The 129,829-nt window shown below is 34.1% G+C and overlaps 7 protein-coding genes across 19 annotated transcripts; 5 read left to right on the top strand and 2 right to left on the bottom strand.

Annotated features, from left to right (window-relative positions):
• The first annotated feature begins 13,187 nt into the window (after positions 1–13,187).
• Positions 13,188–16,684, top strand: LOC128178813 (uncharacterized). Its single transcript, XM_052846175.1, has 4 exons — positions 13,188–13,262; positions 14,326–14,416; positions 15,316–15,468; positions 15,794–16,684. Exons 1-4 carry the CDS (start codon positions 13,242–13,244, stop codon positions 16,039–16,041), a joined length of 513 nt encoding a protein of 170 aa, XP_052702135.1. The 5' UTR covers positions 13,188–13,241; the 3' UTR covers positions 16,042–16,684.
• Positions 16,685–27,149: 10,465 nt separating this feature from the next.
• On the top strand, positions 27,150–32,545 carry LOC128177097 (uncharacterized). The gene is made up of 4 exons (XM_052843647.1): positions 27,150–27,275; positions 28,194–28,287; positions 28,772–28,921; positions 29,841–32,545. Exons 1-4 carry the CDS (start codon positions 27,255–27,257, stop codon positions 30,065–30,067), a joined length of 492 nt encoding a protein of 163 aa, XP_052699607.1. The 5' UTR covers positions 27,150–27,254; the 3' UTR covers positions 30,068–32,545.
• Positions 32,546–36,457: 3,912 nt separating this feature from the next.
• Positions 36,458–53,495, bottom strand: LOC128175737 (neuronal acetylcholine receptor subunit beta-3-like). Its single transcript, XM_052841564.1, has 6 exons — positions 53,051–53,495; positions 39,791–39,972; positions 39,648–39,692; positions 39,362–39,474; positions 38,597–39,132; positions 36,458–37,846 (listed from the first exon to the last, which is right to left on the bottom strand). Exons 1-6 carry the CDS (start codon positions 53,115–53,117, stop codon positions 37,257–37,259), a joined length of 1,533 nt encoding a protein of 510 aa, XP_052697524.1. The 5' UTR covers positions 53,118–53,495; the 3' UTR covers positions 36,458–37,256.
• A 7,416-nt stretch (positions 53,496–60,911) lies between these two features.
• LOC128175739 (galactose mutarotase-like) lies at positions 60,912–64,559 on the top strand. Its single transcript, XM_052841576.1, has 8 exons — positions 60,912–61,060; positions 61,378–61,508; positions 61,604–61,758; positions 61,897–62,106; positions 62,552–62,633; positions 63,555–63,702; positions 63,916–64,090; positions 64,248–64,559. The coding sequence occupies exons 1-8, from the start codon at positions 60,993–60,995 to the stop codon at positions 64,326–64,328; spliced, it is 1,050 nt and encodes a 349-aa protein (XP_052697536.1). The 5' UTR covers positions 60,912–60,992; the 3' UTR covers positions 64,329–64,559.
• A 485-nt stretch (positions 64,560–65,044) lies between these two features.
• On the bottom strand, positions 65,045–92,231 carry LOC128175738 (neuronal acetylcholine receptor subunit alpha-10-like). 10 transcript variants are annotated; one of them, XM_052841570.1, is made up of 8 exons: positions 92,212–92,231; positions 83,509–83,777; positions 68,273–68,387; positions 67,943–68,097; positions 67,721–67,765; positions 67,123–67,232; positions 66,168–66,703; positions 65,045–65,960 (listed from the first exon to the last, which is right to left on the bottom strand). In XM_052841570.1, the coding sequence occupies exons 3-8, from the start codon at positions 68,328–68,330 to the stop codon at positions 65,389–65,391; spliced, it is 1,476 nt and encodes a 491-aa protein (XP_052697530.1). In that variant the 5' UTR covers positions 68,331–68,387; positions 83,509–83,777; positions 92,212–92,231; the 3' UTR covers positions 65,045–65,388. The 10 variants fall into 10 exon arrangements, with proteins under 10 accessions (XP_052697530.1, XP_052697525.1, XP_052697528.1 ...); XM_052841565.1 differs by lacking the exon at positions 92,212–92,231 and adding an exon at positions 88,064–88,541; XM_052841568.1 differs by lacking the exon at positions 92,212–92,231 and adding an exon at positions 88,064–88,541 and having other exon boundaries at positions 83,677–83,777.
• LOC128175736 (neuronal acetylcholine receptor subunit alpha-9-like) lies at positions 85,800–100,517 on the top strand. 4 transcript variants are annotated; one of them, XM_052841561.1, is made up of 7 exons: positions 85,800–86,172; positions 92,558–92,654; positions 95,135–95,298; positions 96,492–96,536; positions 96,719–96,828; positions 98,045–98,580; positions 99,495–100,517. In XM_052841561.1, exons 2-7 carry the CDS (start codon positions 92,591–92,593, stop codon positions 100,079–100,081), a joined length of 1,506 nt encoding a protein of 501 aa, XP_052697521.1. In that variant the 5' UTR covers positions 85,800–86,172; positions 92,558–92,590; the 3' UTR covers positions 100,082–100,517. The 4 variants fall into 4 exon arrangements, with proteins under 4 accessions (XP_052697521.1, XP_052697519.1, XP_052697523.1 ...); XM_052841559.1 differs by lacking the exon at positions 85,800–86,172 and adding an exon at positions 88,672–88,839; XM_052841563.1 differs by lacking the exon at positions 85,800–86,172 and adding an exon at positions 90,163–90,242.
• A 9,537-nt stretch (positions 100,518–110,054) lies between these two features.
• LOC128177760 (uncharacterized) lies at positions 110,055–116,604 on the top strand. The gene is made up of 2 exons (XM_052844603.1): positions 110,055–110,076; positions 114,146–116,604. The coding sequence occupies exon 2, from the start codon at positions 114,156–114,158 to the stop codon at positions 116,214–116,216; it is 2,061 nt and encodes a 686-aa protein (XP_052700563.1). The 5' UTR covers positions 110,055–110,076; positions 114,146–114,155; the 3' UTR covers positions 116,217–116,604.
• Positions 116,605–129,829: the final 13,225 nt, after the last annotated feature.

The following is a 129,829-nucleotide window of genomic DNA, read 5'->3' as shown; positions in this document are numbered from 1 at the left end:
AATTTTAGATGGGTGTAAGAACAAAAATTGTTAGTATTCTTAAGACCTTTTCAAAGAAATCAAGAAAAAGGGGCTGTCCCCCTTTTTTTTTGGGGGGGGGGGGGGCAAGAAACTCGTAAAGTCTATTACAAATTACATAAAAACGATTAAGATTTCGTAATGCATTATAAAAGCAAAGTTGTTAATTGTAGCAATATCTATCTGGAAAACTCATTGCCATACCCATTTATTACGTAATAATGGATTTGTATACATTATCTGAAAGTAGGGGGGGGGATAATTCTAGAATTGTATGGATTATTCATGGTATGATTTAAAACAGAAATCGCAAGGAAGACCTACTCGTTACTCGTAACGAGATCGTATCTAGTGATACTAAATATTGGACCATCTTCTACAGAAGTCTTTATGTGTTTGGCGTTTAAGAGTGGTTGAAAAGAAGTTAGTGAAGTTTTGTCTGCGGTGGGTATGCAACGCACCCTTGGGTCCGCGCGTACGAATTTCATTGTCCACGCAGAGAGTTCCATCAAAAACATTTAATTTATTCACGTTAGGGTGTGTAAATGCCAAGTCGATGGACATAAATGGAGAGGCTAGGTCTGAATAAGGTTAGTAATCGCTTGAACATTGGGGAAAATGTCAGATTTAAAAGATGCGATCGGAAGGCAAACCGAAAGTAGAAATCGCGGGTTCAGTTTACACCTACGCGGGGAAGTCCAAAAACAATGGATAATGCATTCTGCACATGTAATACAGTCTTTAGAGAATGCATTCTGCTCATTTATTTCAGCCTTTAGAGTTGTTGTCACGTCGTTTACGAGAATTTTCTAATGTTTGAATTAAACGGGATTGATCTATTCTTGATAAAGGAAGAAATGACAAAATACGTAACATGTAAATTTATTCAGTATCAAGTCGATGACTTATATTTTCACAACTCTAACATTCATAAGTCATTCATACGCTCTATGTGGTCTAGATTTAATGGAATACAAAAATTATACATGCACCAGAATTATCATACGAATACTTACATCCCATGCATTGTGTACATTTGGATTCCCCGTACAATCACTAAGTGCCGTTTGATTTCAGGATTTCCTTATAAATTGTTCATTCCGCTCTATATTTAGCAGACAATAAGAATGAGGTCCGATGTACATTTACACCAGTTTCTTTTTGGGTTGAGTGTAAAGTTTTGGAGTTAGAATTTTTTTCTACAGTACAAGTCAAGCAAGGCAACTGAAAGCCAAAAAAATTATAACTCCGCAAAAAATGAACGCGATGGTCTGGTCTTTGGTACACTATTTTATTAGGACATGAAGTTGATGTTCAAGACAAAACGAGTTTAGAAAACTGAATGACTGATGACTGAAAATGGGGGGAAAAAAAAGGGGGGGGGGGGAGTTGTTACGGTAACTTCTAAATTACATTGTAAATAAATGCTATCAAACATTGAACGATTTTCTTGGGGCTTTTTTTTTTAATTTCTTTTGGTATGTTGCGTATGAGGGCTTCAGATAAGAATATCAAGGTCAAAGGTCATAGGTCAAGGTTATATTAGGAATAAAAATTAAAACAACACTTGTGTTATTTTTCATAGTCTGTTAGGAAGATCAATGCATGTCACTATGGACGGCTCTAAAGGGGGGGGGGTCAAAGGTCAAGGTCAAAGGTAAAGGGTCAAGGTCAAAGGTAAAGGGTCAAGGTCACTCTGAATTTTCGAACATTCATTCTTCAAAGAGAGAAAACTCTTGGGAAAAAAAAAGCACCACTCGGTTAGGGGGGGTCAAAGGTCAAGGTCAAAGGTGAAGGGTCAAGGTTACTCTGAATTTTCGAACATTCATTCTTTAAAGAGAGAAAATTCTTTCGAGAATAATTTTAGTTTTCAAGTTATAATAGTCATTTTTAGGCCCCTCAAACCTCTTTAAGGTGTCAAAAAGTAGCCCCTCGGAGCATGTTTTATGAATAGTACTTTTCGATCTGAACAATAAACCGAAAAAATTTTGAAAATCGGATAAATAGTAAAAAAGTTACAAATTAAGGGCTGTTTTTATCTTTGGCCCCTCCAGACCCCTTATTTTTTGCAATATTATTCCTAAGACACTTTTCAGGTCTGCGCATTGCGTTTATCATTATGTAGATGAAATATTAAAAGCTACACTCTAAAACTATGCGAGAAAACGTAAAACGCGTGAATTCGTACTGTTTCTTTTTAAGGTCTTCCGTTTCCAGCGGAAGACCTTATTGTTTTCGTACTGTTTCTTATTAAGGTCTTCCGTTTCCAACGGAAGACCTTATTGTTTTCGTACTGTTTCTTATTATTATTATTATTATTTTTTTCCAAATTTTGTGCACGCGATTTCTCGCAAACCATTCAACCGATTTCAATCATTTTTTCACAGATGATGAAACGTGACTTGAATTTTATATGTTTTTGAAATTTTTGCTGTCGTCACTTCCGGTACCGATTTACGGCCGATTTTGTAATTTTTACGACCTATTTTGTGCAGAGATGATCTCAGAAACTTTCAGAGATATGAGTTTGAAACTTTCAGGAGATGTAGAGTATAGCTTGAAGTTAGGCCCTATTAAATTTAATGCCAGTGGCTGTATTCTATGGAGCTCACTGAGGCACGAAATTTGGGTACGAATTTTCATTCAAAATTTCCATACGTTTTGATCTGTATCTTTTTATCGGTTGATATTTTGTTAAGACATATATAACAAAAGTATTAGATATTGAAAAGTTCTTTCCATCAAAATCAAGAAAAAGGGGCTGGCCCCTTTATTTAGGGGTTAAGACACTCGTAAACTCTATTACAAATAACTTAAAAACGATAAAGATTTTGTAATGCATAATAGAAGCAAAGTTGTTGATCGTACCAATATCTATTAGAAAAAACCATTACCACGCCCATTTATTACGTAATTAGGGATTTTTAGGGGCCAAAGTACTTAAACTTTGACGCAATATAACTAAAGAAGTAGACATATTTTGTAAGACATCATAGAAGAAAAAATGTTTAAATTAATGATATAAATTGATTCCTTTTATCAAAACACGAATTTCTGTCCCCATTAAGGATCAAGAGGGCTGGCCCCTAAAATATTCAATCATTTGTATCTCAAAAATGATCAACAATTTTAGATTGGTGTAAGAACTAAAAATGTTAGTATTCTTAAGACCTTTTCAAAGAAATCAAGAAAAAGGGGCTGGCCCCTTAAATAAGGGGCCAAGGCACTCGTAAACTCTATTACAAATAACTTAAAAACGATAAAGAATTTGAAATGCATTATAGAAACAAAGTTGTTGATCGTACCAATATTTATTAGAAAAAATCATTGCCACGCCCATTTATTATGTAATTAGGGATTTTTAAGGGCCAAAGTACTTAAACTTTGACGCAATATATCTAGAGAAGGAAACATATTTTGTTAGGCATTGTAGAAGAGAAAATGTTTGCATTGATGATTCAAATCGATTCCACTAACCAATACACTAATGTTTGTCCCCATGAAGGATCTAGAGGGCTGGCCCCTAAAATATTCAATCATTTGTATCTTAAACATGAACAACAATTTTAGATAAGTGTAAGAGCAAAAAATGTAAGTATTCTTGAGAACTTTTGAATAAACTTAAAAAATAGGGGATGGCCCCTTAAATTAGGGGCCAAGACTCTCGTAAACTCTATTACATATAACTTAAAAACGATAATGCACTATAGATGAAAAGATGTTGATCGTAACAATATTAGTTTGTAAAACACATTGCCAAACCATTTGATGACATAATTAGAGATTTTAAAGAACCAAAATCTTAAATCTTTAATGTGCTGTAGGTGAAAAAGCAAAACACTTTGTTAAACATTGTAAAGGATATTGACAATCGTATCCATTATCTGAAAGAAAGGGGTTGAGGGTGAATTTTGACATTTCATTAATATTTTAATCGTATCGTTTAACAAACTGAACGGAAGACCTACTCGTTACTCGTAACGAGATCGTATCTAGTTATTATTATTATTATTTATTATTATTATTATTTTTTTCCAAATTTTGTGCACGAGATTTCTCGGAATCTATTCGGCCGATCTCAACCATTTTTTCACAGATGTAAGGGCGTGATCTAAACTTAATACATTTTTCTTAATTTTTTCGTAGTCACTTCCGGTACCAAATTGTCGGCCATTTTGTAATTTTTGACGACCCATTTTGTGCAGCTATAAACTCAAAAACCATAAGAGATATGAATATGAAATTTTCAGGATAGGTAGACGATAGTTTGAAGTTGTGCAGCATGTAGTTGTTTAATGCCTGTTGCGCCACTTCTTGGAGCTCGCCTGGGCACGAAAAATGGGTACGAATTTTCATTTAAAATTTTCACACGTTTTGATTTATATCTTTTTATCAGTTGATATTTTGTTAAGACATTTAGAACCAAAGTGGTAGATAATCAAAAGTTCTTTCCAACAAAATCAATAAAAAGGGGCTGGCCCCTTTATTTAGGGGCCAAGACACTCTTAAACTCTATTACAAATAACTTAAAAACGATAAAGATTTTGTAATGCATTATAGAAGCAAAGTTGTTGACCGTACCAATATCTATTAGAAAAAATTATTGCCACGCCCATTTATTACGTAATTAGGGATTTTCAGGGGCCAAAGTACTTAAACTTTGACGCAATATAACCAGAAAAGTAGAAACATTTAGTTAGACATCATAGAAGAGAAAATGTTTGAATTTATGATTTAAATCGATTCCACTATTCAAAACACGAATTTCCGTCCCCATTACGGATCGAGAGGGCTGGCCCCTAAAATATTCAAACATTTGTATCTAAAAAAATGATCAACAATTTTAGATTGGTGTAAGAACAAAAATTGTTAAAATTCTTAAGACCTTTTCAAAGAAATCAAGAAAAAGGGGCTGGCCCCTTAAATTAGGGGCCAAGGCACTCTTAAACTCTACTACAAATAACTTAAAAACGATAAAGATTTTGTGATGCATTATAGAAGCAAAGTTGTCGATCGTACCAATGTCTATTAGAAAAAATCATTGCCACGCCCATTTATTACGTAATAAGGGATTTTCAGGGGCCAAAGTACTTAAACTTTGACGCAATATAACTAGAGAAGTAGAGATATTATGTTAGACATCATAGAAGAGAAAATGTTTGAATTTATGATTTAAATCGATTCCTATTATCAAAACTCTCTCCCTATTAAGGATCTAGAGGGCTGGCCCCTAAAATATTCAAACATTTGTATCTCAAAAATGATCAACAATTTTAGATGGGTGTAAGAACAAAAATTGTTAGTATTCTTAAGACCTTTTCAAAGAAATCGAGAAAAAGGGGCTTGCCCCTTTTTTTTGGGGGGGGGGGGGGGCAAGAGACTCGTAAAGTCTATTACAAATTACATAAAAACGATTAAGATTTCGTAATGCATTATAGAAGCAAAGTTGTTGATTGTAGCAATATTCATCTGGAAAACTCACTGCTACACCCATTTATTACGTAATAAGGGATTTGTATACATTATCTGAAAGTGGGGGGGGGGGGTAATTCTGAAATTGTATCGATTATTCATGGTATGATTTATAATTTAAACAGAAACCATTAGGAAGACCTACTCGTTACTCGTAACGAGATCGCATCTAGTTGTCATTTACTTTTGTGGGGAGACGAATCTCTGAGTGTCAATTTAAACCAACATATTTTTTTAGCTGTTCAAAGATTTATAAGAGATTGTGGCAGATTCGTGTAACTTCAATTTTACTGCCTAAACCAAATTCAACAGAACTTTTTATACATGTACGTTTGTTCAATAACTTAACTATACTAGTAATATCCATTTCTATGTACTTTCCATTGTAAACTACTATACAGTTGTAAATTGTTATACTTGGTAAGAACCTCGTAAGTTGTAAGAACTTGTGTTCGAACCATTTGTATATGTTTATACAAAATATATGTTCAAACCAAACCATTCGTTTTATTGTTTCTAACAAACAAATAAGTTCTGTAAAATAGTGTCAAGTATTGTGTGGTGTAAATTTAATCGACAGGGTTTTATGTATTATTACAATCGGGTTCGTTATCGGGTTGGTCTGTTGAGACGGTAAGAAATGATATTCTGCATGTCAGAAGTGCATTGTTTTCACAAGTTTCTACAAACCGGTAGGGGACGTGTATTGCTTATGCAATACTCTCAGAATGCTTGTTTTACATGATATACCGTTGTGTCAATTTTCTACAATCATGAAGGCCGGGATTGAGTAAAATTTTGACAGAGTATCGGACAATTGCAGAAAAGCCGAATTAACATAGAATGTAAAATATTAATTTGGAACATCTGTATGATAACTTGAATTCTGTTTAATCAACTTAGCACAATTTGTTTTGTTTTGGTGTTCTATGTCTGAATTGATGAATTTTGATGAATTAAATTTAATTACTACTAATAACAATGTTTTGCTTCAATCACAAGGATCAATTTTGTCTATTAAAAGCTATCTATTCATTTATATGGTGACAAAATGATAAAAATATTGGTAATAAACACTTCTATTCTTTTTATACTTTTAGTTTCAATGTATTAAAGTGTAAGAAGAATAAACATAACTAAACCTGTATTGTCTTCAACAAAAAGGAAGGGGTTTTTGATGAATAAATTGAATTTTTTTCTAGACATTAAAGAAAGGGTGAGTTGGCTTGGGGCGAGTATTCACACACACAAACAAACACCCAGCCCCTAACCAACTCACCCTTTTTAGACGGAGGCTCTATGAGCCTCCTCTATTGCTACCGGTCAGCTCACATGTGACGTCGATAGTGGATTTGACGGACACCACCTAGCGGCAAAAATTGCATTATTCGTTTGGGATTCATATTTCAATATTATTATTAAAATAAATATCTTATTTGCAATTACAATAAATAGAACTATACATATTGCGATCAACAAACATAATTTCTCTCGAAAATTTTAGTCCATATGTCAAATTCCAAGTAAGTATGAATATGCATCAGTTTAAGAATAGCAATGGTGTGTAATCGTTTAGTGGCTATTTATACTTTTTATGCAGCTTCCTGTCCGTGACGTCAAATTATGAGGATTCCTCAAGAACCATCTTGTGTTGACCGAAATATTGAATAATTATGAGATTCAATGGATAAACACGGCGTGGTTCTTAGTCTCACTCTGTATAGTATATTACTTGCGCATTATCAATTAATATCCTGAGGAGATATATCTTTTTATGTATAGCTACACTCCCGCCCCCGGCATCGATCCAGTAAAATGATTATTCAACAAGTTGAACCACTGCTATGTGAACTTGAGTATTCCCCCAATTAAGTACAGAAAACCGTGATCGTAGCATGGCACATTTTAGTTTAATTTAATCAAGTCATTTTAGTTTACTTGGCATGCATACTAAACCTACTATGAGGATAGTGAAACAAATAAATTAAACATCCTTTAACGCAACCCCCCCCCCCCCCACACACACACACATACATTCAATGTGTGCATAGGTAGAGTACCCAGGCCACGTGCTGTGAAGCTTGATTAATCCTGCATTGTCTGGCCAGCGCTGTCGATTTCAAAGGAAGTTGGGAAGTCAGTGTGTTTTTGCAAGGTGATAAGAGAATTTCGCGTGAAAAAGTGTAAAACATTTGACAGAATGTACATATTTTCTTTTAAAAATGAAGTACAGGGTATTACAAGATCTACCGCGGTATATTATTGCCTGACGTCATGACGTCAGGCATATCTAAGGTTTAAAAGTTGCAATCTCCGAAACAGTGCAGACAATGAGACAAGCTATATCATGATATTTCACAAAAAAGATCAACCGATGCATGTTTAAGATGTCAGCATTTACGTTCATAATTGATGAAAATGTTTTAAGGCATGTAATAACAACAGCAAGCAAGAGTTTTCAAGTTTTCAAGGGACGGTCACCATGCAGAGCACGTGTGTAATCCTGATTTAAAAATAGATCAGCATTCCGCCATATTTGAACGGTGAAAAAGGGGGAGGGGTCATCGCAACAAGTTGTAACATATTGTCTTATACGGTACAATGTAAGTAATATTTGGTGTTGGGTTATCATTATTACAAGAGAGTCATCAGTTTAGATTAAAACAAATATATATTTATAAAGCTGGAATGTTTACTGGAAGAACTAAATCGCCAAAGCGGGGTGTGACCCGATTTTCGTTCAGTTGGGCGATTTCATTAATCTTGAAATGGGAACATAACTCGGGTGTCTTACTAAATGTACATTACTACATTTAACAATTACTAATCAAGTGTGTTTCTTAATTCGATAGATTTCTTCCAAAACATCCGATCCAAAGTATTATATACATGTATGTAGCTGTTACAAAACAAATGTCAAAAAATGCATCTAACCCACCCCCACCCCCAATGGATTTCTGCCAATGGATTAGTTCATTCGTTACGTGAACGGTAAAGCAGGATTTCGCGCCTAAATGTCTCATTCATAGTTTTTGCGCACCGATTAGTTGACGAGTCCGTTGGGATCATGCAAATACCCCAAAGCACACCGTGTGTTTACATCACAGGCACGTAGCATCGGGGGTTGGGGTGAGGGAGGCTGTTTCCTCCTCCCCTCTTTTTTGACAGCTGGCACTTTTCTGAACTTTATAGGATAAATGGAAATATCATGGATCCCCCCCCCCCACCTCCACTTTTGTAGGAGCCTGCAACAATGAAACTGCAAATAGGGAGTTCTAATTGAATTAAAGTTACAGTTAGGGTTTTTTCGTGAATTTGAGAATTCACCCATTTTTAATTGCTTGTCAAGATGATTTTGATGAAGCTGCCCACACACATTCAAAAACAATACGTGTTTGTATACCCTCTCATATTTCATAAGGTTGGAATAATTTTGTTTAGTCAGGCAAGCTTTTTGGAAAGCTATTACTTGTTTCAAATTTAGCTTTAAAGAGATATTACAGCGAATTCTCTTCATCTTGGATATTTCCCTTTTTAAACATAGTTAGATAAAAGAAAAGAAGTCGTGCGTATACTGAAAGATTGAATCTTTTTACAGCAAAAAAAGCTCGCAATTGCGTGTTAAATATTTTTCCGAAATTCTAAATTTATCTCTAAAATTTTGTTTACACCACAAATAAAATCTGTATAAATTCGTAATATTTTCATCCCTTGCAGAAAGTCACGATGAAATGTTTACAGTTGCTGCGCTAAGCTGTTGATCAAAAGGCTGAGCTAGAAATATTTAATTTTTGGACCGCCTGAAATGATTAAATCAACGGTAATTTTGAGCAAAATTGAGCAAAATGAGCTGTAGCGTCTCTTATATATAAATATTTCATCTCCATAACTTTTTGAAACGCTAAGAAATATATTTGATCACTCTACAATCGAATCATACATTCTGCAAAAGAAAAAGAACAACAACTATGCGAGATTGAGATCATGCATGTATTACCTACATGTAACATTAGGGGTTTTTAAGCAATAACGATTTTTTTCATATGAAAAAGGTTCACTGTTTAAAAGTGTTTATTATTTATATATAATAAATTTTAGTATATATTGTGAATCATTAGGTATAGTACTAACTAACAAAATATTTTTTTGTTTGTAATTTGTTTTTGCATATTCCATAAAAGAGCATGAATATGTTAGCAAAGTAGTTTCTGTCCTGTAGTATTTAGTATTGCAAACTCTTCATTGATCAATACTCTAAACCTTCTATTATAATACCTTATTTGAAGAAGAAAAAACCATTATTATTTTGGAGAGTTGATTTTTATCAACTCTCCTATGCAGTTACTCTGGCAAACCGGAAGTGAAACTGTGTTTGGACCTAACCACAGATCATCGCCGCTGACAAGACCTTGTGTTCGAAAATAATCGATAAATTAGATGTAATGCATTCTGAAGCATTAAATATTATTATAGTTAAATATTGCTTGGATCCATATAATTTTCAAGAAATATTTATATTACTGAAACATAGTTTGATGGAATTTATTCTATCTTAAAATATTAGTCAACATGATTCATATGATGTTTTCCTAGAATTCTTATAATTGTCAGAAAAGCCCGAAAATTCATATTATGAAAATATGCGCTATTTGATTACGGATAAGAAACTACTTGGTATGCGAAATTACATATCGTTGATTTTAAGATAAATATCAATCAATGAAATCAACTCCCGTCGGTACTTCAATACTTCGAATTATTAGATAAATCTCCTCCGCAATGAAGCCTCCGTCTTTTAGTACTTTGATTTAATGTCTAGAAAAGTATCATCCATTTGTTACTCCTTTATGCATTATGGATTTTTGAGATGGTTGGCGGTTTGTTACTGTGATTTTTTTCATAGACAAATACTTCGATATTGTGTTGTCTAAATTCAAAATGTTAGTTTGTTGTTTTAATGTCTCGGTGAGAAGGAAAAATCCTTTGAACCGATTACTTGTTAGTGATAGAAGAAAATAATGATGTAATAGAAGTGCAGAGTAAACGAGAAGAGAGAGAGAGAGAGAGAGAGATCTGAACCCAACAACATCTCTAAGTAGTAATTGGAAAAAGCCCATTCATACCACTCAATAAACCCTTTGTTTTGAAGGAGTGTGCCTTTTTGTAATGAACTTAGTTGAAACAATTAAGAAACCAAGAAATACAAAATAAGCCAGAAAAAACATGTTGTTTTAAAAATTGAATTACCAAAACATCTTTTAATCAAATGAAAGAAAACTTCGTGTACCACATAAACAATCTGTTAGTTAGGATAGTATTTTTTAATTGACCCTCGTAATAGATATGCAGAATAATAGAGAAGGAAGTGACAGGGAAGAAAAAAGGAGAAAAATTGAAGGCAAAACTGTAAGGTACTTTAAGTTAATTGAAACAGTAAAAGAATCATAAAATACCAAAAAAAACCAAAAAAAAAAACAAAAAAAAAAAAACAAACGATTCCATTCAATGTCAAAAAGTTACGATTAGTAAACAAGAGTTACTGCTATGTCTTGGCGTTTATGCTCTTATAACCCACCTACCCTATATAACCAAATTGATGATAATGTAGCTTTATGTTTTGTCGATTTTCAAACTAAAAAGAGCAAATCCTTTATCGTTAACAAGCGTTAAAACTCTGTTTCTTTTTTGACAAAGGGTATTTATAAGTAAAATAAGTTCATTCCTAAAGGGTAAAATATGAATTAAATATATGTAAAAAGATAAGTAAATAAAAAAATAAATACATGTATGTCAAATATGATTTTCATATTGTTCTTTATTATACCTTAAAGAGTGAAAATATACCGGATAATCGAGGACAGGCTAAAAATATATAATTAAATTGATGAAAAGAAGAGGCGAAAAGAAAAGGAAATACTGTGTTTATCAAGTTTTTTTTTATTTCAATAACAATACTAGTGCTTGATATTCAACATTTTTCGATTTGATATGAAAAAAAAACCCCGTCCTTGCCTTTAAAATTTCCACTATTAACTTTCTTTAAAATTTAAAAAAGAAGAATTGAATAAGTGCTTCTAATGACTACTTTTTATTATTTTTTGGTATAATAAGACACTGCTTTAATGAGATTAGCATTTGTGATTTTACCCAAATGCAAAAAATCTGACCTAGATTAATAATTACAAAAGGTACATGTATATGGGTTAAATTGTTGAGAAAAGCGTCATAAATGTCGTTGTTTTGAAAGACCCAATTATTAACACTGAGAGCAGTTGTAATTGTTTTTAATATGGTCATTAAATTTGATGAAAAGGTATTTGATACCCGATTTTAAAAAACAATATGTTTTGTCACCACGGAGCACGGTGACGTTGAACACATCAGGTCAACATGACGCCCTCACCGTTTATAGAACCACCCAATCTTTATATCACCCCAATGCTTTTATGCTTTTCACAACACAATTGGAATTGACACTATATCACTTGACATCTATTTTTGCACATTTGTTCGAGGATTATAAGTTAGTTCTTCACTTTTTAACCGTGTGTATCTTAGTTTACAGTAAGAATAACTTGAACGTCGGCTGACGTTACTTATCTTTTTTACCAAATATTTACAGATATTCTACTCTCACAGATATTCTACTCTCTTTCAAACTGTTTGATATTCAAAATACAATTGCCACCACCCCCGCAAAATGTATTACAGTTAAAAACAAACTTGCAAATAATTGTTGACTTAATTGTTGCACCACTGAGCATTTTCACAGCTTGTATCGCCGATTTCCTGTGTTAAATCTATTTTTTTTGTACTTCTCGTTGCGCCGTGACGTCTGGAGACGTCGATGTTTTTAGTCAATTCTAAAGAGGACTACCTGTCTTTAGTTACTAAAATCTGTTCGAAAAAACAATATATCCCGTCATTATTTGGAACACAGGATACTATGACTATACTTAATTTGAGGTTTCAATATTTTTTGGTTTAAAGCCCAATATATGGAGATGAAAAATGACAATAACAAACCGTGAACCATCTAAAAAATCCGTTAAACGAAATACAAATTCAAAGCAGAGCAACACGGACTTCCAAATGGATAGAGGTAGGATGAGGTTCCTAGGAGGAGTGAGCATCCTCTGCTGACCGGTCACCCCCGCCGTTTGCTCTTTGTCGTATTACTTTCAACATTATATGGTTTACAGCTGACATAACACAAATTTCGACCGTGCGCTGTGACCGCATTTTTGCAGGATTTGATTCTAAATAATTCTTAGAAATAAAGAAATATAATTACTTTTTTCATTCAAATTGTTTGAAACTATTGCTGAATTATGTCTACCAAATTTAGTACTGATATGACGTTTAGTAACGTAGCTATGACTAAAGCCTTCGTATTTTTTGATTGACTCTCGTATGTGTATATAATTATCATTTAAATATTTTGATATGCTAAAATCTGACCAAGTGTAGACACCATAACAAAAAGTTTAAAGAAAGGCGTCATAAATGACGTTCATTCGGAAGACCCAATTGTTAACCCTTAGTGCAGTCGATGTTGACCATTGTAATGAGGTCACAATGCTGCAAAGTCTGCAAAACTACTTAACTTTTCAGCAATTACGCAGGTTTCAAAGGAATATTAAAGTCCTCTCTACTACTTAAAAACTCATATAGCTTCTATATAAACGTATAAAAACGAGAGGATTTCGACAAAGTCCAGAGCTATCCAAAGAGGTTCCTTCGACACGGCGATGCATTCCTGCACTATTATCGTAAGTATTCTATATTAGAATTATTTAGTAGAACGTGTGAATCGCTTGATTAACTTCCAACCCTCTTTGCAAAAGTTGTACAAGCTTTGTTTATCTTTAAAACAATTTTTTTTTTATTTCATTAAGGGCAGATATCCCCTTAAAAATTTCAAATGCAAGAAGTATAGGTCATAATAAAAGTTATTCAAATGTTCCTATGAAAACCTACAGTGCACATTATTATGTTATGTTCTCAATATTTACTGAAATCAATCAAGCTTGGACAATCTTTTTTTTTTTTTATAATCGTGGCTTTCTTTATATACCTTACCTAATAGAGAGCTGCAAACTGTGCATATATCTGTATGGGAAAGTTTTGGTTGGCGCGGCATATTAACTCGAGTTTCCCCATGAGCCACAGTTCCACGGCATGCTAAGTTTAATCACCAAAAGAGTGATGTGATCTTAAATAGTTGATCATACCCTAATGATTCACATCAGGGTTTTTTTTTTTTTTTTTTTTTTTTTTTTTTACAAATATTTGACAAATGCCAGATTTATCACCTTTTGAAATTAACAATTAGGTCTATGGGAAAACCATATTTCTACATAAGTCTTTATCTTTAATAAGTGATATACCCTTTTGTTAATAATTAAAAGTTCCGTTTCAATAAAAATGTTTATAAATTTTAGGTAGACCATTTATTTCTTAGAATGAACAATTTTGATTTATTTAAAAATGTTTCATATCATAAGTCGTTTATAAATATTATAAGGATGGTAAAGACCAAATGCAGGCTGTTGGTAGTCACTTAACTTCTCGCACTTGCAATTGTAAAAATCCTCTTTATAATGAATGTGAAGGGGTACGGTCTGGATTGTTATAAATGTGTTTGTGTTATTTCAACATTAAAGACACCTTTCTGATTAAACCTTTTAAAACCTTATTCTGCTATTTTTACGATAACTGTAGGTTCAAAATAAAACGAACATGTACCTATAGTAAATTAACTATAGCAGAGTTGAAATGGTTTCATATACATGATATATCCCAACATATATTTTTTACTTATTTCATATATAGCTGCTGTTAGTTAATATCCTTATCATCATCCATACAGTGGATGCATTTTTATGGTGGAATCCTGATCCGAAAGACTACTGTCCGGAAAGAGGTAAGCCCTAAAGTTGATCAGAATAAAAACCCAACTCCTGTTATTGGAATTGATGAAGTGAAAACTTTAAAAGTAACATATTATTAATTACATTAGATTCTCTATAATTTGATGGAATCGTGTATATTACAGGCTAATAACAATAAAAAATGGCATTGAAAAATACCCTATATAAAATATACATCTATATAATAATTAAAATCAACAACACTATAGATGTTATTAAAAGGTTGGATCTAATATAAAGATACTAACCCAGTAAACTTAATATAAAAAGCACTACAACGATTGAAGTAGTTATTTTTCTAAGTTTATTTACAATTACGTATATTTAATTTCTTATAAGGCCTAGCATCAATTTTTGAGGAAATTCACTCGACAAGACGCGTACAAGTTTCTATGTTGTGGTTTTTCTGAGAGTTTGACCCTTTCCAATTTAGTCCATTTTCATGATTTTTAAAAGGTTTTTGGACGAACTCCAGCTAATTTCCTGCATATATTAAATGTATGTCGCAGCTTTGCAATTTAGAAACTTACTCACCTACATTTCGTGTTATTTTACCTTTCGTCTATAACTTGCAATTTCACCGTGTAATGTCAACCCGATAATCATTGTCGTATGTTTAGCTTATGTAGGCCTTCTTAACATTAGGGATCAATTATATATTGCAAACCAATTTCAACAAGATGCAACAGACAAACTTTAGATTAGTCAAACATCTTTATGCAATCAAAAGGGTGAACTATTTAAAAAAAAACAAAAAACAAAACAACAAAAAACAATCAAACAAACAAAAAACCGAAACAAACAAACAAGCAGACATACAAACAAACCAAATTTATGCTTGACTTTTTATTTTTCATATATCTTACAACATTATTAATGTTTCATTTCTTAGAATCGGCAAGCCCATATTACTTTGGTACAACCGACTTAACTTGTATGATGAGAAGCGACAGGCGTAAGCGAGAAATACCACAGAGAAGCAAACTACTTTGGGCGCATCGGTTTATTTATTACAAAGGATATTATTTTGAGTTTGGGAGCAATAGTAAGTATAACTTTGTGTTGTGTTTATAAAGGCATGGTCACGATTTTGGTCAACTTTTATTTTTATTTATTTTTATTGTTTACAACTCTTTAGTAATACATTTCTAATGATCAACCAAAAATTTAAGTGTCAGTTCTAGCGATATAAGCAAGATACAGAGCTCACAATTTTCTTTTCTCTCATCTTAATTCGTTATTGTAAATAACCTTCTCTGCTAATTTCGATGTCTTTGGGTTTTTTTCTACAACATACTACAAAAAATTTAAATCGACTTAGACTGAATACTTATCAATACTTTTTTTTATCTTCCCACATTAAAAATCAGCTGCCCACATTGGTACGAACAGGAGCTACAATCATTGTTCAGGGTCAGTTGAAAGCAAACCAGCTGGATACAGTACGCTGAGTCTCGATTGCATAAAGAGCTGTACCTCAAATTACAGATGCTACTTTGGAGACTACCACTTACTTAATAACAACTGCCACAGTTTTGCTAATCACCTTTCTAAAGAACTCTGTTTAAGAACACGATGTCCACGTTGGTGCACTGACGATAATGCAGTATGCCCATGAGTGCACTGATATCTACTTTCTATTATACAATGTATAATGCTACCAAGAAATATATTTACTCCAAAACTGATATTGCTTAGCCCGATTATATTTCATTTTCCCAAATCTTTAAGCTGTTCTTCATTATTTTCATGCATCCTATTGACAAATAAATGAACAAAACAAATCTATGTACAGACTGAGCGCTAAAAAGCTGTTTGGGAAATCTTACATAATTAACACATTCTGAAACCCATGTCCCTAATTTTAATTGAAAATAGTTGAAAAAAAATCATAATTTTTTTTAAGGAAATGTTGATTAAAATTCATTGATTTTAAATTACAGAAACTCCAACGCCATTGTTTCGCACAAAGTAGTACATTGTACTTGTTAGAATGTAAACTTTGATTACTATTGTTATGCCAATTTGCAGGAAAGAAAGTGAACTAAGATCTGTCAATTTCCTTACATATTGATTGAATTGATATTTATTAAAATATTCCTATGACATTTTGATAATTAAAATAAAAAACAAGTCAAGATTCCGGCCTGCAAGAATCACGATGGACGGTTTGAATTGCAATGAACGTTAAGGTGGTATGGGACATCTGTCGATACTATTGTAGATCAAAGTACATTATAAATGAAATACTTTCTCCGGTTTAGAATAAGCTGAAATTTTCGTGATTTCTGTTAGCCCTACTTTTTGTGGGACAAGCCGGTAAGAAGTCAAATTTCACAACATTTAATCAAAAATAGCTTTTAAATGTATTTTGAGGGGTAAAAATTTTAGATTCCTGTACACTTGGTTTTATTGTTAATTTGATAAACAATACGTCACAACATGGAAGTATACCATACCACCTTAAACTTGTTAAATTTAATGTCTATTAACAGAGCGATGAAATGCAGCATCTTTATGTATATGACCCTATCTTGTTGTATTGTATGATCAAATAACAATACAAAGAATTTCTTTTTAAACAGAGTTTAAAAAAAAACCAAAACATGTATACCCAGGTATACACATATACGAAAAAAATATGTAATTGATTTTATCCAGCAGAAAATGTGATTAAAAACTATCCTTACAAAGAGATCGGCCATCAATTTTTGTCAATTTTTATGATTTCCCTTTTTGTTTGTACAGACTTAAATTGATATAAGAAATAATAATTGTACACAGATTAATGTAATAAAACACTTTAAAAAATTTCAATATGTTTTATTTCTTTATTCTGTAGTTCACAATATAGAATAAAACTCTTGGTTTACCTTCACGTGTGCTCTAGAGGAGCAAATGTGACACTTTTTAAAGACTATTTATCAAGCCAAATGTGAGATAATCGATTCCTGCCATTGCTTTGTGTTTCTTTATTAATTAATTGTATGGTCCACTGAACTGATTAGTGAAATTAGTGAGATTTTCCGACCAAATTATTGAATGCTTATAAATTATTTTTTTCAACTTTCAACTTTCTTATTGCGTAAGACATACATCTTATTGCATATGAAATGTTTTAACAGAATATGTGCATCACATTGTATGGATTTACTAACAAACTGGTAATAGCAACAATGAATATGTAGAACATATAAAAAGGTAAATATAGACATTTCCTCAGATTACACAAATCATTATAATTTTGGACACTTAATTGTATTAATTTCTAAACAGAGGATTTTTCCCAGTTATATTATCTTAATCTTAATACATTTTAATTGGATTTCTTTATACTGATGACTCTTTAAGACAAAAAATTGCTGTTGCACTTTTTGATCAAAGTTTCAAAAGGTTCATCTTTTAACTGCATTCTGTTAGTTTAAAATTTTCCCAGCTATACTAAATAGATGTTTTGCAGGTGCAGTGGAAGCTGGGACTGAAAGATTGTTTGGCAATCTTTATCTTAGGATATTTTAAGTGCAAAAAATACACGTGTTTTATATTTTCTATCAGTCCAAATTTATGTACTTAATAAACAACAGAGAGAGAGAGAGATAGAGAGAGAGAGAGAGATTGAGAGAGAGAGAGCTTATAAAACACTTTTGTAATGTCTTATTAAGTCAAGGTGACTTTTATTGTAAGAAAATATTCAAGTAAAATTAAAGTTATTAAATTTAGTATGATTTTGAATATGTCGTGCTGGTTAGTAACAGTATGGCTGCTCTTAGAATAATTTAACAAGAGCTTGGACTTTGGGTAGTTGTGTCAAGTGACGTAGGCCTGTCTAATTTATTGTAAGCCACTCAGTCATGGCTCTTTGAAATCAACAAGATTTGTCTGGCTTTTGAGCCAAGACTACGCAATCGATGTATATTTAACTTTTTTTGACGCAAGAAATATATAGTTACGTCCAACTGAAAGTCCAAAGTCTTTTTAAATTTTTCTATTTGAAAAAGACCTTTTCAATTCTTTTTTATTTTTCCAAACCACCTCCTCTTCCTTCCGTTTGCACCTGATACAAAATCTAGAAAATAAATGTGTGTATTGTGGATTAGGGGTATTTTATTACAACTATTGATAGTATTAATGGTGTATATTTTAAAATCAACATAAAAAATGGAAGTGATTTGTCATGTTTATTTACAGATCACTTTCAGTGGTATCAATTATGATGCATGTAAAAAATACATATTAGTAAATATACAGTACTAATCAGACCCAACCTAACAGAAAGTAAACCGAATCAAAACCATGGGTTTACTCCGGGTAATTAAACTCAGAGTGGACACAGAGAGTCAATTCGGTCAGAAGTATACCTCTGAAAGCAGACACTAACTGTGTATTCGGAATATACAAGGGGCAAGAAAAACAGGCAGTAGGATTATTTTCAAATGGATTATAATATTGGAAATGATTTTGATTTTTCATCATGGATGGACAGTGCATTTATTTTACTTTTAAAGATACATGTCTGTCCTCTATTTAATTGGGACATAGCAAAGGGAAGGGGATTGGGAGTGTTTAGCACTTCTTATAACAATAGATTGTTTTGATACTTAGATTATCCTGGGGGCATAGTGTTTTGTTGACACATTCTTTATTGAAGTGCAAACTAATTGGAGTAAATTGTTTAAATGATTTAAAACTCTCAATAACAACACCCTAAAATCTTTATGGTGAATACAGTTTTAAAAATTCATAATTTTTGTCAGAAGAAAGATTTCTCTTATAAGGAATATATCAATAGCAAATCAATTTTTGTACAGGACGACAGTAATTCAATTTTGCTCCAATAAAGGCTTCTTAACAGCTTTCCCCCCAAAAATACAGCTTACAGAAATGTATAACCATGAATTTTTTGTCATTTTAGAAGAAAACACCTTTTCGTTAAAAAACAAAACTGAACATAAAAATTGCAGCTCGTATTGCTTTAAAAATGATATGAATTGTGTTGTTATATCTAGTAATATCAACAATTTAAAAATGAATTTTTAAAAATCTTTTTTAATAATACAACTAAAACATTTTCATCTCAAGAATTATTTCTTTCTTTTTTAAATAAATTTAACCAAATTCAATCTCAGCTATTCATTTATTCATTACATTTTTTTGAAATGAACATGCATAACCTATATTTTTTTTTTTACATACAACTTTATTATTTCCTTATAAAATGGACAGATTAAACTAAAAATGAAACCCGTCTTCGTTCTGTGATAGTGAAAATAGTTTACAAACTCTCTCATTTCTATGGATATTATAAAATCTGCCATGCTCAATCTAAAGTTGATGAGAGGATAAACGGTATTTACTTAAATTGTATATATACAGTTGGTATGGGTTTTGTAATATATTATTGTACTTCAAAATTATTACCGGTCAGCAGAGGATACTTACTCCTTGATCCTACCTCTATCTATCTTTTTAGAGATCCGTGTTGCTCTGCTTTGAATTTGTATTTCGTTTTATGGACTTTGGAGATGGTTGACAGTTTTTTTTATTGTCATATTTCATGCAGCCCCAAAATTTGCGAAAGTGTCGTTTATTTAGATTTGATACTAGCTTCATATATTTATCATGTATATTCAAGAATGATTACGGTTGGTGCATAGTTCATTGTTCTTTTTCTTTTAATTGATTCTGAGAACTTAGATAATAAACGAAGTTACGAAAGCTAAATGTTGTACTTTTGCCCCATTAGTGCTATTCTGAGCAGAAAATTGAATTTGAATCAAATGTGACAATACCATACTAATTATTTTCGTCTAACTTTTATCGCTGAACTTGAAAATTAATTTAAATACGGAATATAGAAGATGTTGTCAATATGTTCTGCTTCGACGGACGGCTCGCTCAAGAGTGGTCAAGCGATATGATTATATAAGAAACGTGGAAGCTGTACCTAGTAATGTACTAAGAACAAAGAGGTGGATCCAGCAATTTGGAAAGGGGTGGTTCCATTTGATGAAAATCAATATGTGCAAAATTCATCATTTGTCAATAAACAAGGACTTTTTGAACGTTTTCCGTGCGTATACAACTGTATTTAATAAACATTTATCTCATCACTATCTATTTCACATCTATTTCAACATCAGAGTGCACTGCTTTATTGAGCGTTTTGCCGTTTTGGTTTAGGTCAGGAAGATTTGCATAATATCTAGCTTTAAGAAACCTAAGTTTCCAGCAATGAGAAAGTGCGTCTATGCTTGATAGAAAAGAGACACATAGAAACAAAAAATAACTCAGACTAATTACGACAAACTATTTAAAAAAATGGATATTTTGGTAATTTTTTTTTATGTCCTTGATGTTTTAAATTCTGGACTATTTATCGATTTTGATTTCTTTATATCGATTGCATTCTTAAATAAAGGTCTAAATGATAGGATATGACAAAAGAATAGGGATAATTTATCTGCTGAAAAGATGGTACGTGTGTAATAAAAGCAATTGTCGTCCCAGGGAAGTTGATGTGACCAGTGTAATGGGTGCGCTTCATCATCCGCACTAGTACAGATGCGATCAAATGCGATTTGAAAAAGTTTTTTAAAAGTTGTGCATTTTCATAATGGTTTACATAAAAACCCTTTACACCGTATTTTTGAATTTACGATTCTTGGAAACAAAACAAAAGAGGCTTCCTTTTGTGTTTTATTTGGGTATGGTTTCATTTTGGGTACGAAGGTAGCTAGCATTCCAGAAAAATAGCATAACTTGCGTAAGCGGGTCATGAGTTTTCTTTGTATTTTTTGTGTGACGAAGTAAAAATCATCTATCATTATAATTATTTAACTTCATTAACTAAACAGTAGATTTGAAAGCGGCGTTTACCCTATAGCTTGTCAGTTCAAAACTGTATGAACTATAATCGATATAAAAAAAAAAAGAAATAGAGTAGAAAATACATTGTAGATGTTATTATAAATCTGTGATACTGCTTAATTTTATGTTTTTTTTCTTTCATTTTCCACATGTTTACTCAGTGTAGTAAACACCAGATGCTGTAGGGGAGTGCAATGTACTTTATTTCGATAAAAAATCGATAGGGTTTTTTCATATGAGAACAAAATTATTGGACGTAGTACGAAATTCTTTAAATAAACAATTTTAAAGCATTTATTTGAGATAATTACAGTACTTTTATTATAAATGGAAAAACCTGCCTTTAAATAAGCATTTAAATGTTTTCAAAAACAATCTTATGTCCCAGAGAAAGGGGGGGGGGGGGTCCGACCCCCGGAAACCCCCCCCCCCCTTGAATCCGCCAATGGAATATTTTATGTTATTCAAGAATTGAATACGTAAATGACCAGGAACTACTTCACTTAAGCATGCAATAATTACCCCAATCACAAAAATAATGCTACATTGGCATCAACGGCATTTATGACATCCAAGTGACGTAATAAATCCACGATACTGAATCATTTTGATACAGTGACTCATTCTATAATTTTCAAAATTTTCACAGCAACATATGTTACTATAATAAAACGGACGTCACCCTACCATCCACTTCTGTTTAACATTTTTTTTTCCAAAAACGACACTTGAATATTCTGGAAAATACATCATAAATGACGTGTGTTTTAGACAAGAAACTGGGAAGAAACATTAACAGGGTTTTTTTTATTTTTAAATTTAGTTTTAATGATTAATGATAGGATAGTGCTAGCTTCAGAGGCCCGTTTTACAAACATATCCAATTAAATGCATGTAGATCTATCTGAAGACAAAAATTTGCCCTTAGATCTAATCATAGCTATTTCAAAAATTTGTCGAATGTTATAATTATGATTTTTTTTTATAAGCATGACACAATCAGATATTTGTAAGAAGGACGAGTATAGTTCTAGTTGCAGTGACTGGAACTTTTTATTTTTTCTTTCGCTGTTAGTATTAAAATGGTAAAACGGCTTTTAAGACAATAACGTTTTCCGGTAATGTAAACTATGCCTGAAACTGAAATATACAGACTGAAAATCAACAACTGAACTTTATTTATTTTCTGCACTTAGTTTTTTGATGTTAAGTATAGAGAAAACAAAACAGCTATAGAAATGAACACATGTCATTTATTGAAGTAAATGACGAAAAATAAATATATACACCATCAAGGGGGTCAGCATAACTGACTACTGTGTAAAGTCTTTGCAGAACATAATGCAATATGCTGACCCTCAATAATAAAACATATTAAAAATCAAGGCAATGATATATGCCAAACATAAAAAAGGGTGGAAAATAACAAAATACACGCATAACAGGATACACACAATAACAAGATACAAAGTATACCAATCCTTGACAATAGAAATAACGTGAAAATAATAATTATGGCGTAAGAAAGGGGTGAATGGAGGGTTTTCCCAAAATATCTTCTAAAAATAAAGCGTGGCGTACTCCTCTAGTAAATAGATCAAGAATGGTCACATGGTATTGAGGAGCCACGATGATTGGTTTAAATATTATCTAACCCCGATCGTATTAAATATAGAATCTTGACCCAGAGATAACCCCAGTTAATTACCTAATCCTCATATGCCCAAAATGGGAGACCTAAGTTGATGCTAACAAATGTAAACAAATGTAAACAAATATCATATGTGATAAAAACAAGAAGAAAAGCACATGTCACATAAAAGGTATTATCTTTAGACATAATTATAACTACTTTATATAAATGTGTTTTGACTAAATTGTATCATGTTATATAATCAAATCTTAATCTTTATGTTTTTATTTAACTCCTGAATAGAATCAACTCCCATTAGTAACAGGAATATTCACTCTTGCAATTAAAAAAACATTTAACAAGCAAAAAATCACAGACAAGCGTTATATAATTTTTGATAACTTTAATATCAAATATTCCGCAATTTTTCTTAGATTTATTACAGACAGGCTTAATATAAATTATGAAAAACTTTTGTATTGGGTTTAAGAGATTTAAGCACTTGAACATCCTAAAAGTTTTCGTAGAAATTGTCAAGGGGAATATCCACTTAAATGATCAGAAAAAAGATACATATTTATTTGTCATGGTGGTGATGTGAATTGAATATGAAATATTTTAATGTAAATGATATAAAACACCCGATGAACGATTATAATGTAGAGGAATAGCCGTTAAGTACAGAGCAACAATTGCTAGTGGTGTTCACATCCCTAATATACCATGCTTAAAATAATCCTATTGTTTAAACTCGAATACAAACTGTATTGCAAGCAATGGATGACAAAAGATATTCATATTTTAAAGCTTAAATAGTTTTTTCTATTTATAAACACATGTAGTTGATGGTAATAAACACTCTAAATCGCGTAGCAATATCTTTACAAGTAGCATCGTTTAATCAGATTAAGAGGGGTGTGTGGTGAAGGCTATATCTGGACTAAACAGACAACCTCAGAGAAAGGAAAATATTCCAATTTTACAGCTAAATTATTTTGGTTTTTTTTACCAATAGTTCATGATAAAAATTATCCTATCCTATCAAAATCATCTGGTGGACACTCCATCAATCAACCATTTAACCTTCTAAAACAAACAATTTTAATTCATAATTCAAAGCGTAATATTTATTATTGCGACTATGTACGTATCCGTTATTCATCACCCTAACATGCACTTCTGTGTAACAATTATTTTTCTTAAAGGATACTTGAATATTCAGGAAAATACATCTTAAATGACGTATGTCTTAGACGAGTGTTGTTGCACTTCTGTGTAAGAATGTTTCTAAAAGGACACTTGAATATTCAGGAAAATACATCATCAATGACGTATGTTTTAGCCCCTACTAATTCTCTTCGTTGTAGTAGGGGCTTATTTTAGACAGACTGGTTTTAGACAAGTAACCGGGGAAGAAACATTACCAGGTTTTTGATTTTTATATTTAGTCTTTACGATTAAAGATAAAATGGCGTGATGCGCGTACTAACAATTTTTAAAGTATAAAATACGTTTTACAGACTGATCAATTCTCACTAAAAGTAAAGAACGGTTTTTGTTGGAAGCAATTCATTGTATTTTGTAAGAATTTTAGAAATTATCAATCATACTAGATTTTGACCTGTGCGTGCCCGGGTTGACATTGCATATGATATCGGACATCAAAATAGATACAAAGAAACACCGTATTGTTGACATTTTCATTTTCATAACCAAGCTTTAAGCCTACAATAATGTTATTAATTTCACTTTACTCTGCTTAGTTAGAATAATCTAACTGTGTCTGGGACAGAACCTCACCACAGTTAAAATGCCTCCCATATACCCGAAACGTAGCCAATAATTACAAATTTGCTCCAAAACGATTTGGAGAAAATTAACAAAGCTGCATTTTAAATAAACAGTCAAATTATTCAAAACAAACCATTTTGAGGCTGTAAATACTTTTCATCTAATTTTTTTCTTCAAATTATTGAAGAATTTAACACTTTTTAGCTCACCTGAGCTGAAAGCTCAATTGAGCTATTCTGATTACATTTTGTCCGTCGTCCGTCTGTCCGTCTGTCTGTCTGTCCGTCTGTAAACTTTTCACATTTTTGACTTCTTTTCTAAAACCGCTGGGCCAAATTTAAGCAAACTTAGTACAAGGCATCCTTATGGAAAGGGAATTATAAATTGCTAAAATAGAGGGCTAATCCCATTTTAAAAAGGAGATAATTGCGAAATAGTAAAAATAGGGTGCATGTCTTTAAAAATCTTCTTCTCAAGAACCACTGCACCAAAAATGCCAATATTTACATAAAAGCTTGTATATATAGTGAAGATTCTAAATTGCAAAAATTGTGATCCCCGGACCAAAACTGGGGCCCCAGGTGGGGTTCAAAGTTTAACATAGAAAAAAAAAATAGGAAAAATGTTTACAAATCTTCTTCTCAAGAACCACTGCACCAGAAATGCCAATATTTACAAAAAAACTTGTATATATAGTGAAGATTCTAAATTGCAAAAATTGTGACCCCAGACCAAAGCAGGGGCCCCAGGCGGGGTTCAAAGTTTAACATAAAATACATAGGAAAATTTTTTTAAAATCTTCTTCTCAAGACCCACTGCACCAGAAATGCCAATATTTACATAAAAGCTTGTATATATAATGAAAATTCTAAATTGCAAAAACCATGACCCTTGGACCAAAACAGGGGCCCCAGGCGGGGTTCAAAGTTTAACATAGAAATACATAGGAAAAATGTTTTAAAATCTTCTTCTTAAGAACCATTGCACCAGAAATACAAGTATTTTATATAAATACTTGTACATATAGTGAAGACTCTAAATTGCAAAATTTGTGACCCCCGGAACAAAACAGGGGCCCCAGGCGGGGTTCAAAGTTTAACACAGAAATACATAGGAAAAATGTTCAAAAAATCTTCTTCTTAAGAACCACTGCACCAGAAATGCCAATATTTATTTGCACTGAATTAGAGTTATCTCCCGTATTTTCTTTGATGAACAGAATACATGACAAATTTGAATAAAAAATGTACACGTACTTGTAATACCGTTTCTGAGTTTATCCATGCAAATGTGATATTGTGGAAACATATACTCAAGATCTCCCGGTAATTATCGTGAATTTAATACGCATGCGTAAAATTGTAAAATCCAAAAAATCCTGATGATTTCCGGGTTTTTATAAAGAATTTCGTTAATTATTAATAAGCGAAGCTTGATTGAGAAAAATTAAAAACAAATTGGTAATCTTCAATTACTTTCATTGTAAACGTTTCTGCAAAATTTTGTAGAAAATTATCTATGGTTGAAAAATTAGACTCGGCCTCGTTAAAAGGATAACAAGTATTCTTTTTCATTTCACTTGACCGTACTTTAACTTGTTTCAATTACCATATTGACTTTTGTCGCCTTCTCTTTCCGCACATATTCCTTCAGAGTGTTTGAACCAAACTAATTTTGTTATACTTTTGTTTTTACTTCGTCAATTAAATTTGACATCGGATTTAACCCATATCTTCTTACCGCAAGGGCGTCCATGTTTGTACCAGATTTATGGTCACAAATCAAAGCATTCGAACATCATCAATTTTTCAAACTGACGCAAATGCATTGTGAATGTTTCAATAAAGTAATTTTAAGCTGCAATATGAATACATCATATTAAAATATCTTTGTTTTCTTAATTAAGATATTCATAATCTATAATATATTATTCATATTAATGTTTTTCGACTAAATGTTATCATCAAATCTTAATCTTTATGTTTTTATTCACTCCTGAATAGATTCTACTCCCGTCAGCAACAGGAATATTTACTCTTGTGATTAAAAAAAGTTTAACAAGCAAAAAATCCCAGACAAGCTTTATATAAATTGTCATAACCTGAAATATCATATATTTTCGTAGAAATATTTCAGACAAGCTTAATATAAATTTTGATAAACTTATGCACTGGGTTGAAGTGATCTAAGCACTAAGTTTTCGTAAAATATTTAAGGGGATTATCCACGTATCCACTTTTATGATTAGAAAAAGTTTACCCAACAAAAAACCTTTAGGCAAGATTTATATAAAGTTTGATAAACTTTAATGAATCATAATATGGGGTTAAAGAGGTACAAACACTTAAAACATTATAATAAATTCCACTAGTTTTCGTAGAAATATTCACGTAAAGGGAATTTCCATTTCTATGATTAAAATAAATTTAACCAACAAAAAACCCATAGAAAAGCTTATATAAATTTCGATAAACTCAATAAAGCCAGAAAGGGTATCGTTGCAGTCGATATCTCACCATAAAGGTTTTCTCATCCACACGATGCATCACAACACTTTTATCGTGAGTATACTTTATTTGAAATATTAAGTAGATCAAGTAAATCGCTATATAAAAAAATGATTATATCTTGATATCTTTATCTAAAACATATTTGATATTTTACATCGTTTGTAAATATTATGAGAATGACAACTTCAAAATCTATGAGAATGTTAATAGTTACAAAAAAGAACTTATCACTTTTGAAACATTTTAAGAAAATATCTTGTAACCAATAAATGGGGCAAAAACATTTTTTTAATGTGTGAGGAAATGTATCATTTCTGTAGCATTTTAAAGATAGAAAAAAGCTTTTGCAACTCTTTGCCTATAATTTGAGAAAAAAAAACCATAGACTTTGAATGTCAATTCCTTCAGGCAATAAATTTGGCATATTTTTGAAAAAAAATCCCAAAGGTTATAATTATTCCTGTATGTATGCGTCTTTCTACCATCTTTGGACATATTTTTATGCGTGTTGTTTAAACATTTGATAACAGAAGTCTGAATTACACATAAATGAAAGCTGTACACTTACATAATACCCTCTCGAATGATAGGAATAGCTGGTTCCAATTTATTTCTATAAGGGGAAAACTAAAAATCAACATTACTTGATACACCAATTAATCATGTCTTTTACCTTTATTTTTCTATTAACTGCGTTTTTGTTTCGTGAGAATGATGTAAATACAAACTGGATGAAATTTAGTGAAAACGAACAGTGTTCAGAATTAAGATTCCAACTGGCTTACACGTGAATCAATATTTTTAATGCAAAATTGAATGTTAAATTTGTTTGTATTGTCATACACGGCAAAACTGGCAAATGTCAATATGAAAAAAATACATGTAACGTTAGTGTTACTTTGTAGCTTTTAAATGTTTAGATGATTCTCTCATATGTGCCAACCAAAGATTTTTTCATTTCATATACAGTTGCTGTTGGTTGTCTTTGTTACCATCCTGCCTGCGCTGGATGCATGGTGGCTCGTCGGGAAGAATGGGAACAACCGCCAATGTCCAAGAAGAGGTATCGTCGTTCAGATGAATAAAAAAACCACTCGAACAATTAAATGGTCGAGTGAAACTCTCAGTACTATGTTATAAGTAATTTCTTAAAATTCTTTAAAAATATTGATTTGTTTTACTAGTACTTATTATCTAAACAAAAAATTCAACAAATAAAACAGTTTTAGCAAACAAGCTTATAATGAATTGACGCTAAGAGAGAAATGATTCACCGTGACTTTATTACATGTCGTCAATTTGACGGATATAACGAATTACACTTATAACGAAGCATAATCACCCATCCCTGGCACTTCATTACATGCGTGTTTCACTGTAGACCCAAAAACAGACATCTTTACAGTCAGGTTATTTAACACTTTTCACTCGATTTAGAGAATGTTGTAAATTAGGGGAACAGTTATTTTTTTTCAAAGCATATTTAACCAAATTTAAAAAAATCTTTATGCTTGACTTTTTACTTCTCATACTCCTTACAACATTAGGATCGGCAAGCCCATATTACTTCGGCACAACCAACTTAGCTTGTATGATCAATGGAAAGCGTAAACGAAGAGCGCCATCGAGAGGGGTCTGGGAATACACGCATCGGTTTATTTATTATCAAGGATATTATTTCGAGTTTAGCAACCGTGGTAAGTATTATTACTGTTAATACTTTTAGAATTGTTACAGGTGCGGTGAAAGACTGGGGCATTACCCAGTCGTTTATAAATCTAAAAAACTTTAGCATTCACTATCTTAGTAATTTACATGATAATTTCAGAGGCACTAATTTCACTAAACTTGTAGCATTTATCAAACTATATATATATATATATATATATATATATATATATATATATATATATATATATATATATATATAAAGCACTAAAAATGTCTAACAATACGAACAATAGAAATTGTCAAATTTTAGGGACAACCCGTCCCTTCTTCAAGACCTAAAAATAAATTACATGAGTAAAAAACAAAGAAAACAAAATCTAAAGCTATAACTAAACTACCTAAGAAATTATAAAAAAAAAATAGCTACATTATACACATCATTTGTTCACATTTGACAATTTCTATTGTTCGTGTCGTTAGCCATTTTTAGTGCTTTATATATTCAGTTTACTGGCTTAGTAATATATTAGATCCGACACTTTAAAGATGCCTAGTGTTGTTGATTCTATTCAGTGCTTATATATATATATATATATATATATATATATATATATATATATATATATATATATATATATATATATATATATATATTTATATATATTGCGTGTGTCAATTTAAAGTAATTTAGGGATATGTGGTTTGTTTGTATTATAATGTAATTATGATCCTTCCCCCAAGCTATATACACCAATTTGTATTACTTATTGGACGGTTACAGGTAACTTTTTTTGATTTTATTTGTCATTTCTAGCAATGGAAGGTAGTAAAAGAACAAAGAATCATGCCATACTAATGTTTCAACCAAAGTTAAATTGACTGGGCTAGATATACATGTATATCAAAACATTAGCATTTTTTTTTATCTTCCTACGTGAAAAATAGGTATCTTCGTCCATAGGAATAGGATAGACAGTCATAGATGCTCAGGGGGAACTGAAAGCTCTCCAGCGGGATACAGTTATTTGGATGTCGAGTGCATCAAGAATTGTGCCCACAGCTACAGGCGTAATTTCGGAAACTACAATTTCCTTTCTAACAACTGCCACCATTTTGCCAATAAACTCTCTGAGGTCCTGTGTACAAGGAGTTCATGCCCCTCCTGGTGCTAACAATTTGTTGTTCGGCAATTTTCTGACACCTTTCATTACGTGTACTTACGGTATCTTTGTCATAAATATTATGTAGTCCAATGTTTGGCGTTTAAGTAAAGAGTTCTCATGTACCTCTTATATTCTGAAATGCATCAGATGTAATGCGGCCAGACAACAATACCAAGTGATGGTTTTAGTTTAATTTTATTTGACAATCTTATTTTTGCTTCAAGGTCAGAAGGATCATTATATTTTCCCTCAACGTAAATGATAATAAACATGGATGATGTTTGGCACTGATATCTAATTCTATTTTACAATGGATAATAACCTAAGAAATAAATATCTAAATCAAATCTGATATTGATTAGTCATAATCTTTTCTAATTTTCCAAAATTTTAAAGCTTTTATGAATTTTTTTATGCTTCCAAAAGTTTAACATTTCTGATTTTTTACATGTGATTAAAACTTATATATATTTAAAGGGTCAGAAAAGCAAATATATTTACCATTTAATAATAAAAACATACGGATTTTATATAGAATTTTATTAAAAACAAACATGTTCACAGATTCAGTGCTTAAATAGGTATCTAAATTTTGATTTGTTTAGAAAATTATATTTAATAAGTACATTCTAAAACCAAAATCCATAATTATTGATTCAAACTACTTGAAATGCATTGAATGACTGTTATTGTTATAAAAAATGTGTTTATTGAATTTATACATCATAGAATAATTTTAATTACAAAAACTATATTTTTAAAAGTCATTGTTCCGACAAAAAAGTAGTCCTTGTTTGATTAAATTTGATTACTATATAAGCCAGGTTGTAAAACTGTAGGAAATATAAAAAATATAAGATCTTTAAAAGTTTCTACGTTTTGATTTAATTGATGATTATATTTTCCCTCAACGTAAATGATAATTAACATGGATGATGTTTGGCACTGATATCTAATTTCTATATAACAATGGATAAAAACCTAAAAAAATAAATATTTAAATCAAACCTGATATTGATTAGTCATAATCTTATCTAATTTTCCAAAATTTTAAAGCTTTTTTGAATTTTTTTATGCTTCCAATAGTTGAATATTTTTTATTTTTTACATATGATTAATACTTATATATATTTATAGGGTCAGAAAAGCAAATATATTTACCATTTCATAAGAAAAAACATACGAATTTTATATAGAATTTAATTTAAAACAAACATATTAACAGATTCAGTGCTTAATAGGTATCTAAATTTTGATTTGTTTAGAAAATTATATTTAATAAGTACATTCTAAAACCAAAATCCATAATTATTAATTCAAATTAATTGAAAAAATATTGAATGACTGAAATTGTTTTAAAAAATGTGTTTATTGAATTTATACATCAAAGAATAATTTTAATTACAAAAACTATATTTTCAAAAGTCATTGTTCCGCCAAAATAGTAGTCCTTGTTAGAATATAAACTTTGATTACTATATCTAAGCCAAGTTGTAAAACTGTAGGAAATGTAAAAAATAAGATCTTTAAATGTTTTTTACGTTTTGATTTAATTGACATTTATTCAAAAAATTCTTTTGATATTTCGATAAGTAGAAAACTAGAGAAGACTCTTCTTTAAAAGAATATTTTGTATTGCAATGTACATTAAACTTAAAGCCAAATTACAGAGCAAAGACATGTAGCCTCTCTATGTTTAATTATAACAATAACTTTTTGTATTGATAAATTTTGACAAAATTTTTAGAAGTTTGGAGATTTTATGTTATCCGTTCATTATGACACAATTAATTACATAATTATGTTTCGCTATAGAGGCTTTACTGTACTTCACTACACGGAGACTTATACTTTTTAAGACACTACGTCACAAGATGGCGATTTAAAAGTTTTGTTAAACTGTTTGTATCAATCGATTCAGATGTATATCTTCATAGCTCAGTGGTTAAAGTATCAGGCTTGTGAACCGCAGATCATGAGTTTGAATCCGCCTTGGGCTTTTGTTCATGTTTACTAAATGAAATTTTTGAAAATATCATTTTTTATCTAAAATTGCACATTTTTTCGCCTATTTGACATATATACTTCTTATCCATCATGCTTTATATCATAATCAAGTAATTCTCTGCTGATTTGAGACACTATTTCAAGGTGTAGTGAGGCATATTAAAGCATATAATATATACAAACAATACTTCAAATACTTAAAACAAATTTTGGGAAGTTTTTAATACTTTGTATATAGCAATTTTTGTATTTTTTTTAAAATAATTATTGTTTGGCCATTATTAATCACCGAATTGTCTTCAGATTTTTCCGTTTTCCCGATTACGACAAAGAGGTCCTGGTTTTCTATGCTCCTGTTTTGTATTTCTTCTTTGGACTTTCGATTTTTATTAACACTGATTGTTATTACCACATTTCAATTTCATATATTTTTGTAAATTAATTATATCCATTAGTTATAAAAGTATATCTTTCTACTCAGTACGTTTTATGCTAATCATATTTATAAACTATCACTTTAAAAGTTAACGCAACTGGCGTGTTATAGATTCGAAAATGAAACTGTATTAATTTATTATTTATTTTTCAGGATGTAATGTATAAGGAATTATTTTTATTTGTGAACTTTATTGTATTGAGAGTTGCGGTTTCTTTGAAATAAACTTACAAACCATCACAACGTGTTTTCTTTTAACGCCAGAAATTCTTAAAGGCTGAATTCAAGTTGTACAATCCTAACAAGCGAATCTGGGTATATCTTAAACAACCCAGAATTTCCCAGAAACAAAAACAGACAAACAAACAAACAACAAACAGACAAACACCCCCTTCCAAAAAATCTCGCAGCCCTAAAAAAAAATGCCGCAAGAATTCATGTTTATATTTGTCTTATTTTATGCTTGTTTGATTTGTTCTTTTTTGTTTTTGTTTGTTTTTTTTTAAACAAACCACCTTAAACAACATAACCTGTCATTATTCAGTCACTGCACAACATAACATGCTCATCGCATAACAAAGCACAGTTACTCAGTCACTATACAAAGGAAGATGCTGTCATGGGAACTGGGGGCTCGTTATCGAGAAAGCGCTATATTTGAATACTTTGTGTGACAAAAAAGATCATAAATTATGCATTTGGCTCCAGTCGTAACAGAAGGAACAAAAGCTGTAATTTTAGCCCTTCACGATAAACAGAAAAATCAGCTGTTGTTTGGAAGTTATGCAGGAGTGAAAAATCCGAGGTTCATTAACCTTGCGAAATTCATGAAATCGTATGTTGGTATGGTGGACGTAGTTTAGTTCAATGCTGAGAAACTTAATATCATAAACAATTTTTTAAAGTTATAACAAATTACGATCTTTCTAATTAAAGCATTTAGATATATTTGTTAGTAAATACGAATATGTAAAAAATGTGAGTGTTGATCTAAAACAGAATCGGAAAACACTTTTTAAGTTTGAACGAGGCAAGACTGTTTGATTTATGTGAACAAATCAAAGAACAAATTATAGATGAGCGTACATGAACACAGTTGGATCCGCCTAGTTTATATATTAATTGCCAAAAGCTTAAAGTCTACATTATGACGGACAGCGAGTAAGCATGTCATTTTTGACAATTGTTTTGGCCAGGGTTTGCATAATACGATGACCAAATGTAAAATATAGTTTTTCTTATCGCATATGGCACTTTGTTGGCCAAGCAATCTATAAAAGAAATGAAAGCCTGCATATTAAAATATATTAAAAAATATTTTAGAGTGAGTAGAATATTAACAGTTAAGAACTCACCAAGTATCGTATGTGCATATCTGATCAATGGTGTTAACACACCTTATCATGCTTGGAAAATCATTATTGAAACTTGAATACAAAATGCCTGTATAAATTGCTCCCAATGAATTAATAAAATTGTAACTGTTTAATTCACAATAAGAACCAAAAAAATTGATGTACATCCTAAATCACGCAGCATAATTTCATAGATGAAGCATCGTTGAATCAGGTTAAATGAAAATAATTTAACTAAAACAATTTATATTCAAAATTCTAAACCGACTTTTGATTGTCACGATTGTCATTTCCGTTATTCATCACTCTACCATGCACCCTTGTGTAACAATTTTTAATAAAACGACACTTGATTGTCATAAATCATAGATAACCCGTGCTTGGTGTACAGGGTATCCCAGAATATTTGATATCATTTTTTAAAAATTAGTATTAACTAAATAATATTTGGCCAAAACTTGTAAATTGTGACTCAAATAAAAAGTAAAATCTTTCAATTCTTTTCCACAAAAAAATATGGGAAAATACCTCCTTTTATTTAAAACATAATGTCATAACATTGCATCATATTTCTTTGGTTGAATTGAATTTCAATTAAGATAAAACGCACAAGAGAGCAGACAATTTTCGTTTTAGATCTGCCTTACCATATTAGACTCCATATGTAATTGTACGAATTATAAGTACAGAATACCCTTGGGAAAACCAACTCAAGGAGCAACATTGTCATTTAAGTGCGAGACGAATTTTACTCATCAACTTGACCTTGTCCTTGATCAAAAAGGACGTCATTTGAAGTATTCTCTTTAAATTTGTTGTGTTTTTATAAACAATGCCCAATTTGTCAAAAGCTTATGAATGTTTGTGAAATTTGTTGAGTCATATACATTTATAAAAGAATCATAAGAGATATCTTACGGTTGTCATAAGTTCTGAGGTTTAACAATCATACATAAAATCTCTCTCTTCTGTTTCACAAAACTAGAATAAGAAATCTTAAATACTTCAGATATAGTTCAGTGTTTTAAACATTTAAAATCCTTCTTGACAAAACATTTCATTGCAATTGTTAAAATAAACATTATACTTACGTGGAGATTGTTTTCCTTTTGCTTATATTTTGAATTTTTATATTGTGAATCTTACTAATTTTTATGAATTTTATTCTCTTATATTTGATTTTGCACAAGCTGAATACCATTTTACAAGGAAGGGAGGTTATTGCTAAATAAATATGGTAAAAGTTTGGCATAAAACATAAGACGCATATCAATACCATACTAGTATATCAATACGATTATGAATGTTGATATCTAACTTTAGAAACAAAAGGTATTTTCATGAAGAAGGAGACTTGAAAAAGAAAGCATCAATAATCAATGTGTTATATAAAACAGTTTCTGTAAGGTTGACAGATGAAATTTTAGAGGACATTGTTGAGTAGTTAGCTGGAGAGCAGACAAAATGAGCTCTGGGATTGATTTCACAAAATAATCGTATGATCTTTATATCAAATTATAACTTATGGTAACATAGGATATATCACTTCCGTTTTAAAAACTCTTAGTTGTTTGAATTTTAAAACATTTCTTAAGACACACTTCACTATATATTTAAATTTTCTTTGCGAATACAAGTAGTGAAACCATTTACCTGCCTGAGGGCCTTTTTCTGTTTGCTCAGTTTTCGTTTTGAGATGAGTTTTGTGCTCTGAAATGATATTTGACTTTGTACCAACTTGATATCTTATACGGGAAGTGGGATGTTATTGCTAAATTCAGGTGTCTTAAAACGAAAAGAATGGTCATATAAACAATGACAATTAGATTAAAATATAAATATCTAACTATATTGGTGGCCATGGTATTACTCGATGCACTGATGAATTTACGTCTGAACAATCAATAGATGTTGTTTTAATGCATTTAGTTGTTACTATATATAAAGAGGGTACGGATGTAGAAGTCACGTATTCTCTGAAAAAGAGATAGCGTCCAAAGGCAATGTAGTAAATGCAACAGGTTATATAAGGTCGGTAGAAGAAACATAAACGCATGAGTAGTAAAAATTGTCTCTGATTAAGGAATAAAAAAGAAAACAGGAGTTATTTTTCCACGAGGGACTAGCTGAATACCAATTAACGAGATTAAGGGCATCATTAAAGAAACGTCAGTTGGAAGGGTTAAGGGGACATCAATTACTAAAACCTCAAGAGCAGCCACGGAAGCATCATCATCATCTATAAGCAACTATCTATAATATACGTCATTTATGGAGTCCAAGTGTCTTTACATCCGTTCTCCTCTCCACCAGGCCGAGTCTACTCCACTCTAGATAATCTGATGAAATTTCTTGCATGAACTTTTACTTTTAAATGACAAAAAAATCTATTTACTCTTCCGATTTGCATTGGGTCTCCTCAAAAGTTTGAATTTTAAACCAATGTCCTTTTTCACGTTTATTGGTCTTGCCCCAGGTAGTAAAATTCTCCTTTTAATGTTTTTCTGTTTTATTCTATTCAGATGACCGTCTCACAAACCTATCTTATGACTGAGATATGTCTTAAAACTCTTTTTTTCTCTTTTATTGGTCTAAATCTAGCCCCTAGTAGTACCCCCCCCCCCCTGTTCTTCTGCATGTTTACTCCTTTTATAATATTAAATATATTTTCTAGCAATTGAAACTCTTCAAATAACCATCCAAAACCCCAAGCTCTTCCCTTATTTCAAAATTTGGACATCTATTGTTTGTACAATGCAAATGCAGCGGTGAATCGAAAGAAGAAATACTAGAACTGCAATAAATATTCTTCATAAGTTCTAAAGTTGGATATTCATAATTAAATATTATACATATAACGTAATTCAATTTAACACTGGTGAACTATTTATCTTGAATATTCATGAATCCTTCTTTGACTTTCCGCTAATCCTAATTGTTTTATGAGTTTATTGAATTTTATCATGACTAATGTTAACTATGACAATACAATAGTTAAATATGCACACAACATGCAAAATCGAATTACAACTTTTGTTTGTTCTATACAGAAACATACTGAGGCAAATTAAGGAAATCGTTATGATGCCAAATAAGAAAAAAAAATGAAAGCACATGTCCACATTGTTGATCACGTGGTTCTTTGTACGGACATTCAATAAACACATTAAAAAATAAAAATTAGACTTCCATAGCCAATTAATTGGACTGAATCAGAATCATTCACATTCCACCAGGAATAAGTATCCACCAGACGAGAAACAAAGAAAGTCACAGAAAACATTTGTTGACAAGTGTTATACTTCTTTTAACGGAATACGCATAAACAAAAACAAAGATGACTCAGTACGGAAGAACACAAACGGTACAGAGAGACTGTTTACAAGGAGTCCGAATGTCCCTAATATGAATGGTTGACTTCGTCTAGGTTGATTTCCTTTGTCATTGGGCTGATCACTAGTATAACGATGGTTGATGATATCGTCACAAGCAGAAACAACCAGAAGAACGCCTTGTCCATAACTCGCGCGATCTCCCGCCATTCGTGAATTATTTGTTTCTCGACCAAAGACTGTTCATGGCTAGCCATCACTTGTGTGAAATAATTCAGAATCTCCATGTCAAAGTTAGATTTCCCAGACACGTTTTGGGGCATGTTTTGGTTCATGACGTCATCAATGGCGTCACTGTCTTGTAAGTCCACGTGGATGGGAGTGTGGCGCTGCATATCGTTGTACAACAAGCTCTCGTTGTCATGGGATTTACACGTGTAGTTGACCGGTGTGTACGTGTTTCGGCGAACAGAGGCGGGGTTCGCTGTGTCGTCAAGTTGAACCTTCATACAAAGGACTCGAGCGAAGACCCGCGTGACACACTTGAGGATCCGCGGGGGGTACTTGGAGAGGACGCCCTTGTGATGGATGTTGAGCACCAGGACAGAGAAGACCACAGACATCCCGCTCATCGCCATAATGACCGTCAGGTAGATCCCTGTCAAAATAAAACAGTTTTTTGATTCAGCGGTCAGCGGACAAATGCTGACTTTAGTATGCTACCAACAGAAACGTATATATTAAGAAAACAGTACAGGCTCCACCGTCACCAAAATATTCAAATCCCTCTACTCCTTCCTCAACTGAAATCCTTTAAAGAAAAGTGCATAAACCTGAGGTAAAACCTCTGATTTGAGGCTGAGTATTGACTTGAGGAAAGTTGGTGACGTCGAAGCCTGATCTTTATTTTTGTAGGTTCTCAAAATTCAAAATATTCCACTATATAAACCCATCTATCAAACGACATAATTCAAGTAGTGAAAGACAAAATAAATAAAGTTGAAAGTACCAATGTCTTGGAACGATCTAACATTGTGGCAATCCAAACAAAACAGATAGGCGACATCTTGCAAGATTTAGAATGCTTGCTTCAAACAAATAGCTAAAATTTCAAAACTCTCGAATGTGGTATAAATTACAGATATTGCAAAAAATAAATGGAAAAATAAAGTTACACGATAATCAATCGAAAATTAGCAATTTTCATTTTTTAAAATGTAAAAATGTAAATCTGCATTTAATGATAATGATTGTTAGAATATCGGCATATGTAACAGATATATTACTTCCACTTTCAATTTTGGCGTGAAAAACACATCTGATTCGCCGATATTCATCTCCATCTCTCTCTCTCTCTCTCTCTCTCTCTCTCTCTCTCTCTCTCTCTCTCTCTCTCTCTCTCTCTCACCTATGAGTGGAATGTACTCGGAAGTGGCGGGCATATTTTCTGCTATCAGCAACATAAACACAGAAAACGCCAGGAGAACAGTTAGTCCTAGCGTCACCTTTTCTCCCGAATCCGGCGGCAATAGAAATCCCGTCAACGTCAGCGAAGACAGAAGAGCACAAGGTATGATGACGTTAAACGCATAATACAGAACTCGACGTCGTATGTGAATGTAAAACGTCACATCCGGAAAAGGCTCCGGACAGCACGGATATCGAACCACTCTGCGCACGGCCTTTGTGCCTATGAGTGTCCACTCGCCATTATCCACGTACCGAGTCGTGTCGACATCCAGCGAGCGGTTTGTGACGTCAACTTGGTACCCGTCATAAGCCCACGATCCCAGTTTTAACGAGCACACTTGGTCGTCGAAAGGGAAGTATGTAATGTCCATCTTACAGGAGCTACGGAACTTGACTATTGGAGGCCAGAAAACGTTCCCGTTACTGTCCAAGAAAGCCAGGCTCTTCATGTACCCTTTGTTGTGACTGTCAACGCTGTAAGGATAAATGTAAAACACGAGTATAAAAACATGAAGGTTTTATTGAAATGCATCAATTTATATCATAAGCATATATAGAAGCATATAACCGATGAAAACTTAAAGGCAAAATCAAAATAACCCCTATGAATTGTCCGAGAAGCAAGCTGAAAAGAAGAATGTCAAGAAGAGATTGGAGCTCCGTGATTTGACTTGGACGTCAGAAACCTGAACCTATTACACACCTGTTGTATAGAACGATGTCGGGTAACCAGACGAGATCACACGGGATCCTCATCTTCTGGATGTGCGCAAACTCCGTGATGTTGTCCCACACTAATTTCTCGTCCATCCACTCCTGAAAAAAAGACGGGAAAGGCTATAATACTAGGCAAAATTTACGCTCTGTTCAATTATGACAAACTTTAAGTTTGAACGTCCTAGAACATTACAAAGTAATAAAGTCACCATAACTAATTGAAAATGCAGATAGAATACGGGTATTTCAGGGACTGTTCGACTTAGTCTTACCTGATCGAGCCAAATATTGGTGGTCAGAATTTGATTTTTCTCATCCTAAAATGAATAAAAAGTAATTTTTGAAAATTAGGTGTAACATATGTGACAAAAACGCTTTTATATAAATAGAAAGAGGAGATGAGTATAAGTACTACCACATCAAGAATCTGAGTTAGGGTTATTCCCAGACGGATCACTACAGGGGTGGATGCCTTGATGACCGGACGTGACGATTTATCGTAGGTCCGCAATAAAAAGTATAGGAGGCGCTGTTCCTCTGTCATCTCGTCCCGCGAGACGTCGTTAAATTTGTTCCAGTAGGCGGGTCCTTCATCACCTGACATACAGAATATAAAAGATTGAATTATTCTGATCGATTAACAGTATTATGTTAAGATGGTCTTGGCTAAAAAAAAATCTTATATTCGTGTAGTTACATAACAAAAATACTGAAACATACAAGGCGCTCGTGTATTGATGGAGTATTTACTAGAACGATACAATCAGTCTCTCTTTGATTCATTGATTGTTATTCCCAGCAAAATAAAATAAACAATGTCACTGTTTAGGATCTTGTTGATTATGATGGATGCTATCCGCCATGTACATAACCATTCCACAGGAGCGAAGAATTCCCAACGCTCCCAAAGCGAGTCGGAAATATTCCTCTTCAAAGACAAAATTGGATATCATATAACCTGTTTTTCTTAGAAGTTTGCATTGAGTAATTCTCATGGTGCTTCTTCAATGTGAATTCTTGATTGTACGAAAAAATCACATTGAAGTATTCCAAACATTTCTTCTGGAAAAAAATCTGATAGATTGGCCTTTATTTTTGTTTCTTCTGATTGAATATTTGCCTGCAGATATTTAAACAACAACTTCGATGCAAGCAAGACTGTTAGGCTACATGCCAACCCCCTCCCCCCCCCCCCCCCCCCAGCCCCGCTACCCCACGCCTCTGACGATTCTGGGCGGTTCGTTGGTTTATCGTTTAGATTAAGTTGTATTACATACGGACACTCAGACAAATACACATGTACCCCTGAATGAAAAATGAACTTTGTTACAACATTAAATCTACATCCTTCCGGTTTAAGCTATTCCCGGTGTTGTATCGTAATTGCAATGCAGTAACCTTCTATTTAGAATTTTGAGTATCATTTAAAGATTGCAGGCATCTAAATTAAAAGGAAAAATATGCATACAACATGTACACGTGTATTATTAACCCCATCAGAATCCATTTAGTCTCAACCCAACTCCAAATGTCATAATTTGCAAAACTTTCTGTGTACATTTAAGTAAGAAAGAAGTTGATGAAAAATAAAGAAAGAAAATAATGATACGATTAAAAAGTGTGTATTTTGGGCGTGGCAGAAACGCAGACCCCTTGCCGTATTTCTACTGATAACTCGCGTGATTAACTCACGGCCAATGGGGAAATTAGCAATTAAGATATCAGTAAGAATCTTTATTTTCGTCATTCTGTGGGTGTACGGTTAGATTACACGGTTTTATTCTGTGGGTGTACGGTTAGATTTCACGATTTTATTATCTTTTTTTGTTTGTTTACGGCTATATTCATGGCACGTTGAACTTTTTTAATGCTGCATGGTTTTTCTCTTCTCTGTGTTTGTGTGTGGTGGTGGTGGTGGGGGGGGGGGGGGGTGTCGGGGTTTAAATTTTCTGATTCAAATCATCAGTTGTATATCTGTATAGTAAAGTTTTATAGAATGTATATACTGATAGGGGTTGTATGGTTCATAATCCATTATGCTCTATATCTTCTGAACAAATAAAGATAAAATATACTGAAATATAAAACAACCTGTGAACGAAGAAGATGGTGGGTGGCATATCGAGACCAGAAAACTAATTATTTTTAATTAAACTTTAAGATCAAAGCACTAAGAGGCGGACCTCGACGGTAAACCGCGGTCTGTCGGAAGCGAGGGTTCGTTGTTTGTCCGTCTGTCTGGCTGTGTTTATAGTTGATATATATCCCGTTCTGCAATCAACGCTTATCTATGTTCTCTTTTGACAGGTTTATTTTTGTTAATGATTTCATGGTGGCATCCAAAGGTTTAAATAAATCAGTTTTAATAAGAGGAAACTAGTCAAGCAACAGCATGTATCCAAAAGAAAAAAAAAATCACTGTTTGGCTGAAAAACTGTGATATCTAAAACCATCGATCTCGCTGAATAAAATAATGAAGAATCAATAATTAAATTTTAGCTCAAAATCAAATTTACAAAATGATGACGTAGATAAGATGGAGATTTATCGATAGTCGATATACAACTGTCAAAGATGGTAATGCTAGCAAAGATTTTATCCGTGTGGAATGAATTTGATTTTGTTTAATGTATATAGCTCATTGAAATGCTATGTACAATAAATTCCTAACGAGTGTGGATAAATTCGTTTCCTGTCCAATAGTCAACACCCCAAAGGGATATGGTAGCCTTCCATGCAAGTTAAACTGACAAATTAAACTGATATTTTCCGAAATGTAAGAGAAGTAAAAAATCTTTGCAAAATCTCCTTTCTTAAACTCTTCATAATGTTTCTTTCTTTCGGAAATCGATTACTGTGGTTTTATCAATATTCGTTGAATACCAATTTTCAAGGATTTCGTTTTTAAGTTGATCCACGAAATTAAATGTTCATTGAAATGCAATTTCTATTAACATTTTGAATTGATGGGGTCATTGGCCACGAATTTACAAATCCTTGAAAATGAGATTTTCACTGTATCCACGAAAATTGATACCCTCGAATCTTAATGAAACCACAGTATTAGCACCAACATTAGATAGCAACATGTGTGTGAGATGTGACAGTTGAGTGACATATCGCAACAGAAAGAGTTAAAGCCTCCATGGGACTCTGAAGTCGGTGTTAGGGAACACGACATGACGAGTTTCGGATATTGATGAGAAGATTCAGATGACTTGTATTTTGTTAGATTTTACGAGGAAGGATGGGAAGGGGGGGGGGGGGGGGACTTAAAGTCTTACAGGAGACGATTTGGCTGTTTCTTTTAGCTAACGTACTTATGTACATTAACAGTAATTTAGTGAACTTTACTTACTTTTTATAATAAAATTATAAATTAGTTAAAAGAAAGATGTTAATTTAAACAATAAAATGCTTTCTTTGATGATTTCTGCGGGTTATGAAGGTAGCGATCATTGCAAAATTTACATAGCCCGCTAACGCTGCTTATGTATTTTTTTCTGCAATGTCCCGCATAAATCATCAAAGAAAGCATTTTATTGTTTTAATAAATGGAAGTGTAGATTCAAGTTCATACAGTAATGAAGTTCTCCAACAAAGTATACATGTATAAAGATTACAATCAACTAAACTTCCATGATCCTTTTTTAATATTCGTAATACGACCCTTTTTCGAAATATCAAAGAAAATTCTTTTAAGTTTCAAGTTCTGTTCATTGACTAAGTAAAGCATGTTTACCCCCCCCCCCCCCCCCCCAAAAAAATAAATAAAAATAAAAACCAAAAAAAACCAAAACAAAAACAAACAAAAACTAGTTGTTATTTGGGGCGAATTGCCACACCGAGGTGTCTTTCCTGCAATTATCAAAGTGTGCACGATTTCGTTAAGAGGTCTCGATGGCCATGGGCGTTTTTTTTACTTTATTGGTCTCCTTTAAAAGGAGAGCTCTATACAAGAATAGATAAGGGTTACCCCATATCAAAGATATTCGACTTTTAAATTTTTATACTGTGCTTTGCCGATCACTGTTAAAATCAAAGTTAAAATCACTGAACTTGTTAAGAAAACTGGCGAATATAGTTCTTCCGTAGCAAATACTGCCAACAGTCTTGCGTCACAGCAAACATTGCACACGTCTTTAAATAGAGTTTACACGAGTGCGATCAGAAATATGGTGCAGGTGCTGCATAACCATTCTGTCATTAGAAAAAGGAAAAGAAAAACACACTCATACACAATAAATAATTGAAGAGATTATGTGATAACTAACGAACAATAATCATGAAAGTAATAACATATAAACAATAACATATAAACAATATTTATTAGTGAAAAATTGTCAATCGAAGAATATATTTTCGTGAAAAAAAACAAACTGAGGAGGCAGATAGCGTAGGAATATGATTTTTAAAATTATTTTACGTTAATTTTGTTTTCTTTCACGTATAAAATAAACATTGATATCATAAACATTTGTTATTATGTTGTATCTGCTGATGATAAATGGAACTATATTTTTCAGCGCAACTGTGTAAAGAGTACCTGACTCTAGTGATATATCTTGAATAGATAGTAAGCACTGATCGAATATATTAATAAAATATTTAAAAAGGTAAAATATACGGAAATTTAGTTTATTTAATAGTTTATAGCTAAAAACAACATAGCTAAAAATTCTGATCTGATGGCTAATTTGAAAATTGTTGATCACAAAGCCGCCTTAGAGATGTGAAGCAAAATGTAAATGAAAAAAAATTATAGAAACAGGTCCATTTCAGAAAGACGATGTCTTATAGGCTCGATAATGAAATGTCCAATACAGTATGTCGTAAAACCATAGAATCCCACAGACCGATCAATGTTGTTATATCGGCGCGGTCTGTCACCTTGACGATCCGGCGTCACGTCACTGAAAAGACATGTCGTCTGCTTAATTAAAAAGACGGAAACTTTCGTCATGATGAACGCTGCAAACAATAACCAATTCTGCCATTCAAGTTGTGTTCAATGGTATACATCATCAGAATCCGCGCAGATGAGCGCGCACAGTTGCGATGAATCGCAAAGAACCCGTGTAATTATCATGTTGTCAATTTCAGTGAAGTCACATGACTGTTACTAATATGTCACGTGATAAAAAGACTATAAAATGGTTAAGGATTTACATTATTACATAATCTTTCTTGAATCTCACCACGGGGGATTTCATTGCGCAAATTTTGTAATTGAAAATTTTTTCTAAATTGGTCCGTAGAACTCTGAAAAACGGTAAAAAAAACCCCATAAAACAATAAGTAGGAACTATTCCATCGCCATACGAATAATGCAACACTGATATACGTTTGAATTTGAGGATGAAAACTCCTGTGGTTTATATACATGAAGGAACCCTAGTTTAATCATTTCATGATCAGTTTTATTTTCTACGTGAAGCTAGAACTCAAAACAGTCAACCTTTGATAACAAGATTATACCAGTTGTAGAAACCAATATACCAATGTAAAAAAAATGAATTTCACGATACATTATCAAAATAATGACATCTGCATAATCTGGGGAATGGTCTCTGTTCCACGTATTAAGAACGATCCTCAGCCTTTGGGAATGTATAGGAATGTACAGGAATCATTTTAAGAAACATTGTGTTCATTTGCGTCTGAAAATATTATCTGCAATGTCTCTGAAGAAAAAATCACACTCACTGAAATGTAGACAGTGTCTTTCTCACGGTAAATGTCTGAACCTGTGACATTTATAAAGACAGAACAAGCGGGATGGGGTGTCGTTGTCAACGCAATTCATGGGAATCCATATTAACTGAGCAAACAAAAATGCATTGACGTTCTAGAGTCGGGGGGAGGGGTGGGGGGTGGGGGGTGACAACCAAAACAACCAAAAACCACAAACAGCTTGCCTAGTTTTGATTGACACTAATTCCTATGGCTTCGTCTTATACTTTGACTTTGGAGGTTTGGTCGTTTGACAATTAACCAAAGTTTCTATAAAAGCTCAAAACCGGTTAAAATCGTTATGTAATCATAAAGAAACGCCGATACATGATGTATATCACATAGACTAAGTTATACAGTTAGGCAATATAAAGAGAACCTTTGAAGAAGTGTATCTTCTAATACCGTTTGAGGGGGCAGTGGCCGCGATACTTGTATCGGAAAATGCAGGAATTCAAAGATCACGCTAAATGTTTTGTATCGTTGCGTTTTCAAATTATTGCATCGTTTTTAGCAATAAAACTGATCTGTTACGTGAAATGGCGCGTTTAAAATTTAACCAATAGGAATTCAATATTGAAACCACGAGTTCACAAGCTGAAGGTGCGGGTCGGTTTTCAGAGAGATAATTATGGAGGACAACAAGTTGCTGTCCTTTAAAAAAGGACTACAATACGTGGACCATTTGCATGTGTTTCCAACGAACACGTGAACGCTTTAAGATTATCAGAGATTCCACCGATTCTAGCCCTCTGCTTTTAGCCACTAAATGTGTACGTTGTATTAAGTATACATGTATGTATAGCCCTGACTTTTCATCTCAGAATTTAAAGGATACTTCTAACTAAAATAATTAGATCTATCTATGAAATCATTGAAGTTTGCATGAATAGTATCAGGCATTCAGTGAATTCTACTATTTGCGCACACATTACGAATCGCACTACTGTGTTAACTATGCAGTGACAGCTTTGTGTAAATTAATAATTTCGTATTTTGATACATTTTTCTTGAGATTTAAACTTTTATACAGTGACACAACTATTCAATCATACTTAAGTGCTTGAAAAAAATTAATCGGGTAGTACTCTAGCTTCGCCTACTATAAAAGTAAAGTTAAGTTACATGTGTATTCGGAAAACAACAAAACATTGCAAATTATGCTATTTGATGCATGTTGTAGTTTCGGCATAACATTAACTTATTTCATAATACTGATAGTTCATATCACATGCCAATCATTTCTTTAAAAGGAATACTTTGTTTCTGTACTGTTTACCGACTTTACAATTACTGCGCCTTTGAACTTACGCGTGCATATGGCACGGAATCCCGATCCCGATTCAGATAAACGTGTGCTAGCCTGGTTCCCTGAGCTACCCATTACGCACAGGAACCAGGCTTGCTCATGCGCAGGCTGAATTTTCCCCATAGCATCCGGTTTAACCTCGCTTATATATTTTCTGCGTGGACCTCAGGGTCCACGCAACAAGTATATTTTGCTCTCCCAGTATGCGAAATTTTTAGAAATTCAACAATATATGTATAAGCAAAGAAACCATCTCCACCGAAATCAAATCCCAGTTATGTTATTTTCAAAATCTATTGTTTCAAACGATAATTCCGCTACATAAAATTCAATTTTTGCATATATAACGGTATACTTGTAAATTTGCAAGTCCACCGTAAGGCCATTGGTTTTATTTTTGTACAGAAATTGTAACTTAGCTCTCAATGGAAACATCAAACTAATCAATGATATGCTTTCAATTGGTCATTTGCGGCAAATAAAGTGAATCAAACCTAAACACTTAAAAAATCTTGATATATTGAATGAGCAACACAGACTAATATTTCAAGGAGCAATTAGAACAAGGCTGACCATTAAGCACTGATTCATGCTGAACTAATAAACTGTTTAAACTGTTTCTATTTTTGTCTGTTTTATATCTTATCATCGATCATATATGTAAGTTAATGTCATCGATTTGTAACAAATGTCCCTGAAATAGCAGTGCTTATATCATAATAAATAAACACAATTAAGCAACCAATTATTGTGAGTGATATACATGTAAATACTTTGATTTTCGCTCAGCTCTCGTTAGCTTACACAGTTAAATGATATGATGCTTGTCCAAATTCTTTTACTTATTATTATTATTTTTTTTTTTGGGGGGGGGGGGGGGGGCTTTTTTTCGGAACCTAGTTAATCCAAAGATTTATTTATCTACCTTTATGTGTATATCATTAAGATAAAATGATGATTAGCTTTAAAAAAAACACCCAAACATAAGCTACATTGTTTATGTAAGGAAATGCAATCAGCAGCCAAATGGTTTATTTAGCATTGAAATTTGTGTCGTTTATTTAGACTCAATAATAGCTCCATATATTTATCTAAGTATCTTTAAAAAATGATTTAAACTCGTTGGTTTATATATCATAATTCCTTGTCTTTCAATTCTGAGTAATTAGATGGTAAGAGAGGTTACGGAAGGTAAATTTTGTACTTTTGCCCCATTAGTGCTTTTCTGAGCAGAAAATTGGGTTTGAATTCAGTATGACAATACCATACTAACGATTTTCGTCTAGTTTATATTCTTCTATTTAAAACTAAAATCTAATTTGAAAATACGGAATAGAGAGACAAGTGTCAATATGCCCTACGCAGACTGAAGGCTTTTCAAGAATGGCCAGGCGATATAATTATATAAGAAATAGGACCGGGGTATTAAGTAATGTACTTTGAATATTTTATGTAATTCAAGAATTGAATGCGTAAATGACCAGAAAATACTTCACTTACGCATGCAATCTGTCGAATGTCTATTTTATTACCTCCATTACAAAAGAGTGCTACATCGGGATTTCTGCACGCAAGGAACAAATTTCTACGCTGTAATTAACAGCATTTATGACATCAAAGTGACGTAATAAAGCCACGTTATTGAGGATACTGGATCATTTCTCTGGAGTGACTCATTCAAACATTTACAAAATTTTCACAGCATCAACTTTTTCTGTGATAGAAAGCACCAATGTATCATTAAATTTATCACCTCACCTCATGAAAAAGGAAGTGTTTACAACATTCTATACCGCATTCAAACTGTCTTAAAGGCATTTCTAACAGACTTAGAAGATTGAAAGATATAGTTTTCCCACAGCACATGATATAATTTTTGACATATTTTAAATATTGTATTTCCGATATCGAACGTCTTCAAGAGATCTGCTTTGAATGTTCCGTCCCTAGGGCACAATCCATAATTCTAAAAATTCCGTCCCTTAGATATTATGGATTATTCTTAAAACCCCCTTAACCTTCCTATCGACCAAAGGCATTAGTTCATCGTTTCTATAGTATTTCGATACATAATTACAGTTCATCGTTTCTATAGTATTTCGATACATAATTACAGTCATAGTCTTAAAATATTAGAAGGTTGAATCATCAGGGCTATCCCCTGTCAAAAAAATGAAAATATCATGATTTTAAAAAAAAAATCGGATTTAAATATAGCCTTTGCCCTGTTTATAATTTCTATAAATTAACGACATTAATCTAACCAAAAAACGGCAACGTTTATAGTTGAAATTTTCTATAAATTGACGACATTAATCTAACAAAACACCAAAACAACTATGTATTCTACAGAATATTCACCTCATTAACATGTGAGTAATTGAAAAATAAACATTAATCTAGACATTTTACCTCTTTTTATGAGCCCAGGCCCCGGGGCCATTAAAATTAGACGAGCTCACTTTTGATCTCAATCTCACTTTTCCACTACCAGTATAATTATATTCCTTTTGTAAAAGTGAGACTGAGATCAAAAGTGAGCTCGTCTAAGTTTTATGGTCCTGAGGCCAGGTTTGTTTGATATTTGAAAAATAATGTGTTTTATTTAAAAAAAATCCCTTGCTAACTTACTTACAAAATTAGCGACTGTCTAGAATGTTTACAACATAACCATAAAAGCTAACTGCAACAAAAAACTGACTGTCTAAGTTGAATAAATGACTAAGTTGAATTGCTGACTGTCTAAGTTACATTGCTCACTGGCTAAGTTATATTGCTGACTGTTTAATCTATATTGCTGACTGTCTAAGTTAAACAACTGACTGTCTAAGTTATACAACTTACCGTCTAAGTTGTACAACTGACTGTCTAAGTTATATTGCTGACTGTCTAGGTTAAATTATTGACTGTTTAAGTTGTACAACTGACTGTCTAAGTTGTACAACTGACTGTCTAAGTTGTATAAATGACTCTCTAAGTTATATTGCTAACTATCTAAGTTATATCGCAGACTGTCTAAGTTATACTGATGACTGTCTAAGTTGTAAAACTGATTGACTAAGTTGAATAACTCACTGTCTAATTTAAGTAACTGACTTCCTGAGTTGTAAGAATGAATTCCTTTTTGCTGATAGTCCAAAATCTATAACTGACTTTTGGAGTTGTATAACCGACTGCGTATGACTGACTGTCTAAGTTGTATAACTGACTACTGTGGTTTCATTAATATTCAAGGGTATCAATTTTCGTGGATGAAGTGATAAACACAGTTTCGTGGATACGTAAATTCGTGGTTAATGATCCTATCAATACAAAATGTTAAAAAAATTGCACTTCGATGAACATTTAATTTCATGGATCAACTAAACGACGAAATCTACGAAAATTGGTATTCAACGAATATGGATTAAACCACAGTAAGTTATATTGCTGACTGTTTAGGTTGTACAAGTGACTGTCTAATGTGTATAACTGACTGTGTATTACTGACTGTGTATAACTGACTGTCCAAATTCTGTGATTCAATATATAAGCTCGTACGTAGCATAGCTTTTATTTTTATCTCTTTATAACTGTTTTGTGCAGAAACAAGTCAGTTCAAGAAATGTTTACATTTTGATTCCCAAATGTAGACAATGGCGGCACATCCCCATTAAGGTGGTATGGGACATCTCCATGTTGCGACATATAATTTATCGAAATAAACAATAAAATCAAGTATCAATTTATAAATAGTTTCTTTTCCGAAAGAGTCATCTAACTACGTTTAAAAAGAAAGTTTTTAATGTATATGATGATGATTATAAATAAAAGATAAAAAAGAATGTTCACAACGGATATGTGAGTCACGAGTTCGAATTCAGCTGGGATTCTTAATTTTTTTAACTTTCAAAAAATTTGTAAAACGTATTTTTTGGCTTAAAATTGTAAAATTTGAAAATTCTAAACCGGTGAAAGTATTTTGATTTTAATGTACTTTTACCCACATTGATATCAACAGATGTCCCATTTCACCTTAAGAAAAAATTTGCGCAAGTGTCGTTAATTCAGATTTGATAATAGCTCCATATGTCCATCTATTCATGTTTCAAGAATAATTTAGATCGGGTATTCCTTTTCTTTCAATTTATCCCGAGTAGATGGATGGTAAACGAAGAAGCTAAGCGTTGTACTTTTGCCCCATTAGTACTAACCTGAGCAGAAAATTGAGTTTGAATCCAATATGACAATACCATACTAACTATTTCGTAGTTTTTTATCCTTGAACCTCAAGATGAAATTTAATTTGTATATGTGGAATATATAGAAGATGGTGTCAATATGCCCTGCTCAGACGGACGACTCGTTCAGAAATGGTCAAGCAATAAAATTATACAAGAAATTAGGACCTTGGTATTAAGTAATATACTATAAATATTTTATGTAATTCGAGAATAGAATCCGTCAATGACTATAGAAATACTTATTTATAGCATGCAATCCGTCTAATATCTATTTTATTACCTCCATTACAAAAGAGTGCGATGTTGGCATTTCTGCACGCAAGGAACAGATTTCTACGCTGTAATCAACAACATTTATGACATCAAAGTGACGTAATAAAGCCACGTTATTGAGGATACTGGATCATTTCTCTGTAGTGACTCACTCAAACATTTACACAATTTTCAGCATAATTTTGGGGGATGTATCATTAATTTATTACCTTACTTCATGAAAAAGGAAGTGATTACAACATTCTATACCGCATTAAAACTGTCTTAGAGGCAATTCTAACAGACTTAGAAGACTGAAAGATATAGATTTCCCACCAAACACGATATAATTTTTGACAGGTTTTATTTTTTGTACTTCCGGTGAGGAACATCTATAAGAGATTGGCGTTAAATGTTTCGTCCCTAGAGCACAATCCATATTTCTAAAAAGTCCCTTTACATCCTATTGACCAAAGGTATTTGTTAATCTTTTCAACAGAAATTTTGATTTTTTTATCAAAAGATATAAATTTGCCATTTTTATAGCTTTCATATGACTTTTACAGTTTTTGAATGACAACAAGTGCGTGATCATTAACCATGTTTCGTCTTATTTACCTCAATAACATGTGATTGATTGAAAAATAAACCTTCAACGAGCCATAATTTATCTTTTTATAAATCCTTGTTTGTTTGAAATTTGAAAATTAACTCATTAAATTACAATTTCTTCTATATAAAAAGCTTCCTGGCTAAATTATCCACAAAATAACCGATTGTGCTGAATTTTACAACGTAGTTATTTAAGCTTATTGCAGCGTAACTGACTGTCTGAGTTGTATAACTAACTAAGTTTTATATATATAAAAAAAAAGAGGACACAATCATAGATGTATTCACATAGCTGGCTGTCATGATTTTTCGTTAGGAACCAATGAACGTGGCTTTCGTGGGTAACCCCTTGCCCACGGATGTATATCCCAGCGAACGTATATACAAGCATATATTCAATATTTCTTAAAATTATCCCGATTTTTCTACCAATTTTATCTATTAAATACCCTCTAAGATGACTTTCTACAACATTATTGACCGTCCAACTTGACTTTCTTCAACTGCATGACTGATAATCAAAATCGTCTTCATCTTCATTCACCGTCCGACTTAACTGTCTACAACATTACTGACTGTCTAACTTGATGGTCTACAACGTTACTGACTGTCTAACTTGATGGTCTACAACGTTACTGACTGTCTAACTTGATGGTCTACAAGGTTACTGACTGTCTAACTTGACGGTCTACAACATTACTGACTGTCTAACTTGACGGTCTACAACATTACTGACTGTCTAACTTGACTTTTCACTGAATGTCTAAATTTGCTGTCAACAACAGCACGACTGTCAGTCAAATCCGTCTACAATATAACTGTTTGTCTAAACTGTCAATTGACTCACTCTCCACTAATGAAACATTTTATATATAAGTGACCTTTTTGACAAATTTTTAAGGAAAAAAACTTTTGCGAGATTTTTGGCATATAAATATTTAGTCCTCACGTGCTCTGGGTAGACAGCTGTTTTGCTTACTTTATTAAAAACTTCTGTTTACCGGTTCTCGTTCATCTGTGCTTTCATGCAATATATGCTGTTTTACCAATAAAGTAAAGAAACGTAATACAAAACAGTGCATTCTGCTCTATAATAGTTCTGCTGCTTCATCAATATGTAATGTCTGCGTAATTAAAAACAACTGGAAGAAAACATCAATAGATACTAGTATAATGCTCATGGATAATTTTCTTGAAAAATAAAACATTGCTTTATATAAGAATTGGTAAATCGGACTACAAGAGAAGTTACATTGAGATTTATAAGCCCTGAATTAATCGGCTTAATCGAAAACGCGTTTTTATCTTATTAAAAATGGAAGCAAAAAAAACCCCGAATTTTGCTCTATCATCACGACTGAATTCATGATAAAACATTTATTTCTACATGCATATACATCCCGGGGTGGACTTATCTATAGGTTTACATGTAAGTAGAAGCTTATATTAAAAAAAACTGATCTGTATCATAAAACACAGTTTAACACCTGGCCAGTCTACCGGCCTCAGGTGTATCTACCTGATTCTTGGCAGTAAAACGCCTTACCTGATGCAAGCACCGTACTCAACTCCAGTATTTGGAATAGCATCACAAATAAAGTCCAGGGTAGCATTTTGGCGGGAGTTAGGGGCAGGGTTTTAGCGGACTCCGGGTCGGCGAATATCCCCCGTGGTCTTCTCCATGACGAGTCGAGTCACTTGTACGGCCGCTCTCTCTCACCGCCTCCTTCTCGTCCGTTCTCCGAATCAATGACCAGCGTTACAGCCCTGATGGCCGTATGATAGGATACATGGATTCTGTGTGCGCGCCTGTGTGAAAGAGAATCCGAGAAATTACAGACTTTGGGGATCAAGCCACTAATCCTCCTGATGTCTTGGAATACAATAAAAGAAACAAAGTGTAGCCTCAGCTTTCCTGGTTAAACAACGAGCCCTTTCCCCGATGTCTTATAGAATGACACACACAGCTCCATAGAAAACGACGATTAGGGTACAGTTGACAAAATCCATCGATTCTTAAAGGTCGGCGGATTGAAAACAGATTTTGTTTTTAGAGACAAGTTGCAATTTTGTATAAACAAGAAATTGTAATTATGATAAGATCTATATAAAAGTGTATAGATTTTCGAACCATTTATTGGAGACTAAGTGTTTGCCTATTGATCCTTTGGTTTTGTTTTCAGCAATGTTTTTTTCTTCTCGACTAAAACTTAATTTTTCACCAAATACACGAAACCGCACAAGTAAATATAGCAACGGGAGAACTGCTAATCAAATTTAAAAACTAATCTACATATCTAATTCACAGTTATGTCGGCTTAATCTTTCTTTGACCAGATTTTTAATTCCAAATTCCTTACTTTATCAGTTGTAGCTTTTAAATGAATAAACAAATATGTTTGATATAAGCTTGTACATCAATCAATATAAGCTAGAGCATCAGTGTATAACGATTAAGTTTGGTATTTTCCCGCCATCTATCGCTTGTATATGTTTATGTAGTCTCTACAGAGAAGCTGAAATCGTTTGACAGAGATTAATTATTAAAATCAGTTCCCATTAAGTAGAGATAGCCGTCTCCAGAGAAGACTCAGGTGGCCGGTGTTAATTCATAAAAAAACTCAGGGGATCATCGGTTAGTCAATTTAAACTATTTTTTGCATACACAACAGACAACGGCCATTGTCTAGTCACGTCTGTGACGTCACAGACACAAAAGACAAAAGCTGTTGTTTAATCATATCTGTGACATCACAGACACAGCAGACAACGGTCATTGTCTAGTCTCTTCTGTGACATCACAGACACAACAGACAACGGTCATTGTCTAGTCACTTCTGTGACATCACAGACAGTCTAGTCGATTCTGTGACATCACAGACAGCCTAGTCATATCTATGACATCACAGTTACAACAGACAACAGTAAATGTCTGGTGTACTCTTTCGTCTTTACGGACAACTCATCTTATTGACAGAATATCAGGTGGAATGTGCAGATTCAAAAGTTCTGCTCAAAATAGTTAAGAAACTATTGCCACAGTTACTTTGGCGAACAAACAGCTGCGTAAAATTACAATTACACATACAATCGCCTAGTTAATGTTCAAATGCTATACAAGAAGAATATATGTTTTTTATTTATTTAATTTGTGTTTAATTTCTTACACTCATACAACTTCGGACTGTCAATGCCATATTGATGATATACTTAATGGCAGATTTTATTACTTTGACAATAGTAAGGTTACATTTAATGGACAGCGTGCTTCTCGAACTGTAAGATCTATCTTAAAGCAGCTTTGATTGGTTGTAATTACACGCGTCATTGGAAAATATTCAAAGCAGTCAGGCTCTCCTTCCTGATCCCTGTTTATGGGGGAGGGGAACCCCCTGGTTGAACTTTGCAGTGAATTTACAGCTCTAATTTAAGGTTTCGTTATTCAACCGAGAGAAATGGAGGCGGTTTTATCTTGTTCTCGTAAATGTTTTGTTTGTTTTCATTGATAGTTTTTTTCCCTCTGTGTTTATCAATGCATGTCGATTTTGCTTGTTTAATCAATGTATCTAGGTTTACCATATTTCAGTTTTTGAACGATAGAAATTCTTGCAAATATGTTACTGTCTGTTATCTTTCGAGTTCATTTTTATATTTTGAAAACTTGCGGTTGTGTTTTTTCTATGCTCTAGAAATACACAGAATATGCCATATATTTTGGTAGAGTAATTATAGAGCATTTTATAAGCCTCATTACACATAATCAATATTTTTATTTCTTAATCACTTCGAAAATTGTCAACTGATCCCGGAAAAGCTGTCCAATCCATAAACCTCTAAATTCAAGCAGGGGGTGCGGAGATCAATTCTTATCGCCAGAGATACTATCATTTGTTATTTGTTCTATGCCTGTTACATAAGATTCAAATTACTAAATTACTGGTTCTTAATCAACTTCTTGTTTTCCATAACACAGGCTGTTAATGATTTGAGCGATTCTAGACATCCTTATAAAGGAGACTGCTGAAGTCACGCGATGTGCACACTTATTACACCCTTGTTAATCCAGACGAATAGTGAAAGTGATATTTCCAAAAATGTTTCATCTCAAACACACAACAGTAAAGGAAATTGACATATCATTATCCAAGAAGAACGCAACTACCTTAAGATTATATTTTCTTGATTGCAACATTATTGATAACGACAGCAAACGGACATGTCTGCCGACTTTTTCTTCTGTAATCATTAGTTTTGACAAAGCCCTTTGTATTTATTTCTTTAGTCGTGACGCGTATGTAGATCTGAGGATTTCCATTAAAACACACGCGGAAATTAGTTCGCACTAAAAGCCGCTCTGATAAATATTTACTATCGTCCATCAGGAACCTAATTGACTTTTTATTTCAGTATGTCTTTGAGTGTCTTTCTCGCCTCTGTTTCTTTAACATGAGGACCCGGATGTAATTGAGGGTCCTTATGAAGTGCACAAACCTCTCGGGTCCTTCATCTGGTCCTTCATCTTGTATCTTGTGTTCCTGCTACTTCTGGGAAATCTAAACATGTTATTGACCACGAACAGTCATTTGTTACTTGTTTACAAACGTTTCTTAGAATCCTGATTGAACTACAAGGTTCGACTAATCAGTCTCTTTTTGGTCAATCGACGTTGTCTTAATGAATAGATAGATAATTCCCTGAAATCGTACAAAGGGCGAAATAAATCTTAACGTACTCGTTAACAGAGAGATCCCGCGTGACGTGGAATCGATGGGCAGGGCTTTGTATCAACGGAGCGGGTCGTCACGTGATCATTCCCGCGCCTCCGGCCGGAGGTCATTGGCCTGTGAAATATATCACCTTACACTACGATGGAGGGGGTAAGGGCCACAGGCGTCCAAAGTAATCACCGGATCCCCAGGGGAGAGGCCCCAGGCAAAACATACACCGTCCCACGAAATAGAGGAGACAATCAGAGACCGTTTGCGAGGTACATGTCAGCTTCAAACATGTCTATTTTGTGCGTCGTATCAAACCTTACCTCCGCCCAAAGACACACTGGATTCTGACCAAGAAAACATGCGAGGTTTAACTTACAATAGATATAAAGAAATATAAATCTCCGGACATCACGTCTTAAAAACCTCCAGAAATAGAAAAAAGACTAAAATAAAAAAAACAAAAAAACAAACAAACAACAAAACTCCCAAAAGAATCACCTCTTGGCGATAGAAAATGATTTTAGAATTATCAGTATGGAACGAAAAGAGGGGGGAACCAAACGTTGTTTGAATGAGTAGCAAATGAGTTAGGTAAACTCATTTGTTTTTGTTATATTTCAATTTAATACTAAATATACAAAGGCTGAAAAGCAATTATCTGACCAGGGTAAAAAGGCAATGGTTGCTCTAAGAAAAAATATTAGAGGCATGTTACTTAATCATTAAACATTATCGCTTTATGATTGTTATGTTGGTGGTAATATTAATTATGCATCAGAAATTTGGGGCTCTCATAGAGGTAACAATGTTGAAAAACTGCACCTTGATTTTTGTACGCAAACCCTGGGTGTGAAAAGGTCTTCATTTAATGCTGCTGTGTATGCAGAGTTAAGTAGATACCCTTTATTACAAAGAGGCTTCTTCAATTTTACTTTTAAGTTTTGGAAAGATGTGTTATATACATGTAGTTATAATTGTAGTAATTGTTACGAAAAAATATACATTAACTGCGAATTACATGGGCTTCTGATGTAAAGAAAATTTTAAATGAAATTGAGTCCAATGAAGTTTTATATATAAACAAACAATTGATTCACTCACTCTAAAAGTCATAAATCAACGAATCGCAGACCCGACTAAACAAGATATTTTTGGTAAAATAGAAGATACGCAGAAATGTCATTTTTATAAATATTTAATTGATGGATTTTATTTTCAATGTAACCTTAGAAAGTAAGTTCCTGTAAAATTTCATCAGTGTATATCGACATTAAGATTGTCTTCTCATCGTTGCGCCTCAGAAAAAAATAGCGTCCATTTTGCTCATTTTTATATATTTTAATGAAATATTTTTTATGAATAAGGAGAGAACTATGTATTTTTTAAAGATAAATAAAATAAACTGATTGTTTTCCTTAATTTTATCACTCTAAAGATTGTTTAGATATTGTATACCCATAGCAATCGAAACTGGAAGGTACAATAATACACACAGAGCCCGAAGGAACTACTTTTGATGTAAAAACTATGTTGAAGAAGATTCCATTTTATTTTAATAGTTTAGTATATTGAATACCGTAAAAAATATTTTTATGGGAAACCCCATCGATGTTCAAACTGCTGCAATTGTTAAATAACAATTTTTTTTAAAGATATGTGTAACCTTGGCAAATACATTTACTTTAGTATGAAATCAAGAACCAATACATGTATCTGTAATAAACTTTAGATGTTGTTCTTTTGATTCTTTTCCCATTACTTATGTCATAATTTATACGTATATACATTGTACTAAAGTCTCCTGTAAAACATCCACTTCTGTACTTTACTATGTTCTTTGTAGCTGCAGAACTGTAGCTCTCCAGGGAAAAAAATATTGACAGTCTGTCAATATTTTTTTCCCCGGAGAGCTACAGTTCTGCAGCTATGTTCTTTGATATTAATTTGTATAATCTAATGAGCTGCAAAGCCTGAAGGAATAAAGAATGAATAAATGTTTTGTATTGTCAACTCAAACATATGATTTAAATTTTAGCGAGAAACGTTTGTAGTTAAGGGATTGATTAATTACAATGCATTTAAATGACTCAAAGTGATATGGTTTCCGCTCAATCTTGCCCACAAACATTGAACACCATTCACAAATTGCGTGGAGATGGAATACTGTGATTTCTCTGACAAGATTTTGACCAGCTTTTATGTTTTTGTCGCTCAGTAATGAGAATTGGAAGGAGCTATGCATATATAAGAAGCTACATATTAAAAAAATGAGAACAATTTAAATGAAGTAGAATACCCAACCCAATCATAGGCTGGTGTTTTTGTATGTTACTGAATCATTTTAAGGAACCGCGACATGATCTTTGGGAGCATGAGACTGCGTTTGATTTAACAAACACAGAAAAGGACCAATTTGTCGTTGTGTGCGACGCTGTAATTGGTCCAGAGGTTGTCATCACTCTCTCATCATCTTTAACAACGAAGTGGTCACGGGGGAGGTATCAGGGATGTTTTGGTTATTACTAATGCGCTAACAGTACGTCCATTGTCTTAAACTAATTAGTGGCGTATATTGACATTTTAATTCAGTCTTGTGGTATTCAGATACATGTACATTGCAAAGAAGCGATCAAGTAATGAATGACAACGGACGGAAATTGGTGAAATTGAAACAGAAAGTTCAGGGAGAGGACAGCAATAATTAATTTGTGATGGACGTGTCAAAGTCAGGCATCCTCAGTAGTCAGTAATAGCGTTATGACGTAACAATGAATCAAAGATTATTTGTCGACATCTTGGCTGTAAACAATACAACAAATTGTACAATTGAACCATTTAAATAGGACCTTGGACTTTCAGTACGACATAGCTATCTATTTCTTGCGTCAAAACAAGTTTAAAAGGACGCGGTTTTGACCGAAATATGCACCGATTGCGTAGTCTTAGCTCAAAAGCCATCCAAATCTTGTTGATTTCAGAGATCCTTGGCTGAGTGGCTGACAATGAAATAGACAGGCCTGCGTTACATTGCACCCCAAAAGTCCAAGCCCTTGTTAAAATGGTTCTATGTGAGAGAGAGAGAGAGAGAGAGAGAGAGAGAGAGAGAGAGAGAGAGAGAGAGAGAGAGAGAGAGAGAGAGAGAGAGAGAGAGAGAGATTCACACGTTTAATGGTCACCAGTCTCGCCCTCTTTAGATATGCCATCAACGTGAGTGCCCTGGCCTTAGATAACCACTTGTATTTATTTATTCAGTCTCGGTCTCCATTAAGTACCAATTGATGACGTGGACAGCTGTCGGAATCCGATGCTTTATGGGAATTAAAACACCACTATTATTCTTCCTCAGACTGTTACATTACAGCGACGTTTCGACATTACCGAGTAAATTCTAAAAGAACGAAGCTTTCAGCATCAGGTTCTATTTGAGTTAAATGACCTCATCGCAGTAGTCCAAGTAACGTCTTTAAAAATCGGGATAAAATCTAGCTTCCTTGAAAGCCTAGGACAATGTTGTTTTCTATGAAATAAGGACAGCTATTTGATTGCCGTCTTTCTTCGTCCGTGATCTCTGAAAATTTATCAAAACTTTGGAAAAAGCCGACTTATTTGAAAGCTACCGATGCCCTCACATGATTCTACACATACTTCAGTTGGACCAGAATCAATTCATGTTGATCATACAAAGCCCTTCTGTCAAACCCACTCCTGATTTTGTGTGAAATAGCTAAGACATTGGTCTTTTTCTATTCTCCCATTTACAGACAAAATACAATAGCACTTTTAAACGGTTATACCAAATCGATAGTTCCTACATTTAATCATGCATCTACCTGCACCTATTACTTATATATAGGATAATAAACTTATCATTTGTTTTGAAGTAGCATTTCACTCTCCATATTTTAAAAACCATCTTTAGAAAATAAGATTTGACACCAGTGGCTTTATCTAAAATGATGCTCTGAGTTGGATTCAATAATTAACAGCAAGATTAACATTAGCTTGATCAAGTAAATGCACTGACACAAACAGCTCTATTTTTAAGATTGGAAAATAAATTTTAAAAATGGGGAAAATAATCAGACAGAGCAAGAGGGATAACAAAAAATAAATAGATGCGTGTCTAGGAAGTTATGGATCTTTCTGGTCTCCAAAGAATTCAAATTGAAATACACTGTAAAATACACTTTTTTTTTTAAATCCACGAATAATTTTTTTCCGGGATAGAAAACATGTATGGAATCATAGCTGGGCTTCCTTGCGACAAACTGAAAAGGAAACAATAAGCATATTTGATTTATGTACACGAGATTTTCATGTATACTTCATTAATCAATGGATGTAGACCTGAAAAACAATCATTTATTTAGAAAACATTTTTCCTCCATTAATTTTTTCTTCATTGCTGATGGTCAGTGAACTGTAGAGTACTTTAGTACATTACTTGAATCTTGTAATAATTATAAGAAATGTGTAACTTTTCTTTCATACACACGTCCCAATATGTAAATAACATATATACTAGTTAAAGTAATATTAACATCCAAGGATATGTGGAAATGAATCATTATGGTTCAGACTATGAGGGAATTTGTGTAGTATGAATGTTTAATCCCAAATACATACACAAGCTAGAACCCTTTCTGATGTACTTTTTTTGACGAAACCCGCGGCCCGGTGTTTTTGCAGGTACACGTAGGTGTCTTTATTATCACCAATGAGATAGGACAAGTAGACCGACCTAGATTTGACGTTACCCAGCGGTCAGTGATGGCGGAAAAAGTCGTACCGACACGGGACAGTTTTGGTCGTCTGCAGGACGGGACGGAAATTAGCAGGTGAGAAAAATGTAGCAACCCTGGTGACCAGGTACGATTGACGGGGGATGGGGGTTATGTACGTATATCATATGTATGTTGACATAGTGCCATGCAATATAATTGAATAGAAAATGTTTCAACATTACTATGGTGGGCAACATGAGGTAAAAATAAATGAAAACAGGCTAATATTTTTATTTAAAGTTCAAATTCGGTTTTGATTGCGTATGACACTGGCTTAAATTTTGATTTGAATTATTTTTATATTTATTCAACATACTTAAGTTCAAAAGATAAATATATATATGTCTTTTGTTATTTTGTTTCACTTTTAGATTTACTTTTAAAAACAAGAGCAATGTAACAGTCCGAATTATCAACTATGGTGGAATTATCACCGACATTCTCGTACCGGATAAAAACGGAAAAGTAGTTGACATCAACCTCGGTTTTGATGACATTAAGGGTATCTTTGAATTATAACATCAACTGTCACAATATATTTTATATGATTGAAAAATGTGTTAAAACAAATTTCATTAACCTCTGCATATTGAATAGGATACGAAGCTCGGCATCCTTATTTTGGCGCAATCTGCGGTAGGGTCGCTAACAGAATTGCCGGCGGAAAATTCAGTCTGGACGGAAAAGAGTACCAACTTCCGGTTAATAACGGCCCAAACCACCTACATGGTGGAATAAAGGGCTTTGATAAGGTAGTATATGTTGATATACCTGAAGCTTAGTGCCACTGACGTAATTTCTATCATTGCTAATCAAATTAATGCTGATGAAGAACTGGATTCGTTAGGTAATCATTTATTCTTCCCTGATTATATATACTTTATATCAAGGTGGTGTGGGATGCGCGGGTGGACGGAGACACGCTTGTTTTGAAGTACGTCAGTCCGGACGGCGAGGAACAATATCCAGGGGAGCTAACTACGGAGGTCAGATACCGACTGACCAATGAGAACGAGCTTAGTATCGATTACACGGCAACGACGACAAAAGCCACGCCCATCAACCTAACAAACCACGCCTACTTGAACCTAGCTGGACAGGTGCGTGGACATATTGTAGAGAAATCTCGTTATTCCAGGAATCTGCTTTACAAAACATAATCCCTTGTGACCTACGAGCAATTTATTAGCAAGTAAATTATTGCTCATTATATTTTATTTAGCTTCTTATGTTTTAACTTAGAGACAGTATAATGCACTTTATTTATGGGTTAAATTGTTGTTTGGAGTAATAGTATACAATTTTGTGCGTATCACAGATGAGCCCCTGGCCGGTTTAAGAATGAATAAAGTATCGAAAGTGTATTTGCAAATTGTGTGCAATCATTTCTAGGTGGTCTTCTTTTTAAGTAATTGGAAATAAAAGGTTATTTTAAATTAATCTACAAATATTTAACAACACCTCGTTCCATTTTATGCACCATCTTTTTCTTTTTCATTGTTATTAATACAGAATACATAAATATAAGCCAGAGGTATATTCCAGGGTTATCCCAACCTTGAGGATCACGTGATTTGGATTGACGCCTTCACATACACGCCCCTGGATGAGAACAGCATTCCAACAGGTGAAAATTTACCTCCGATAAAACCCAATCATGTTCTACCGTCCATTATCTTATCACAAATTGGTTATATCCATCACAAACAATATCACAGCCTCCGTATTTATTGGTAAATCTATCCACACGGAAGTCGGAGAGAATACTCCCCGCTGGTGTTTCAGGAGCGCATTTGTAATTTATAGACGTTCCTTGTTAACTTCATTGCCTCATCTGGACAGCTTTAGCAACACCAGATGCTCGTGTTTTACGAACTAAATTAAATCAAACGGTTCTGTGATAGAATAAATTGATCAATCATCCAATAGTTCATGCTGCCAGTAATTTCTGAGAGCGTCCTATTTTAACCCGCTCATTCTATGATCCTTTGAGAAGGTCCCAATCGTTCATCAAGGTCCTAGCTAGTTTGCTCGGGTTCGGTCTACAGATTTCTAACACCACACGTCATCTTTTTAAAGAATTATCTGTTTCTTTATCATTGAGATTAACATGATTTCTCATAGCGGATAAAAGAAAATCAATTTTCGTTAAGTAGAAAAACCAAAAAGAAAAAAATCCCGTTATAATTGTTAAATGCTGACTTGTGCCCACCAAGTCTATTTACTACAGAATTTCGGATTGGTGCTACATGAAGCAGTTATTTTTTAATTCTCGATGCAGCTCAAGTCATTAGACTTGACACAAACATTAGATTATTACTATAAAAAATAATCTGATTTTGACTAAAAGGTTCAAAATGTTGCATTTAAGTAATATTTTCAAATGTAAAAACTTCGATGAAAATTTCATTTGGTTTTCAAAATAGTGTCACAAAGTTACCTACTAAAGTAGACTTGGTCTATTCAGACTCCATGGTCTTTGGTTCCGATGTTAATTAGTTTAAAGCATACACGAAGCTTTTCTAAGCTGTAGTATTTCTCTGTTCAGGGATCATAGCTCCCGTGGCGGGAACAGCCTACGACTTAAGAACGCCCACCCGCCTTGGCGACCGCCTGAAAAACGTCAACAACGGCAAAGGGTACGACACGAACTTCTGCGTGGGAGGACAGCTGGGGAAACTGACGAGGGTTGCTAGGTAGTTCAACTCTCCATGAAGAATAGCCATCATTATAAAGTTAGGCTTCGGAATGATTGTGCATGTTTATCGGTAGCCAATTCATATGGAAGGGAAGATATGTCAAATTATTTACAGTATTATTCTAAGAAAAAATTGAAACAATGTCCAATACAAAGTATTCGCCGGAGTTTTACATTTTTAAAGTTCTACATGTACTACCTTTTCTTGTAGCCTAGAACATCCGCCTTCCGGTCGAAAAATGGAAGTTTTTACAACAGAGCCCGGACTGCAGTGCTACACCGGATGTAATATGAAGCCGGGAGTGTTCGGGAAGGGAGGCGTGGAATACCGGAAGTTAGCCTCAGTTTGTTTAGAGACCCAGCACTACGCTAACAGTGTAAATCAGGCAAGTCAGTCCAAGTCAGTCCAATTCTTGCAGATGTTAATTTTTTATTTTGACTTTGAGTGAGTTAAAGAAGTAAATAGAAATACAATTGAGTCGAAGTATAGTCCTGTAAATAGTGAAAAGTATTGGTTCCTAATGAACAGCCTTTGTTTTTCAGCCCAACTTCCCCAGTACGATCCTCCATCCGGGTCAAACCTACCGTCACACCACTGTGTACAAATTTGGACTGTTGTCGTAATGCTTTACCACTGTGTTAGATTTTTTTTCATTTTAAGTATGATTCATTGAATTTAATGTGCTTTAAAAAAGGAATGGAGTTAAATTGTTTTTATGACCCAAAAGAGAAAACATCTGTGTCTTTGCTAGTAAGATTTCTGCGTGTTTATCTGTCATATATGTTGTGCATATTATACATGCATATTTCCTCTAAAGTGTTATTTCGGTTAATGGAATAAAGTTTATTGTCATCTCCAGGTAGTTTTTTCTTTGATAAGCTATATGTTACCGCGAAGTATTCCTTGTAATTTCATTTTCACTGTTATAATTTCTTATTTTCACTTCCAATTATTACAAGCCCCCCCCCCCCCCCTCCCCAAATAAAACAAAATAGGGGTAGGGGCAACTGCATGACATTTTAATTTTTAAACATGTAAATTTAAGTAAACTGTCTACTGCGAAAAGAAGGGGAGGGCAGCTCCCCTCCCCCATTCTTGATGTTCCGTGCCTGCATATCTAAAGCATGCTCTAAAGTTGGCTTATTTTTAAAAAAAAATACCCCGTGTAAAGCATTTATTAGGTTGTTACCAGCGATGGTATCACAACATATTATAAATGTATTGGTCTCCAATTTTCTTTACATCATCCTTATTAACCGGACAAAGTGTTAACGGGTAAAAATGGTAAGTGAATTTTTCGAGGCTGGTGAATGCGTTAAAAGAAATACGTTGGAATGTTAAAAACCTGTTTATATCGTATCAAATATCTCCATAAAATATGTGAAAAATCGTACAGGCAAGTCCAAAATTACTGAAAGTTTTGTAACATAAATATTTATAGGTTAATCGTATTTAATCAAACTGATATCAGCCAAAAAAAACAAAACATTCATATATAAATTTCCGTTACGAATTTCTAGTAATCAACTACTAAACCACGATATATAAAAATATATGTATTTTCCGAATAATTGTGCGTTTTTAATAGGTCAAACACAAATTAGTTCTGAATAATATCACTATATCGTCAAGACAATCAATTCACATGTATAAACAGATACATTTACTAGTCATAGAGAAAAGTTAAGAACCACCAAATCTCTGTAACTTTTGTAATGGCAAGGCGACGAGGATATAAACGGAAGCCACAATCATCCCCAACAGGAAAACCAGGAACAGGAAGCGGTCGATCACAATGGCAACCTCCTTCCATTCGTCGTGGATTTTGTTCTCTCGGTCGGTCTCCTCTTGTTTGTTCATAAGGCACTTCAGTGTTTCCAGTAATGCGTGATTCACTTGTGAGTTATCGTCCTTGAGTAACCTGTCACCAGGTGTCGCTCCGTCATGGAGCACGTCGTCATGAGTTACGATGGTAGTCGTCTCCCCTATGTCATGAACGACACGGCCATTGGTCGAGGAATGGTTACCGACGGTTGAAGCCTCGGGGACGCGGTGCCAGTGTTTTGGCTTCCAGTGGGACCTCCTCTCCTTGAGATGATTGACAGTTATACAGAGCACGCGTGACACCACCAGTAGGACACTGCGCATCCAGTTTGGGACAGGATGCGCGTATCCCCGGATGTGGAGATTCGTCACAGCCACGGAGCAGATGACAGATATAGAGGTAAAGGACATGGTGGTGATAAGGTAAACTCCTGAAATATAAACATACGAGTTCGTTAAAGCGTGATCAAAATATCAGATGGTTATGGTAAGAGTACTGTTTCATTTACATTAGCTGCAAGGTATCTGTAATGGAACTGTAGTAATCACGAATAAGATCGTTAAATACGTGTGACCATGTATATTGAAGAATGGATCAGTTATTTTGGAAACGTTCCTGTGATGATTTTTTATAGTACCTAGCAGAGGTATGAAGAATGAGGTGGCCGGCGTGTTTTCCGCGATGAGGAGCATAAAGACAGACAGCGCTAACAGTACGGTCAGTCCCAGCGTGACCTTCTCCCCGGAGTCAGGGTTAATCCAGAACCCCAGCAGGGCCAGACTGGACAGCATGATGGAGGGGATGATGACGTTGTACATATAGTAGATGGTCCGCCGCCGGATGTGCAGCGTAATGGTTACATCCGGGAACGGTTCCGGACAGCACGTGTAGTACACGTTGTTCCGGACACCGTACGTCCGGATAAGCTCCCACTCGCCGTTCTGCACGAACCTGGACAGATCGACGGTGTTTGAGCGGTTTAGCACGTCCACCTGGAAGCCGGTGTAGGCCCAGGAGCCCAGCTTTAACTTACAGATTTGGTCATCGAACGGAAAGTAGGTCATGTCCATCAGGCAGGAGCTGCGGAACTTGACGATGGGGGGCCAGAAGACTACCCCTGTGTGACTGACCATGGCTAGCGCCTCCATGTACTTCTCATTGTGGTCGCTGGCGCTGCAATAAAATATTAGATTTAGGTTACGTTCAGGCATTTGCTTCTTATTTCCTTATATTTAAAAATAAGTTGTTGTCCACATATGTGCAGCGAAACATGAAACAGGAACTCACTCTTAAAAGCACACATAATTCTTTTACTTCGTAAGATTAATTCGTTAAGGAAAATAAAAAAAAGTGGGGACATACCCCTAACAAAGCAATAGTTACAAACTGATCTTGTTGATGAATTTACGAGTAAGTACTTGTATCTTCTTAAACTCTTTCTGTTTTCATTACGCCATTTATAACTCATAGCTTAACGATATAAGATCATCATTGGTTAAAATTGAAGTTCATGGACTATGTTCTTCAAACTCGTCTCTCCATTAACTGTATTGACGGAGCGGGCGATAGTTTGGTTGTCCCTGGACACACACCTGTTGTAGAGGACGATATCCGGCAGCCAGATTTTCCGGCACGGGATCCTCATCACCTCCAGTCCGTTATAATCAGCGGGGTCCCACGTCAGCTTCTCGTCTTTCCATTCCTGATGGCAAGGGAATGAAAATCGGTCAGTCATCTTATCCCATACTCTCAAGTCAAGGGTTTCTGATCCGCTTCGCTACCCATAAACGACGTTTGTGAGTTAGTAGAGCGGATCAGAAACTTCTGACTTGGAAAGATGATATAATCCCAGAATGCAGTTTTCGGGGTTTCAGACCACATATTTATACTGTTAGTTATTTTATATCCACATATACATTTTCAATCAAACCAATACAAACATCAATAATTTATGATGGGGGCCTATTAACAGCCCATTAATAGGCATTTAAGAACTCTGAATTTTTCCTACCGTTGATTATCAAAATAGCTATACGTTTATCAGTTCACGATCTAAAAAGTCAAATATACGCAAATTAAAAGTCTGGGACTGGGGATCAAACATTTGACTTTTGTACAGTGAAAAGATATTGGACTCTTGAGGTCATTAGATGTTGTTACAATATTGCTGTCACAAGCCTAACAGCTCACCTGATCCAACCAGACATTGGTGGTCAACACTTGATTTTTTTCATCCTGGAACAGAAATCAAATGATTAGTTTTTAACATTACAATGTATTTATATCAATTTAAGTTTGGGTCTTTTTACCTTTAGGTGGTATAATTATTTGAGTCTTGTAATTGATAGATTCTACCGATGACATGTAGTCTACTGCTAACAGGTAATCATTGCCGGGGTCTCCGTCACTTACCACGTCAAATATCTGTGTAAGAGTGATTCCTAGCGAGACTTGGACCGGATGTGACGCATTATATACGGGTCTCGTGTCACTGTTATATCCGTTTAACAGAACCTCTAGTAGTCTCTGTTCGTCAGTTTTCTTGACATTGTGAGACGGACCGCCAGCTAAAAGTAGGGATAAATCAAACATCAGCTATAAGATTCTCAAGGTCTGCAGAAACGTCTCAGGAGACAAGAGCTTAACAAATACATGCTTTCATGTCTCCAGGCTGTATTCTACAACATTTGGAGGAAATTATTAACGGGGAACAACATGTTAAAATCTGAATTATAAATTTACCTGTTAAGACTGACGGGTGCAAAAGAATGTAAAGAACAAACAATAGGTCACGTGACATCCTGGCTTCTCGTTGGTAAAGTCATGGTTTGTCACGTCAGTTGCGGTTGGTCAAAATCTGCAAATTAAAGAATTAATCAGAATTTCAGTGATTTATCTATATATAAGGAATACAAAATTTTCCCTTTGAATTGTAAACAAATGTTCAAATGGCTCCTTAAAACCAAAAGTTATGAATGCTAAGATCCAGTAGGGGCTCTTTAAGTACCTGTCTCTATCATGTCAAAACGGTGAAAGCTCTTAAACCAAGTTTTTAGCTTCAATAAAAATCGTAGAATTCCAGCCGCCCCGTGCTGTAAACAAGACCAGCCACGGCTCTAGCGCGGACATTTGGTTACCCCCTTTTTAAAAGAAAAATAAACTTAGTTTCCGATAGGGATTTAGGAATATTTTATGTTATGATTAGATAATGAAAGGCAGCGCCGGGGAATTCCGTTTAAACTATTAATTGATTTCACAATCTGCTTAGTGCATTCAAACACATTTTTCTAATTACAGCATTAGTCTTGTTTTAATAGCAAATTGATCATCTGGGTGTAAGATTGTGCTCTAGCAAGCAGAACTGGATATTAGGGCCAGGGCACTACAATTAAGTACAGAAGAAATTTCATTCATAATGGCGCTAAAGAGTCGTAACTATTTAAAGCAGTGCATTGAAATCCGACATTGGTCCCTTCTGACCGTGGAATTCCAGGGGGTACAAAAATGAGGCGCAAGCATGCGATTGTTATGAATTTTTCGCATTAAACAACTGTCTTCATTTACGACACCAAAATTAATGGACAAGAAAGTTCGCCTACAAATGTAATTTAGCAAATAAAAGGTTTCCTAATACAAAGGTCAGCAACACATTTGGATTCCAGCTAAAATTGGTTTTCAGAAATCGGTAACGGACCAATCATTTTGTTTATAGAAATCTGTATATATTTACACGTGCATTGTTTTTGTTATTATTGAAAAGTTTCTTATCCTCTTAAAATGCTATATGTAATCCACGTTCTACGCTAGCTTTCTCCTGGGTGGAACGATCAAATCAGAAAACTTGCCAAAATCAATCAATGACCAGCCCCCACCCCCACCCCCCCTGTTCTGAGGTGAAAGAATTTTCTAGGATGCTTTTGTCAACCCAACATTTTCCGTTAAAAATACTTCAATGCATCCAACAAATGTTATTTTTCAGTAGAAATTGTAGAGAAGTCAGTATAAATCAGTAAAAGCAATTAAACAAGTTACTTATAATTAATTGTAATATACAAACATTTCCTGTCTATCTATTAAGCTTTGTGATTAATGTGTGTTTAATATGCAAATACGGCGGACAGACTGACAGACGATGTGTACAGTGGCATTGGGTGGACAGCACACGTCTTTTTGTAACTTAATTATATTTTTATGCGTCTTATTAAATAAATGTCACGTACGGTCATGACTGAAAGAAGCACTATGGGTTTTTTTTTTAGAATGCTCGGCATTTCAACCATTATACCTTGTTAATATCGGCAGAAACCGGAAAAGGACGAGGCCCGCTTCAAGGCAGAATCTAAATGAAACGAAAATTAAACTTCATGAAGGGAACAGACAAAGCGCGTTTGATCCACCTTTTTAAGGTACATATGGTGATTGTTCGGTTAGCCGTGTTAATCAGTTAATTCTCCAGTCATCGGTGTGTAAAAATGCCACCATATGCACTGGCTTTTAGTGCCAGGGTACGTACTCCAAATGGCTTGGTTCTCGGGACTCACAGACGCTATACCTTTCAAACACTTTGATGTCGAAATTAAGGAACAATTTAATGGAGTATAAAACAAGAACTATTGCGATTGTAATAAGGCTATTTTGATATGAAATGTTCCGAAGGTCGAAAGGTGGCTTACAAGAACGGAGAGACCGAGACAGGAAGTGAAAGGCACTGTCAAGGGTCAAAGGTCAAATATTGACCAATTATAACGCCGCCAAATACCATGTACTGATTCAATCAATCTATGTTTTTTTCTATTTAACTGATATTAAAATGTAATTTATTATCTTTTTATTTTCAGAAACTGAGGATGATAACGGTGTTAAATGAAATATTCAAATAACTTAGTGCTTTTCAATACGGCTATTGTCAAAAAACTTTTTTCTTTCTCATCTTTCTATTTTCTCATGAATATTAATCAAGATTATCTGTAATAGTTTCCTAAAGTGTTCGTTTTATTCTGAAATTTGTGATTTTAAGAAAATGAAAGATATGTTGTGTGGCGTTTCATCAAAATTTAACAAAAAAATTAATGTTTGACATGAAATGCCTGAATGGTACATTTATGAATTTTGACGCTAGAATAAAACGAGTCTTCATACACCTATGTAATAACTTACTGACAAACAAGCGAACAAAAACTTGGAAATCACTAACAAACCGATAAGCAAAATATAATTCAAAAAATAAAATGTAAACATTAAAGTAACACAGTGACTACTTATTTGACTGATAAAAAAGTCGTAGCTAGTACAAACTTGAAGGGTTAGGGTTGTACATATTATACCAGTTAATACAAAATTAAACTTGCAGATTATCTGTCTACTGAGAAAATATTTACTCAGTCTCTTCATTTTTTATTTTAATTTGTTAAAACATTCCTCTACGATAAGCTTATTTAATTGCGCTGTGGAAGGTAGTAAGCCGTTATTATTCATTTAAAACTCATTGCACACTTGTCAAAATACAGACGACAGGAGCCAAATTAAAGCTTTATTTTATTCAAAACACCATCATGATGATTATGCAATATAATTGATTTGAATAAGTAAACAAGACACTTTAAAATTTCTTTTAAAAAAACGAACTGTATTGCCTTTTCTTCATGAGGTTTTTAAAATAAGAATTAAATTATAAAATGAACTTAAGAAAATCTCTATCAATTCAATAGGTATTCTGAATTATTTATTGAAAATACTAAGAGCCATTAATGCACGAACCTTGTCAGTTGTCACCAGGGTAAAGTATAATTGTTCGATGATTTTAGACAAAAATAATGTTTTTTTCCTTTATAAAAACAAGTGTTACATTTTCCGCAAACAACTCCCTCACGAGTCCCAACTAAAACTACCAAGATTTAAGATTCAGGATAAAATCATTTAGTCAATCAATTTAGAAAAACCCAGTTCTTAAACTTAATTTTATACTGAACACAACCATTTTATATTGAATTCATGGTATGACCTTACCTTTCCCGAGATTAAAGTGTCCATGTTTACAACTTGCACAGAATTGTTTACCGGATCTCGGGAACCACTGACTTAATAAACCACTAACAACTTAAACCTTCTCCTGACCTCGGGAACCACCGACTTAATAAAACACCAACAACCTTAAACTTCTCCTCCCTGTGTCCTTAAAGCCAAAGAAGTAACCGTAACCCATACCATCCTCTGACTTTTAATTCCAGAACCAATTCCGACATGGCTGATCGATGGATTGGCAAAAATATAAAAGACATAAAGGTGGTCTAGCCATCTATTATCTACATTTAAAATAAAGCAGGTGTATTTTATTAGGTAATTATTTGTAACCGATACTCAAGATGCACGGGCTTGAGCTTGGTTAATCAGATCAAAGAGGATCCCCTGTACATCTGGTGGGTACAACAGTAGAACACAGAGACTGCCTCGTGGCGTCACGATCTAAAATAAATCACGTGGTCAGAGAACAACTTCGGTGCAACAATGCACGTGTCAACAATTCCAAATCTTCCGGGGATTCAAGCGTAAATTGCCGTCAATGGCCGTCCGATACTGATTTGCTGCATCTCGGTAATACAATTGGCATTCTGTTCAAAACTTAAGTCAATATCAATGAAAGCGGATAATTTCGTCAGTACATTGAAATCTGAGAGTCTTGCACGCCATTGCAGTTTTCCCGGGCAATGTCATTCTGCCAAGACCCAGTGTATAAATGTATAATTCTGTATGTTGTAGATAATTTTCTACGACTTCTACGACCGAGAGTTAATTCAAAGACGTTTGGATGTCAACAACTCAACCATCAGATTCACCTCAAATTTTAAAATGGATTGTTTAGCCGTAAACTACTATTTAGTACAGAAAATCTTCATTTATCTTAACTATAAAACTTGAACGTTTTCTTATTTATATTAAACTCTTCTTTTTAAGGAGATTAATATAGCCTAAAAATGGCCACGACCGTCCAGACCTCTTAACATTTATTTCTTACAAAATCTGTTGTCGGGTTTTGACCTTATCAGATGTAACCTTATAAATTAATTCTAATAAGATTGTTTTATATAGGTGAATGTATTTTTAAATTTAAAATGTTTTATTATAAAGGATCTTCATTAATTTCATGATCACATAAACTTAAGAAAAACAACCAAAAAACAAAAAGCTAGGTACAGTGTATAGATAAGACTGTAAAAATAAAAGATTACAGAGTTCGTTGAAAACTGATTTGAAACCAACTTACACAATGGTAGTTATTACGTATATCCCAGAATCCAAGAGAAATTTGTCAACACCCGATTACGAACGAACCGTCTACGTAAAATCACACGAAAAAAGCCCTACCGTTTATTCACTTTCAATGACAGAACTATGCCTTTCTCTAGTCATCATTCCAAAAATTAAGAAAAAAGAACATTATAAAACACGAATATTTTTGGCACCGTGGACGAGGGGTGTTGTGTTAAACTTTCGCGGGTCACCTACTTTCGTCAGTCAAGCTGTACACACATGTACTATCGTCCCCCGACTCACTGTATTCTGCAGAAACTTGTCGGAGAGATCTCTACCCCCAGTGCCTTGTTTATTTTGTTAATCTGGACATGCTGACCATGCAACTGTAAACACGTGCTAATGAGATTTATATACACCGCAACGGACCACATACAGATACAAAAGCAATTTATTTTTTCGTATATCATTTTGGTTTATCTGTATTTTGTAAGGAAATTTAGAGTTAAATGAACCCATAATTTAACTTATAAAAATGTACACTTCTTAAGTGATTGCTTAGTCTGATTTAAATGAAATTTAGTTAAAAATAAAATTTATTTACATCAAGACTAGTTTATGGTCAATTGATTGCGCTAAGTAATTTCTAAAACCTAGATTTTAAAATAGATTTAATTTAGACGGAAACATGGAACACTTGAGAACTATACCTACCCCCATAGTTCTTCTTGATTAAAACCTTCCAAAGACAAAAAACGGATTCAGTGTCCGGAATTTAGATCCGGCGGCCCGGCCCATGTAAGTCCGGAGTGAATAATGGAATAAACCGCACGTGGTTTTAGCGTGGACACAAACCTCGGGCGCTTATTAAAGAATAGAACAAATTCATCACGACCTTGTCTAAACATTTAGCAATAAAGGTTTCTGACTTGATATGCAAAATTCGTCGGACAATAACATAAATATATAGATAATATACGCTACAAAGCGGTCCCGTGCCTTGATGAGGGTCAGGTTTCTCCGTAAACACACCGTTCAGGGGGACATTGTCTGTTTAAATGAATCTGGTGGATAGTCTTTGATAGATGACCAAGTGTCTGAATGCCTCTTTTTGTCTGTCCGCCTCATTAGAACAAAGCTGAGGTACTTAGGGTGAAGAGCGGCAGATATATGGTGATTCTTGTTATCAGCCTTAATCAAGAATCATATTTATTTCCATTTACATCCTTATCATATCAGTTCACAAGGACCATCTTTTTATGAATTGTATCTTATTAACATTTGATCGAACATACCATTACCATACCGATGAAAGACATTCTTATCTTTTCTCAGACATTCAGAAGTGTAAAAGCAGTTTGCAAAATTTTCAAACTGATTTTGAATGAAATGTTGCCATTTTCAATAGGGGAGAAATTAATGTAACATTGAAAACCCCAACATGCACGGTAAATGATAGAATCACATTTTGGGGTAAGAGCGGGTGAACGAACTGGAATCTTTGTAAATTTCTAAACAAACAGACAGCCATTCTCATTTCTCCAGCAGAGCTGATCAGTATCATCAATACGCTTAGCTTTATCACATCCCTACATTTATTTGGTGAGGACAACTCAAAGAGTTGTTCATCTTTTTCTGGATTTCCAGGAACTGCCGAGTCTTGTACCACTGATCTATAACTATAGCGTCTACGGCGCGCACCTGTTCTCTATAGTTCCTCGGATTTCAGTCATTTATCATAAAGCAGAGGAAAGTTTCCCCGGAGAGGGATGTCATTGGCTTTTACAATCACACATATAGCCTGTAGTATAAAATCATCTCTGATGTTAATTATAATTGGAAGTCCCGTGAGAATAGGTCAAAAAGTTATCTACAGGTTTTAGGGTATTATTTAGAGCGGGCACGTGCATGCATCTTACAACTATCTATGTCATTATAAAGCATTCTATATGTACTTTATACGAAATGTGATTCCCCAAATCATTGGTAACTGTATCTTATATGCTGCTACAGACAATGGACGAAATATAGGTTGCATGTTTGGCCAAGAATAGACAGTTAAAGACGATACAGCTTTGTTTGATGACGTTAACATGTAGACATGTAGAAGAATTTGGACAGCAGTCTGCTAGTGATTGCAAAATTAATCATAGAGCTACTGAATAGACTTATATAAAGGTACTAGTAACACTGAATTGGCTAAATTATCTTAGAAAACAATAATCATGTTATAAAGAAATTTAAAAAAGTATCACAAGAAATTAATTAGCTATTCCATGATCCTGACTGTCCACTCTCCGATGACATTTCATTATCATTGAACATATCAAGGTATACCCTTATTTTTTTTCCAATAAGGCGGCAGGTGACTGCTGATGCAGTCAAATTAGATAAGTATTTAAAAACCACCCAAATTTAGTTATTCTTATCTAAATCTTAGGGTTTTGTGTGTTTAACATTTTTGAGATAAAATAAGATTTTATAAGGACAAGAGGTTACAATGAAATGAAAAAAAATGTTGAGTAAACACTGGTCAAGTGGAAAGATAAATCTAGAGCTATAGCCCTCGACCCCCGCCCTCGGTGCATCGTGACCAGTTAGACAGGACGTGTCTCGGGTCACCGTCTGCGGTTTAAATGAACCAGTTTTCATGTTTAAACATATCACAATTGATTAGGTTCTGTACGTCCGCCGTAACAGTTTGACGGTCAGTAAGAGTACCGGTAGTCATCGGAATCAGGTCACGAGTCTAACAATCACAAGATTCTTGTGTTGCACCCAATATTTCTTAAAGGGTTTCAGTTATGATTGTTCCTTACAAGTAAGAAAAAAGTGACCAATAGTCTCCCACAACTTCAATTACCTTACACTAATTTATCTGCAGTCCAATTTTGATCAATCTCACTGAATTAGATGTTTTGGATTTAAATTTAAAAGGGTACAATGCATTTCGCCTACGTAAACTTATTTAATTCGTATGATGAACAGCTCTAAAATAAGCTGTATTATTATTGGTCTATCATTGAATCTTTTGAATCTAATAAATCTCCTAGCTTGCATATGAACATACATAAGTTACAACTTCTGCGTGTAAATTGATTATTTTGGATTTTTATATCAGCAACCCCTTGACTTGCCTTGAATTCAAACACAGTAAGTTATTTTCAAGATAGGTTTGCATTTAGTGGTATTTTTTTAATATCTCAATCAAGCTTATAATTGATACGGTTCGTGTAAACACTTGATTTGAAGTGTGATGTTTATGCTCCCTTTTATTGGATGCTGTGTGAAAGATATACAGATAGGGCGGAAGTATGAAGTCACCACGGGGGACTGAGTGCTGTCGTTATCTATTAATAGTAACATGGAGTCCACCAATCCCATCGAGTCAATTAATGTGGTACTCTTATTGCATTAAAAAATCTTTCAAAATCTAACACTTAAAAGTCATATAACTATGAACATACAGACTAAAAACCTACTATGTTTTGTAGAAACTCAGAGTACATTTATTTAAGTCATAAGAGCATACGACCTTATTTGGAACCAAAAAAACAAAACAAAACAAAAACAAAAACACAAAAATTGCGCAGTTGAATTTTAAAACTAGTAACAAAAATTAGGATTAGATGCTATTTTCCCTCAATGACGATTATAGAAGATTTTGCTTTGTTTTTAAATTCACTTAAGAGAAAACAAACGTGAAGTTTTCAGAAAGTCCCATTTTTAATTATTAATTGTTTATGATGGCTAACGGGTATAATTAAAAAAAGGGGTTCGAAAATTTCCGTATACTGTCTTCAGTATTCATTTTTTATCAGAATTAGATAAATTTATATGGAATACGTTTTCATTTCGCGAATATCAGTTGACACAACTAAAGATTGCTTTTCGTTTTAGTTCTAATCATCTTTGAAAACTAAAACTTAATGAATGAATATTCAGATACACAATAACTTAGTAAGAAAAGCTTATTGTACTTAAGAACTTGCAAGGTATTTGTCCTTTATTGGGGGTGGGGTGGGATGGGGTTAATTTCCCCTCAAAAGTTCTCATTTTTAGTTCAAATGCAAGAGTTACTTGGGACAAAAACTAAAACAAAAACGGACTATTTACAAATACCTTAGTGATGGACTCGTTTTGTCACTACCTTATCTAATAAAAGTGCAAATAACTTTCAAAAGCAATCACATCACACCGGGCATTGGAGATTTTCATCAAGTTCACATTCAACATTATATTGCAAGATTAAAGTCTTTCACTGTTAAAAATAACTAAGTCAGTTAGTGGAATAAAAATGTCTTAATTGTAAAACGAGTAAAATTGCCTGAGAAAAACTGTTTCGACCTCTCATTTCGAACATGCGTAATTTATAAATTGAATACTGCAAATTGAGGATTACTTTGTAAGATATGTGGAGTGTTAAGAATAAAGAAACATTTCCATTGACAACAACATCCCTAGGGTGTGGGTAATTTCCAGTGTTTTGATTGAGAGTGAATGATAATATTCCGGAGGGGGATTTTTGCCTTCTTCTACAAGAAATAAGCATGTTACCTTCAAGAACTACGATACAAAACTACGCCACAATTCTCGCGAGATCTCGGTTGATCTGACATCTCCAATCAGATTACCATAGCACTAGGTAGGTCTATCATCGCCAAAAAGCTAGATCAATTCCGCAAAACAGAATCCCTGATAGACAGAGGAGTCCTAATCTAACTGTAGAACAATAGTCTTTGTCAATCTCATCAAAAACGTCCTAAGTAAGGTGGTTAAAGCACCACCAAACCACAAGGTGGTTAAAGCACCACCAAACCACACGGTGGTTAAAGCACCAACAAACCACAAGGTGGTAAAAGCACCACCAAAGCACTACCCACAGGTCACGTTTTCTTTCACAATCATTTCAGTTATATTTAGCAACCGTTTTATTCGTTTCCTACATGACAAAATCAATTATAATCTAAAAGGCGCATTTGATTAAATAATTGTGTCTCAATTCTTGCAAAATTCAACAAAAACCATAGACCCATAGGATTCAAGCTTTGATGTTATTGCAGTAAATTATTCTAACAAGGAACCACCGAGAATGATGAAATCCTTTATTACTGATATGATGGGATGGCTATGAATGAAGGTCTAGATTGATGCTGGGAAAACTCTCATTGTTCCGTGATTGATGATACAGGGAGGGGGGGGGGGGGTATTTCAGATAGCGTGTAGTGCATTGGAGACAGAAATGGAATTACAGAAGATGCACACAAATATATTGAGAATCCTGTCATACTTTGCCTCACAGCTCAATTATGAGACAGAGTTTTTGCAAAAGTAAAGACAAAATCGAATCGTTCTTTGGTAAATCGGGTTTTTAATTTCTCAAAAACAAAACGAAACAAAACGTAGATCACGAGAAAGAAGAATTTTCCAGAGAAGAAGATTTTGTTTTGGTAAAATTATGATTTTATTTAAAACACTGTTGTGGAAGTTTACTCAAAAACAAAAAAAATAAACTTCTGAAATTCCATTAAAGTCTTAAGGAGTCAAACCATGGTTGCAATAATTCTGATTTTAAATCACTAAATCATCATTAAATAATCACTCTTGGTCAATTATAGGTTCTTTAGGACTACGCTGGTTCTAAAAAAATTAGACTAATTCTACAAGTCGTTTCTGGCAACACTTTTAATTCCACTGTTGTACCACAAGCAATAATCAATAAATCATTGTAAATAAATATGCTAAAGTTAAGAGAAATCCGGGCAAAGAGGAATTAATGAAGAAAACAAATAATTTGTAGTACATCCATCCCCTTCCGCCTCCAGATCTGTAGCATGGCTGCTAACGATATTTACCAAACATATTTTAATTTTATGGAATGAAACAGATGTTTATTGAACGATAACACATTGATTGCAACAAAGTGTATATTAAAAAACGTTACTTTTATACTGAATACAGCAGCAAACAATCTCCTGTATCAAAATAGTGTTTTAACGCGTAAAGAACAAGAAATAGGAACGTGTGAACATTTGAATTTTAACGTGAATATAGGAAGTATCTTTGTTAAAAAATCTGGGTGAAAAAATAATATATATATATATATATATATATATATATATATATATATATATATATATATATATATATATATATATATATATATATATATATATATATATATATATATATATATATATTCTGTAAGATATTAACTTGAACAATTTATTCAAGAGAGGCATGGTCAAGATCTTGAACAAATTTTTTATTTTTAAATGATCAACCATTGACCATTCATGAGTGTCTGTCGTAGAGTTGGAAGCAATATACAGAGCTTACCATTCTTTGTTCCCTGGTGTTAGACTTTATCTAGGGTAAGGTTTAACCATATACTTAACATTAAGAGAAACTATCCAGAGTAAAGTGGGGGCCCAAACCAAACCGCTTCAAATCTTACTTCGTAACCTAGAAAAAATTGGAGGAGTTCTTTTCTTTAATTTGAGGAAGACACAACTTTGTTCCGGTGTTATATAGTGCCTTTTCCCCCTAGCCATCTTCCCCCCCGGAAAAATGGCTATATAGCAGTTCTTCCCCCCGGAAAAATGGCTATATAGCAGTTCTTCCCCCACGGAAAGCTGACTATATAGTGGGCTTTCCCCCTTTTTATAGCCGGATTACCCCGACGGAAAACCTACTATATAGTGGATTTTCCCCCATTTTTACTTTCCGGCCATGTTTATTGCGGACCATTCGTGACAATAATTTGCAATAACTGATATGATATAAATTTCTCACAAAAAAGGATAATTATGGCATTTAAACACAGAATAAAATACATGGTTTTTCAACCCCAAATATGAAATAAAGCATGCGCCTTCATAACATTCATGTGTCATCATCGTTTATTTCACCTGTTCTCACACTTTTTTGGAACACCTTTTACACGGAATACCTCCAATCTTTTTCATCTAATCGATGCTTATCTACAGTTTTCACTTCGACTTTATGAACACGTGAGAACACATTTGAGTGAAAATACGCCAGTTTGGAGTTAAAATTTTCCAATGTATTACCATCAATGTATAAGCTTCTCCCAGGGAACTAACTGACCAATCCTGACTTAATTTTGTAGAGGAAGGGAATAAAAAGTGGAAATGTATTACTCCCTTCGTCCAAAAGACTATCAATTTTAAATTAATACCGTTAGAATTGACGATCTTAAAAACAATTATATATTTCTTCTTCTAAATATCAAACGGGAGACAGGATGCAATGATATGATGAAAAAATGAAATGTTTTAGTTTTACTTTGAGTGATGGGGTTCTAAATCATAAGTAAGGGGTATTTTAATTTTGTATTAAAAGCATGTGTAAAGTTAATGTTTACCATTTCGTTTTAAAGTTACGCATTTTCATATGTTTAAGCACATTTCTACGAAACGCGTGATATTATGATGTAAACATTTTAAAAAACAATGAAATGTCTTCACAACCAGAACAATGTCGGTATCTTTGCATGTTACTTTGGAAAATGTGAAATGGAGTCTGAACTAACTTTATGTTTATATTGTCACTCACTATTTGCTAATTTTTCCACGTTTTAGTTTGCTACGTGATTTATAAATATACAATTTTGAAAACGATGCCATATAAATCAAGATATACGATTCAATTACCTAAAAAGTTTATACTGTTTGTTTCATATTTTTACAATAAAGATTTACTTGTGTACCATATTATTTCTTCGAACAACTAAACAAGGGTAATTAAAAAAACCAAACAGAAACCCCCCAAAAAACAACCAACACATATATTGTGATGAGCTGACTTTTTTTTAAAATATAAGCTTGTTCTTCTTATCAACTAACAAGCAAAAAAGTCGTATATGCGCTTAGGTTGGTTATTTATTTTTGATTTTCGGTTTCTCCTTTTATGAATAAAAGTTCATTGATTTATGTATCTAATTATTTATTCTACCATTAGTCATCTTATGAATTGATTAAATGTTTTGAAGAAAATTGAATTTTACCCGCGTACCTTTTTAAAAAAATTTGTTCGAAAATAAAAAAAAAGCAGCAGAATTAAAAGTAATTTTCAATCATTTTGATAAAGAACCATATGAGTGATTATGTATTTTTAAATGATGTTTTTACATATAAATGACCGTTAAAATATGTTCATATGGTCATCTATAGTTTTTGAGATATGGGGCCCTAAAAAATACATATTCTTTATAATTGGATTTCAAACATCGGGCTCGAAAACAACAAAGGCTCCTACCCTGCATGGGGGCTTAAATTGTCGGTGTCCTATACTAGTGGTATATTAATATCACTGTGAAAATATGGTTAATTGGTCATCTCTAGAATTTGAGATTCGGGTCCCCACTTATAGAACACTATTCAGTCATTATAATGGGGTTTTAAACATCGGGCCCTGAAACATCAAGGGCCCCTACCCTGAGGGCTGGAATTTTCAGAGTCATCTTCAAGTGGTAAACCACTGCCACTATCAAAATATGGTGATATAGTCATCTCTAGTTTATGAGACATTGGACACTAAAGAACATACACTAAAATTATTATAATAGGATTTTAAAAATCGGGCTCTGAAACATCGGAAACAAAATTTCTCTAAAACAGAGGTTAAGCCTGGATGAAATTTTCACAAACAGACAAACTTCTTAAAACGCTTAATACAATCTCAGAACACAGAATTATGCATATAAGTGTATAACGTGTAAAACTTTTTTCAATAAATTACCTAAATTAAGTTCTATGTGTAATTCCATTACACACATGTTCAACTTTCAGCATTGTCTTTAAAAATAATAAATCGGCAAAACGAAACTTAACCTGTACAAATGAATGCAGATAAACATGTATGCAACCTGAGAGTGTAGAAACATTGATTTTAATCCTTACTGGATTTCCATAAATATTTTTCATAAAATCTGAACCAAAAACGTAAGGGAGAAACCCTACTATGGGGGAAAAGCTACTATATAGTAGCTTTTCTCCCCGGGGGGAAAGGCTACTATATAGTAGGTTTTCCGGGGGGAAAAACTGCTATACAACACCGGATCTAAGACCGGAAACACCAATATATGGAGAAAAAAATTTCATAGCTCGTAAAACTTGATACATTAGATCAGAGAAACCTTTAGTTACATTTTTCAAAGTTAATAAATTGGCATTCATATTTGAAACCCCAATATAGAAAATCCTTGTTGTAATCACTTTGAGAAACAATCACTATGACCAAAAATCAAAACAAAAAATTCTTAAATTTTACCTCTATGACGATTAATTAATATATTTCCTACTGAACTTAAATATATTTTATTTCAATTTGTTTTAATAACAATTAAAAACTATTATTCCTGCAAATCAATCATGATTGGTATCAACGCTCTAAGAGAGTTGTTAGTGGCTCTATTCACTTAGCAAATAGATTAACGACACAAGGCTGTACTTTAACCCCGCATCCGCGCCATCGTTTACAGAGATAGAAGAAGAAACGGACACTTACGTATATAGAGGTCCACGGAAGGTCGCAGGGTCCACTTAATCCGGGCAATCGACCGGCAGCGGAAGCTGTGCCGGGGGACGCCTGTCACGCCATCTGTCGCCACCACAAGACAACGGAACAATAACACACCTATAAAACGCCCAGACAAATACAAATAAATAGTTATTATTTCCATAATCGTTCGCCTCATCAGCCGGTGAGAATTTTCCGCTTCAGGTATTTGATAGACTACTTAACTAATAAGACCAGAGTAAACAGTTTGCTGCGGGATGTTACACACGTACGTGTTGGTTTTAAATTTCGATCTTATTTGTAAAGACGTTCCTTGATTTTCTGAGTTTCTCATAAATTGTACAAGCATATATTCCATAAGAAGGACTAATTGTCTACTCTTTATAACACAAACTCAAAGAATTAAAAACCACTTTTAGCTTTGTTTTAATTATTGCAATTATATCTCCAAAGATAAAGCACAAAAAAAAATCTTGGCGGGACTTCCGGAAGGTCTCTCTGTTGTCCACAAGGTTAACAACACGACGGGACACCAAATGTTTGCCAAATTTCAGAATTGTTTTGTTCACTATACAATTCATTTGTATTTAATAAAATAAACTTTCAGAATCTTCAAAACGTTGGTCAAGTATTAAATTTACTTTTTTAGATAAAAATGTTACACGAATTTGGTCACTGCAAGGGCAAATTAAATAAAAACTTGTAAAAATACTTAGCTCTTAATTTGACAAACGCAATTAAAAAGTAAGCCTCGCTACCGGGAAAATGGACAAGAGGTAGTAAATGTCGTCTGTATTACGATGCTTTAGTTTTATACGATGTGATTGTAGTAACCCTACATAAAATACATGTATCCATAGCACCGTCCAACCATGGAATTCTTATTCTAAATGTTTATACTGTAAACATTATTGCTAGAAGAAGAATGCTTTTAATTGTTAGGAAAGCCTGCACACTAGAAGTTCTTCTTTTTTATATTATTGTAAAAAGACATTTCGATAATTCAGAAAAAGGTTAATAACCGATGCTTTAGCTAATATCATATGATACACCCATAATATAAGTAAGAATATTTATAAAGCAAATGAAAAAGAAATAAAACCCGGAATATCTTATTCCGATATCTGTTGTTTCAGCTGACAGTTCGAATTCTACAATTAAACTAAGTATCGTTTCATTGACATTACCTAAGTTGACAACCTGTCTAATCCGATAAACCCGTCTAACCCGACATCGATTTAATCACCCAATGGTAGGCGATATAAGACACGTTCTTCTGTCATCCAAATCTGCACCGGATGTTGGGCCTCACTGTTAATGAGGTATTCCGTAATTAAGGTAAACAAAGTTTGTACCTGATCCAAGATGAAGACAGGTGTAAGGTAAGTCCCCGGATGACCAAATCACCTTTTTTCAGCAGATGTACGAAGGATTTCGCGATCCACTCAGTATCACCCTGTAGTTGAAAAAAAAACAGGTTCGCTGTTATGACAGCCTTCATATCACAAACAAGCCATGATGTTTATAAAGCATTGAGGCTATTGAGAAAATAATTCCTGTCTATCAACGCGTTGCCTTCTTTTTTTCCCTTCTTGTTTGTGTAATTTTTCGGAATGTTGTATTTTATTTGTCCGGATTTTTAATCTCATAAACGATGAATGGATTTTATCTGGTAGGAGGTGAGCTTCGGCAGCCCCCATGATTAAGTCTTGTATACATATGTACCTTTTACCAATAACCTTTAACATTGCTGGTTAAAGGGGGGTGTACAATGTTTTATGTATATAGTTCTATGATATTAAATTAATTCATTGATATTTCTAACTGGTGACAGATGGTCTTTGTTTGTAATTTGTATGAAGGATCTACATAATGACAAGTCAATGGAATTATTTGCATTTTTTTAAAAAATATCAATGGTATACTGCGATACGTATTTTACACTTCTGTTCTCAAAACCAGGACAGTTTTACTCCTTATCTATTCTAACAGCTTTTCAAATCTATTATTTTTATTCAATAAATCTTTAGACGAACAAAATTTATATGAAATTATTAGGCCAAGGAGTTTCATATTTGGAAAATGTCACATTGAAACTTTTATAGCTGTACTTTATAATCTTTCTAAATAACTTCCAATTTTTCTGAGATGGTATTGGTTAGTTTTAGATTGAAGAATTTTCGAATTGTTGGGTTTTTTTTTATCGAATCACCGAATTTCATAATGTTTAATTCTTTTGATGGCCTTCCAGATTTGAGCATACAATGACAATAGCTTGCAGAGGGACCGTGATCTGTGAATGCCGTGAGGTCCTTGCATGTCATTAGCTGTTTGTGTACGCCACACGCCCGGCGCATGCTTATTATAAAGACAGTTCTTGCGCATCTGAAATCTCTGATTATCCGAATCCGGTTTTGGATTTAGACCCATTGTGAAAGGTCAGCCACATCTGAAGGGGAGATTGATTGACAATAGACGGATGATGGGGGACTAAAACACATTTCTGTTAATCAGGAAAATAAAACGACATCCATTTGAGTGAATTAATGATAGGGACCTATGTGTGTAAAATATTACCAAAATGAGACCTCTATACAACCATTATAGTTGGTATCACTCAAATAAACTAATTTAAAAAAACATAGTATCTAATACAAATACAGATAATCTTTTTTTCGGTAAAAGAAACCCTTAAAGAATAAAAAAATAAATAAAAGGGGATTAAACATATTCTTAGACTGAAAAAGTTGTCGAAAAATAATAGGAGGCAAATGACTACCTCGCAAAAAGGCAAACAGAAGTTACAAGTGGCTATAGAAAAGAAAAATCCAAAAAACAAAAAATAACAACTAGCCACAGTCTTATGCAGATTCTTATAAAAACCCTTATGATAATATATCACTGTTTTGATGGCAAATACCAACAACGTGTGTTGTTTACGCCATTCATTCTTTTGAACCAAAGTCCGCTCTCTTTTAGCGGCCAGTTATAAGGGTAGCTTTTGTTTTGATTTAATGCTACCATTTGTTGGTATCATTTAGAGAAAATTATCTAGGGATCCTTCAATTTTTGTCCGCCTCCCCCGCAGTCGTGCAATACGAAGTGAGATATATGTGTTTATAAGCAAGAACGAAAACAAAACCAAAAAACAAAAGTACAACAGGTAGATGCAATCATTCCCCACCATGTTTCAATTGATATGAAAGAAATACATGTGTTATCTTTTGTTTGAGATATTGGCCGTTCTGCCTCAGTATTCATGCCGAAATCCCACTCTGGGGGAATCCGAACGCATGTTTTGTTTTTCGAAAATCTAAGCAGGAATTTATAAAGTTAGTAAGGGGAAGTAACTTAACAAACTCACTAAGTCGAAACCCCGAAGTAAAAAAATCTGTGTGTCAGGGCAGATATCATCTAAGACAACAAAAATTCTAATTCATCAAATGACGCTTTCTCTGTCTGCAGTGATGCCTGTGGATGAGCAGGGAGTAAATGATGGGCGTATAGAGAGAGGATTCAGAGTGATGGCAATTTATAATTACTGACTGCTAATGTGAAATACAGCGGATCATTCCGAACAATCAGCTGTTTCCCGGATAATCCGGACTTAAGCGACAGTAGTTTTCCACTTGACTGCTTTTTTGCATCTCCCGGAACCATCAAGTCCGCTTAGATCACCTATAATATTAGAGCTGATGATACTTTTCCTTAACGATCAGTAATGAACTCAGGCATTCTGGGTCTTCTTTGAGCAATTGGCCAATTCTTAGAATGTATTGGATTGTCTGCCGTTTTGTGTTGATGGACCATCGTTCTATAGGCTTTTAATCAAGAGAAGCACCAAATTAACGGTAAGAAGTTATTCAGTTTAAATCTTTTATAAAAATGAAATTTGTACTGACTTTGCAATTTCATTTGGTGAATGCCCCAGACGCGATTTAAGCATTCATATGAATTATGTATTTGTTTTATGACTTTATAATGTTTGTTTTCAAAGTCTGTTTTACGCGTTCACTGTACCTCATTTTTTTGATCGTTATTTCCTCAGTTTGCATTTTTTAATAATTTAGAAATCATTTGTATCCATCCAGTCTCTTGTTTGCAGTAAATTTCTTCACTTAAATCAAGATATGGATAAATAAATCTGTTGACGTATTGTCAAATTTAAAACAAAAATTTGTATAGAAAATTGAATTTTTCACCAATATTTACTCGAACTTACGGATGATCTGACGTCATTTCTGTTGATCAACAATTGTATTTAGTTCTCTGGTAAGGAAATTTTCTACGAGAGAGACAGAGACAAGAGAGATTTGAGAAAGGTAGTTGAGGTTTCTGCGAGCGACTTGTTAATTATAACCAAACAAAGTTGTAACTTATGTATGTTCATATGCAAGCTAGGAGATTTATCTAATATTCACCAAAAAGGATTCAATGATAGACCAATTATAATAAAGATTATTTAAGAGCTGCTCATCATACGAGTAAAATAAGTTTACGTAGGCGAATTGCAAAAAACGACTTTGTATATGGCATTGTACCATTCTAAATTAGATTTTAAGCATCTTATTTTGTGAGACTGATCAAAATTGGACTGAAGATACTCGTGTAAGGTAATAGAAAACTATTGGTTCCAACATTGATACGGTTATGTTGGTAACAGTGACACGTGACATCCAAATTAAATCCAAGCTCGATTTATGGCATTTATTGACAGATCTAAGCAGTTTAAAAGTAAACTTTACTTTTTTATACTTGTAAGGAACAACACAATTTTTGTAATTATAATTGAAAGATTTGAGAAATAACGGATGTAACACCAGAACCTTGTGATTGTTAGACTCATGACCTGATTCCGATGACTTCCGGTAGTCTCACTGACCGTCAAACCGTTACGGCGGAAGTACAGATACTAATCAACTGTAATATGTTTAAACATAAAATCTGGTTCATTTAAACCCCAGACGGTGACCCGAGACACGTCTTGTCTAACTGGTCACGATGCACCGAGGGCGGGGGTCGAGGGCTATAGTTCTAGATTTATCTTTCCACTTGACCAGTGTTTAGTCAACAATTTTTTTCATTTCATTGTCACCTCTTGTTCTTATAAAATCTTATCCATGTCATCTCAAAAATGTTAAACACACAAAACCACAAGATTTAGGTAAAAATAACTAAATTCATGGGTTGTTTTTTTTTACAAAAATTATTGTCATTTTTGTGTTTTGGTAATTCTTATTTTGACTACATCAGCAAAGTTACCTGCCGCCTTATTAAAAAAAAAAAACTAAGGGTATACCTTGATATGTTCAATGATAAAGAAATATCATAGGAGAGTGGACGGTCGGGACCATGGAATACTTAATTAATTTTTGTGATACTTTATTAATTTCTTTAGAACGTGATTATAAGTATAAGTCTGTTTAGTCACTCTTTGATTTATTTGCAATCACCGACAGACTACTGTTCCAATTCTTGATGCTGATTGAGAGAGAGAGAGAGAGAGAGAGAGAGAGAGAGAGAGAGAGAGAGAGAGAGAGAGAGAGAGAGAGAGAGTAGGAAGGGATCGAGGGGAATTAACTTCATCTCAATACCGAGCAATGTAATGTCATCCTGTACCCTGTAAACATCATAGATATCACGAAATCCTATAGTACGTGTAAATATGTTCTGGCTCTTGTCAAACGCCAAGATTAAGCCACGTTCTATTCAGCGCTTGTTGCTAACATCTAGTTTTCCTACCTACATTTCCTGATGGTACCGTCCTATATCATCAACCACTTCCTGTATCCTTATCCACTTCCTGTATCCTTAACCACTTCCTGTATCCTTAACCACTTTCTGTACCCTAATTTTTGTCTCGAATACCTAACCCTTATCCTCAGCTACCGTCGTTTAAAATGAAAAGCAGTCCGTTGTCCGTTACCACTTCCTGATTTTATCCCGAACCACTGTCCTATCATTATTTTCCTAATCTCTCCACTTCCTATATCCTAAACCAGTTCGATATCGGCTGTTACCGTTATATAGCCTGCCTCTTATTAATTTCTTTTTGTCATTCGGTTCCCTCCTTCTTGTGTAGAGTCTTTTAGCTCAGTAAGAAAATAAACAGTCTATTCATTTATGCTAGAACTTTTTTGTAAACTTATTTGCCAATTGAATTAGTTTCTAGATGAGAAAATCTAGCTATCGTGCCCTATCGCAAAAACTGATAACAGTTTAATTACAGTTAACAGTGCAATTATGGACATTTTTTATAAACCATTTAGCGGAGATTTAAATCCTAAAGGTTCTGTAATTATCGTTGAATGCTTCTCGTTCTGCCTTCCTTACGTATGTTTTTTAGACGTAAATAAAACATCTGAATGGCTAATCATCCAATCGTCTGTACAGATCAGTATCTCGATCCGACTCTGACACGCACTGCTGACCGCGACCTGTATTTACGTAAGGCATTGTTTAGTATCCCGTTCAGCATGTATGACTGTGTCCCCTCATTGCCCAGACCCACCTTACAGGTAAGATATACAGGTACTTATCATCGCGCAGTCAAGTTAGTCATGTCTGACTTTTAAAACATGTTAGTATCGAATAACACTTGTTGTTTATTTAAATATTCATTTAAAAAAATCGTTTCTAGTAAGTAGGCCTGGTACAGTAATTGTAAAGTATAGAAAATGTACGTTAAGTTGTTTTATTTGTACATCATAACCCTTCTCCATCAGTTCTAGTACTTTTTAGTACATTAAGACTGCCGCTAATTTTGCAGATAGGTAGAGATTCAAATGGAATTTATTAACCAAGCATTTTCATGTACTTGTACATTTGAACAGAAATAAAATATTAAGAGTTCTGTACTTTGGGTACACAAGTTTCATGCCTGTCTGAACTTAACAAAGGTAAACCAAAGCCCAAACTTTACAATATCAGACCTGAATCTAATTATCAGACTTGTAGCGTGTTCGTTGAGTGCTTTTAGTCTCTATATTTATTTTTAACAGAAGATATATGCTAGTGTTTTTCTTTTTTCTTGGTGACGATACTTTCCATTAACAAAATGGTTTAAGATCCGTTGGTTACCGGTTCTTTCGGTTTCTCTAGCGTAAGGAAAAAAACGTTCCATCTTTGATATAGTATTTTTTAAAAGTTTGCAGAAACTTCGCTGTGTAAGTTAGTTTTAATGTTGTTGCTTCCTTCTTTTGAAGGATTTCTATCATTGTATTCCCACTGTTATTTCTTTGTTGAGTTTCTAAGTTTCTGTGGTTTCTATCTGTTTTGTGGGTCGTTTTTAACAGTACAAGTAACGATTAGTTCCTACTTGTTGTATCTAGCCACGTTTCTGTTGATTCTAACTATGTTTAATTTGACCTTTTCTCTCTTCATTAATTCTGTATTGAAGTTTTGGTTGCGGCTCTCTTCACGTGAACACGTTTTTTTTCTCGTTTTTGAAATCCAGCCCCATGAGCCGAGTGCTGTGACCCTATACACGCACTTTTACTTTGAATGCCACAAAGAAACTTATTAAAATTATTTGTTTGAAAAATTGAACCTTGCTCCTTTGTTGGGCCTGCGTCTTAAGGGTCTAGAAATAAAGAAAATGCGCATCTGTTTCGCCTTATCGTTTCATCTTCAATAAATCCAATTTTACAAAGTCATGTTTTTTTTTATTAAAGTGATGGACACGAGTTCAATTCAATTAATTATTAAGTAGGTTAATATGACAGCTTATCAATGCAAATGCTGCATTCATTGAAAAAAAAGATCACACTCACGTGGTAAATCTTGATAAATAAATCTTATAAAAGCGAATTGGATTATCCGGTCAAATATTCCTGAAATGTCTTCAGTATCATGTCCGCATTAAACACTCTGTTGAATAAGCTTACCCTCAAGGAGCGACGTTTGAAAGAAGTTTCAACAGGTAAAATTTTTCTCTATCATTTGACATTAGACTAACGAATTTAGTCTCAGTTTGTATAAGATATGTTAAATTTTTGAAACGGAAATCAAATGCATAGAATCCAGTTTACTACAAGAATATACAGCGAAAAAACGCAATAGCATAGTTTTCTTGATAGACAAGATTATAGATTATTTTGCTATGTAATGTTATATTTCGTATGTGACATTAACAGACAAAGAAAATCAAATAGTATGCGCGCGAACATGTATCACGGACGCTTTACACATGTTATAATTAAAAAAAAAAGCATACTGCATGTGTACCGTCTCTAATAAGTCGTTATTTCTTTACAGTTTAACTCGGTAAAGAGTTGCTTTTGATGCGTTTGCAGAGACCATTTATTGATTTTGATCAATGATCAATCGTCATATTTGCTTACGTTTCAAACTTTCCTTAGAAAGACACTCTAGCAACTCAATATGTTTCTTGTTATTACTGAAATCTCAATAGTTTTAAGACATGCATATCGGGTCGTTAATATGCTGATTTCACCGTTAACCTTGCGGAAATTAAGTTAATAAGTTTATTTGATCCTTCAGTTATGTGCAAACATCACAGATGTCACCATACATATTGCCTCCATCTCTATGAAAGTCAAATGAAAGGCTCCCTTAATTTTCAAGCAAGACGTAAAAATAACGCCTACATGCAATATTTTGATTGAAATTGTTGAAGTTAACTGTTTGCCTACATCATGACATTGTTATATAACAAAGTTTGGTCGATTCTTTGAACATGCATTTTTATAAATAAATTCCTGTCCCGTAAAGCAGTCACCGATTTTCTTTATATTCAATTTACATGCATTCATACCATTGATGTTGAAAAGAGAGTAATAATTTAAAAAGGTATATAAGGATATTCGTTTCTATAGTAATGGAGACGTAATAAAATTGCAGTTTTGAGCTTCTTAAAGCTATGAAGTTATTTTTATATATTAAGCCATCAAAGATAAAAAAAATAAAATTCAAATTTCTTGATGACTAGAGAAAGTAATCTATAAACGCCTATACATCAGATCTACTTGTTCCGGTTCTTCGTAAGAGTTTTTAAGGTAAACTATATTAGTTTTCTTTGCCATTTGAAAACAAGAAAAAAAACTCTATTCAGCACAACTGACATTTACCCTTACCATAAACCTACAGCTTTAATAGTGTCAGACTGTAACTTAACTGATCTTGTGAATGGTAATTCTCGTTTTCTTAAACTACAGTGACCTGTACAAGAGTTTTAACAAAATAGAAGTTGGACTGTTTGGATTTTGCTATAAATTAAGATAAACTCACGAATGATGTTGTTTTTGTAAACAAGGCTGTTTTCTATCTGCTATCACAGGGACGGCGCACGCCCATGCGGTTGGTTACAGGATAGTCTTGTTTTCAGTATATTAACTTTCTATATAATCACTATTTTTAACAGATCAAGACATTCATTTTCTAAAGTATCTTATCACTTGAACGTTTTTTTAAACACTCTTTTAAACAGAATTGAAGATAAACAATGACGAAGAACCAATACAATAATCGTCTAAGATTGTTTTGTTCACTTTACGTTTGAAAGGAAAAAATAATATCTGTTTAATGATTATTATAAGTAAAAATACATACCTTAAGTAAAATAAGGTAACAAATTCCGATTTCGAACTCATATACATGTTGTGAAAAAAAGTTCACATCTTATAAAATAGTTAATGATTAGCATAATTTAGTACTCAGAGAGAGAGAGAGAGACAGAGAGAGACAGAGACAGAGAGAGAATTTTAAACCAAGTCCATACTTTACAAGCACGTGCAATGATTACAAGTCTTGGGATACTTCCAAAGACCACCCAAATACATCAAAAAGGGTTTTTTTAATCTTGAAATATGCTTTATCTTTTGTTTAAACAAAAGGTTAGGAATACAACATGATGTCCTTTTTACACATACCTTTCTGCATGTTGGTGACTGTAACACTCTCAAGCAAACTCTGTGTATTTACCCTCAAAACACAGCATCAACCCCTCAGGTCCGAAGTGTCACCTGGACTTAATGTGCGCCTCACAAATCACGCACAATTTGGCGTCTCTTCTTAATGAAAGCTGATACTTTTAAGATAGGATGATTTCAATGATGCGTGAAAAACCTAAAAGTTTCGGCTCATCCTTGACATGTTACCTGTTTGGAACATTTGTCGGTGTCAAGGTGTGCTCAGTACTCTCTACACTGTCCACAGAAACCAATCAACCTTTAATACCTGCATAACTTACACCTGTGTAATTTTCACCTGTTTCAGACTCCTCATGGTCTTTCCGAATGTCTGGCGAAGATGACGTCACGGATTGTGTTGATCAGTGCATTTTGTTGCATCTTGGGATTTCTGGTCAGATCAGGTAAGGTTTGTTTGATTTTTTATGGGAGTGTTTTCAGAAACAGATAACACAACATAACCTTTTAAGAATTTTATTTCAAACTACAATGCAACCCCAAAAATTACTACAAAACCGAAATCTTCTTCGGTATTTTGTTCTTAAATGTTGTAAAATTGTTCATCATTTAGCCAAAAATTTTTTTTTAAAATTCCTGTTTTTTTTTTACAGAATATATTTTTACCATTGATATAATTCCATTTAGAGAGAGAGAGAGAGAGAGAGAGAGAGAGAGAGAGAGAGAGAGAGAGAGAGAGAGAGAGAGAGAGTAACGGAGGCGATCCTAGATATCCGTTCTTTATTGTGATTGCATCATACAATGGTTTTGAAAACACACCTTTACTTAAGTAATCACATTCATTTATTTATTTAGTTATTTAGATGATCTTTGGCAAAAGGTTTTACAAATAAAACGAGAAGAAATAGCAGAGCCAAAATTCACACAAAGAGCTCGGAATGTGGCACTAAAAGCACAAAAAGTGCTTTGCGTGTGGGGCGAGGGACCATTTAGAGAGAGAAATAGATCTCTGTTCCAGTGTTATTCAATATGCACAGTTTCAAGGGCATTCGGTTTCTTCAGAAGTCGCTATCAATGTCAAAATAATTGAACAGATTTTTTGGTTCATCGCTGCACTTGCAATGTTCGTCAATCTCTTGGCGGTTATTATTTCATTAAATGAGATGGGTAGACCCTCACGTAAGCATTAAGATTCGTGTGTCGCTGAAAATGAAATTCTCCACTTCTTTTACTCATAGAAATGTTAGAAATCAATTATATAAAAACTTTACTTGAAATAGTTGAGTACCTTTTCCGGAACTTTACCTTCAGTTTGCATTTTAATCAGGTCCAACCGTCACCAACTTTTTCCAAGTCAATACTCATCCTCAAGTCTGAGTTTTTACCTCAAATGTATGCACTTTTCTTGTAAGGATTTGAGTTGTGGACTGAGTTGAGTGATTTGAAAATTTTGGTGACTTTTAGTGTCGGTGGAAGCGGACTATCTTGTCTTACATATATATTAAGTTATCTGTCTATATGTAACTGTTTACTTATTGAACAAGTAACATTTGTACCTGTACCTTCAGATCTAAAGATACATGCGTATACTTCGTCAGAGATTTAAACCATTTTGTATGTAACTCGATGCTTGTATAAAGGGGTATGTCTTTGACCCCAGTGATACTGGTACGTAGTATCTGTTTTATCAAGGGTTGATTTACATCGTTATGTGCAGGACACCAAAGCCATATGTAAACTATCACGTGATGTTTAAGAAAAAATTCTTCTACGTGATCGTGAAATATAACAATCCATCTATTGGGCAGACAGGCACCTATAATTAGATTGCTTTTATCTTTAATTTCTTTCGAAAAAAAATGAATAGAAAAACAGTTGTATATTTTTGTTTTATAGTTTTAATTACTAATTAGAAAACATGTGCCTTACTTTGCTTGCTCCAGAGGCTTCATATGATAAGATGATTTGTTTGTGAAGATGTAAAGCTTTGGCTCTTGATAAACCTCTCTCAGAAATGGCTACATCTTAATTGAGCTTTGGACACTAGAGTAAAAAACATTACTTATCATGAAGAATATTGCGGTTACTTTTGATGTTTCAATTAATGAGAGTCAGCTAATGAACGTACCATTGATTGGCATTGATTATTGCAGTGTACATGTAGGTCTAAAATACTCGCCGTATTTACAGTAAGGTGTGCAGTTTTACAATTAAATATTTACATGTAATAGACACGTAGTTTTGGGCATTGACCTGAAATATTCACGTAGTTTTTGGACATCTACCTGTAATAGACACGTATATTTAGACATGTACCTGTAACAGACACATAGCTTTAGACATTTACCTGACATATACATGTATATTTAGACATGTACCTGTAACTTTAGACCTGTACCTGTAATAGACACACAACTTTAGACATGTACCTGTGATAGATAGATAGATAGATAGATAGATAGATAGATAGATAGATAGATAGATAGATACCTGTAACTTTAGACAAGTACCTGTACTAGACACAAAGCTTTAGACTTGTATCTGAAGGTTACACAGAGTTTGAGAGATGTACATGTATTAGACACCTAGTTTTGAACATGTGTAGTTTAAGGCTTTTATATCTAACAGACACCTAGTTTTAGACCTTTACCTGTATTAAATACCTAGTTTTAGACGTGTAGGTTTAGGCAAGTATCTCTAACAGACATCTAGTTTTAGACATGTAGGTTTAGGCCTGTATCTCTAATAGACACTTAGTTTAAGACGTTTACCTGAGTGTATTAAATACCTAGTTTTAGACGTGTAGGTTTAGGTATGTATCTCTTACAGACACCTAGTTTTAGACATGCACAGTTTTAGACATGTATCCGTACCAGACACTTAGTTTTTACATCTGTACCTGTAACAGAGACTTGTTATTTTACAGCTGATGCGGTGGGTACGGACGACCCCCGGGTCCGGCTGACAGACGAGCAGAGGTTGTACAAGGAGCTGTTACGTAACTACGATAGGAACACACGACCGGTCTATAACGCCTCCCACCCTGTCAACGTCAACATCAGTATCTCCCTCACCCAGATCTTTGATGTGGTCAGTACAGACTTATTATAGAACCACGGCCCAGTACTCACCAATAAAACTCGCCTCTATACAAGAAGCTTGTTGGCTACAAATAACAATAACGACACTCTGTAAGGTTTGAGTTACATAACACATTTGCACTTTTAGAACAATGAATCATGATCGACTTCCTGTATATCTTTTCATAAAAGCAGTGAAAGTCGTCTCAAATTCTACGTTAATATATAACACGTGCTTCGTCTGGTTAATCTCGAGCCCGATCGGATCAGAATTTTATTTAATAGACAGAGATCGGGAGCCGGAATAATTAATCCCATTTCCATTTCAGAAACTATTATACAGTCTTATCATTCAAGTTTAATTCAATTCGACTTCGTACTTGTGAAAGTCAGAGGAGGGTATTTGATAGGTTTTCCTGTTACTTCCGGTGAAACAAGACTTCGTGTTCCCATCACGTGACAAATATGATAGAAATTAATTTTGTATGAAGAAATGTTCAATGCACGAAAAACGATATTAAAGGCAAAACCGTGCGACTGAAAGAAGTAAAAAGGTGGGACTATGACGTATCCAGTCGAGATTTCGTTGATCGTGACCCGTTTCTATACATCTTTTGTTGATTCAGTTAAAGCAAATGGACTCTCATCTTAATGGGTTCATCTAGTTTACATTACTCAAAATGGCTTCTCCATTTCTGGACACATCAGATATAGATATCTTTGTTTCCGTATATCGTTTACTATTTTGATTTGGTTAAAAGTATACCAAAGTAACTTCATTGCAGCTGTTAATGCTTCAGTTACCATATATCTGTCAGATATAGCCAGGAATATTTTGGGCTGGTGGCTCTAAATCTGACATCTTTATAGATATACATTACCCCGGCCGGATATGTATTTAATGCAAACAAGTTTCCACAACATGCTAGGAAGAATATATACAAATGTAATGCATTTAATGCATGCAACAAAACTGAATGCAATTTAGATGTTTGGATAGAAATTAGTGATATTAACAAAACTGATATGTACTAAAGTCATCATGCACAGCTTATATATGCTACTATAGTTAACAGAACTACATGTATATGCCAATCTAATAATAAACATCAATGCATACGTTTTCATCACTAAAACTCCTTAATAATGGACACTAGAGTTTGTGCTTAATTACACTGCTCTATGTTATCTTTTTCTTTCTAGGAGGAAAAAAATCAAGTGCTTACTACCAATATTTGGTTGGATCAGGTAACGAATCCATTTTATAAAATGAACAAGGCACACATACAAACATTTCACAAAAACAATGCAATAAGCTACTTCCAGTGACTGACAGATTATAAAAAGCAGAGAGAGAGAGAGAGAGAGAGAGAGAGAGAGAGAGAGAGAGAGAGAGAGGTGAATACTGATGGTTCTCCTGTATCTTTAAGAGCTGGAAGGACGAGAAGCTTGGCTGGGACCCCGCCCACTACAACAATCTGACCGTCCTGAGGATCCCGTGTAACAACATCTGGCTACCCGACATTGTCCTCTACAACAGGTGAGTACACTCAATGAGTGTCAGGGATTCCAGGTAACAGTCCTGATGATCCTATGTAACAACATCTAGCTACCTGAGATCGTACTCTACAACAGGTGAGTACACTCAGTGAGTGTCAGGGATTCCAAATAACAGTCCTAATGATCCTATGTAACAACATCTAGCTACCTGAGATCGTATTCCATGTAACATCTGCCTACCTGAGATCGTACTCTACAACAGGTGAGTACACTCAGTGAGTGTCATTGATTCCAAATAACAGTCCTAATGATCCTATGTAACAACATCTAGCTACCTGAGATCGTATTCCATGTAACATCTGCCTACCTGAGATCGTACTCTACAACAGGTGAGTACACTCAGTGAGTGTCATTGATTCCAAATAACAGTCCTAATGATCCTATGTAACAACATCTTGCTACCTGAGATCGTACTCTACAACAGGTGAGTACACTCAGTGAGTGTCAGGGATTCCAGGTAACAGTCCTGATGATCCTATGTAACAACATCTGGCTACCTGAGATCGTACTCTACAACAGGTGAGTACACTCAGTGAGTGTCAGGGATTCCAGGTAACAGTCCTGATGATCCTATGTAACAACATCTGGCTACCTGAGATCGTACTCTACAACAGGTGAGTACACTCAGTGAGTGTCAGGGATTCCAGGTAACAGTCCTGGTGATCCTATGTAACAACATCTAGCTACCTGAGATCGTACTCTACAACAGGTGAGTACACTCAATGAGTATCGGGAATTCCCTATACATGTAACAATTTCTGGTTACCTGAGATCGTACTCTACAACAGGTGAGTACACTCAATGAATGTCAGGGATTCCATGTAACAACATCTGGTTGCTCGATGCCGTACTCTGGTGAGCATACCCTGAGATCAAGCGATATTTATGCAAAGCAGTTAAAATTGAAATTTTCAGGGATTTCCTCCAAAGGCTGAAACGTACATGATTTATAGATATCGTTTGTATTTCTTGAATTTTTTTTATAAAAAAAAGATAACCTCTATATTTCATCTACATGAACATTGGGAGAGGTTTATCCGAAAACTATCACTGCTTTTTAACTTTGCTGCAAAATAAGATTATTATGTAGAGAATTTTAAGTGCTTAAGGTTAAAACCAAAAGAAGTACTTGCTTCTTGCGTGTCATAAATTGAAATGTTTAATAATGTTTAATAGTTAACCCCTGTGTTTTTCAGCGCCGAGGATTACACCGGGGGGTACATGGAGGCGCTGGCCATGGTCTCCTATGACGGCACGGTGTTCTGGCCGCCCATCGTCAAGTTCCGCAGCACGTGTGAGATTGACATTACATACTATCCGTTCGATGACCAGCTCTGTAAGATGAAGTTTGGCAGCTGGGCCTACGACGGGTCTCAAGTCGATGTCTTCAACACGACAAAAGGGGTGGATCTCACGAACTTTGTACGTAACGGGGAGTGGGAACTTCTCAGTGTTAAATCCATACGTCACAACATCCGGTACCCATGCTGCTCGGAGATGTTCCCGGATGTGACGTTTTGGATTCACCTGAAGCGACGCACGCTGTATTACACGTACAACGTGATCATCCCGTGTGTGATGCTGTCCATTCTGACGATGGTGGGGTTCTGGATCCGCCCCGAGAGCGGGGAGAAGGTGTCCCTGGGACTGACCGTGCTGCTGGCCTTCTCTGTCTTCATGCTCCTCATTGCAGAGAACATGCCCGCCACCTCCAACTTTGTTCCGCTCATAGGTACGACTGCTTTACAGGGGTGTTATAAAAAGCCTGCTATTAAAATTCTTAACTCCTTCTTATTCATTAGTAAAGTAAAATCGCACATCTACAATGTAATAAACATATCGCATCCTGTAAACATTGAAATGTTTTCCCTTTAGATATATGAAAACAGTTGATTGGTTATTCAAATTAATTATATTTTTTCTTTTAAAATTAGTGCTTATTGCCATATTAATCCATCTATTTTTTTTTTAAATTCAGAATAAAAAGGTTTTTGCACTTTATGTACTCATTAGGGACAACAACTTTTTAAAAAGCATTTATAAAATATATACCGCAAAATAATTTTGGTTACTCAAATGAGTATGTATAGGTTTAGCGGAGACTTTCTTTCGCGGAGTATCCTGATAATATCTTTATAATTTCGAGCTGTGTGCGCTCGGTGCTCCAAACCAAATATTTTGACACAAATAATTACATATTGTCTTTGAGCTGGAGGCATCCTCTGATCTTAGATCTGGTCTGCCAGATTGGCTGCCGGCCCACAGATTGATTGTAACGTCAGCTACTGTTATTGCAAACTACCATCCATCTAGCACGAACAGTTCGTCCATCCATCTTGGTTTTGAATTTGCGAGGCAATTGTTTTATGGGCGTTTAATTAATCAAATAGTTTTATACTTGTCCGTGTTACTGTAGAATTTCTGATTCATTCTGATCTGTTATCAATCGCTTACAACCACATTGTTAAATCATGCGAATTATCTCTTTCTTCATTTGTCAATGCCACAGCCGTTTACATGGAGAGGATCTCTGAGCGGTGAATGTACATATCGTGATATGTTTATGCATGATCCAAGCTTGTGTATATTTACGTTAGAAAATTTAAAATACATTATAAATTTTTTTATTAATTCAACTTTCGACAGGTATATATCTTACCACAGTTATGGCTCTGACGTCATTTTCCGTCATCATGGCCGTCGTGACGTCAAACATCAATTTACGGGGATTCAAAGAGGTGGATCTACCCAGGTGGTTACGCAAATTAATCATAGTTTGTGCTAAAATCAATTGTATGAAACTGGCGTACGTTACGACGGCAGACTGTGGAACCGTGGACGATAGGCACGGAAAGGAAAAGTATTATCAGATGCACACGACCTTCTCCAACGACTCGGGGTGTGCTCTAATAGATTATGAAAACAACAGCACAAAACAGAAATGCGAGATGCATGGCAACAGTACGGAACACGTGCAGGGGGAGATGGGGGTGTGTAACGACTCATGGGTGACCAGGGAGATCCTGGCGCGGCTCCAGATGTTGGTGGACAAGGAGGAGGAGAAGGAGAGGAGTGACCTAGTTTGTAAGCGCTGGATGGAGGCCGCCGAGGTGATCGACAGGTGTCTGTTCTGGCTGTTTATCTTCGGTACATTGTTTTCAACAATCATCCTATTGGTGGTGATTCCCTCTATCCGGCCCTATGACAACCACGGGGACATCGTTGCTACTTGACATCTAGTATTGGCCAGTTTCATCAAGCCCATTTGATAGCGGTGACAATAACCTGTCAAAGATAAGGTTCCAGCGATGTTGTCAAAGATGCGTGACGTCATAAATGAACTGTGAACTGTTACTGCATTGCTACCCCTACTGCATGTATGTATTAGAACTTCCATATTCATCGTATAAACTATTACTGCCGATTCGTTGTTTGTACTGATCACATATTAGTCGGAGTGTCATGGTTCTAATTAATTGTGGTCCAAGCTGATTCTACAAAACCATCAAGGCGAGATTCCACGAGATGTATCGCATTCCACGAGATGTGTCGCATTCCGCCAAAGTTATTCACACATAGTGGATGTGTATTGGATAAACATATTTATGCTATCAGATATGTATAAGACAATAAATTCTTTGCATATGCGAATAAACAATTTCATACTAAGTTGTATCTGGTTTAATTGCATTCAGGTAAATAATTTTTTTTATCTCAACTGAGGTGAAAGGCCAGTTAAGATTTTACTGATACATTTTTGTCTGTAATCTATGTTAGCAAACTTCTGCCGTCGGAATGCAAGTTATTTTTCTATAAATTGTGTAAACATTCAGAATTATTATGTCAAAATGCGTCATAATTATGTTGACATGCAAAAAAAAAACTTCAGAAATTACCCGATAACTGTCCACATGTTAAAAATTAAAACATATCAAGTATAATTAATTTACATCGACTTGCAACTTATTTTTGTTGACACGCGATATAGATGTCTAAACTTGCAACTTATCGATATTGATTTTTAAAAATAATTTATTTATGTTGACATTCAACATTTCCAATTTAACATGCGAAAAACATATGATAACATGCAACTTATTTTTTTGTCGACATGTAACTTATGTTGCATGTTTACATATCTATCTCGTCTTTTCAGTAGATAAGTTGCTTGTCGACATAAATATGTCGAATGTCGACAAAATAATTGCAAGTCGATATAAAAACTAGTATATATAGCATGTTGATATTAATAAGTTGTGTCACACATGTTGGAAGTCATATGTTGGCAATACTGGATAATCTGACTTTCTACGAATTCTATCTGATTAATTTCCGTAATTTAACATATCAACAAATTATTAAGTTTTTTTGCATGTTGACATAATTATCCTCATGTCGACGACAACATTATCTTACATGTTGACATAATTTATAGAAAAATAACTTGCAAAAAGGGGCAGAAATATGCCTTCATTGTAATCCGTTTATTCATCTGCATTAAGTAATTTTTAACATTTTCTTTCCTCTCGGAACCAGTGGGCAAAATTGATTCAAACTTTTATTCTAATCATTTAGATTCAAATTTGTCCAAGCTGTAATCTTTGTAAAAATAAAGAGGCAAAAGGAATGGTCATAATTTAACATAGTAATTAAAAAGAATAATTTCCTCGCTACCTTTGTGACTGACTCTGCTATGATGTATATTCGTATGTTTACACCTTGGTCCCGAACGAATAACGGGGACCCAAACGGGGTGAGGATTTAAACTTATAAACATATTAGGTACATAGTTTAAAAGATGGATTTCAAAAAAGAACGCGGATGTCGTTTATGATACCGGTATTCTACTTGCAATAATTCTAATACAGAGAAGATAATATCCATATCAGGTATTTTTTAAAACAATCTGCACAATAACTATAAAGGTGGCACCTTTGTTATTAAGAAGATTGTTTTTGAGTAATGAACCCCAATTTTCTCTTGGAACAAGTGTAGGTTTTGCATTGGATTTGATAAAGCTTAAGTTAGCTGATCAGTCACCCGTTTGGCACTGTCAGTGAACACGGGTGAGCAATGTGTCCAGTGAGCCTCTTGTTGGAACAAATTGAACTTTAATTGAATAATAATTTAATCTTATAATTAAGAAATAAGAAATCATTCTTTGATTACTATGAGCTGATAATTTTGGTCGGGGCGTGGTCAAATCCAATAAAGCCCAATGGGCTTTATGATAGATTTGACCACGTTCCGACCGAAATTATCACCTCATAATATTCAAAGAATGATTCCTTATTACTTATATTTATAGTATTTCCAATTTGTACAATTTGAAACAACATTATTTTAAAACCACTATTTCATATGTAGCACATACTATGTTTTACTAAGCGGCACAGCCGCTACCATTTTTCGGTTATGCTATAAGACGCACCCATTTTGTGTCACTCATGTTTTATGAAGTTATTTGGTTTTAGGGTTTAAAATTGATTCGTAATGTTACCACAGACAAAGACAGTTAAAAATGAAAATACATGTATATAAAAATTAAGCATGTTTCATTGCTTTCATGTCTTTATAATTTTTATATCAAAATTGAATTACGTATGTAAACTCGAGGTTCAGCAAGCAATGAACCAATGAACTCGCACTCAGATCAAAATTGATTAAAATAAAACCCTATATGCAAGGAAAGATAACCTCTGTGAAGGGAATAGGAAGAGAAAAGGACCTTTTAAATAAAATCACACATAAAAAGTGTACATTCTGATAAAATACGTGTTTATATTGGCAATTTTTTTAAAATCATGCAACTATTATCTTTAATCTTATTCATTCTTTTAAAACAAAGACCCAGTGTTTGAATATAAATTATAATAAATAAAATAAAAGGGGTACCTTGACTACGGTTATTTCATCTATACAAAAATCAGTTTGCAATTGATTAAAAACATAATGACTTCTTAGACAATTTTTTAATTTATCATTTTAGATTAATCTTTTTCAACTTCTTAAATTTACCTAATTAAATTGTAAAAAAAAATATGCCTCGGACCCCCACCCACCCCCAGAAAAAAAATCCCTCTGGATCCACGCATGCATACATTTACTCAATGACTATTTTAATAATTGCTGAAATTATATAAACATAAGTAATAGAGAAAATTTCTTTGATTATTTTGAGGTAATCAGAAACAATTGGCGTGATCAAATCTATCATTAAGCCCTTCAGGCTTTATTTGATTTGATCACTCCGACCATATTTGACCTCCTCATAAAACTAATAAAGAATGATTCGATATTCCTTAGTTTATCCCCACAAATAAGCAAATCTGAACAAAAATTGTAAGAGGCGTTATCAGCCATGTTTCTCTTTCATCGGTGCTATTACAACATCCTTTTCACATATAAGCTGCAGACCTCGTAACAGTACGGAGTATTTCGCTGTGATGTTAATACACGTGCATTGTCATGTTCCTCGGGCTCTGAAAGGGGGACTGCAATTTTCAAACAAAAACAATCCGAAATCCATGAAATTTCTAACCCGGTGGGGGCGGGGGGGGGGGGGGGGGGGGGGGCGGAGGGCATTATACCCTTTGACCTCAATTTCACATTACCCTCTTAATTTCCTTATTTTCAATTCAATTATTTACATAACCCCAAAAAAGTGAGGGGACCAACTCCATGATAAACCAATTTTTGATATGCAAAATTAAAGAAAATCTTTGCTGCGAGAAAAAGGGGGGGGGCTCCCACCTCCCCCGGCCCATCTCTGATGCTACGTGCCTACTGGTGCCTATTTATGAGTTGTGATTTGCTTTAAGCTTATTGCTACAAAACATTTACAAAAACTGAAACATTTCTCAATATCATTTTAGAAGAAACCATAAGAACCCTTGACACCCTTTCAGAAAATTTCCTGACTAACAGGAAGTACATTGTCATGTCATTTAAATAGCATGAACTTTTTAACATCTTTCAAAATTAAGTCTTTCTCCACAGAAATGTAAATTTGAATATCTTAACTTGCTTTGAAAATGTAGACATTATGAGTGCATTTCTTATTTACATGTATACTGTGAATAAAAGAAGACAATTATTCAAAAAGAAGACATGTATTCAATCTTAACATATCAAATTTGACATATGTGAGGGACTGCAGCACATGTCAGAGTCTGTGTTTGTGGGACTGTGTGAGATAGTGGGGACCTCACAACAGGTGGCCTTGAGGAGGGAGGTGAAAGACATTAAGGAGATGATGTGGAGATGAGTTACACCTAATGATGGGGTAATTAATATGCTAAGTGGAAGTCACAGCGAAGGATTTAGACTGAAGGGATCAGATGTGGACGTAATGTACTGGCCAATCGACCATAAAATGATCATGTACATGTCTAAGTATGATTATTACAACATAGCCAATACAACCTTGATTCTCTCTGACAGTTCTGAGAGTCCACCAGGATTCACGTTATATCAGTTACTGACATCAACAGTATACAGAAATGTCCACTTAGCATGTGTTAGAATGAAGGACAGAGTCTATATATATCTAGTTCTATATACAGACAGTTAATTTTTGCTGCAGGAATTCCTAATGTTACAGAACATGGACCGTGTTCGAGTAGTGTCAATGATGGAGTAGAATATGACCTTGCCCACTGTTTTGTTTGTGACTTTTGGCCTCAATCTGCCTCCTCATGGATAGACAGATGTCACTCATGGCCCGATCCTGAAATCATTGATGACATTGTCAGAAATGGATGCCACTGTGTAGCAATAAGACACCCATTAGGACTCCATGAAAATGAAGAATGGAGAATTTTATTTTTCTCAGGCAGTGTATTCTATGAACCACTATCAGTTTTTGACATATGGGTTGTTAAAAATTTTCTTAAAGAAGTTTCAAATCAACAATCAGAAAGAAACTAATAAACGGTTGTGTTCCTATCACATAAAAACAACAGTTTTCTGGGGGATACAACGAAACAGACTATCTCACTTGTGTCCACAAAATCTCCTGACCGGTTTCTGGGACTGCTTTAAACTCCTCCTTCAATGGGTGAATAAGGGGATTTGTCCTAATGTTTTCATTCCACAAAATAACCTGTTTCTGACAAAGGTCCATGGCTCAGCACAAAAGAGATTGTTCCTACAGTTACATGAATTGTACAAGAAAGGTCTGGCCTGTCTGTTACAGAGTTCCTCTATCAGGCCATACATCATTGATGTCCTGTGCGATCCTAGGGCTTTCTATTGTACGGATGAGAGTATGATAGGTCTGAAATTGAATATGATGTAGACTTGGTCATAAATTCTTATAATTTAAAAGCTGCAACTGAGTATCTGGGTTAAATTACCAAAGATAGGTCTCAGTGTCATTTTAGTAATATGACTAAAACCATACACACTAGAACAGTTTATGGATTCACCAATGCACATCGTCAAGGTGTGGTGTTGCAGAAACTTACAGTCTCCGTCCTTCAATTTACTGCTTTTGCATTACAAAACATGTAGACTTATACAGATGGCAACAAACAGATGCATATTGCAGACAAACTGTCCTGTCACATGCTCAAATTAGAAGCCAATTTTTGGTGTGGATCTGACATTTTGTACATTGCCGTGTATTATTACAAGAGACTCCAATACAGGTCTGTAGCTCCTGGTTTGAAAAAAAATCGGATCGGATGGACGACCTGGGAGCTACAGTGCCTCCCGTAGTAAAAAACTGCAATTTACGGCGCAAAAAAATTGCGCTAGTTTTGGACTGATTAACCTATTTTCCGAACATATTCTAAAGAAATATTTGATTCTAAAACATTCCTAGGACATTTTACTACAGACATCATCACTACTTGCCTATGATATTCTTTTAAACTCCATCACCAGTCCTGAAAAGTGAAGTGATGCAGTTTGTTTATATTGAAAAATGGCGACTCTCGAGCTCGACGTGAATTTAACATACTTCAATTTCCGAGATCCGTAAGCGTGTTTAAGAGAAAGTTTGAGGCAAGTAAAGTACCGATATCAGCAGTAAATTTAATGAAGAATTTAATGGTGTTAATTGTTTTCACAGAATAAGTTCGGAAATACATGTAAGGTTAATCATTCCAAAACTAGCGCGATTTGTGCTCCGCAAATTGCAGTTTTTTTTACCATGGAAGGCACTGTAGCTCCCAGATAGTCCATCTGATATTTTTTCAGACCGGGAGCTACATACCTGCAGCTACGATACAGGGAAGCTTTATATCTGTTCTAGAGTTGACAAAGGTCAAATTAACAGAGCCATAACCGATGTATTTGCCCTACCTGATATATTGGGGACAGGTAAACAGAGAACGTTATACCGAGGCTGTAGGGGGACAGTCCCGGACTACAAAGATGAGACAAGACAGGCTGTAGCAGATAATATCTTATTTCACAACAGAATCTATTATATCAGTGAACTAATACCAGAACAACAGTCAGCTCTGCAGAACAAATGTCGTACATTATTTGTCCCAGTGTTTGTAATGTTACACTTCCTAGAGTTCTTGTGTTACAGACACACTGATACACCATTATCACAAGCAGCTCTAGATGAGCTACAGGTCATAGTCCACCATGATCAGGGACTGTATATATTGTATCTATACAGAGACATCTCCTGGGAAATCCTGGGAATCTGTCAACAGATCACAGGGAACCCCAAGGCTACTCTTTACTGCTATCAACAGTCACTCACACAGGAACAATTCCACAGCATACAAAGGAGAATACATAGTTCAGACAACACAACACTAGTATATAGAGGATCTCCCTTTAGATTGAAAAAAAAAACAGTATGCAGAGGTTAAGACAATACTGTAAACGTATTATATTTGGCGTGTACAATATTTGGTTGAAGTTACCTTTTGAAGAAGTTGGATTTGAATTAGGTTACTCCTGAATGTGACTATTCGTATACATACATGCATGGCTTGATTTTATGACAGCCGCATTTCGCCAAAAGCGCTAATTAAAATATACAGCCAAATGTAGTACGTTTAAAGTATAGGGATAGTGACAATCCCCCCACCCCCAATCATTATAGTTCTTGAATCAATCATCAAATCAAAATACATATGTATCATCACTACACACTCTTACAATCTCTTAGTAATGTATCACCTTAAAAGTTACATTTTCGTACTAACTGTGGCAAAATCATTTGAAAAACGAATGTGTGTTCTAAAAGATTGTTTTAAGATTTGTCATTTTGGAAGTTCATTTACAAATTGTTTGGTAAGACCTTATTTAAATGAAATAATTGTAATGTTATTTTGTCGTATTGACATACAGTGTAATGATAACTCTGTCTGTAGGTTTTATAGATTTAAACGTAAATATATAAGATGTTTTTATATACAGTCAAACCTTATGCAAAAGGGTAATTTACTGTTTATTGACTGTTTTTGACACTGCCGCCATATCTTGGAGGTTTGTTGATAAATCATAATTTGAATTAAATGAAAAATTGCGTATTGTAAATTATTTGTATATCTTTGTGTGTCTATTTGTAATATGAGTTATTTTGTTCATATAGGAGCCAATGCCATTAAATTAAACACTTAGTTGAGATAAACTTGAACAATAAGAAGCAATCCTATTTATTACAACAGTAATATACCAAGTTATTTTTAACACTTTTTATTACAGTTCATAATTATAATTTTATTGTACAAGTTAATAGTTGTTATTTCATTGTACAAGTTAATACTACAGCACACAGAATAGACATAATGAGTTTTCCTACAGATGTAAATGATGAATATAATTCCTTGCTTGCAAATTATGCAAATCAACTTTAAAAATAAAGTAGATACCAACTTCGTGAAAAAATTATTCCAACCACATGGCTTGATTAAAGAAAGGGGGCATCAAAATTTCAAGCATCCAAAATTAAAAGTTGTTGAGACAAATTTGACAAAATTTTGGGTAAAAATAAACAGTCATCATTTAACAAAAAGTTGACGTCTGATTGGTACAAAAAATGAACAACTATATGGCATACCTGAACAAAGGGTGTCATAAAATTTCAAGCATCTGCAATGAGTAGTTGCGGAGAAAACTCTGACAGAATTTTGTTGTGGACAGACACAAAGACAGACAGACAAACACATGGGTTAAACGGTATACCCCTTTTTCCTTCTGTGCTTATTCGATATGGTATCATCACTGCAACAAAGAATTTTTACACATTATTCCGATATTTTGATGTTTGGAGTGTGCGTAGTGACCTTGTTTGGTTTCCTCAGATCTGCTGAGTTCACCTGTAAATCATCATTTGATCCCGAATGTACGATAATCATGCAGTCCTCACCATGAAACAATACAAGGTTAGTTTTTTGAAAAGCTAAGAAAATCAACAATAATATGCGGATGCACGTTTAGTTTGCAGCCTTATTTTTATGGCTGTACATGTAGGTGAGAAGTTAAGCGTGTAGTGGTGTATACGCAATGTATGAATGCACACCTACTTAATACTTAAAGTTGTAATTTTGTAGACAAAGCTCTCTGATTTTCATTGTCTTCCAATATATTTACTTTTCAATCTCACTAAGAGAGTTGGGAAGATATACGCTGGCTCCGGACTGTGGCTGCAGACGATTCCCATTGATAGTCTTCCAATACATTGATGCGCAGTTTGACCAAGAAATTGATCGGTTTCATAACGTCTTCGAATTTTTCTAACACGAAGTGTCTTATTTCTTCCCAGAATTCCAATTTACGCAAGCGCAATTGAAGTTTCATCCTAACTTAATATAGTCAGCCCGCGGGCTGACTAAAAACAAGGTGCTAATGGGCCACAATGCTCACCTGGGCAACAAAAACATAATAAGATCAGCTACATGAAGTCTTATCCAAAATGTTGGGATAATGAATGAGTAAACCAGATCCTGTTGATACACTTGCATTGTCATGTTTCTCGGTTGCAATGAAATTATCAATTTTTACGAACTTGTTCTAAGCAAAGAGAAAAGTAACATCATTGAACAAACATACTCCAACTCAGGGCAAAGCATTATATACAAACAAAAAATGCCGAATGAAAGTGAAAAATCTTTGAAAACATAAGGACACATCGGCCATGACTTTCAGTTTTGCATTTGGGTGTAAAAAATCCAATGTGCTGGTGCCTACTTATGAGTTGTTTCAGCTTTAAGGTATCTCACTCTTCACGTTTTGATTTCATTGCGCAGATATATTTTGAATCAATATGATTCTCTTAATTTAATCCTCACAGAAAGATCATCATTTAATAATTACACAACATTCATAAATTCATATTTATGAACTGCGATTAAACCGGATGTAAACCAGTCTAGCGAAATTCTTAGGCACTTGGATGTATAAAAACACCTTTTTCTTCGACGAAACAGCATTGGAGCGGAACGAATGTATACATATGTCGTAAGAAAAGTATACTTGAACAATTTATCGCGAAATTTCGTTTGAGGAACGCCCAGACTTCGTCAAACCCGATTTCGCCCCAAAAAGAGTGTCCTACCCTTACTTTTTTATACATGCACATGCAATATATTTACAATAACTTCCAGGGCCCGTGTTTGAAGCCATATATGTAAAATTAGACATAACTGACCCCCTGTTTCTTATAAATTCTTGGTTGACAGTTTGTTATTGTCATTTTTCTTGTTATTAAAATGTTTTTATTTCAAATCAAACTGTAACTATTATAGGAAATGTCTATTCTAAGTGCAAGGTCACACAAAAAAATCTATGCAGCTTCGTACAATTTTTTTGTAATCCCTCTATTCAGAGTGACCATTTTCAAGAATAAAGTTTGTTTAATCAAAAAGGCTGACAACAAATCCTAATCAGGGTGAAATCGCATTTTAGGTGCAAAAAGGTCAAATTGAATAGGCCATAACTCAGAAGGATGAACACGTCCTCCAATTATCTTTGTATCTTTCAAGTATGGTTTGTCTACAGATTTCAATGATATACTTATCAAGAAATTCTTGATACAAGAACAGTAAGGAGTGAGATACCTCAAGCTCATTGCTATAAAAAAATTACAAAAAACTGAAACTGGAATCAATTGTAAATGCCCATTTTGGAAGAAACCATCAGAACCCTTGACACATTTAAAAAGATTTCCTGGCTAAAAGGAAGTATATTTCTTGGTCATTTATATAGCATAAAAAATTTTCACATCATTCAAAATGGAGACTTTCCCCACCAAAATGTAAGTGCATTAAAATATCTTTATTTGCTTTAATATCAATTCTATGTGAAAATTAAAGATTTATATAAGGATCTGGCCATGCATAGTCACCAATGTTTTTTATATTTATACCTGCACTTTCTAAATAAAGTTTGGGTGTTTTGTTGTTACCCCGGTCCGTCTGTCCTTCCGGCCGTCCGTCTGTCACGTTTTACTTTCTCAACTTGCTCCTACATCTTATAAACCAGCAAACTGAACTCTTGGAGTTTAATGTGGGGTGTCATGTTGTTTTGTAAAAAGGTTTCTGTATTTTCTGGGTCAAATAATTGGTAAAAAAATAACGGTTTTTTAACAATAATCTGCTTTCTTAGACTCATACATTTTCAAAAATAGACAAATCATCTCTTGGAATATGTTTTGAGGTGTCCTATAGATGCGCAATAATGCTTCAGAAATTTCAACTTTGTCCTGGGGGTCATTTAGTGGCTTAAGAATTGACTTTTTTTAACAAAGATTCTGGTTTCAAAAGATATGCAATAAGGTTTTAAAAATTAAAAACGTGGTAGACAAAATAAACAAATAAACATATTCTTCAAACACACACACTCTCTCTCTCTCTCTCTCTCTCTCTCTCTCTCTCTCTCTCTCGGAAATGTTGATTCGCTGGACAACCCTTCCGCGGGGGTACGAGTTTATACCTGAGACACCTGTCACGACCCGCGGGGGTGCACGGAAAATACAGGATCCACTTTGACAGTAGTTTACTCTAAAGACAGAAGGTTTTGTGCACTAATATAAACTATCAAAGACTTTAAACAAACTTTGTTAAATTGTCAATTTTTATGTCATAGAACAAAATTGATGAAGAAACCAATACTTTCAAAAATTTACCATTGTAACTTAAAAATTTTGAAGTTCATGACTTACCTTTTTTAGCTCACCTGAGCTAAAGGTCAAGTGAGCTATTCTGATCACATTTTGTCCGTCGTCCGTCTGTCCGTCCGTCTGTCTGTCCGTCTGTCTGTCTGTAAACTTTTTACATTTTAAACTTCTTCTTTAAAACTGCTTGGCCGATTTCAACCAAATTTGGCACAAAGCATTCTTATGGAAAGGCAAATATAAATTGCAAAAATGAAAGACAGATCTTCATTCAAAGCGGAGAAAACATCGAAACTGTAAAAAAAAAAAAGGGGGGTGCATTTTTAAAAATCTTCTTCTCAAGACCTACTGAGTCAAATGCAATGTAATTTAGCATTAGTAATCCTTATGGAAAGGAAAATATAAATTGCAAAAATTATGGGCTAATTCTGTTTCAAATCTGAGTTATTACGAAATAATAAGAATGAAAAGGCGTGTTTCAAGCAATTTATAGCATCCATGAGTCTTGGTAAAATGGGTAGGCATGACCGGGCCAGGGCAAAACAAAAGATCAACAGTTATTAATCTGCAAATCTCATTAAAATTTCAAGATATTTACTGACCAGTATATTTGTATTCGCTGTAAATATTGCTGCAAAATAATGCGTAATTGGAAATGACGATTGCCGATCTGCCCCGGCTTTTATTTTGCCCCGGCTCGGGTTTGCTTACCCATTTTACCAAGACTCGTATTCCATAATTCTAAAACGAGGTTCTTTGTTTAAAGCAGCCATGACACTATAAGATAAACGGGTCGATCTGACAATGATGAATTTGTTTGTTGTGCAACAGTTCGTATACAAAGGGAATCTTTGAAACATGCAAAAAACATTGGTGCCGATTTTCTGAAGTAAATTGAGGCTACATATTTCAATGCGTTGACAGTTTTCACATATGACGGTGGTGTTAGCTTGTTGTGATTTTCGTTTCGTTTTCATTTATGCTTCGCGTTAACTTGGGAACTGTCGCTTGTATTTCCTGATTTTTACGTATCAAATCAAACAGAGACTTCGGTAAATCAAACAGTTTACTGTTTACCTGCGCAAATTAAGCAACATCTTATGTATTAAGAAAGGACTAAAATGCAATTCATTCATGCTATGGGTAATTCGGTATCATCTTTTGCGTAATGGTAGAATAATGCAATATGTTTTGCTGAGATGCTCGGCATTTTCTCGAGTTTATTCGGTTTAAATAGAGTTTAATATCGCTGACGGAAATATGTAGGTATATACATGTATATGATTCATTTTGAAAAATAAATTGTGTTCTTTATTTGTTATAGTGCATGTTTCTTGTGTTTACTTGTTTACAATTTCTATTTACTTACCATATTTGAGTGTTAAGCTTCGAATTATGAGCAAGATATAGAGATTTGCTCACAATTCTATGTTTGTACACAGATCTGAGGCCATTCATTTTTTTCCATTTTAAATGCCGAATAGGAAATACCAAGTTAAAAATCTTAAGCTGAATGTAATAAACTCATGTGAACAAAATATGACTCAAACCTAGCAAAATTTTGAGCTCTGTGTCTTGCTTATAATTCTACGATTGACGCTGAAATTTTGGTTGATCATAAGAATCTATATGAATTAGAGTATGTTAAATACTTGTACACAAAAAAAATTAAAGAATGATATGCTGTATATAACTACTCTCTGGGGCCCCCTCTTTATACAATGAATAATGTGAAATGTGAGTAAATAAAAACGACATCGTTAAAACAGTTTCCATAGTTCTGACACATTTCTGTTGCGGGGATAAATGAATTATCGCTATTCCTAAGAAAATATTACAGCGGAAAATTATCCTGGTTTGTAGCCATTTGTAATTTTTGAATAAAAATGAAAATAATGGGTGGGCCATAGTAAATTAGATTGATGTGCCTGTCAATACGGTAACATTGATTTTTATAGCTCTTTAACATGTCACGTGACAACATTTTTCATTCCAGTGGATTCATCAATCAAGTGTGAGTAAAGTTATAAAAGTCACGAGTTTACGCGAGGTAAACAACAGTCATTTAATTATAATGGAGAAGACAAATTAAATTGTTGAATATTTTTAATTTGAGAAATTGAGCGCATTGAGGTGCAATTTTCTTCTTCACATATATAGATGTAGGATTTTCTGATGAATACAATAACTATTATATTTACAAAAAAATACAATAACTAGTAAGTAGTTGAGGAAGAAAATGTACCTATATGCTCTCATATATTTTGATCGCTTTATTAAGTGGGGGAGGGGTGCAGAACGAAAATACAGGGAATTAGAAGTTATAGAACAGTGTACCCGCACCAAATATTTAGTTTTATATCTTGCGTAGGATTTTCTTATTATGTGTAAAAACAGTATTTCATGAAGGTACAATGTCAAAGATTACGTGTATGCAAATATAAGTGTAAAATTTGAATACTTACCAATATTTATTTTTTGTTATTCTACCGAGGGCCATATGACACAACATCTATTGAACGCCCATTGTTGCTCAGGTGAGCGATGTGGCCCCATGGGCCTCTTGTTCTCTAATCAATAACAAATATTTTTTTTGATTTGCGAATTGAACCCATTCACAAATGCTTCAAAATATTTGAATTCACCTTATTTTTAGCTTAAAGCGGCAGTTCTCTATTTTCCTTTTTAAATTCTTAATTGCACAGTAGTTTGTACCTAAAAAAATATAGATTTGCATTCTAAGTTTAAATTTACTGAAGAAATAATAATTTAAAATTGATGTTTAGTTAAAATGGAACACTTTTAAAACATGTTTCTTTACACTTTGTTTTTCAATCTCTTGAAAAATGACTATTAAAAAAAATACCCAAGATACCGTAAATACCCTAGATACCCTAAATTGTTGCCAAATACTCACAATATGCTCCCAAATAAGCATTCAAATGCCATTTTTACATCTTTACCCTCTGTCAAAATGGAAACAGGGCCACATAGCAACGAATTAATGGTGTTGAACTTTTTTACTCATCAATGTCTATCAAACTGTTAAGTATTAAAAAAATCAGTGACTATGCGTGGTCACCGAATTTTGATTCGGACATAGAATTGATCTTAAAATGTAGACAATATGATTGTATTTATTATTTACGTGTATAGGATGAATAAGAAACAAAATTACAAACATTCAATGTTCACTTACCTAATTTGGCAGACATCAGGGAATGCAGCACATGTCGGAGTCTGTGTTTGTGGGACTTTGTGAGATAGTGGGGACCACAAAACAGGTGGCTATTAGGAGGGAGACATCGGACATCAAGGAGATGGTGGAGAACCGACTGATAACAAATAATGGGGCCGTTAAGATGATGAGTGGAAGTACGAGAGAAGGGTTCAGACTGAAGGGATCAGATATTGACACCATGTACTGGCCAAACGACCACCGAGTGATCATGGACATGTCTCAGTCTGAGTATTACAATACAGCCAATACAATCTTGATTCTCTCTGACAGTTCTAAGAGTCCACCAGGATTCACCTTACTTCAGAAACTGACACCAACAGCACATATGTTTAGTATGCTTGCCCAACATGCATGTGTCAGAATAAATGACATACTCTGCATATCTAGTTCTATATACAGACAGATCACTCGTTCTATAGCAATACCTAATTCTACTTTACACGGACCCTGTGGAACTGCCAATGTAGAAGGAATAGAATATGATAATGCTCACTGTTTTGTTTGTGACTTTTGGCCTCCGTCTGCCTCCTCATGGATAGACAGATGTCACTCATGGCCTGATCCTGCAATCATTGATGACATTGTCAGAAATGGATGTCACTTTGTTGCAATAGGACACCCATTAGGACCACATGAAAATGAAGAATGGAGAATTTCTTTTTCTCGGGCAGAATATAAAATAGTTTACTCAATGAACCACTGTCAGTTTTTGACTTATGGGTTGTTAAAAATTTTCTTAAAAGAAGTTATAAATCAACAATCAGAAGAAACCAATCAACTGTTGTGTTCCTATCACATGAAGACAACAGTTTTCTGGGCAATACAACAAAACACACTACCTCACTGGTGTCCACAAAATCTCCTGGCCGGTTTCTGGGTCTGTTTCAAACTTCTCCTTAAGTGGGTGTATAATGGAGTTTGTCCTAACTTTTTCATCCCACAAAACAACATGTTTCTGACAAAGGTCCATGGCTCAGCACAAAACAGATTGTTCCTACAGTTAAATGAATTATACAACAAAGGTCTGGCCTGTCTGTTACAGAGTTCCTCTATCAGGTCCTACATCATTGATGTCCTGTACAATCCTAGACTTTCTATTTGTACAGATGAGAGTATACTGAAGTCTGAATTTGATTATGATTTAGAACTTTTCCAAGGTTCCTTCGTTCAATTTTCAACAGTTGTAGCTCATGGATACATGTGTGATCTTACCAAAGCCATCCATACACTAGAAGAGTTGGTACATACACCCTTGTCACACTATCAAGTTGTTACATTACAGAAGTACACAGCTCTGTTTTTACAGAGTACTGCTTTTGCATTACAAAAATTATACACTAACACAGGTCTTAACAAACAGATGTATATTGCAGACAAGCTGTCCTATCATATGCTGAAATTAGCAGCCAAGTTTGGGTGTGTATCTGATATGTTGTACATTGCAATGCATTATTACAACACACTCAGATACAGGGAAGCTTTATCTGTTATAGAGATGACAAAGGTCAAGTTAGCACGATATATGATCTTATCATACCATCAAACTGTAGACGGAGAGGGGTATACTGAGCCTGTAGAGGGACAGTCTTGGTCTAAGTTCTTACAGGCTGTGGCATTTGTTATCACACTTTACAACAAAATCTGTTATATCAGTGAACTACTACCAGAACAAAAGTCCGCTCTGCGGAGCAGAAATCATACATTATTTATCCCAGGGTATGTAATGTTATTCTTCCTAGAGTTTTTGTGTTACAGACACATTGATACAACATTATCACAAGCAGCTCTAGATCAGCTACAGGCCCTAGTCCACCATGATCAGGAACTGTATATAGTTGATGGAAACAGAGAAATCTCCTGGGAGATCCTGGGGATTTGTCAACAGATCACAGGGGACCTCCAGACTGCTCTTTACTCATACCAACAGTCACAGATCACACAGCATCCATTCTACAACATACATACAGCTAGACAGAGGAGAATACAGGACATAGTTCAGTCAACACAACACCAGTATGTAGAGGATCTGCCTTTAGATTAAAAAAGCCTGGATTAACAAAATCAGTATGTAAAAATTAAGACAATATAGGGACAGTACCCCCCCCCCCCCCCCAATCACTATAGTTCTTGAATCACTACATTTCATTGCAGTGTATCTAACTTTTAATTTTCTAACTTTTAACCATCTTTAAGCATTTTATCTTTCTCTCTTGTTTTTGCTTAGTTAACAATACCTCGGGAGAACAGGCATACTAGAACTATGAACAGTTGAGTTCAATTAAGATCAATTTAATACTATATGATGACTCTCATATAATGTGCTTTGTTGTGATTTTCCATTTGTTTTGATGAACCATTTGTTTTGACGTTCCATTTGTTTTGACGTACCTGTTTCTTTTTTTTTGATGTTCCATTTGTTGATGTATCATTTGTTTTGATGTTCCATTTGTTTTGATGTTCCATTTGTTTTGATGTTCCATTTGTTTTGATGTTTTATTTGTTTTGATGTTCAATTTGTTTTGATGTTCAATTTGTTTTGATGTATCATTTGATTTGATGAATTATTTGTGTTGATGTTCCATTTGTTTTGATATACCATTTGCTTGATGTATTATTTGTTTTGGTATACCATTTGTTTTGATGTTCCATTTGTTTTGATGTTTTATTTGTTTTGATGTTCAATTTGTTTTGATGTATCATTTGATTTGATGAATAATTTGTTTTGATGTTCCATTTGTTTTGATATACCATTTGCTTGATGTATTATTTGTTTTGGTATACCATTTGTTTTGATGTTCCATTTGTTTTGACGTACCTGTTGTTGGTTGTTTTTTTTGGGGGTTTTTTATGTTCTATTTGTTTTGATGTATCATTCGTTTTGACGTTCCATTTGTTTTGACGTATCTGTTTCTTTCGTGTTGATGTTCCATTTGTTTTGATGTATCATTTGTTATGATGTTTCATTTGTTTTGATATACCACTTGTTTTGATGTATCATTTGTTATGATGAGATGAATTCTGTGAGATATGTTATATACCACTGATATTGTAAGATTTAGTGCTGTAATAGAACCATACATCCATGTTCAATATTATTCTTTTATCACATGTTTAGCTCAATATATGGTGTATATCACTCATGTGCTATTTTTTTATATTACACTGTTTAGTCTTATTAATAACATTACATAAGTTTAGGCGGTTGATTGACGTAGAATGAAAAAGGAGAAAAAATAAATAAGTTGAAAGGTGTGAAGTTGTAAATGTGAAGCAATTTAATTAAAACTGGTTTTATTCTACTCTCATGAACTGATAAAAGTATGATCGAAAATGAAATGTTTGTTTGTTAGTCTTCAAAGATCTTTTTTTCATTAGTAAAGTTATTGATGTCTTGCAGTAAATGTGTTGTGCGGCTCTGAAAATATAATTTTCACAGAAAAGATTGAGGTTTAACAATAGACGTGGTAAAGCATGCGATAAAAAGATCGTCTCATGATTTGCGATGCTTGGAGATAGAAAACACACAACACGTTTGATAATAATCTTAAGTCATGAGTGACTCTACAAATATATCTAGATGGATATAATTGACTTTTATTGGTCATGATATATGCATTTATTATACAAAATCGTGTATAGGATGATACGTAGAGCAAAACTGAAATATAACATCAAATATAACGAATTTATAATCTCAAAAAGTAAAATTTTCATGAAACTTCTGAAAACAATGCTAAAAAAAATCTTTTAAACGATGGTTGTAATATCTGTCACTTTGCAAGTTCATTTAAACAGTTTTTTGTAAAGTCTTTAAAATAAAATGAAATAATTGTAATGATATTTTGTCTTTGAAATTAAATAAAATAATTGTTTAATCTTTTGTCTTGTATTTAACAATTAGAGATGTTATTTTGAACGCTTTCTATTATCAATTTACTATATAAATTAATATGAATCTAATAGGAAAGGAGGAATGAGTAAATAAATACAATGAAAACATATTGCTGGACCGGGAATCAAACCCGGGACCCCTGCAACTCTAGTCAGGAGCTCTACCACTGAGCTACCCAGGCCGATATCCACGGCCCATATAGCCCCAACTACTACATGACCATGATTTCTGTTTAAGAATATTACAAGAAAGTTTTTTCATGGACTCATTGAAAGCTTTGCTAAAACCTGTTTTGCTGTAGATTATTTATCCTCATATTCTGAAGGAGGTTATCAACAATTTTTTAAACAAGACAAAAATAATTAAGAGCGTTAATTATAAGCTGTCGTTATAAAATATTCTACATGTATTTTTTTAATAAAAGTTCAATTTGTGAAAGAAAGAGCTCTTAATTACTTATTTAAAGGAGGGAAGTGCATTCAGCTCATAAGCAATGAATCTGACATTGTTTTTAAAAACTCTGTAAAGAAATTGGGCGTACATGATTGTAAGTTTGCAGAAATCATCAACACAAATCATTTGGGATTTCAATGTCTATAACTTCGAAAGTCTATGTACAGGTTTGAACAAAAATTGATAACTCAAACTATATTATGTTGAGAGTTGAAGTACATATCTATTCCGGCTATTAAAAGAACTCACAAGCATTCTAAAAATGGCAACGAGGGGTAATCCGATAATTACACTGTCGATATATTGGAAATGTTAATGCATGCATATTTTAATTTAGTTATATTGTATATCTTAATAATCTAGTATTAAGAACAGAAAATATTGCAGAAATCAATAATGACAAATTAAAATATAGTGGTATTCTATAACTCAATGTTATATCAACACAAGCTTAAAAACAAAAAAGTATATAAAAAAAATAATAATAATAAAAAAGAGTCACCAGTAGGATTTGAACCCAAAACACTGCATGTGTATGCGTGTATTTACGAATCCAGGACTAAACAAGTGAGTACGTGGCCGTAATCCCGTTTGTTGTTATTTATTTCAAATCAGTGAATGGGTATTTAGTGTATCTCTCTCTTTATTTTTTTTTTTGGTCAATTTATAAATTTAATTTGTATTACTCTCCAACATAAGGATATTTAGATAAAAGACTGTTTTAAAAACAATCTGGAGGGGGAGGGGGCAATCTGGATGGGGGTGGGGGCATCCCCATTAAGCTGAAATTGATTTCTTAGGTTTACACAACAACCAATCCGTCGTCGTATAAAAAAAGTATGAAATTCAAACATGCTAGGTTATGCAATATTATCCATTTGCAAGCATATTTTAAACCGAAGTTGTCAGATCTGACTGATTGTTAACTCGCCCTACACTTTCCGCCATGATGTCAATTAGTCAACCCGTTACTGGGTACCCCGTTCAGGAAAGTTCTGGAAAATACTAAAATCTAAAATCGCATTAATTGTTCCATTTTAAGTCTGAGTGATCCAAAGTATCTGCCCGCAATGCATGGTGAACTCGTCCTACACTTTTCCTTAATTAATTATCCGCGTTCTTGGTTACCCCTTTCTAGGAAGTCCTCAAGCGAATGTGTGTCAAAACTATAACCGCCAACTAAAGAAACGAATTGACTCATTTTATTTAAAACATTTTCGTTATGCAATCCTTTGTTATTTTAAACTATTATATAGCATAAAGTACTTGTAGATTTGAGAACAAATCCAAAAAGTTACCTGTAAGTGTCCAATAAGTTTAAAAAACTGTCCATTATTTTAAAGAATGGACAGTGAAATCTGCCCAGTAAAAAATAATGGATAGTAATTGTAAACTTATTGGACGTGTAATAAAACAAATACCATGCAAAGCCATACATCTGAGAACAAAATGAAATTTAATTAAGCATGCTTTGAAATATAATAATCCAAATGTATTGACACAACTCTGTAAAATAATTCAAATGCACTGGTACATGAGTGGAAAATAATCCAAATGCAGTTGTAAACATATGTGGAATCAGGAAAATCCAGATTTGACTTTGCCTCCGTTTTCTTAGATAAACCACTCCGTATTAAGTCATCCAAATCCTGCTGATTCAGAGGTTTTAAAAACCTATTATTGCTCTCTACCTCTTGACTGGCGTTAATCATATCTTCATCAGAGATATCAGAAAAGTCACAGTTCTGAATTAAATCAAAATCTGGCCCAGGCTCCATATCTAGAATGTGACTTAGAACACCATCCGTGTTTGGATGATTTTCATAATCATCCTTGCATTTTAACTGAGTTATTTTTAGAAAATGCTTTCTCCATCAGAGGAAGATATCTCGATACTAAAACACAAGTTGTGTGAATGAATGAAAAATCATGCATTTCAAGTTATACCTAAAAAGTCACCTGTACCTGTCCACTAAGTAGACAATAGAAACAGAATTCTACTCAGGACTGCATTTTTGTTAGGGGTGGTTATAAATAGCTCTATTTTCATTGTCAACTGGTGTACCTGTTGAAGTCCATTCTTAAAACAAAAGAGAATGTTTTAAGTCGGATATAAGCCTCAAACTGTCCATTCTGTGAGAGAAAGAACTGATCTCGGCCCTTCGGGCCTCGATGAGTTCTTTCTCTCACAGAATGGACAGTTTTTGGCTTATATCCTTTACTTATTCAACATTTATCAAATCTTAACTTCTATGTATTCCGTAAATAGGCTCACAGTAAAAATATTCACTCTTTGCGTAATCATTCAATATTTTTTCATTGCCAGTGTATATTTTGATGCAAACTATCCGTGACTTGGATCCGCCAAAGCGTGTCTACCACCTTACTCTCATTTTAACTATTTCGGGCTTGTTTATCGAAAGTAGGTTTTTGATTAATTTTACAATAATAACTAATCAGTTAAAGCTGCTTGGTCCGATTTTATATCAAATTTTATGCACGCTTTTAAACGATGGCTATGCTTAGTATATGTATAATAATAGACATTGCAGTAGTTTTTTCTGGTCAATTAAGCCAAATTTCAATGAAGAAAAATATGTACAAAATTTGCTAACAAACAAACGACATAAAAAGGTACCGCGTTATTTCGCCTCATGTTAATTTTCACCCCTGGCGACGAGACGGGTATGGTTGTATTACGACTTTGACATCGCATTAAATAAAGGTCGAAATAATCAGACAAATTACAAATAAACATTTGTATGTTTTGTTCGCTAATATTTCTGAAGTTTGCTTTCTTCACAATCGATTTGTAGCATGCGGGTTGAAGAACCCCAATCATTCGGGGGACGAAATAAAACGGTTTCCTTTTCTAAGAATTCCCGTGATGCACTTTGGTTTGTTTTTTCGTTTGCCTAAAAGAAATTATTTTTATTTACTTTGAATATTTCTAACTTTGAAAGGAGACTGATTCTGCTCGTGTAAATAGGAGAAAGTCCATAACTTTCTAAGATAAATGGTTTGTATTGAAAAAAATTTGATACTGTAATAACAAAAAAATCGGACCAAGCAGCTTTAAAATTCAAATATACCTTACGGACATCATCACGCATGTGTTGAAATACCAAAGGTGTAAGCAAGTACTCTGGTGCAGGCACTTTGTAGTTTATTTGCAAAATGCCTTAATTTAAAAAACTTTGACATAGAATAGTAATGAATATTAACACGTATATACATTGAATTTTCATTCGTATATCACCTTGTACGGTTTACGTATCATTTGTCTTGACACCCCAACACTTTTCAAATTACTAGGTCCCTCTTTCATCTATATTTTGGTTTCCCTTATCGCGTCATTTAAAGGTCTTTCCTAGTAAATAGCTCGGCCACACACAGGTTTATCTAGAGGTTGGGGGGGGGGTGTTCCGAACCCCTCCCAATGTTAAATTCAAATTTCTTAAATTTACATAGTAAAAGAAGAATGAAGAATGATATAGCACAAATGCCCATTTGGTTAAGTCGTAAAATACAATTTCAAATTAATTTTTATCAACTTTTAAAAATATATTTGATAATGTTATAATACAAGTTTACAAAAGAACAATTTGTAATTATTATGTTCAGTTTTGAATATTTTAAAAAACAAATGATGAGAAAAAAAGAAACCCTACAGTTTTAGTCGTATCAAACCCACAATCTAAAAAAAACCCCTAGCTCTATAAGGTTATCTTATGTCTGGTACTCTAACCACTGAACCACGGACTTGTATTATTTTTCTAAAACGTTAAATTGTTGCGATACAAAATGACATTTTTAATGTATAGTGGTCATCTCTCCACGTTTTTGTTGATTGAAATCGGTTTGATTTCCATTAAACCTTATTTAGACTATGGCAAAAATATGGAGCTCAGACCCACTCTGTAAAAGAAAACGCATTTAAGTTCTAAAAAATAACCTTATTTGGAGGTCTTGACACGCATATGCTAGTTTAAATCGGCGTATTTAAAGTATTTCACATATTTAAGGGTCGCAAATCGTTATTATTTTAAATAATTAAATAATTTTGTAAAGATTTGTTAAGTATTCTACCGGGGACTCAAAAAACTTCGCTATATCCGAGAATTCGCTATATATTCGTGTTCGTACTAAACGAGTTTCACTGTATGAATTATTTTTAATAATTTAAAAAAGATATCAGATTTCTTGATATTTTAATATTACAGTATCTTACCTTTTGTCATATAGGCATTTTAGAAGCCTTTTTCATCAATCTTCTTTATAGGGACTTGGACAGTATTTGAGATCAAACATTTTATTTTCATTTTTTATGTATACAATGGTTTACTGGTGCATTTTAGATGATTGACCAACATATTGAATGTTAAAGTCAAGTTATAAGCGAGATACAGAGGTAAGAATTGGTTGTTATGTAAACAAAGCTCTAGTCTTATAGTTGATAACAAAATATGTAATGTAGAGATTTACCATTTCTTAGACAAAATGACTTGTAAAAAACAATTTAAACTAACTCTCTATCTTCATAAATACTATTATCAACAAAAGAAAGATACATTTGATTGAAACTTACACCAATACAACACATATGTATAAAAAATGACAATATTCGAGCTTTGTTTAAAAACAAAGAATTGTGAACTCTGTATCTTGCTCATAACTTGATATTTAACTTTTAAGTTTTGACAAAAAACTTCTATATTTATCAGTGTAAACATTCAAAATGGAAAAATAAAATTTGAAAATTTGAAGTCAAATCTTGTCCAAGTCCCTTTAAAATATATGCCTAGGACCCCCCCCCCCCCCCCCGGAAAAAAATATTGATCCGCATGTATCTGTATACATATAAACCTGCATCTTGTTCTCAGACCCTGGGTGTTCAAAATATTGATGAGCATTGTTTGACGTATTTCCATAAAGCACGGTAATTCACTGTTGATGTTACGTTCGAAGACTACAGCATCGTGTTCTCACTGTTTACTTCATACCAACAGTGTAAGACATAAGTCAGCAATTCCCATCTAAATGGGATATCTATACTGTAAGATAAACTGATTTGGGTATATTTACAATTTCGAGTGTCTTTGTCTGTGATAACACTATACGAATCGATTTTGTAACGTATAGTCCAATAAGCTCCATCAAGACTATTTTTAAAATTAATGCCAGAATTGCTGAAATTATATAATTATAAATAATAGGGAATCATTCCTTAATCAAATATTGTTGCTGATCACCCCGACCATATTTGACCTCCTCATAATACTGAAAGAATAATTCATTAATTTCATCCCCACAAATAAGCAAAAGTCCACGAAAATTGTACCCCACGAATTTGAATGATTCCACAGTTTGCACGTGTCTTTCCATAACGGGATCATATCTGGTTCGTTGCCAGATGTGGATCATCAGATCAAATTCAATGCTTCCTGTCTTGTTTGATCTGATGATCAGCACCTGACAACTCGACGTGATCCGACCCTTTGGATAAAGCCACTATTATAATATTTATTTTTTATATTCATCTATAGATGACTGAGTAACCTAGATCTGAACACAGATTGTAAAAGGCGTTGTTGGCCATGTTCCTCTTTTATCGGTGTTATTCCTACAACCTCTCTTTATATAAGCTGCAGACCTCGTTACAGTAAGAAGTATTTTGCTGTCTGTTCATATACACTTATATTGTCATCATCCTCGGCTGCAATGAAATTACCAAATTATACGTACTTATTCTCAGACAAAAGTAACATCAAACATACTGTTAAATGCATTATGAAAATAACAAAAATGGACATTAGACAGGAATAAAAGTGCAAAATCTTTGACAACATAAAGAAAATTACACATCGACCATGAGTCTCAGTTGCGCATTTGGGTGTAACAAATTCAAAGGGTTATACACCTATATACTGGTGCCTATTTATGAGTTGTGTCAGCTTTGTGCTCATTGCTATAAAACATTTACAAAAACTGAAACTTGAATCACTTGTAAATACTTATTTTGGAAGAAACTATAAGAACCCTTGATACCCTTAAAGAAAATATCCTGGCCTACAGGAAGTCATTTCTTGTTTATTTATAAAGCATGAAAATTTTTCACATCCTTCAAGATGGAGTCTTTCACACCGAAATATAAGTATCAATATCAATCGTATAGTGGTAATTGTAACGTCAAGGCGACAATGTAATCGTATAGTAGTAATTGTAACGTCACAGCACCAATGTAATCGTATAGTGGTAATTGTAACGTGACGATGCCAATGTAATCGTATTGTGGTAACTGTAACGAAACGGCACCAATGTAATCGAGTAGTGGTAATTTTAACGTCACAGCATCAATGGAATCGTATAGTGGTACAGCACCAATATAATCGTTTACTGGTAATTGTAACGTGACGGCACCAATGTAATCATAAAGTGGTAACGTAACGGCACCAATGGAATCGTATTGTGGTAACTGTAAGGTCACGGCACCAATGTAATCGTATCGTATAGTGGTAAATGTAACGTCACGGCATCAATGGAATCGTAGATTAGTATCTGTAACGTCACGGCACTTATGAAATCGTATAGTGGAAATTGTAACGTCACGGCACCAATGGAATCGTATATGGTTATTGTAACGTCACGGCACCAATTCAATCGTATAGTGGTTATTGTAACGCCACAGCACCAAGGTTATTGTTTATGGTTAATGTAACGTCACGGCACCAATGCAGTTGTATATTGGTAATTGTAACGTAACAGCACCAATGAAATCGTATAGTGGCAGTTGTAACGTCACTACACCAATGTAACGACACGAATGTAATCGTATAGAAGTATCTGTAACGCCACGGCACCAATGTAATCGTATACGATTATTGTAACGTCACGGCACCAATGTAATCGTATATGGTTATCGTAACGTCACGGCACCAATGTAATTGTATATGGTAATTGTAATGTCACAGCACCAATGTAATCGTATATGGTTATTGTAACGTCACAGCGTCAATGTAATCGTATAGTGGTAATTGTAAAGTAAAGGCACCAATGGAATCGTATAGTGGTAATTTTAACGTGACGGCACCAGTATAATCGTATATGGTTATTGTACCGTCAGCGCACCAATGTAATTGTATGTGGTTATTGTAACCTCACAGCATCAATGTATTCGTATAGTGGTAATTGTAACGTCACGGCACCAATGTAAACGAATAGTGGTATTCATACGTCTGTTCACATCGAAAATGTAAGCCTGCCTTAATGTTAATAAAAGTCCAAGTAACACCAACCTAATGCCAACCCACTTAGCACGAACTTAACACCTAGCATGTTCCTAATGTTAAATATGGCACAATACAATCTTAAACAAACGTGCTGCACTATGGGACAATAAACAAAACACTGAGCGAAACAATGAACGAGACTAGAAACGGAAACTGTGGCCCACCCATCTATCTGTGTAAGTGAGTTGACTCAAACCTTAGTGAAGATTCCATGTCAGCTGCAAGACTAAGGCAAATCCTGACTTTATATACACCGCGCCGTGGGGTGTGTTTCTCTTAACCAATCACAACGACTATACGTATTTATAAGTCAAACCAGCATTTTCCCATATCATTATGAATAACACTGACACTTTCCGAATGTAACTCAAACAATTACAACCAATCATATTTTTCGTTAACTTTTGCTTAAGCCCCTTTCACAAGAGAAGAAGCGACCAAATATTCGTGCGACCGAAAAAATTGGATATGAATCGTTAATTGCTGCCGAAATAATCGCATATGAAAAAAGTATTCGTACGAATTTCGCACGATCTAAGCGAGCGTTGTGCGATGTAAACGCATTGAATCTTGCGATATATCTTGCGTCTGTATGCGACTGTTGTACAATGAAAGCAACTGTTAAAAGATAATAAACTAGGAACGTGCGAGAGACTAGATGATTGGACGATTGAACGTGCGCCAATTTGATTGGACGTGCGATTAGGCGTTCCATGAAACGAATGATCGTGCGAGTCAGAGGGGGTATATTCAGTAGACATAATTGATGCCGCCCAAGAAGATACAGGTATGCAGCAGCATTTATTATCATACCTCAATATGATTATTATATTATATCTGATTGGTCTAGAAAGCCACGTGACAGGGCGATGTCATAGGAATGAAAAAGCCGATATGACCATACGATGTAGACAAATATGATTAAATCAAAAACATTAAATCATTATGATTCTCTTTATATATCAGAACCAACTTAACTATTTATGATTTATGAAAGAAAAGTGAGACAGTTACATGGGAAATCAAACAATCACGTCGTTAATGTTGCGACTGTTGAAAAGTCAAACATTATTAGAAATCAACGTATTTTGTGTAATCATATGTTGCTTGGTATAATAAAACGTTTATTGCATAAATGTTCAGGGAATATAAAGATTTATTCCCTAAAAAAAACAAATTTCTCTCGGGAAATATGATTTTTCTTGAGAGAGTAAATCTTCATACTTGTATTTCCCTCACCATCATGCAATAAATGTTTATTGTAAATTTTGTTCTGAAACAGATATACTTGTACAGGATATATATACTAGTAGCAAAGCATGGCATATGAGGCTGATAAGTCGTGCAATGATCGTAACACGTTGCAAGATTACATGAGACACGTTGAGCAACAGTCTCACGGTCGCAAAACAGACGCATAAACACCAGCGATTTATCTTACGATCTTTATAAATCGTGTATCAGTCTTGCGAGTACACAAAACGTTGTAAAATGTTCGTACTAATGTTCGTGCGTTGCACTGCGATAATTTGGATCGCGTTCGGTCGCGTCTGAATAGTGTGCATGTCCACTATTCAAAGAAGACTTGATGTGACCAGTAGAACGTATGAAACGAATGCGAGAGCTCGTGCAACGTAAGCGAGGGCTCGTGCAACGTATGCGAGAGCTCGTGCGAATCTCAAAAATTTCGATCGCAAAGTGGTGTAAAGTGATCGTGCGCCAATTGTGAATGGGGCTTTATGCTAAAGACTTACATGTGCTTGACATGTGACCATGCTAAATATAATCCTAACACAAAGTAAACATTATGAGTGCATTTCTTATTTACGTGTTTAGTGTAAATAAAAAAGACAAATATTCAACGTTTACATATCAAATTTGACAGATGTGAGGAATGCAGCACATGTCAAAGTCAGTGTTTGTAGGAACGTGTTGGATAGTGGGGACCACACAACAGGTGGCTATCAGAAGGGAGATAGTGGACTTCATGGAAATGGTATACAGACGAACGAGACCTAATGATAGGGGCATTATGATGATGAGTGGAAGTCATAGAGAAGGATTTAGACTGGAGAGATCAGATGTGGACTTTATGTACTGGGTAAAAGACCACCGAGTGATCGTGGACATGTCGCAGTCTGAGTATTACAACACGGCCAATACAACCTTGATTCTCTCTGACAGTTCTGAGAGTCCACCAGGATTCACTTTACTTCAGTTACTGACACCACATATAGACAGAGAAATCTACTCAGCACGTGTCAGATTGAATGACAGAGTCTATATATCTAGTTCTTTATACAGAGAGTTAAATGCTTTAGCAGGAATTCTTAATTCTTCTATACATGGACCCTGTTGGAGTTTTGTCGATAGGGGTGTAGAATATGACAGTGCCCACTGTCTTGTTTGTGAAATTTGGCCTCCATTTGCCTCTTCATGGATAGACAGATGTCACTCATGGCCTGATGCTGAGGTTGTTAATGACATTGTTAGAAATGGATGTCACTTTGTTGCAATAGGACACCCATTAGAACCCCATGAAAATGAAGAATGGAGAATTTCTTTTTCTCGGGCAGAATATAAACTTGTGTATTCAATGAACCACTGTCAGCTTTTGACATATTTTTTGTTAAAAATTTTCTTAAAAGAAATTATTAATCAACAATCAGAAGAAACCAATCAGCTGTTGTGTTCCTATCACATGAAGACAACCGTTTTCTGGGCAATACAACAAAACACACTACTTCACTGGTGCCCACAAAATCTCCTGGTCGGTTTTTGGGTCTGCTTTAAACTCCTCCTTAAATGGGTGTATGAGGGGATCTGTTCTAACTTTTTTATCCCACAAAACAACAAGTTGCTGACAAAGGTCCATGGCTCAGCACAAAACAGACTGTTCCTACAGTTATATGAATTGTTCAAAAAAGGTCCGGTGTAATGAAGTATAATGACCCCCGTAGAATAATGACCGGGGGTCATTTTTCTACGTAGAATAATGACCCCCCTAGCTGAAGAATAATTGGATTTTTCTGAAGAATAAAGACCCAGGGGTTATTTTTCTTCATGTTAAATATGAAGAAAAATGACCCCCATAAAAAATTGACCCCCCCCCCCCGTAAACATGAATAGAAATTGGTTACACCGTTTCCAAGATATGACTTTAAAGTTACTTTATTTTTCACTCTGTTCAACTGATTTTGAAGTTATAAACACCGATCTTGTAAATAAATCGCTGTATATAGTTTTTTCTATCCGTAGCAAGCACACGCAAAACACTCTTACAATGCCACAAATTGATTGTTAACAGTTACGTTACTTCTCTCGTCGACATACGGCGGGAAATGACGCAAATAAAGAAAAATTCATACACAATGAGGATATTGTGTGATTATTAACGAACAATCATGAAAGAATAATTGTTGTAATAATATAAGCAATATTCATTGGTGAATGAATTGTCAATTGAAGAATGATACATGTATATATCTTAATGGAAAAAGACTAAGGGGCAGGTAACGTAGGAATATGAATACTTCTTATTTACATTTCTTGGGGAAAGTGATTTTTAAAAAAAGCATTCTGAGTTAGTTTTGTTTTCTTCTACGTAATACATGAACATCAATATTCTAAACATTTGTTGTAATGTTGTATTTGTGAGCATGGATAGACTTTATTCTTTTAGAGCAAATTTGTGAAGAGTACCTGACTATAGTAAATCTCAATATATAATAAACACTGATCGATTTTAATAAGAAAAGATTGTTTATAATAACGTTGATAAGAGGTTAGGGCCCATGTTAGGGGTTAATATCCCTCTTGATTTTGATCACACGATCTTTATTGTATCCAACGTTACCAATACTCATACAAACAATTGATGCATTAATCATCTTGATATTAACTAAACTTATTAAAGTATGCCGAGGATAAAGTAAAATATATTTTCTGTACGATTACTCTCAGTACTTTGACGATTTTCCTTATTGGTCGTTCACCTCTACATGCGTAATGGCTCTAACT

Source organism: Crassostrea angulata, chromosome 3 (assembly GCF_025612915.1).
Source record: "Crassostrea angulata isolate pt1a10 chromosome 3, ASM2561291v2, whole genome shotgun sequence".
NCBI classification, from domain to species: domain Eukaryota; kingdom Metazoa; phylum Mollusca; class Bivalvia; order Ostreida; family Ostreidae; genus Magallana; species Magallana angulata.
This window is presented reverse-complemented; position numbering and strand designations above follow the sequence as displayed.

Bases quoted from the DNA above. Each gene is read 5' to 3' on its own strand.
- LOC128178813 (XM_052846175.1), top strand. From the start codon at position 13,242: ATGCATTCCTGCACTATTATC. The intron at 13,263-14,325 runs GTAAGTATTCTA...TTTCATATATAG, and splicing joins TGCATTCCTGCACTATTATC to CTGCTGTTAGTTAATATCCT. The intron at 14,417-15,315 runs GTAAGCCCTAAA...TTCATTTCTTAG, and splicing joins AGACTACTGTCCGGAAAGAG to AATCGGCAAGCCCATATTAC.
- LOC128177097 (XM_052843647.1), top strand. From the start codon at position 27,255: ATGCATCACAACACTTTTATC. The intron at 27,276-28,193 runs GTGAGTATACTT...TTTCATATACAG, and splicing joins TGCATCACAACACTTTTATC to TTGCTGTTGGTTGTCTTTGT. The intron at 28,288-28,771 runs GTATCGTCGTTC...TTACAACATTAG, and splicing joins CCGCCAATGTCCAAGAAGAG to GATCGGCAAGCCCATATTAC.
- LOC128175737 (XM_052841564.1), bottom strand. From the start codon at position 53,117: ATGCTACCCTGGACTTTATTTGTGATGCTATTCCAAATACTGGAGTTG. The intron at 39,973-53,050 runs GTAAGGCGTTTT...TCTGTATGTCAG, and splicing joins GAGTACGGTGCTTGCATCAG to GTGATGAAGGACCCGCCTAC. The intron at 39,475-39,647 runs GTAAGACTAAGT...TCTTTTTTTCAG, and splicing joins CCAATATTTGGCTCGATCAG to GAGTGGATGGACGAGAAATT.
- LOC128175739 (XM_052841576.1), top strand. From the start codon at position 60,993: ATGGCGGAAAAAGTCGTACCGACACGGGACAGTTTTGGTCGTCTGCAG. The intron at 62,107-62,551 runs GTGCGTGGACAT...GGTATATTCCAG, and splicing joins ACTTGAACCTAGCTGGACAG to GGTTATCCCAACCTTGAGGA. The intron at 62,634-63,554 runs GTGAAAATTTAC...TTCTCTGTTCAG, and splicing joins TGAGAACAGCATTCCAACAG to GGATCATAGCTCCCGTGGCG.
- LOC128175738 (XM_052841570.1), bottom strand. From the start codon at position 68,330: ATGTCACGTGACCTATTGTTTGTTCTTTACATTCTTTTGCACCCGTCA. The intron at 67,766-67,942 runs GTAAGTGACGGA...TTTCTGTTCCAG, and splicing joins TTACACAGATATTTGACGTG to GATGAAAAAAATCAAGTGTT. The intron at 66,704-67,122 runs GTGTGTGTCCAG...ATTTTATTGCAG, and splicing joins GATATCGTCCTCTACAACAG to CGCCAGCGACCACAATGAGA.
- LOC128175736 (XM_052841559.1), top strand. From the start codon at position 88,687: ATGGCTAATCATCCAATCGTCTGTACAGATCAGTATCTCGATCCGACT. The intron at 92,655-95,134 runs GTAAGGTTTGTT...GTTATTTTACAG, and splicing joins GGGATTTCTGGTCAGATCAG to CTGATGCGGTGGGTACGGAC. The intron at 95,299-96,491 runs GTCAGTACAGAC...TTTTCTTTCTAG, and splicing joins TCACCCAGATCTTTGATGTG to GAGGAAAAAAATCAAGTGCT.
- LOC128177760 (XM_052844603.1), top strand. From the start codon at position 114,156: ATGCAGCACATGTCGGAGTCTGTGTTTGTGGGACTTTGTGAGATAGTG.